Below are 125,491 nucleotides of genomic sequence, written 5' to 3'. Positions count from 1 at the left end.
GAGCCCTTGCTTAGCCCTCAGACAATTACTCTTTATTCCATCCAGAACTTCCATCCTGAGCCTAGAAATGTTCAATTCTTCCTTTCATTCACTATGAAATTTCTGATTTCTGGGGATTTTACTTTGGTAATAATCCCTCCATTTTAGATTTGTTTTCCCCCTCGCCCCTTTTACTTTTTTCATTTGGGACGGGGTATGGCTCCACTTCTTGTTGTCACTTGATATATGCTGAGCTCCTACTGTGATGAAAAAACCAAGACAAGCATAACTTATTTTATATCTGTGTTGATATTATATAGAGAAATATATTCTATGTATGTAGGATGTGCTTACTGCAGTGCATTTATCTTTTAAAAATTAATGCATTAACCTTTTTGTACCCTGGTCCTAAAACATTATTAAAAAAGTTTAAAAAAAATAAATCCGGGCTGTTTCTTTCTCTATTCCCTTATATAGTTGAATAAAATATCAGTGGTTTCTTAAAGAGACCCCTGTTCTTACCTGGAGGCTACAATAGAAGCAAACCATCCCAGGTACCATCTGTATTGCCTGTGTACAGAACAACTTTATTGGGCTTGTGTTGGCTCATGATTGGTTAATATCTGCATTAAAATTTCCTGCTACTTTCTGGGAATCTAATCGTAATCACAGGTGTAGCTTCACTGGAGCCAGTGAAATTGCACCCAATATTAATTTAGCTCAATATATAGGAAGGGTAAAACCCAAATAAGCTCATTTGTGCTCAGCTCAGTTGAAGTTTTGCCACTAGCTTCAGTAGCAGCAGGAATGGTCCCAAGTACACCTCTACCCCGATATAACGCTGTCCTCGGGAGCCAAAAAATCTTACCGCATTATAGGTGAAACCGCATTATATAGAACTTGCTTTGATCCGCCGGAGCGCGCAGCCCCGCCCCCCCCGGAGAGCTGCTTTACCGCGTTATATCCAAATTCATGTTATATCGGGTTGCATTATATCGGGGTAGAGGTGTAATTTCTTTCCTGCCAGCTTCTCTGGGACCAAAAATGAACCAAACCACGTAGTCCCACAGCCCCTCACATAGTCTTCTGAGCTTGCATTAATCGACCACTGCAAGATGTGATACTTCATTTGAGTGACCTTTATCCCAGGTAATAACACAGTGAGGGCCCAACTGAGTGCTGGTGTAATGCTGGTAACATGTAGAAAGTGGGTGTAAGCAGTAACACAGCACAGATTTAGCATTCAGTGAGTATCTCTAAAGCTGTCCCAACACTATGAGCTAGGGTAATTGCCAGCAGGTATATGTATAGTCGCACTAGCTCGATGAGGGCTAGCATGAGTATCAATAGCAGTGTAGCCACAGGAGCGCAGGCAGCCGCAGCATGTCTTAGCCAAGCCACGTACAAACCCACCTGAACTCTGTCTGTATGTACATGGCCCAGCAAGGCTGTGCCTCTGCTGCCGTCGCAGCTGGTGTACAAATAGCAAGCTCTCAGCGAGCGCGCGCGAGTATACGTACGCAAGCTGGGGATCACAGTAGATATAGCCTTTGCGGGTAGTGTAGACAGAACAGCAATTAACACAAGGTTATATGCTAAAGTAGGCTGTGTCTGTTTTCCCACTCCATTATCAGGGTCCACTATTTTGCCAGTAACACCTGTTTTCCAACTAACTTGCATTGCAATTCACGTGTCCGCTGCATGTTACTAGCTTCCTCCAAGGAAGTTGCATTCACTTAACTCCAAACCCTGAGTTTCTGTTAGATTTCAACAGGGGCTGGGGCTGGCTGGGAAAGTGAGGGAAGCACCTTGTGTCACTCCTTCATGACATTCCCACCTTCAGGCTGGGTTCAGAGTTCTGGGGACTGGCTCTAGAGGGGGTCTCTAATCTGGAAGGGCTTGTGGTGAAGTTGTGACACGTTTGCTTTTAGCAGGAAAAATTCCCAGTTCCCAACATCAAAAAGCTGAGTGTCTATCACCCTTTCTTCCAGTATAAAGTTCCTCTGGCAGGAGAATTGAGGTTAGCCATAAATTTCACTCTAGTGGGGGCTGGAGGGCTCCAGAGATACAAAGCCTTCCATTCTGGATCAACTCAGTCCAGCCTTGTACTGACTGAAACGTCATTAGCGGCTTCAGTTGTTGAGCTGTCCATATGAAATTAGTCAGTGGTTTCAGTCCACATTACAAAAACCATCACACCATGTTTGGCCACTTGATCTTAGCGGTCTCAGAAAAAGAGGCCAAGGATTGAACAGGCTGGCAGCACAGACAGATTTTGTCCCCAATTGAGGACAAGTCAGCAGAGTGGCATGTGGCATGGCTGCTGCTCATCCTGTATCCACACTGTATGGATATACAGAGGACTTCAGTCTCCATGATAGTCAATCTGCTAGCTTTCATCAGCTCTCATTTAAAAATGCTAACAGGAGGGGTCCACAGAAGAGCTCTACCAACTGTTACAAGTGCCCAAAACATAGAAGATTTGTAGGTTGTAACGCAAAAGCCACTCTGCATGGTCCAAATGTAACTTTTCAGGCCATTTGGAGAGGAAAAACTAAACAGACGTGAGTGTTTTGTTGCTTAGAGATCTGATTTATTATGCATTATGATTTAACAAGAAGACAGAAGAGGTGAAGCACCCTCAGCATTCAGTGAAAATGGGACAGTATGAAAGGGCAGGATGCCAAACAGGAAAGTTACAAATAAAAAGAAATCCATGTACAAATAATACTAAATTGCATTTACATGTTACATTTCATCCTCATGGGTTCCAAAATGCTCTGCAAACTATGAGACAGAACCAACCCCTTGGAGGGTAAAAAGATGCTTAAACCCCACACATCTGCATACATAAAGTACATACAAACTTCTCTGGTAAATAGAGCCAGTCAAAAATAAATAAAAATTGAAAACTTTAAAAATAAAGTGTTGAAATTCTGGCTATTTGAAAAAGTCTGGCCAAGCTATAAATTGGATGAAAAACAGGAAAAGGACTTTTCAAAAATAATTCTTGCCAATGTTTTTGACCAGCTCTACCGCTGAGTAGGTGGAGTGGCCCCTCCAAACCTATGACTGCCTCAAAATCCACTAGGCAGTCCCATGGATCTCAAGACACTCATGCTACTCCCTAAGTCCCAGGTCTCCTTGGCCGTTCTTCTCCAGCCTGAGCCATGCTGCCATTGCCTCTCTGTCTGTACCTGTCCCCACTTCCTCTTTCCAAGAGATGTTTCCAGTGTTGGGCAAGAAGTCCCCAGGAATTTGTGTGGAGGGCTCAGCATTCATTCATTCATTCTGGTTTGTTGGAAGATGATGCCAAGCAGAGGAATGCTTCTACCACCCTACTCAACCACTCTCCTCTCTGCTCCAGTCATGCCCTCCTAAATCTGAGGAGCCCCAAGCAGACAGAGGAATGTTCCACAGACTCAGAAGGAGGGGATGATAAGATCCCATTTGGCTCAACTCCTATTGCTCCCATTTTTAGCCATTGTAATGGATTTTCCTCTACTTCCATTCCTCCCTGGACATATCTCAGAGCGGACTATCTGGCCCTATGGATGATAGCTGCATTTTAGGGTTGCTGCATGTATCTCTAGGGTAAGACAGCCACTTCGTACCGACAACACTACACAACAAGTTGTTCCAGGAGAAGAAAATGTAAATAAATGGAATAAATTGTTCCATTAAAACTTTAGGGTGCATTTAGGTTGGCAGAATGCAGTTAATTAGCCCAACCTGGTGCTTTGTCAGGACAGTGAGGTCAACATTCCTACACTGCAGTGGAGCTTTAATCAAACAAACAGTCAGAACCTGTTTTACATCACATTAACTAACTGGCATAAACTGCATACAACCAAGAAATTCAGCGTTAAGGCTGAAAACTGCCCTCTGGTAACTCCCGTTCTTATGCCTCAACATTTTGCCTTTGCATAGAGCTGTGGGTGACCTGACCTTACACAGATCATGATCTGCACCACCCACAATACAGCACCAGGGGAATACCTGACGGAGTGTCTGCAAACCTCATCTAGCCGAGTGCTACACATTCTGCCGCTTTTCCAGTTGTCTCCTCCACTATCATTTCGTGGTTTCCCTTATTATGGGGCTAGCTGTGGGAAGGGAGATTGTGGGGCTATTTATCTGGGCTTTGGCAGGTCAAGAGAACATTGCAGACCAAGTGAAATCTTTCTCCAGCCTCAGGATTGCTTGAGTTCGCTAAGTTTGGAGTGTCTGTGCTAGGAAAGAATTGTGGTGAGGAGGAGGATACTGAATTGTTACACAGGAATAGCCGGACAGTAACCTCGTGGGTTATTTTTTATGATGCTTTCATAATACAGCATGCATCTGTTATTTTTGGTCTTTCCCTTTCCTTCCTTGTGCTTCCGAGTCTCTCCCTCCCTCCTTCCCTTCCCAAGGCTGGACTGGGGATGTTCAGACCAGAGTTTAGTTTGAGAACTCTGCACACGGAGAAAGTTCAAGGCTAATGTGGGCAATTCACTCAGCATGTCATTTTCCTATTCCTGCAGGCAGGTCAAATGGAACAATGAATCTGATATTTCAAGGGAGATGCAGTGTACCTAAAACATCTAATCTCTGCCTAGGGAGAAGGAAATCCCCTGTGAATGTGACCTGCCTGCTCTGGGCTTTATTATATTGTACTGGTCCCTTGGATGGCATGGGCCTAAGAATGCTGCAAAAGTTTCCAGGATTTTAGATCAGGACCATTTCCACCTAACGATATGTCATGTAAAGAAATGAGAATAAAGGCTCCAGAAGCATATTTTAAATGGTCTTATTGGCACAAACCACAGAAGGTATTTTTAGGAATAGTCCTGGGTGATTGGGGGGGTTGGGTTTTTCTGTCGGTCTCTTTCCCCCATTGCAGTGAACACCGCATTAAATCAGCTGTAGGGTCTGAGTGTAAAATTCCTCTCCTCAGCCTTAGCCCTAAATTGATTGCAACACTAATGCTAAGTGGAGATTTTCTATCTATAAGCTTTGTACACTCTACTTGGCCTATGAAACTATGTCCTTACCAGTAAGATGAGAATGAGATAGGGAAAGAAATTGCAGTCACTCGGAGGGATAGGATTAAGCTATCTCACTAGCTTTCCACTGACTTGGACATTATTATTTCTGAAGTCAAGAATTTTAAACTCTTTGGAAATAAAGATACTAAATAGGAATAAAAGCCAGCTCCACCTGCATCTGTGTTATTTAAAAGATTCACAGATACAGCAGAGGAAATTGTTCAGATACAACACCCTCAAAGTTTACATCTCAGGCTTGTAGCTTGGGCCCGTCTCTAATCTATACCCTAACTATGTCAGTGGACTCTCAAATTCCAGATATGTAAGACCACAGGGGCTGGAACTAAGGGTGCTGCCACACCCCCTGGCTTGAAGTGGTTTCCATCATATACAAGGTTTACAGTTTGGTTCAATGGCTCTTAGCACACACACACACACACACACACACACACATACACACAGCCCATTATGCAAATTGTTCCAGTCCCACTGTGTAAGACTCTCAAGAGCCTGAATGTAACTGACCCATAATTTTGACGGAAGGCACATATAGCCAGGTACAGATTTCCTCAGTATGCAAGTTAATTTTTCTCTTCCTGGTAGGACATTCTGTTTCTCTGTACACCTTGAAACGCTACAGTAATGTTACATCCAACGCACATTTTATGCATCCATCTAAATCTAGCATAGCAAAAGTATCTGTAAAGTCAGCAAACAAAAGGACAGTGGTGACAATTCTCTGGCAGTCACAGCTTGTAAGTTCAGCCATAAAAATTGTCTAACTCATCCAAGCTTTCTTATTAGCAGGTGCCAGGATCTGCTAGCTGTGGGCATTCATTGACCCCTTCCTTTTCTTTAAAGTCATATATATGATCTTTTCTTTTTGACACACATGACAACTCAATGTCTAATTCTTTAAGGAAAATCTCCTGGACCCCAAGCAGTGTTAATTTTGATCCTTGAGTCTCGGTCTATGGCTTTTGAGCTGTAAGTGTCTGCTCCTGGGTTGGAGTAAAATGTCCTAATTCTGATGCTAACAGAGCACCTGCTACTGAGAATAGCTAGTAATGTAAAACAAAATCTCAGAGACTCACTAATACACATGTGGGTGGAAAGAAGTATCTATAGAACTAGACTTCTTGAAATTGATGATGGACTGTTACCACCAGATGTCACAGTGAGCCCTAAATAAAATATTGACATAATGGGCCAAATCCTCTGAGCCTTATGCCCTCTCCGCTAGCAAAATTAGCAATACTGCTTGGGTAGGGTTACCATTCGTCCGGATTCCCGCGGACATGTCCAGATTTTTGAGCTAAAAATAGCGTCCGGGGGGGATTTGTAAATGTCCGGACTTCCCCCCATGCAGAGCGCGCGCGGCTAACAGGGCAGCCGGCCGGATGGTGCCACTTACATGAGGCTCCGACAGCCAGAGAGAGCCCCTCCTCCCCCCTGCAGCTGAGATCACTCCCTCCCTCCCTGCATTTGCAGATCGCCTCCAGCAGTCTGGAGCTCCTCCCCCGCTCCTCCTCCCCTGCCAGCCAGCCTGCCGGGACGAGCGGCTCAGGCCGTTCCTGAGCAAGTTCACAGAGACATTAGGCGAAGGCCAACAACAAGGGGGCCAGGGGGTCAGAGAAGGGGCAGGGAGGTTCTGGAGGGGGCAGTCAAGAGACGGGGGGGTCGGGAGTTCAGGGGGGGCTTTCTGGGGGAGGGTGTGGATAAGGTTTTGGGCAGTCAGGGTACAGGTAGGGAGTAGGGTCCTGGGGGGCAGTTAGGGGGGGTCTTAGGAGGGGGCAGTTAGGGGATAAGGAACAGGGAGGCTTAGGTAGGGGGTGGGGTTCTGGAGGGCAGTTAGGAGCAGGGGTCCCAGGAGGGGGCAGTCAGGGGACAAGGAGCGAGGGGGGGGGGTTGGGAGTTCTGGGGGGGTGCTGTCAGGGGGCAGGAGTGGGGAGAGGGATCGGAGCAGTCAATGGGACAGGGAGCAGAGGGGTTTAGATGGGTCGGGAGTTCTGGGGGGGGCTGTCAGGGGGTGGGGAGTGGTTGGATGGGGCGTGGGAGTCCCAGGGGTCTGTCTGGGGGTGGGGGTGTGGATAAGGGTTGGAGCAGTCAGGGTACAGGTAGGGGGTAGAGTCCTAGGGGGCCAGTTAGGATGGGGGGAGGGTCTCAGGAGGGGGCAGTCAGGGGACAAGAGGCAGGGAGGCTTAGGTAGGGGGTGGAGTCCTGGGGGGCAGTTAGGGGCAGGGGTCCCAGGAGAGGGCAGTCAGGGGACAAGGAGTGGGGGGGAGGGTTGGGGGTTCTGAGGGGGACGGGAAGTGGGAGGGGCAGGGGCGGGTCTAGGGCAGGACCGGGGCGGGGCTCCTCCCGTCCTCTTTTTTGCTTGCTGAAATATGGTAACCCTATGCTTGGGTATTTGCTTGAATGGGCACTCTTTGTGCTGTGTGATTGGACATCAGTCATGGGATAATGTTTCTGCTCCCTGATTGGATGATTCCCAAACCCACAAAACACTTCCAAGATAGCTGCCAGACCCGTATGGTGCAAGTACAACATTTGCACGAGCTCTCAGGATGGGTGCCAGCTGCTGCTTTTTGTTTCTGTGAATATTCTTGTGAACAAAAATGTACTGACACGAACATTTGTAGAAAGGGACTAAAGGGGTAGCCGAGATCCTTTGTCACCCACAGCCCTGATAGAGCACCCCTTGGCTGGATACTCACCTGCCTGCTGTGTTTGGGCCTCACACACGGGGCCCGTATGCTCTTAAGCGTCTCTTGCTCTGAGTAGGCGGCAGTGTTGTCTCTCCCCTTGGCCTCTGTGGTACACTTCCCCAGGCACAGGCTCTCCATTACCCCTTCATAGAAACCAGGCCCTATAAACCAGCTACTCTAGATCCCCAGGACCAATGCTGCCCCCCACACCGAAAAAAAACCTTCCAGTAGCTTGGGAGCACAGCCTTTCCCAGAACTCTAACCTTGTGGGTACTCTGGGTTTACAGTTCACCTCTTCAGGGACATTAAGGACATTCAGGGCGTTGGACTAGATGCCCCTTGCGATCCCTTCTAACCTTATGATTCCATGACATGTGATCACTGAAGCGAATAGACCCAACAGTTTTGCAAAGGTTTCTAAACACAATCATTCTTTACCTTATATAACACAAAATATATACAGAGCCAGACAAAAATAATAAACACACCTACAGACAGTTCCCTACCTCAGTTTCCTCACCACTCTGAAGCATTATCTGGGCTTAGGTCAGAGTCCTCTAGATTGTTCAAGATCCTTGCCCTGCAGTTCATGACTTCTCCTCTGAATCATGGAGTCTCTTTCTCTCCCTCCTCCAGATTAGCTTCCTTTGGTCTTGGCTAGTTCCTCCATCAAAAACAGTCCCCCATGATACAAAAGCATGCCCTGTTTTGTTCCTATCTTGTGTCAAAGGCTTCCTCTCTCCCTTGCCCTGTGAGTCCCTCGAGTTTGTAAGTCCTGCCACTAATACCTGGTTCCTTTGTCCGCTGCTGGGAAATTCCATTGCTCTGTCCAAACCCCCTGCAGGGAAATTTGAGAAAACTGGCTTCCGCCAGACTTCATCCTTCCTATTGTTCTCTGAGGGCCAGATCAGTTCACTAGTTGATAGCCCTGAACCACTCTCTCTTTCAAAGACAGATTTGTAGGCAGCATTCCCCTGTTCTTTAGCACAAAGGACATGAGGCAGTACACAGTAAAAGACTCTTGTAAGATAGGGTTACCATATTTCAACAATCAAAAAAGGGGACACTGGGTGCTGCCCTAGCCCCGCCCCCTCCCACTTCCCGCCCCCCTCAGAATCCCCCTACCCCCTACCTGTCCCCTGACTGCCCTCTCCTGAGACCCCCCCCAACTGCCCCCAGGACCCCACCCCCTATCTAAGTCTCCCTGCTCCCTGTCCCCTGACTGCCCAAACCTCTCTCTACACCCCCTTCTCCCGACAGCCCCCCCAGAACCCCCGACCAATCTAACCCCCCCTGTTCCCTGTCCCTTGCCTGCCCCAACCGCTCTCTACACCCCCTTCTCCTGACAGCCCCACCAGAACCCCCAACCAATCTAACCCCCCCTGTTCCCTGTCCCTTGCCTGCCCCAACCGCTCTCTACACCCCCTTCTCCTGACAGCCCCCCCAGAACCCCCGACCAATCTAACCCCCCCGTTCCCTGTCCCCTGCCTGCCCCAACTGCTCTCTACACCCCCTTCTCCTGACAGCCCCCCCCAGAACCCCCGACCAATCTAACCCCCCCCTGTTCCCTGTCCCTTGCTTGCCCCAACAGCTCTCTACACCCCCTTCTCCTGACAGCCTCCCCAGAACCCCCAACCAATCTAACCCCCCCGTTCCCTGTCCCCTGCCTGCCTCAACTGCTCTCTACACCCCCTTCTCCTGACAGCCCCCCCCAGAACCCCCGACCAATCTAACCCCCCCGTTCCCTGTCCCCTGCCTGCCCCAACTGCTCTCTACACCCCCTTCTCCTGACAGCCCCCCCCAGAACCCCCGACCAATCTAACCCCCCGTTCCCTGTCCCCTGCCTGCCCCAACAGCTCTCTACACCCCCTTCTCCTGACAGCCCCCCCAGAACCCCCGACCAATCTAACCCCCCCGTTCCCTGTCCCTTGCCTGCCCCAACTGCTCTCTACACCCCCTTCTCCTGACAGCCTCCCCAGAACCCCCAACCAATCTAACCCCCCCGTTCCCTGTCCCTTGCCTGCCCCAACCGCTCTCTACACCCCCTTCTCCTGACAGCCCCCCCCAGAACCCCCGACCAATCTAACCCCCCGTTCCCTGTCCCTTGCCTGCCCCAACCGCTCTCTACACCCCCTTCTCCTGACAGCCCCCCCCCCCGCAGAACCTCCGACCAATCTAACCCCCCGTTCCCTGTTCCTTGCCTGCCCCCCCCCCCAGGCCGAGGGAGAGCTGCGAGCTCCACGTGCAGCCAAACACTGTGGCGCTGCTCTGCGGGGGAGGAGGGAGCGGGGGAGGGGGAGGGACTCTGGCTGCTAGAGGCCCCAGTGGCTGCGAGCGGCTTTCAATCAGGCCCAGCCGTCCAATCAGCCGCGCCGCACTCTGCATGAGGGGAAGGGGGAAATCCCAGACATTTCTACTTTATTAGCAATCCCCCCGGACGGCCATTTAAAGCTGAAAAAGCCGGACATGTCCAGGGAAACCCAGACGGACGGTAACCCTATGTAAGATATATGAATACAGACAGTTCATAAAATCAAACTGGAATTCGTAAGTGGAACAGAGAAATTGTCACACCATTGAAATGAATCTGAGGTTTTTATTTGAATAAACGTTTGAAATTTTTTTTTTTTTTTTTTGCTTTTCTAATCAAGACCACCACTGAAATGCAGCCACCTTTCTGGAAAACACTCTGCCACTGTTTAACAGTGTGTTACAGCAGGACTGTGTGACTATTAAGGGCAGAAAGTAAAGAATAGCACATACAGTTGAAACTGCAGAGGGAATTTTCACAGGCAGAATTACCTGAGATGGAATTCAGCCAGGATACCAATGTTAATGCCCCTACTCTTAAAGAAAACACCAACAGATCTTAGAGGTCTACATAGGATCAAGACCTTGGTTTAATGTCTTGTCCTTATAGAAAAGGATATAATTTCCCCAAACGTCTCAGAAATCAGCAGTTTGCTCTGAACAGCAGCAGCAGAAGTCAACTATGATATGCCCTGAAAAATCAATGCATATTTTAGTAAAAACAAACTTCCAGCCCATTCCAAGATTATTTCGGATTGTCCATCTTTTTGTTTTAATATACCCCTCCAAGGAAAAAGCTGTAGGGTACTGCAGTGCTAGTGATTCAGTAGGAGGTGCTCTTCCCTCTGGGTCAGTTCTGATCCAATGCTCCAGCATGGTGGCTGGGGCACACACATGCATGTTGCAAGTAGTAGATCGATTGTTTTACAGAATTGTCTGTGTCTTTTGCCCTGCCAGGTGTAGCTATTTCATTAAGAATGCTATGCTATGGCCCTGTCCAGATACCATATAATGCTCTAGTCCCGCGGTTTTCAACCTTTTTTCATTTGCAGACCCCAAACAAATTTCAAATGGAGATGCCGACTCCTTTGGAAATCTTAGACAGAGTCTGCAGACCCCCAGGGGTCCACAGACCACAGGTTGAAAACCACTGCTCTAGTTCTTTATCTGCAGCTGCTTCCCTGGCATTGCCACTGGTGTCCGCCTCCAGCACAGCTATACAAAGAAATTTCTGCTGCAGAAAAAAAAAAAAAAAAAAAAAAAAGCCTGTTGGAGCGGAGGCAGAGCACCCTGATGGGATGAGGCACCTCAAATGTGACCATGGACAACTTTTTTTTTTTTTAATCTTCCCTATATATCCCCAGGATGAACACCTTTCTGGTCTCTTTTTACTTTTCTCTCTCTCTCTGTTAGAAGTGTAGTGACACACATCCCCCTCTGCCAGATGTGATGAGACAAGAGGGGTGCACATCCTGTCCCACAGAAGACCCCTTAGGCTTGGCAGAAGCAGTGGTGCTCTGGCCCCTCAAAGTGCCCACCTGTGGGAAAGCAGGCAGCTGGCATGCCCAGAAGGGCTTGGGATGTGGCAGAGGTGGCTTCTCAGCCCAAAACTCAGAGAGGTCCACTGGAGATGTCAAAGGCAGCTAGTGGAGAATGGAGGGGTGGCTAGTGAACCTGTGAAAGTTGGCTGAGGCACAGTTCATCAGTGAACCACTCACACAGACTCAGGCATTTCACACAGCCCTAAAGAGTCTCTGCCAGGACCAGGCCTTTCTGAGTGGCTGCATCCTGTCATGAGAAAAGGGTCAGCCCTCCTCACAGGAGAGGAAGTAGTTGGGTTTGGAGAGTGGGAAGAGATGCACCCAACATGACAGTGAGGATTCTTTGCCCAGGTTCCTATCCATCTTGGGTGTCCCTGCCTTAACCCTGTAGCTCCTTTAAGAGCATGTATATTTCTAGCTGTGTTTCTACGATTCTTACTGCTAGATTAAAAAGGGGCAGTGTTTTTTTACCGCCTCCTTTTAATGCATTGTTAGGAATAAAACCTGGGATATTATTCCCTTCCAGGTTTAGATTGCTATAGTAATATGGCCCTCGCCGCTTTATGAGTTGTGCAGGCCTGCTATAGAATATCCCACAGTTGAAGGAAGGAAGCAAGCACTCTCCATGCAGTCTGCAAAACCCACTGAGATCCCATGCAGCAGAAATGTCGTTTATTAGATTCTCACTAGAGACAAGCATGAACCTCAGAGTTCAGATCTGTAGCCAATGCTCCAGAAAGTCAGAGCATTCAGGGCTCATGTGTTTGGTTTCATTCATTATAGAGTTGGGGATGAAGGCCGGGACAGAGACATTCAGATCTGGAGTTCCCTCAAGTATGGGGCTGTTCAGACTGGTCTTTCATGTTCACAGTCAATTCTTACTTATTTAATGATTTATGTTGATTGTTACTACTCTGTAATGACAGAGTGCCCTTCCAGTGATCAGAGCACCCCGGATAGTCTTCTAAAAATTCACAAACAATTAACAGATGTGTCACTTATCCCAGATAAATTCAAAGCAAATAACCCAGCCCTAGCATAAACATAACCTCCATGTACAACTAGATGCAAACTACAACTTCATCCAAAAATGAACCTACCCAGCAAAAAAAAAGGCCAGTGACATTAAAGGTCAAACAGTTACAAAATGGTAACGCATCTGGTCTTGACAATATTTCATCAGACCTGCTGAAACGTGGAGGCCTGGACTTAGTTCACTGGCTTCATAGCATTGTCTTAGAAGATTGGAAAGGGGGCTGCATCATCCCTTTTTTCAAAAAAGGAGCGCACTCAGCTTACTCAAGTTATAGGGGAATTACACTACTGTCAGTCCCAAGGAAGGTGTTTATGATCATACTTCTGAACCAACTGAAATACTATCTCAACCCTAAAAAGAGACAACCAGTGTGGTTTCTGTACAGATTGTTCTACAATCCATGCTATATATGCTCTGTGGAATGTTACTGAAAAACAACTGGAGCAACAAAAGGAAGGTAACACTGCATTTATAGACTCTGCAGCCACTTTTGACTCAGTACATTGATCAGCACAGTGGATATTGCTATTCCAGTATGGGGTGCCTGACAACAGAGCGCACCTAGTGGAGGAATTGTGTTGTAGGAGGTGTGAAATTTAAGAATCATCTTTACAGGATCTTAAGTATGCAGATGATATTGACTTACTTGGAGAGACTACTGACCAACTACAGCTAATGCTGGAAGAGCTGCAAAAAAAAAAAAATGCAGAATCTATGGGCCTTAAGATCAGTGGTGACAAAAGCAAAGCTACGCATGCCTCCTATAAAATGGAAATGAATGACCTGCTGATGCTGCATGTAGATGGCAATGACATTGAATGGGTGAATAGTTTTATCTATCTGGGTAGTTGGTTGACAGCAGGCGCTTCTATAATTGCAGAACTTAGAATATCAGGGTTGGAAGGGACCTCAGGAGGTCATCTAGTCCAACCCCCTGCTCAAAGCAGGATCAATCCCCAACTATTTTTTTTTGACCCAGATCCCTAAATGGCCCCCTCAAGGACTGAATTCACAACCCTGGGTTTAGCAGGCCAATGCTAAAACCACTGAGCTATCCCTCCCCCCAAAACTTACACGTTAATTCAATCTTGCTTCAATGGCATTTCAGAGTCTTCAAAGGTCGCACTTTGGGCGGCAGGATGTCTATGCGACAATTAGGTTACAACTGTTCGACATGATAGTGATGACAACCCTGTTACATGGAGCAGAAATATGGCTGTTAAAAACAACTGAGGAGAGGAAACTAAACAGTTTTCAGTGTCAAAAGTTATACTGTATTCTTAGCATATGTCCGTTTGATTTTGTCACAAACAAGGAGATACGCAGAAGATCCTGGCAAGTTGCAGTCTAGCACCAGCTGAGAATAGCACAGCTGCAATGGCGGAGTCATGTCCCACATGCAGAAGAAGGTATGCTTTTATAGAAGGTGTATAGAGCGGAGGTAGAAGGAAGCAGAGCACGAGGATGACCATGAACGAGGTTAGAAGATGCAATTCTGAGGGATTTAAGAAGCCTAAACCCTCCCATATTGTCAAAGGAAGAAGTCTTGTAATGGATCATTCAACTTAAAAGTCCATTTTATGCATCACCACAGCTATATCATAGCCACCTGAATCTGCTGCCACACAAAATCTCTACCCAGCCCAACCCAACAGCCTTACCCTCAAGGGGAGGAGAGAAGAGCTGGCTCCGGCCATGCACCCTGAGGACTAATATACTCAAGCTATTATGCATCAGGGGAAGTGAGCTCTGGAGCCCTTGTAGAGAATGGCCTGCCAGCCAACCCTCTCTCATTCCAATAATCAGAGGGGTAGCCGTGTTAGTCTGAATCTGTAAAAAGCAACAGAGGGTCCTGTGGCACCTTTAGTCTAAGGGTACGTCTATACTTACTTCCTGGTCCGGATGTAAGCGATCGATCTTCTGGGATCGATTTATCGCGTCTTGTCTAGACGTGATAAATCGATCCCGGATCGATCCCGGAAGTGCTTGCCGTCGATGCCGGTACTCCAGCTCAGCGAGAGGAGTACGCGGCATCGACGGGGGAGCCTGCCTGCAGCGTCTGGACCCGCGGTAAGTTCGGACTAAGGTACTTTGAATTCAGCTACGTTATTAACGTAGCTGAATTAGCTGAATTTGCGTACCTTAGTCCGAAGTGGGGGGTTAGTGTGGACCAGGCCTTAAAGTTAGTCTTAAAGGTGCCACAGGACCCTCTGTTGCTCATTCCAATAAGGCTCCAGCTTAGACACCAATGCTGACCACAACTATGGTGGTATGTCATTGGGAGAGAGGCCATTTCTCACATAGATAGGTCATCACAACCTTTTTTTTTGCATGTTCATATCTGGAGAGCTGCTACTTGAGAAGTTACACCCTTTGAATCATTCCTATTCAATTGTTTACCCAGAAAAGCAGCACTTGACACTTGACAGAGGAAAAAGCCCTGAGGCACAGGGAGAGGAAGAGTGATTTTACAGCCCCAGCAAAAAGCTATTTACTTCCTAGATAAGTACAATTGGAAATGTTTTATCTAATCCAAGGACAAAAAAGCCATTAGCTGTGTTTACTAAGCCGGAGATATGTTTCTTCAAAAAGCCTAGTATAGAGGTAAGCAGATAAAAGACAAAGAGATGCACATACAACGAGAATTCTTATGCTACACATCTTTTTGTATCAACAACCTCTTTAAAAACACATAGACCAAGATTCTAAACAACCTAAAGTTTATAATTAGACTCCGAAATCCATATTTAGGCACCTATATAGGTTGCCTGCATTCAAAAATGCGGAATCCCCAGGGATGATATTCAAACACCAATGAGAGGAGAGGTGTCTGTACAATTTTCAGTGAAAGAGGAGGTGTTCACAAGACACTCTCCCTATTAGGATGTGTTCCACACTATGACAAAGTTTGCGAACTCCTGTACTAAATCATTTCTGCTTAGTAATTTTTCTCCGAGTAAATCGTACTATTGGGACAGGAGGAAGTAAGTTTTACTGCTCATCTGGGGAAATCAGCTAGAAAGGTCCCCAATTAAGATGATGACAGATACGAACTCTAAAGGATTCATGTGAGAATCATCAGAACATTGGACATGAGACATGCAGTGGAAGAGAAATAATATGCCCTGGTGGGATTACTGTATTTGAAGGGTCATGGTTGGAAGTGACTACTTAAAGTGAATGGGATAAAGCCTCAGCTGCATTGAGTTCACATGGAGCTGGGGAGGGGAAGGTGGCTCTAAATATTCACTTTCAGAAAGTGCTGAAGTGTGGGGAATTGGATCTGGAATTCTTTGGGCCCATATGAATAAAAAACCCTAAAAAACCCAAACCACTTAACCAAACCTTTAAAACCTCAACAAAGAGTCAGCTCATATTTTTAACACAAACAGATTTCCCAGGCTTAATGATAATATAAGATGAACAAATAATGTACAGACACTTTGATCGCCACTCAGAGCTTTGAAAGTGATAACGGAGCAACTGGATGCTATTAATAGGTTTTCTTCTTTGTATTACACATGCACGATACAGTTTGCAGATAATACATGATTCCATTGTAAAGATATCCAGAATAGGCTTGACCACAGTGATGAGAACAATCCAAAATAGTCAAACAAATATAACAAAAGGGATCTAATATTGGGTAGTGAGCCAGTGCTGCCTGTTCAGTAAGAATTATTACGTACACTCCAAACCCAAAGAATACATTGCACTCAGCCTCTAAAAACCAGGCCCCTTTAAGCAGTCTCATGTTGGACATTTCAAAATTGAGGTGCCCAAAAGTACTACTCAGTCCTTTATGAAAATCTTAGCCATTATATATTTTGATATACATATATATATTTATACATACACACACTGTATATACACATACACACATTCTTTGGGTTTGGAGCACACGGACACACACATTATTTTATATGCTAAGAGTTTAGCAGATGCTCTTCCAGAGAATTTCATATCTTCCTGCATCCCTCCAGAACTCACATTCTATACATACTGATTTCTATTGAATAACAACGTCCAAAAAGGCTAAGACTGTGTATTTTTTAAAAGACGCAGGTTCCCTGCTTCCTGTATCTGAATATGGAACAAAAACAGGATCGTAATTTACCATAGAGGACAATGAAAATATTATCAATGTGAATGTACATTGTAAGATAATACAAGCTATTTCCCTTGTCATTTCCCCCTTCCTCCACCCCTCTGCCACTACCCCTCCCAGGCAAAGGGCCACTCCTCCTGTTCATGGAAGGCTTGACGCCTATCTCAGACCATAAATTACTCACAAACAGCTCCTTAAAGTAGCAATGACCCTAAAGTAACACTTCCACAAAGCAATAGAACTTCCTGCTGAGCTGATAAGAGTTTCCTGTTTTGAGGTTTTTTAAAATAATTGACTCCCTCAGACTTCTGAGAGAGGACAGCAAGAGTCACCACTAGGTATTTTTCTCCCCCACATTCCTTTCATGCCACATGTACTAATTTGGGTTTGTTAAGTCTCAATTAAGAATTGAGTCTAAATACACAGACCACCAGGACAATTCAGGGAAGAGGTAAGAAGTTCTCGATCCAGGTCCATCACACATTCCAGTGAATGGATTTAGAATGTGGATGGCCTGTAGATCCTACCTTTATCACCTACTGATCTCTATTGCCTTAAGAGCCCAATTTTTTATTTCACAGATCATAGAAATGTAGGCCAGGAAGGGACCTGGAGAGGTCATCTAGTCCATCCCCTGCACTCAGGCAGGAACTCCTAGGGTGAAGTTAAGTCCGCCACTACTGTAACTGAAGAGGTGACTGATACTGTGATAGTATTAGTTGTCTGTGCTATATAGGGCACAGTGACGGGGTGTTCACCCCACACCAGCCCTGAAGGGGTTAAGGTGGCCCAGAAGAGGCCAATTAACCTTCACAGTTGCACTTGAAGGGAGGCCCAGGAATTTACAAATACTCATTGCTGATGAAGCCCAGCTGGGTAAGGAATATAAACAGGAGGAGCTGCAGGGGGAGAGTTCCTTGTCACTCGCTGAGAGCAGAGAAGTGGGGAGGGGGAAACCCAGGCAGGGGGAGAATAAGCCCTGGAATCCTATCCATGGAAAAAGGGTCAATCCCAGACAAGTTGTGGAGAATGAAAGCCTGAGAAGGCAGGGTAGGAAGAAGCCAGGGAAAGAGCAGCAAGAAAGGAGACTGTGTAGCCTTTGCCTACTGATTATAGGGTCCCTGGGCTGGAACCAGTGTAGTGGGGGGGTCTGGGTTCCCCTGCCAGCCACTGGGAAGTGGCATAGGACAGCCTGAGGCACCATCCGAACAGCTGGTCCAGCGAGACTTTGAAATCCCAGAAGTGGGGACCATGTAGCAACTTAGCCGGAGGGCTCAGTCAGGAAGAGGCAGCACTGTGAATTACAGGAAGAGAGGCCACTTACAGTGATGAAGAGACCATCGGCAGCGGGAGCCATCTGGGAATTACCCACTCTGCCATGCCTGGCCAAGAGGAGACTTCTTGCAGTGAGTGGACCCTGTTACAGGCACTCTCACAGCTAAGGATAGTAATGGTGATTTAGGCCGCATGGTCACCACTTGGTACCAAAAATAACTTTGATGCCAAGAAAGTCAGTGCGGAGACCATCTGTATCATAGGGGTCAACATTGGAATCAAGGGCATTGGGGTGCACAAATGTTGGTAACAAGAAGTCAGTGCCAGTTGAAGTGCGGATCTTGGCCTGTGACAGTACCATATGTGTTCTGACACCCTGTCAAAACCTGGTCTCTGAGGGACCCAATTTGGGCCATTACCCTTTGGCTGAGTAGCCTGAAGACATCTATGCCTTCTTTAACTAAGTCCTGAGGAGGGTGACCTAGGCCTGTGCTTACTGTGGGAATGATGTTCCTTCCCACTCCTTTCAGATAACTGGGTGGCGGATGACATAGCTGCTCTGCCAGTCTCTGTGGATGAAGGTGCCTTTGAAGAGCAGGCCTGAGATCTGGGCGGCAGCTCACAGGAACACTGACAGATGAAGCCTGTTCAGGCCCAGTAGGCCCCTTCCTCTGGTTCTGAGGGGGCTCTCATTGAATGCTCCAGAGAAAAAGTTTAGGATTGGCCTCTCTTGTCTTCTGTGTCCTCGTAGAGAATTAGTGACTGACAGATTGAGCATCTACCAGGGATAGGCCCTTCTCCCAGAGAAAGAGGCACTTCAAGTGCCCTTCCTTCAACAGAATAGGTACGTCACAGGAGGCGCATGTACGAAACCCTGGGGACTTTGTTTCAGCCATAGCTTTGTACATTTGACAGAGGATGAGGTAACCCGAAATGAGGTAAGAGCAGTTTCAGGTAGTACACCTGTCCCTTAGTCCCCCAGCCAAGTTTTGTGGGGTTTATGTATCTATTTTCCTTCATGTTTTTCTCTCCCCAGATGCTATATGAAAGACCTACAAAAGCAAAAAGAGAAGCAGTTCTATTGGATATACAGGGGAAACAGTGAAATGGACTGCCAACAAAGTGCGGTCAAATGCACAAAGTAAACAAAATGAATTAAAAAGAAATGAAAATATCTGATTTTAGGTTTACTTCTAACCACAGAAGATTTAAAATATTTCAGACAGAAGCCTGATTTTTCAGTTGCTGGTGTCCCCCAAGGAAGTCTTAACACCCTTTTGACTAGTGCTTCTTTAAATCAGAAGGGATTAGATTTTGTTCTATTTCTCCTTTAAAATAAATTGTGAATTTTTGTATAGTGCATGACTAAGCAAGCAACTACTCACATGCTGTAGCTGCATAGCTGGGGCATTCATTTTCATCCATTTGGTAGCAGGCTTTCATTCTTCTCCATCCAGGGGCCAGGCACATGGACTGGGATTTCCTAGCGTGAGTCAAGTTCTTGCTTGCTCTGGTAACTGAAAGTTTCATATTTATGACGAAGTCACTTGGCACATGCACATGCCTAATTCAAAGTATGAGGGGGAAAATATGTAAAATGAACAATACCATTAAGTTGCAAAGTAAGCAGCTTAAAAGATCAGATAGTAATAGGGGCCTTTGTATTGTATCATCCACATCATTTGCAGATCTAGATTTCCCCTTTCTCCCCTCAAGTATAGCCAAAGAAACAGCTAGATGATTGGTAATTACAGAATTCAGGCTCTATTCCCACCCAATCAGAATTCGTAATTTCTCTCTTCCCAAACCCGGTGCTCTGTGCACTAGTGTCTAACCACAGGGAGCTCTCCCTGTGCACCATAGCCACCTTACTGCCAAAACTTTTGATAGACTTTAGTTGACCCAATCCCTCCCCATGTCATTTTAATTTGTTTCTGCATTTGCCTTTTCTAGTTAAGACTGCAAATACTCCAATGCAAGGAGAAAGGCTGCTCTCATGACATTTCTGGCCATCTAGTTCTATGTCCCACCTGAAATCTCACTGCAAAGCGTAGGATTTCCAGTCCAATTTAAGTGAAGGGAACAAGCTAAGCATCAGCCTGTGCAGGATTGTTTTTAAACACATATGGCAGACAGGTGGAATGAGCGAGCTTCCAAATGAGAGGGTAGAGTCAAGATTTAGTAATGCATTAAAGAACAAAATAGAGTGAGCACATTGAGCTTAATAAATTAAAGAATTTGCCCACTATCACTTTCACTTCAGCCATGTTCTTTTCCCCCCGTTAGTACAAAAAACAGTTAACAATTTGTTGGTTTAAACTTACATTAAGAAGTTTTTAAGATCATGTGGAGTAAAGATGTCATCAAGCCACTCCAGACAGAAGAGACCTATGATCTGCTCTGGGTTCAACACAACTATGCAATTACATAGACAAACACATTCACCTGGGCATCCAAACTTTTTGGTGCCTGCTGTTTATCAGATCTGAACCTTTTGTGATTCCCTCTCCACCCTGTTTTTCCTGAGTCACTTCTTTGACTCATTTCTTTCCTGGCTCTTTTAATGTAACTAATACCTACTTTGTTCTTACACTCACATTCCTAAAACACCCACCCCTTTCTCTGCTTTAACTCCTTCTTTTAAACTGAGCTGTACTCATCAGTGTCATCTGTGTGGGAGACCCTTCCCCGACTTCTGCACCCAGTCAGCCAACTGTTCACAGGGTCAGCAGGTTTAAGCCATCTTTCATTCATGACTGAAAATCCTGTTTTACCACAGACAACCCCCACAGATGCCTTTAAAAACCTTTCTGTATTCAAAAGTCATTTTAAAGTGATTCTTTCAGGGATCTTTAAAAAGAGATTATGTACAAATGGCATCTTATAAGTCATTCAACAGATTTGCCCCTTGGGTGTCATCAGTCACATCTACTGACTTTAGTGAGCAAGTTTTAGCTGCTTTTTGCTCCTAATAGCCCTGCAGAGCCAGCACAGATGAGAGAGAATGATCTGGGTTCACTTTGTTCTTCTCTCTGATCAACAGAATTGTCTACTAAGTACCACTAGTTACACCTGAGCAAACCCACGGGTGCTAATGAAATTGCACAAGTGTCACTGAGGGCTTAATATAGTCTGCAGAACTTTTGCTGCCAGTGACAGCACACAAGAAGGAAGGCCCACATTCACAAACAGACTTAGGCATTGCAACACTGAGTATCCCGGCCCCTAACTTTTAAATGCTTAGCAAATCACAGGAACAACAGTGCACTCCAGAAAGGCAGGTTAGGTGCCTAGGCTCCCTATGCAATGAATGGAGAGAGATACCAGTCTTAGAATGCAGTCCACAAAAGCCAGCATCCTAGAGGGAGAGCACCTACAATAATCATTGCAACACCCCAAGTAGAGGAGTGTGTCCTTAGCCTCACCCCTCTCTTGGACATAGGTGCCTAAGTCCACGCCGCAGGAAGACACCTATCTCTGTTTAGTCATCCATGAATGGGATCTCTGGCCCACTGACTGTTCCCATATGGATAAATACATAGTCATTGGGTAAGAAAGAGAGAGAGAGAGAGAGAGAGAGAGACTGACATTTAAAACACTTTTCATAAAATTAGTACAGCAACCCAGTAAAAACAAGAACATCAATTATAAATCCAAAACAATTGCCCATCCCAAACAGTACAAAGTGCCTTTCCAATAGCCTACTGTTGAATAAATTGATCCAAATCACTTATAAGAGTATAATATCTAAACTCCACATGAAGGTGGAAAACCAATAAAAACCTACAAAACCGAAGAACAACGGCAACCTCAGTACCAAATAATTTCCATCATCTGCTTTTTAAAATGGTTGTCTTTGCTTGCCTCAAATAAAGTTTGCAAGGCATACCACCGATCTATTTGTGAACCTATACTTAACAGTAAAAATAAACACAGTATGAGAAAAATGAAGGGACAATAACCGGAAAATACCCTGAAATAAAACAAATCATATCTGAAACCTGGAACAAGAAACATATGAAAAGAAGTCACCTCCATGTCATAAAAAGGACACGACACTGACACCTCCAGAGTCAGATGATGCACAAACACATTCATGGCAATAGCCCCGTGAAGAATTCTCCACTGGAGATCACCCATCCTTTCTGCAATCAGAGGCTTGCACTCGTGAGAACATAAGAATGGCCAAAGGTCCATCTAGCCCAGTATTCTGTCTTCTGACAGTGGCCAATGCCAGGTGCCTCAAAAGGAATGAGCAGAATAGGTAATCATCAAGTGATCCATCCCTGTCACCCATTCCCAGCTTCTGGCAAACAGAGGCTAGGGACACCATACAGTTCACTAGGCTGGATGGCTGGAGCCCATTACCAGCAGCTGTCTCCTCCATGTCATATCAGGATAACCAACAAGCATTTGAAAATGATGACTCTTTTACCACAAGCATATACAATGACTTATGGCTTAAGCTATGAAGAAGACCCATTAAGGGCAAGCAAGCTACAAGGCTTGTCAACATCCCAATCCTCAGCAGGAACAACAGGCAAGAAGATAGAAACATTAGTATATTCAGGAATGGCTCGCTCAAGGAAGCAACTGGCCAGCCTGGCAATACTGCCCCTAGGAAGGGCTGATTCCGCTTCTGATAAAAACCAAGAAACCCTGCGAATGGAATGAAAACCAAGCTTGACAGCCAAGTTAGCCATGAGACCCATGTAAAATTAGTAAAATCAATTAAATGAACCAGTTTTGTTACACCTGCTGCCATAACGGAAGAGACAAGACTCCTAGAATCAAGATTACCAATCCTCACAGCACGGTTATAAACAAGGAGTTGCAGCTAGCCACCTGTCCCGAAGCCTCAGCTTTAAAAATCTCCAAGCATTAAAAGGATAAAAACTGAGTTACACCTCAAAATGGAGGCACCCATGGTCCAACAAAAATGAGCCCAATCAAAACCCAAATCCCCCACCTGCCGAAGAAAAGCAAAGTCCAGTTGCTTCCAAGGAACAGGCTCATCCACAAACAACAGGTGCTGCAGAGACAGTGACCGAAAAGTCACAACTCTGGTCAAAAGATCAATGAGACCTTGAGCTCCTTCCACAATGGGCAGATACAAGATACTTTGCCTCTGCCAACGATGGCCACCCCGGAAAAAATTCACAAGAACCTTCTGAACTTTTTCTAAACTTGTGGAGGGGGATCCAAAACAATACACTGATGCCACGACACAGAGGCAATTCAATTCTTAATGACTAATACCCGCCCTTGGAAGGAGAGCCGAGGCAAACGCCACTTCCACCTTTGCAACCTCCCCTCCAACCTTTCCATAACTCCCTCCCAATTCTGACCCAAATATATCAGCCAGTCCCAGCATAATCCCAGTGCCCTAAAGCTCCACAATAGCCCCTGCCCCGGCAAAATCTCTTTTGCACTCAGTAAGCTGGCACTGGGGTACACAGGATTACTCAATTGTATGGGCCGAACTGGGGTCACCTAGCACAGTGAAATGCTGTGTGGCTATTTACTGTCTGAATGATTTTGGGGGGTTGGGAAGGGAAAACATCTCCCAGCTTGTCCTGAAGTATCAAAACCCTAGAGACTTTGCACACAACTCATAGCCTGCAGCTTTAGCCTTAGCCTACCTCTAAAATCACAGCCTGGCCTCACTAGAATATCTCCAAGAAGAACCAGTAGTCGCCACCTGCCAATTGACAAATAGTAAGGTAGGGTGGTCTAGACCATTTTAGAACACAGGCCTGGGTTCTATTCCCAGCTTGGCCACTGGCTGTCTGGATGGGCTTAGAAAGTCATCATTGTCTCCACCTACAACGGTGGGATTATGATGATGATGATGATGATACTTCCCCTCCTCACAGGGGTATGGGGTAGTTTAATTAATTCATGCTCATAAAGCACTTTGAGAATAGATGATCAGAGGAAAGGCACTACAGAAAGGCGAAATACCATAGCAGTGTTAATTTACAGTACGATTCTTCTTGTAGTGCAGCACCGGTTGTTCATGGAGGACGGCACCAGGAACAAGCAGAATGGTTTAATTTTAGCACAACCCTTACGCGAGCACATGTGCTTGTGTCTTTCTCCTGTATTTTTAATTCAAACATCAAGTAAAAATAGAATTTCCTGTTGCGCCGATAAGAAAATCCTGTTTTTGCTCCGTCTGGTTGGGGAGCCGGCAGTTGCAGGGTTATTGATGGACTCTCCGAAGGGTGACAGTATTCAGGAGGGGATGGAATCGCATTTGTTACTTGCATTGTTCATGGTCTCCTTAAATATAACAAGCAGTACCACCCCCAAAGTAACTATAATGGGATTACAAATTTCCGGAACAATCTGTGCTTTGGAAAATCTCTCCCCTTAACCCTGATTGGCTGGAGTATTTTTAGTAGCAGGGTTTGTTTTTGCACTCTTCCCAGGTAAGTATTTGTGTGGGGAAAGAGAGCATCGTGAGCTCCAAGTGGGCGCATCCTGCTTTTCAATGTCAGTAATTAATATGGGGGGGAAATATAAGCACAGAGGAATATTGTCTTTCTTTCCCACCCTTTCCCCTCCCCTGCACCATGGCTCCCAAACTCCTCAGTGGATGTGTGAGGTCAGGACAGTCCCACAAGCTGGGTGCTGCCCCTCAATGCTATTTCATGTGTGCACTGGAGAGCAATACATGGCTCCCATTTGTGTCCCATCATCAGGGCTGAGTGTTTCCCTCTGTGCAGCACTGCCAGGTTTGTCACAGTGAGGAGCAGAAGATTGAACTTGAAGCCCAAATTCAGATCCAGAATTCAGATCTTAAGTCTGGATCTCGAACTTAGATACCTAAATTTAGGCCACAAGCCTGTGGACACTGGGGCCCAGATCCACAAAGGTATTTGGGCTTCTAACTTCAATTGAAATGAATGGCGGTAAGGAGCCCAGGCACCTTTGTGGATCTGGACCTGAGTAACTTCACACATGTGAGTGCTCCCATTGAACTCAATGGGAGTGCTAGAGGGGCAAAAAGTTACTCCAGTGTGTTAGCAGAACCGGGGTCCTGCTCAATTGAGATTCAGATCTTGACTCTCAGATTTAGCCCCAGAATTCAGATACCAAACTTGGATCCAAAATGTGGATAACATAGGACCCAAAATTTGAGTGCAGAACTTGGATCTTAAATCTGGATGCAGAAATCTGATACCAAATTAGGATCCTGAACTTGGACACCCTCTCCCTCCCTCCCTCCCCCCGGGTATGAATTGTTGCCCAAATTTTGGTCAGGGTTTCGAAAGGAGTTCCATTAGGAAAAAAATATCTATTGCATTTTAGATTAGTCCACAGATTAATCAATCATCCCATTTTTCATGTTGCGCCTGGCTATTTATGCAGCTAAACTCACAACTACTGCCTGCATGTATGATTTCATCATTAATCATATGGGTCTCTTTCTGTCTCCTGCATTCCCTCTCTGCCCAGATTGATGAAATTGTGAGAGTCTGGGGCTGAACAGTCTCCTATGCAGCCCTACTGTCTGGAAGCCCCATCCAGCACAGTTCTTACATCTGTTTATTCTAATCTGCTGTTAGTGTTTCTGTGTTATAGCGCCATATACAAATCTGAAGGATTTATAAACCAGTGTGATTTATAAATTGGAAAGGGGCACATGCTCTTCAGCCAGTTGTGCAGCAGTCTTCACAGGATGGTGTTCAGCTGGCTTGAGAAAACCATTTTCATTTTTAACACTGAACCAGGCCATGATGAAGAGCCGGGATTAGATATTTTCAAAAAGGATCAGAGACAATGGAGTTTTCTCTTCTGTGGCTTAGTAGGTAAATAACACAGAGAGAGACGTTTCAGATGTGGGGAACACCACTTGCCACACCATTCAAAGATCCCTGGAAAAATACCAGACTCTGCTAGGTATACAAGTACCTGAGTCTGCCATTTGACATGATGTCCAATGACTGCCATGTTCTAGATTCTAGAACATTCCCAGAAGCATGATGTTCAATTTCCTTAAAGGCACAGTCTCCATGACCACATATGGAAAACAAGGACATAGTAGCTATGGAACTGTGATGCCTTTGTTTTTGATGTACTCCACCTTTAAACTCTAAGCACTGTGCCTGTGCACAGAGAAAGTAGCCATTTTGTCCTCCAACTCGCAGCAGCCACTTGCAAGGGAAACCCAAACACTATGCTCTCTCACATGAAGATGTTTTTTAGTGCTGTTGTTTTCCTTAATCTAAAAGAGAGCCATTTGGAGGGAAAGCATATGGCTGCCCTTGCCTAAGGAGAAACATAACAAGAATTCTGGTGATGAGGATAGGGTGTAAAACAAGAAAGTGGCTATTGTCTCTGCAAACAGAATGTTTTAAATGCAGGACAGGAAACAAAGATCTCCCAATTTCAAAGCTCCAGGTATCACACAACATAGGTGGTTAGGCACGGAAAGCTGTTATCTTCTTCAGAGGCTTGGGTGAAATGCGTTAGGTGTTCTCAGTCCAGATCCTTGCTGAACAGGTAACCACATAGAAAAGCCACTAATAACATCAGAAGAAACTAAGAAAGAAACATTTGCAAGTGATTGTTGCTATCAAGGATCTTTCACTCACCAGCCTCTGCTCACTACTGGGTATTTCTTCTGCTTGAATTTCCCTGCAGTCCTTGTTACCAGTGAGGTAACTGTCACAGCCAGTCTAAGAGCTAAGAAGAGGAGCCAGAAAAGCACGAAATAGGTCATACATTTCTCAGGCCTCTAACAAGGAAACTTCTCTCAAGCCCTAGTAACCTCCTCACCTGCTCCTGGAGATGAATGGGAAAGGGCTGGTATTTTTGCCTGGGGAAATGGAAGGTATATGTCTGTTTTTAAGCAGAAAAAGTTCTTGATTCTTATACGCTGAAATGCATCATAAGCAGTGATGGCTCAAACCTGCTCCTGCTGAAGTCAATGAGCGGGCCTGATCCTGCTCTTACTGCTCGCATTAGTTATCACCCAGACACACAAACACTGATTCTCCTCCAGCTTGCACTGGTTTGAATCAGGAGCCTGTGCACTGAACTCAATAGCACTACCTTAGCAGCTGTGAGAAGAGAATCAGGTGCAGTGGCTCAGGAATAAACCTGAGTTGAAAGCAGTGTGCAGTAACAATGTCCCTGGTGGGAAGCTAGGCTGTAAAAATGTCTCCTTAGGACAACACCAGAAATCTTGTTCCTGCCGTTTTGAATGTTGGGAAGAGGGAGAGAGAAGACAGTGATAAGAACAGTCTGTCATTAGCCCACTACCTCTGGGAGAAAATTCTGGGCTTCACAATAGACCGTGGCAAGACAGAAAGACATTTTGTAAAGTTTCATGATGATCCAAACTTACCAATTCTCTGTTAATTGGCCAGACCAGAACAGACTCCAAAGTCCCTAAAAGTTTGAGAACCTTTGCAGTTAGAACCACTTCCAGGGCTGAGCTTCCCCATGATGGGACCCATCTCTACTAAATCTATAGCATCTTTTTGCGTGTGTGTGTGTGTGTGTGTGTGTGTAATTTTCCAGATCCCCTTTATATGTCAGTAGCACTTGCTACCAAAATTAAAAGATTTTATTCTAGCAATGAGACTGAGTAAATGGAAACTCTGAAGCACCAATAGTGATGCGCTGCTGTCAAATCTGATAGTAAAAAGATAAGACTTTGATCCTCTGAACATGTCATCACTGCTTTTTAATGTCTGATCTCGTTATGCCAGTCACAAAAACTAGGCTGGTTTCTATTATGACTTTTCTAGGCAGATCCCCTGCAATCCCATAATGCAGTAACAGGTCATGAACTTGTATTGATAGAACTAGCAAGGACTGACTCACCTACAATGACACCAAAATGGAGCTCAATAAAGGCAGTCCGATGGGGACAAGGAAGAGGGGAGTGCTTCCCCTTTTATTTTCAAACCTAAAAATAGGATCAGCCTTCAAAATTTGGGGTACAATTTCCAAAAGCACCTAAATGACAAAATAGGACTTGGGCTCCTAAGTGCCTAAGTCACTTTTGAAAATGAAACTTAAGCTCCTAGGTCATTTGGGTGCTTTTAAAAACATTGCTCTTGGTCTGTGCAGGGTGTTCAGATCTAGGGCTTGGATTCAGGCTCATCTCCACTAAAGCTGGAATTTTCAAAGGACCCTCTGGGAGTTATGAACCCATCTCCCATTGGAATTCAATGTGATCTGAGTTGGGTATCTCGCTCCCTGAGACTCCTCTAAAATCCCAGGATAAATAACTAAGAATGTAATAGGGGATAATAGACCTTGTAATTATCCCCATCACAAGGTCTGTTCACACATGTTGTATAGGTGGGGCCGCCATGAGGGGGGATGCAGCAATTGTGTCTCTGAATGGATAGTCCAACATATTATTATTGTTTAGCATCATAAAATACACACACATCACTTTCCAAGGTACACAGAGACATGCCACCTGCCACAAAGATCAATCTTTATTGAGGCAAATACAAAGCCATAAGATTTCAGTGACAGCATGGGAAAAATCCAGGATCCTTGTGAGTGAGAAAAGTGGCACAGACAAAGCCTTCACAGAACATGCGGGATTTGAGGGGGGGAATGGGAGTAAGAGAGGGTGAACACTGGGCATAGGGAAGTGACAGGCTGTTTTAAGTGTAGCGAGCAGCATGGAAAGAAAAGCAATATCATGAATGAGAGAGGACAAAGGGAGCAGTTATATATTCCCCTTACAGTAGTGCACTGTTTACTATGCTAGCAAACGCCCTTCTACGCAGCAAGGACCTGGAGGCAGCTTTGTGATGCGAAAATTTGTGATGTGCTGATTCTCTGTCTGTCAACTAAACTAGACAGATAAATAGTGACTGATATATATATATATATAGTTCCTTACATCCAAAGCTCCCAAAATAGTCCTCACTCCTCACACTGGTTAACGAGTTCACACACACACACAGAGCATATGCACATCTCTTCACCCACCTCTGAAATGAGCCATCACGGAGGCTCACTGCAGCAGCAGCAGCAGCTTTTAAACTGTACAATAGCACAGGAGAGGCAATTCAGGTGGGTTGAGATTTTACATTCACAACTTTTTTTGGCAAAAAATGGCTTTTGGGGGGTCAATTTCCACAGGAAATGTCTGATTTAAATGAAATGGGGGGGGGAGGTTCATTAACAAAACAAACCAGCTTTTGTTTTCAAGGGAAACTGTAGCGACCTTGTGGCTAAGATGGAGTGGGGCTTCTGGCCAAGAAAAGGCACGCGCAGGAATGCAGCAGGGAAATTCCCTTCTAACCCAGGGGTACCTGTGCCAAACCCCCAGGATCAAATACACACACACAATGAATAGGAGGATGAATATACGAAAGAAAATATTTATTTACAGAGGGATGAATGGAGAAAAACAGGGGAGAACAGATAGAGGGAGCAGTAAAATGGGGTTACATCCAACACGAAGACCCAGGGGCCAGTGGTACCACAGTATAAAAGGATAATAGATGCACCTACTAATGTGCAAAGAAAAAGAAAATTAGTTGAACCAAACTGAGGGACACAAAGAATAAGCAACAAGCTGATTTTTCAGACAGTGTTGTTGGCAGTTAGATAAATATTGCAAATGGTGTGGACTAACTGATCCAAGGCCTAATCCATTAACACAGAGAACTCATCTGATACTTTAATATTGTTATATTAACAACGCTGAACTTTGCAACTCAGTCTGGGTCTGGCTCTAAAATTCACTGCTGGGCCATATCTCTCCGATGGATCAGACCAAAACCCAAGATCAAAACACCTTTGAGCATTGGGGGAACTCAGCTCTGGATCCAGAAGTGAATTTTGCAGGTTAAGCCCATATCTCTTGATGATGTTTAGGTGCTTCAGTGAGTCAAGTAAAGTTGATCTTGAGATCCTGAAAGAGCAGAAGATCAGGTATTGCAACCACCTGGTATTAGAGGCATGTGATATAAACTTGTGTGGGTCACACTGCCCTGTCTTTCTGCCTGCCTGCTCCATTCTTGTTGGTGATGTGTCCCTGGAATAGCATGGGAAACGGGTATTGGTTTCTGGTTTACTGTCAGTGTGTTCTGAAACAATGGCATTTACGGGGAGGGGAGGAAGGGGAAGGGGTGACTTCTTGGCACCACTGAGATTGATGATGGCAGGTTGGGTTACATTGTTTTCCCACTAGACTCAGGGCCTCCAGATTTCCTTGGATGTGTTCAAAGGACTTTCAGCCCACAAAAACATTCACTCAGAAGGGGGAAGGAGGTGGAAAGTGGGTGATGTCAAAGCTCATATGATTCTATGCAGGCTTGTGGTCGAACTCTACCTTTCCTGCATGTTTGCCCCAATAACCTAATGCTGCAAACGGGTAAAAACAAGGTTACACAGCTCTCCTCTTATTCGTTGTCATCTCGGGCTTGGCACTTAATGGGGGTTCAGGCCTGAAGAGCATAGGCGCCGACTCCGTGGGAGCACCCACAGAAAAAAAGTAATGGGTGCTTAGCACTCACCGGCAGCCAGCTCCCTCCCTCCTCGCCCAATGCCTCCCATCCACTGTCAATCCCGCCAATTAACTCCTCCCCCTCCCTCCCAGTGCCTCCCACCCACCCGCCGTGATCAACTGTTTCGCTGCATGCGGGAGGTGCTGTGGGGGGAGAGGAGCGGGGGGTGCGCTTAGAGGAGGGGGCGGAACTGAGCGGGAAGAGGTGGTGGGGGCCGATTGGGGGCGGGAAGAGGCAGGGCAGGGTGGGGGCTTGGAGGAAAGGGTGGGGTAGGGGCGGGGCCTGGGGTGGAGCTGGGGCAGGAAGAGGCGGGGCAGGGGGCAGGCTTGGGGGATAGGGAGTGGGTGTGGGCGGAGCGGGGGGTTGAGCAGCCTGCGCCTGTGCTGAAATGTATATCCAATCAAATTCATCCCTGGTGTCTCTCCACTGACATCAACACAGTTCCATCAGGGCTGCCTTTGGCCAACTCTGTTTTTCTTACACGTCTCATCCAAACAGAGATGGATGTGTCATTTTCCTTTCACAGGACACTGTACAGCCTGATCCCAATATAAACAACCTGGGCCTACCTACTAGGTTATTGTCTGGAAAAAAAGATAAACAAACAGCCATTAAATCCTCTTCCCCCTTCCATTTCTGGTATGGTAAGTGGCAGGGATCAAAGACTCTAGTTTTCCCGAAAACATTATTTATCCAAATTACTCATAACCTGGCTGGAAGTTAGGTGTAGAGAAGGTGCAAGGGCTGGTCACTGACTCTATCTAGTATCTATTTGATCTGTAAAATATGCAGCCATCAACCATCTCTGGGCATTTGGACAGTCACACAACAGTATCACCAAAAAGTGATAAATATCTGCTTAAAAAAGAACTCATCTCATTCACACCACTCGCTCAAGGCTGACTAGGGCCTTGTGGTATACCCTGAAGGGGAACACCCCCAGCCTGGATGGAACAATTCCACAGCTGAGAGCTGCTTGCTGAGAAAGTCCCCACTATGTTAAGCAGTGTATAGATAATAAGAGAGAGTCCCTGGTCTGGGGAGTTTACAGTCAAAATAGACAAGACAAAGGCAGTAGTATTAGCCCCAGTTTTCAAAGGGAAAAGTGAAGCACAGAGAGGTTACGTGAACTACCCCAAGGTCACCCAGGAACAGGGTCGGCTCCAGGCACCAGCCGACCAAGCACGTGCTTGGGGCGGCACCTTGGGGCGGGGCGGCGCTCGATTTTTTTTTTTTTGATTCGGTGGCGCGGCGCTTGGAGGGGGGCGGGGCTTCGGGCAGCGTGGTGCTTGGAGGGGCGGGGCTTCGAGTGGCGTGGTGCTCGGGGGGGCGGGGTCTTGAGGAGGCGGGGGCTGGCGCGGTGCGGCGCTCGGAGGGGGGGCGGGGGCTTCGGGTGGCACGTCGCTTGGAGGGGGTGGGGCTTCGGGCGGCGCGGCTCTGGGGGGGCGGGGCTCGGGTGGCGTGGTGCTGGGGGGGCGGGGATTTCGGCAGCACTCGCGGGGGGGTACGGCAGGGCAGCGCTCTTCTTTTTTGCCTGGGGCGGCAAAAAAGTTAGAGCCGGCCCTGCCCAGAAAGTCTGTGACGTACCTGGGAATTAAATGCAGCTATTCTGTGTCTTAGTCCAGAGCCTTCACCACAAGATCATCTCTCCTCTCTGGGTTTTTGGGGCAACACAATGCCAGTTTACAGTGGCAGAGAGATTGTGCCATATTTATTGTAGTCAAATTGCATGTTTGTCTTAAAATGGCGGCACCTAGGAAACCCCCTGATCTTCTTCCCATCTAGAAATGGAGCAATCAATGCCAAATAATTCTCATAGAAGAAATTATCAGAGCCAAATTTTCCACCAGCCTCAGCTACAGCCTCCATGTGCCCACAAAAATGTCCGTGCACTGGGCAGCCAGGCACAAAAGGAGCTGATTTGCAACAAGGCAATTACAAGTGTGGGTGCGCACATGCAGTTTTTGCTTGTGCACCACAGAGGTCCTGGGTGTAGCTGGCAGAGTGAGAATGAAAACACTGATCCAGTGTAGAGTGATTCATCCCCAGCAGAGCTGGAGGCAGGATCGTTAGTGGCAGTTAAGATCAATCCCATGCTTCTCTGATTTACTGTGAATGCTGTCTGCATTTGATCTTATGGGGATTAGCTGCGTTAGGGCCTGATCCAAAGCCCACTGAAGGCAATGGGAGTCTTTCCACTGACTTCACCAGGCTTTGAATCGGGCCCATAGGGAGACTATGTGCTTTGTGACATTACATGAGAATTTTGGCAGAACTGTCCTAGCATTTTTCCCCTTGTGGTGCATTCGTTCAGTAAGAGCAGGAGCTCGGCCCGGATGTGCCGATGACAATGTTTCAGAATCCCAGATTCTTTTCACCTTGAAAATGTAATAACTAAAACAAAACTGTGGCTGTGGCTGACACCGAGGTACCTGGGGCTCTTTTTTATTTCTGATTCCCTTGGGTAAATCTTAGCGACATTGTGGTAAATCTGGAATAACCATATGAGAGTCAATAACTTTACTCCAGCTTTAAATCAGTGAATTCAGCCCCTTGCGTACACTGAGCCGCATTCCAGTGTGTGGAAATGCCCACCTTTCATGCAATTCCGGGCATCAGGTTTCTGGTTGCCAATAGTTACTTCCCAGTGTCAAACTGAAGAGACAATGGGCCTGTTTCAGTGCTCACCCCAGTTTTATGCCAGTGTAAGTGGGATCAGAATTGGACTCAGTATCTTGTGGAAAAGCACCCTTTCACTCACTCGCTACTGGAAACAGTAGGCCAAATTCTGCTCTCAGTTTACCATGGTGTAAATGGAAAGTACCTCCATAAAGTCAGGGAAGTTACACCAGATTTGGGCCATTATAAATGAGAGCAGAATTTGACGGAGTGGGTTTCATTACCATCTAGTATTTCGAGCCAAAGGGGAGGGGATGCTGCTAGACAGGAAAGGGCATCTACTCAGGAAAGGCTGATACTGTTATCTAGAAGGCAGAAGGAGGAACACCTACCCAGACTAGAGGGTTATTGCCACTAGCCAAAGGAGGGACAGTGCTCCTAGCCAGAGGGTAGGGGACACATGGTTCTCCCAGCCAGAGAAGGTGGCGAGGGAGGGAAGAGATCACAACACCACCATACTTGGTAGGTTGAAGACAATCCTGTCCACCCCCCTCTCCACCTTTCTATGAACACTCGGCAGAGTTAGCAGTCAGCTCACTGAACCAGGCCCTTGTCGCCAGAACTGTTTCTCTGAGCTGCATTCTGATGTACAATGGAGTGCGTCTCAGTGAGAGATGAGAGCCTCCAGACAACTGCCATTCTGAGCCACTCGGTTGCCTCTCTTTCTCTTTTCCCACTTCATACCCAGCTGAGTTGCATGTCTGCCTTTACTTGACTGTGGCCAAAGGCCAGGGTAAAGCAATAACAAAGGCAGAACGTGCTCTGTCTTGACCCAGCTCTGCGGTGACAAACACGGGTAACAGCAGCAGTCACAAAGCACTGACTCAGGCCCTTCAGCACATACTTTCAGCCGTGGCCAAGCACTATCGGAACAACACAACTTTAATTCAAACAGCTGCTCACTGCCCTGACAGAAAGGTCAGGGCCTGGGAAAAACCAAATGGCGGTGCCATGTAGGGAAAGAATCAGCCGTGCATAACAACTCTGTTAGTCTGATTAACTATACAATTTGTGCTTGTTCTGAAAGTCACTGGGCAGCAAAATGCATGTCTACTAATAGGAACTATGTGATGGTAAGAGGGGTGCTTTGCATTTTTCACTGTCACAATTTTGGGATGATTGTTTCACACAAGTGGTGGAAAGATCATTACTATTATTTAACTATTATTTATATGACAGTAGAAAATTAGAAGCCTCCACCAAGATCAGAGCCCCATTGTGCTAGGCACTGTACATACACATGATTAGAGACAGGGACAGCCCTGAAGAACTTACAATCTCAGCAGACAAGGCAGACAAAGAGTGAGAGAAAGGTTGTGTTGTTATCCCCATTTCACAGGTGGGATGTTGAAGCACAGAGAGAGTAAGGGCTTGTCTAGACAAAGTGTGCAGCACGCTGGAGTATAAATCTACCTCACACTAGCCTGCCGCACAGGAAATATCTGTGTGGACCCTGCTGCCCACAGTTCCCTAGTGCACTTTGATCTACTGCCGTTCCAAAGCAAAGGAGGTCAATGCACACTAGGGAATTTTTAATGCGTGGTAGCAGGGTCCACACAGACAGTGAGTGTGCAGCAGACTAGTACAAGGTGGATTTACACTCCAGCTTGCCACGACCTCTCAATTCATCTAGTCAAACCCTAAGGAGCTTACCAAAGATCACACAGGAAGCCTGTGGCAGAGCAGAAACACGAAATATGAGGCTCTATGTTCCTGAACCTGTGAGACTCAGTCTATATAAATGCTGCACCGGTGGTAGTTCAGGGAAGCACGTCAACCAGCCTTGCACACATTTACACACACTTGAACCCCCCCTTCACTTTGGTGCACGGATCACAAGTGAGAGATCAGGCCCTGGCTCCACGAGCGGATGCTTTAGGTTTGACTTTTCCTCTCCCTTCACTTCATTTTCACTTTCTTTTCTAGCAAGCTCTGAGCGCTCTTTGATTTAAGCCTTCTCTGCTCTGCAAGAGCTTCAATCCAGCCAGCATTGCCTCAGATGAAAAACAGAGGGCCTGATCCTGCCGTCAGTTTGTATGAAGAATTTCCATTGGCTTCAATGGGAGTTCCACAGGGGGGATTACCAATTAATTGGGTCACTCCCTCATTCCCTCCCCAACACACACACACACACACACACACACACAAAATATTAGGCTAAGGCGACAAGGTGGGACTCAGACATATTGTGCCATAAATCTGAGTTATTGTGCTGATTATTAGGTGTAGAGGGTTATTTCATAGACAGCTCCATGAATCTAGCCTGTAATTAGCTAAGTCCAAAATAGGATGGTGGTTTGGAAATGATCCGAGTCTGAGAGAGATAAGTGTGTGGAGACCTAAACTCATCATTTACCCTCTACCTATTTCAGATTTCTGTGGATCCTAAAATGTAAGGTCAGTAGATAACCACAGCCTAAAGGAGGAGGTAAACTAATGGCCAGCACAGGGGCAGACTTTTCCTTCCTATTAAAAATAGATGAGCAAGGAGAGGCAGAGAGCTAGATTTTCAGAATTAAGCATGCAGAAATTCACAGCACCTAGTTTGTGTGTGCATTTTGGCAAAGTTATAAACAGCTGAAGGCAGGGTCTTACAATGGGAAGTATCTGGCAACCTTAATATTAGATGGCACTAACCAGCTCCATCTATCATTATGGGCCTTATTCTTCTCCAGAGTAAATCAGGATTAAAACTGCTGAAGTGAATGGAGTTACACCAACGTAAATGGGAGGTGAACCAGGCCCTAAGTATTGTAACATTCATGCAATAAACCTATGTAGAGCACACTGAAGCACTGATATTTTGGACCAATTTCCAACTCCCAACTGACGTCGATGGGAGCTGAGTACTTGCACACAGGCCTGAATTTAGCCAACCATGTCCAATTTATTCCTCTGCTGTTACAACACCCCTCACTTACAAGAATGCATTTCTTTATCTTCCCTGATAGTTGAGGCTGTGAGACAACTGGTAACCAATGAGAATAAGCCCCATTGCGTACCTGGTTTTGTTCTAACAGGCCTTGCAGATGCATAGCTCCTAAAATGGGAGGGGGGCATGACATCACTAGAAATGCAATGGGGGGAGGGGGTCTCATGCGGCTGAGTCTGAGCTGATTATGTTTATCACAATTAAGTATTAATGTTAATGCGGTCTATCTGAGTGGATGTGTTTAACGGCTTACATTGTAATTAAGCAAAGCCTCTCAATGCAGCGTCACTAATGGTATGAATCCCCATTAAATTACCAATAGTCCCCAGCATCTTGTCAAATCCTTTTATAATAGCCTTAGAAAATGACATTCTGAGCTGGCAAGAAGCCAGCCAGCCTGCATGGCAATCGTTAAGAATCTTGAGTGTTTATGGCCCTTTTTAAAAAAGCATTACTGAACGCTTCCCCCCCACCCTCCCTGACTCTGTTCCTGGGAGTATTAAAAGCAGCACCTTGACTCAGTCTGCCATATAAACATCCTGCTGCCCTCATACAACCTGATATTGTCTTCCTCCCAGGATGAGACGCTGAATAAGAAGTGACAATCACAGCTCCTGGCCGGAGGAAAACAGGAAGTGTCTGAGTTGTACAACCCTTTTAAACATTGTCGTACCTGTTTTACTCCTTGAATGAAATGTGAAATGTCTTTCCTTTCCCCTCTTATGTAACCATTTCTGACCCGGGGAGATGATTCATCTAGCAATACCATTGCCTGAGGTTGCCCTGAGACTGCATAAGGCACTGGGCTTAGGTGGAAGACACATTTGTGACTTGGACCAACCATGCTGCGGGTCTCTTAAAAACATAATGATATTGGCCCAAAGGCCTTGCCCTCAGACACCTTTCTGATGGCCCCTGAGTGAAATGAGTGTGGTGGCATCAGGCCAGATGCTAGTGGACAAGTGTCCACATTCCATCTGCTACTTTTGGTGCTGGAAATAAGCACAGAGAATGGAGCTCAAAGAACGGGCGGATTCCTCAGCACTGCAGCCTGGCTAACTCACTCAGAAACAAAGTAGCTTCCCAAAGCCCCCTGAGATTTGCCCATAGTGCCACACTTCCTTAAAGGGCTCCGCCTCCATTTGGTGGAGCCAGGCAGTAGAGAACCCAGGAATTCTGGTACCCAGTCCATTGCTTTATGACTGTATCCTTTCTTGATACGGAAAAAAGATTCTTCCCATTTAGAATGCCACTCTTGGAAGAGGGCTATTTATACATTGCCATTTCTTTGGAGTGACTGATGATACAAAGAACTTGGCAGCATTTTCTGCTCTAGAGCATTCAACAATTAGATCTCAAATCCCGGTTTCCAAGTGCTGGTCTCCCAAAAAGAAACAGGAGAAAAAATAGGTTTCCGATGTGCTCCTCCTTCAGGCAGCAGGGTAAAAATATCCCTTGATGAATTGGATGGTATTTGCCATCACATAACAAAGTTCACATTCCCATAAACAGACACCAACACACTCTGCCCTCCTCCACCCACACACAATCCACAAAAGCCATTTTAAGGAGGATTCCGGTGCAGCTTTGTCTGTTATATGCAGTGCGGAACAATAGCCCAGGATTTGCATATTCTTTGATTAAGGTCACAGTCCCAAACAACAAAGCTTTGTAAAAGTCTTGACGTGTAGGAGGAACTCTTGGGACCAAAAATGAGGGTGGTCATTGACACACAAAAATAGCTTGGCATGGGGTTAGGTGCCAATGAGCAAAACAGAATCTAGCCCAAATAGTTACCATGTAGTCATCTTTGGGGCCAAATCCTGCAGTCCTCTCTCAGGAGAAGCTGCTGCTGCTTTTTCTTTTGAGGTAGGAAAGTAGTGTTATCACATGCATTTCATTGGGAGTTTTGCCTAAGTCAGGAGTACAGGATGTAGCCCTTAATGAGGTGCATTGTCAGATAAATCCCGGATGCACTCTCCAGTATCAACCATTGTATGTTTGCAATGAACCACACTCTGTGTGTACATTGTCCTTTCTTGGCTGAGTTAAATGCTGGCCATGGATGCTGCATGAACACACTTTACGCCTGGAGACCTCTAGTCATCTATTTGGAAGTTTCAGGGAGCGGGGGGAGCAGCTATGCGAGTTTTCCCCCACGCTCACCTCACAGTGCATCTCAACTGTGTCCTGGAGGATCCACCTCCAGGGGTGCTGGCACAGTCTCCATGCCCCACTCAGTCCACGGCCGCCGCGCTAAGTGAACAAACCAGGAGGCCTGTTGTGGGAACGATGCTGTTTACAAGGACTCCGGCTGACTAGGAGAAAGACTGAGACCATCAGACTCATTTTATACAGGCCACTGAAGAGATTCAGATGGGAACACCCTTCAGGCCCCATTGGCCTGGGTGGGACCCAAGCCCCGACCTAGGTAGTGACACCACGTTGTCCTGTTAATCAATTTTTGAGGGGTCTTGAAATTCATCCCTGCCCTAGCACTAAGGCAAGCACTGGGACAGAGACGAGGTGACTTGCACCCAGGGCCGACGAGGGGGGGGAAGCCGGTACAAATTACTGGGGCCCGGCGGTCCAGAAGGGGACCCAGGGCCCGGCTTCCCTGGCTCCCCCCCATCCTCTCGTCGGCCCTGTTTAGCCGGTCCGCCCTTGCTGGGGGGCCCACAAAAAATTTTCACTGGGGCCCGAACTCACTCTCGGCAGCCCTGCTTGCACCTCCCCTATTCGGGGCGGGGAGGGGCAGTTCTTCCCCTGGTGTGGATCAGAGCTGTCCTAATTTGTACCCTTAGCTGGAATAGCCCCTATGGACCTTGCATAAGTGGTAAACTGCCAAGGTGCAGGATTGCCCTGGCCATGTGACTTCCCTGCCCCAGTCTGCTCCCTACATGACCCCAGCCTACTGTAGAATGCCCCAGGCACCAGAGGCGGGCTCTGCACTTGTCCCTGTGAGTGGGTGTTTAGCATTACTGTCCCTATTTGCACTGGCTAAGCTGGTGCATATCAGCCTCAGCACAGAGGTCAACTCCCCCCTTTGCTTCAAACCAGCCAGACTTCAGAAGCATGCATTTCAAACACCACAATCTGAACCCTCATGTGACAAGAGTTTGCTGTCCCCAGCACGCTTGCTGCCAGAAATAGATGCTGTGACACTGGGGCCAGACTTGCAGAATCTGTCTGTGGGCATCGCTGGTAAATCACAGGGACCAGTGATGGAAAAGACCTACTAGGCCATGTAGTCTAGCTCTGCTCGTCCAGCATATTCACAAGCCATGAGAGGGGACAGGACCGGAGCACACAGTGCTCCAACAATTCGCTCATTGGCCTTATAGCTCCTGGGAGGCAGGGCATTGCTAAGCAGCAGATGTTAGAGCAGCCCTTGGACTGTTCTAACTGTTGGCAGGGGCTAGGTCAGCCACTGGCCAGACCCAAGAGCAGGGCAGGAAGAAAAGGACTCAAAGTCATCTCTTTGGTGGCTGCTAGTTCAGCTCAGGCCTGGCTGGAGCTTGAGCCCTATGTCTCCATGTTACAGGTCTGTGTGAGGACAGGGTTGTATAGAGGTAAGATCATATTGTTCAAGTCCATCTGAGAGGCAGAACGATCGTGTTGGCAGAGCGCTATTGCCAGCATCTAACTGTCATACAATAGCTGCTCCTCACTGCTCCAGCACCTGCCAGCAGAAAACACACACAAAAACCTCCCATCCGCATTTAGGTTCAACCTATTGGCAACCTCTGGTGGCCATAGTGCAAAACTGCAGGCAGGGGTTAGCTGAATCAAACAACTTTTGAAATACGTTTATTACACTAGATTAACAAACATGAATCTGAATTTGTGTCGTAATCCTGTTGATGAGAGCCCAGAGACATTTACTCAGCAGAAACAATAAAGCCCCTCACTGAACTCAGTCAGCTCTTTTGATTCACAACATAATGCTGCTTATCATCTCTTTGGGGGGTTTTCACTGTACATCAAGCCTTGAATACACAGTAGATATAGTTCGCTTGTTTCTCGTGTTTAGCTTTAGGCTGCCAAAGTTTTATAGACATCACTTTCTTGAAATGAATGTACAAAGGTGGAATACACTTATTTTTCAGCCAGAGACTGTCTCTTCACTTTTATCTTATGACTTTACCCTGATCAGCCCTGATAAAAATATATTACCCTGTTTCATAGCAGCAGCTCAGTTGTAACCCTGCTATGAGTGGCAGAGTTTGGATCAGTCCTGTAGAATATGAGAGCATTTTTTAAATAAAGGAGGAGGTGCCATCCGGGTTCCAGTGACAAATGCGTAATAGAGGGACTTCTCCTCACTCTCTTCTGGCCCATCTATTTATTAAACATTTGCTACTGATTAACAAGAGGTGTTATGTAGCTTACAGGATAGCACACTGGGCTGGGACTCAGGAGACCTTGGCTCTATTGCTGGCTCTGACACTGACCTGCTGAGTGACTTTGGGCACATCACGTCACTACTCTGTGCCTCAGTTTCCCCATCTGTAAAATGGGGATAACTATAGTGACCTCCCTTGTAAAGCGCTTTGAGTTCTATGGAGGAAATGTGCTTGATATTATTATTTCCCCTTCATTTGATTCCAGGCATCATCCTCTCCTGCAGCATGGAGAAAATAGTTTGTTTCTGTTACCTTCAGGTCTGGATCTCTCTCTTGCACCGCTGTACTGGCTGGGCTGTACACTGAAGATTTGATTCCTTACCATGGTTTTGCAACTGGATGCAAAGTTCTGTGCCTGTCCTCCACTAGAAAGCGAGCAAAGGAGCCCACGCTTCTGCCGCCTGGGTAATCTAGTCCCTTTGATAGTCCAAACCCAGGCGCTATTCAAACTGTGTTTCTGTGGGCAATGGGTAAAAAATTAGCCCACTACTTCTCTGCATGCCCTGCTGAAAGTTCACCTGTGACTCTGACCTCTTTAGTGCTGTCCTCTGTTGAATTTGTCAGTGCACGTGCCGGGGGCATGCACAGTGGTGATGGGCAGTACTGCATGGGCAGGGATGCTCAGTCCTTGCTTTGGAAATGAGGCCCTGACATTGAGGGGTTCTCACTGCCTGGCTTCCTCTGTAGCACTAACATACTGTCACGAAAGAATGTTGCCAATGACATTTCTCAGCAAGTGCCTGAGATTCCCATCTGAACCCCATGAGCTCATTGAGACCCAGCTGGCTCTTACACCCACAGCCATTACTACAAACGCATCTAACCTAAACATTTATTTATATTGCAGCAGGAAAGGGGCTGTGTTATAAATAACCACATTCTATTCTCTGTTTTCCAGCAGGCACGCATTGGAATCTGCAATGATTTCTCATGTCTGGAGCCCCCTCTAGTGGAAATATAGAGCTTAACTGCCTGTAGAAATTACAAGGAAACATATAAGAGCCAAGATAGGGAAGGTTCGGTGCAGGTTCTGTGCAGCTGTCATGAATGTTCACCGTTCCTTCACAGGAGACCAGGGTAAGCAAAATGCCCTCTGGGCTTTCAGCTTCATATTTCTACGAGGTTCTTGTGTAACACAACACTTGTATACACACAAAAAATCCCTCCCACAGACTTGCTACCATGCTGCTTAATTCCATAACAGCCACACAACGCATGCACACTAATCACTACAAAGGACATTTTGCTATCAGTCTCGAGCTCCCTCCCTCCCTTCCCTGGCTATTAGAAAGTAGCTCCTTTTTCGTGCCTTTAAGTAGCATGGACTCATTGGGTACAGAGGCTAAGCTGCAACCAATTCCTTCCCATGGAAGAGTGCCTCCCTGAGCTGAAAACTTGCCAGCATGGCTGGGCCTCTCCCAGGAGGCGACATGGCTGCAGGGCTATATGCCATGGATGGAAGCCCCTGGCGAGGAACACATCTCTGCATAAAGAGAAGGTTAAAAAATACTGATTTTACAGCCTTTGTTAACATCAAGATTCATCAGGCACCATCAAATTGGGCCGGAGCTAATCATAGAATCATAGGACTGGAAGGGACCTTGAGAGGACATCTAATCCAGTCCCCTGCACTTATAGCAGGACTAAGTATTATCTAGACCATCTCTGACAGGTGTTTGTCTAACCTGCTCTTAATAATCTCCAATGACGGAGATTCCACATTCTCCCTAGGCAATTTATTCCACTGCCTAATCACTCTGACGGTTAGGAAGTTTTTCTTAATGTCCGACCTAAACCTCCCTTGCTGCAATTTAAGCCCGTTGCTTCTTGTCCTACCCGCAGAGGGTAAGGAGAACCCTGGGGACTCCTGGTTGAGAACCGCCACTCTAGATGCCACAATAGGACAAATAATGATAACATCACTAAGTGCAAAACAAAACAAAAGCTATTGAGCAGAGTGCCTCAGAATGATCCCATATGGGGGACATGGCTACCCCCTGCCAGACCCTCAACTTCCCTTAGGAATTACGAGGTCACTTCCTTGGTTTGATGGCACTATACCTGCTTGTATACTATTATTTGTTATTTGTATTACTAGACTGCTTAGGAGCCCTAGTCAGAGACCAGGACCCCACTGTGTTAGGCAGTGTACAAACAGAGCAAAAAGACAATCCAGGGGGCAAAGAGTTTACAGTCTACGTAGAAGACAAGAGACAGCAAACGGCTAAAGATAGACATGGGTAGGAGACTCCACTGTGTAACCTTCCTGTGGGAATTGTTTTTCCCTAGAGGTTTCTCTGACACTGGGGACGGCTATCCGTGAGCTGCGCTGTTGGACAAACAGTACTTTAACCCTGCTCCTAAGTAAACACACAGAGAAATGTTCTCTTGCCTTTATGTCGGGCCCATGCCTGCTCTTTGCTGTCGTTGTCAGCTCCTGGTGGGGCAGCTCAGAGTTGCCCAAGATGCGGTTCCTCCGCCGCCTGCTCATCTTGGCTCTGCTCTGCTGCCTTTCCCTCTTGTGGTGGGGACATTTTCTCAGGAGTCACCCTTCCCAGCGAAGAGGTAATGTTTGCCTGTTCACAGTGATGCAGGACAGGTCAGAAAAGCTTTGAACATTATTTTCTATTGTCCTTTAAACACCCCAGTCTGCCCAGTTTGGTGGTGACTGAAATTCGTTACCAGCTGGCAGCTCTTTTATGGCTCTTCTGAAATGAACTGGTGGTTTCCTGTCCAGTTCTCAGTGGACCAATGTCCACATCATGAAAGACACCCCCACAACTGGCACTATTGGCCCCCTTGTCATCAGCAGAGATGCCAAGGACTGACTAGGCCACAGAGACTGAAATACCCCCTTCCAGCCCTGTACCTCAGGAGCCTGATTCTTTGCTGCACTCCTCCTTGTACAGTCATTTATACCAGTGCATGGTGAAATCAGTGTGGGGATTAAACACTAGCATTCCTGTGGGGTCACATTGAAAACCCACTTTGCACTGGGGTAGATGACTGCACACAGTGGAGAAGGGTGGAGGAACAGGCTCTGTAGCTTCCGGTCACATGGAGGAATATTGGTGGGACAGTGCGGGAGGGTGGGGGGAAGGTTGCACTTCTTCTGTACTTCATACCTGATCAGTGGATGAAGAGATGAATTCTTTCTTCCAGAGCTCTCAGTCCAGCACTAAATTCGGCAGACACCATCCGTTTGAAATGTAGTCAGTCAAAAGAAGTTACAAATAATTCCAGACACCAGTTGTGTCCCTGAATCCCTTGCTCCCTGTCTTTCCAATGGGCCTTTCCTAGTTTTAAAGTGTTTTCACTTCCCTTTTGCTGAATGAAAGATCCGCCCAAACAACAGTAGAAATGGGCAAACTATCCAACTACCCAGGGGAAATTGACTATCCCCTAAGAGCTGCCAGATGCATATAGGAACAACTGATAAAATAGAGACTAAGGGTACGTCTTCACTACAGGGGGGGGTCGATTTAAGATACGCAAATTCAGCTACGCGAATAGCGTAGCTGAATTCGACGTATCGCAGCCGACTTACCCCGCTGCGAGGACGGCGGCAAAATTGACCTCCGCGGCTTCCCGTCGACGGCTCTTACTCCCACCTTCGCTGGTGGAGTAAGAGCGTCGATTCGGGGATCGATTGTCGCGTCCTGACGGGACGCGATAAATCGATCCCCGAGAGGTCGATTTCTACCCGCCAATTCAGGCGGGTAGTGTAGACCTAGCCTAAGTCTTTTTCTCTAATCTCTTTTAGCTAGAATAGACATATGAGTAGGGCTACTGGTTTGGGGGGCGGTTATTAATGTCATTGTTCAGGCTTTATTTTTAGCAATTTTCGAGTTGTATGTAGCTGTCCAAAAATCAGGGGGGACTGAGGCTTTCTCTTTGTATCTACTGTAATGAGTAATGTATATTGTAAACATTATGTGTAGTATATACCGTAATGAGTAATCGCTTTGTAATGTTCCCTAGTGTGCTTTAACATAGTATTGTTACTGTTTCAAACAGCACTATGGCAAATCGCAGTCGGAACCCTTTACTGCACAACAGCAGAGTCTACATGAGCCAAATAATACACAATGCGTTCATGTGCTGTAGAAATACACCCCCGAGGTTCTTCTTATTGCTCTGTGTAGATGAACCCTTAGATAAAAGTAACCATTTCCGGTGTTTTTCCAGTGTTTATTGGATAAACACCAATTTCTTCCTTGTTTAAAATTAGATGTGTTTTATCAATGCTTATCAGTTAAAACTGAAAATCAGTAGTCTTCCATATGAGTTACCTGTAACAATAGTAAGGAAAACGTACCTAGCACTCCAACATTAGTGTGAGTTTTAAGCTAACAGAGTCCCCTTCATTTTAGAAATCAAATTAGAAAAAGTAAGGAGTGAAATTAAAATTTGCCAAATTAAAAGCAATCATCACAAAAAAGGACTGGGCAGTTGCTTTTTTAAAAAAATGATTGCGGTAATATTTTCAAACATGCCTAAGTGACTTAGGAGCTTAAGTCATTTGGGGGGAATTTAGGAGCCTACGTTCTTTTTTTTTTAATGACAAGCTCCTAAGCCACTTTCGGAAATGCTACCCCTAGTCTTTAATTAATATCTCATGATTTAACATACCTTTGATAGCTCCTGAGTCCATAATGTGTTCTGATATTAATCATCAACTATCAGGGGGTGAGTATGTTCTAACTCACAAATCAATTTACCATTCCTATGGTTTTTATAATGTGTCTTACTATTTTTGCTAGTTATTAAATCCAGCTCAACTAAAACCTGGAATCCTTACACAGGCAAAACTTCTTTAGGCCAAATCCGGATTGTTACTCATGTTGACACTTAAGATAGGCTAAGAAAGATTTTAAAGCTTGCCTCGGAGCAGGATTCCCATGATGCTTTGCAGTTAAGATAAAGATGTCTAATGAGGTATAGAGTTTTCTTCTTCAAGCTTACGTCTACCCAGCTCTGTAAGCGTCTACATTAAAATGTCTCTTCCGCCAATGTAAGTCACCCACTAGCCGACTTTATAACGCTTAAGTCAATGTAGTTAGGTCGATTCAGTGTCTGTGGAGACACTGTGTTGCTTACATTGCCTGTCCCACACCATAGTGTAGAATCCTGCAGCACTGGTATGGGTGGAGAATGTTGCCCTAGGTTTCCTTATGTAGCTGTCTTGTGGGAATAATGCCCAGTATCCAAATGCTGTTTTGCAGGTGATCTGGAAGCAGACATGAAGGATGATTTACCTTTGACATTTGACACCCTCCTCTATGTTCAACAGCTCAGGAAAAAGACACTGAGGTCCTTCTGCAGCAAAACTGCTAAAGTCACCAAGCTTCCAGCCAGCCAGCAACAAGCAGCCGAGGTGCTTTCAAGGATCGCAGTGAGCACCAAGCTGGATTTCCTGTATTGCCAAGTACCAGCAATTGGGCTGGAAATCTGGGAATGGCTTTTGGAGGTGCTAGAGGAGAAAGCAGATGTGACACTGGAGGTGCCAGTTCGCCAGCCCCAGCAGCGTGGTCTACAGAAGCGACTCAGTGAGTACAACCTGACAGCAATGGAGGCTATGCTGAGATCCTACACCAAAGTGCTGTTCGTCAGGGACCCTTTTCAGAGACTCATCTCGGCTTACATGCAGAGAATGGCAGATGGCCTAACTTTCAAAGAGTTCATCCAGAGCATTTTAAACAGGGGACCCCAGAATGCCAGCATGGAGTGGAAGCCACTGGTCAGCCTGTGCCGGCCATGCCTCATCCAGTATGACTACGTGATGATGTTTGGCTTCCTCAACAGGGAGGTGCATCACCTAATGCGTCGCATGGGGCTGCCAATGGATGTCCACCTGCCCGAGTTCACAGACTCACAGATCCGGAGCACTTATAGCTGGCTATCAGAGCAGTTACTCAGCGAGCTGTCACTCAAAGAAAGGAGGCAGCTGGCTCACTTCTATCGCTGGGACTTTGCTGCCTTCCGGTTTTCTAGCAGTTTGCTTTGGGACCTCCCCAGTACTGAAGGGAGCAAGTAATTAGGAGAACAATTACAGAGAGTAGCCATCCTATGACAGTCCTCAAATATGTTAAGGACTGTTATAAAGAAGGTGGGGATCAATTGTTCTCCCTGTCCACTGAAGGCAGGTCAAGAAGTGATGGGCTTAGTTTGCAGGGAAGGAGATTTAGGTTAAATATTAGGAAAAACTTTCTAACAATAAAGGTAGTTAATGTCTGGAATAGGCTTCCAAAGGAGGGTGTGGAACCCCCATCATTGGAGGTTTTTAAAAACAGGTTGGACAAACACCTGTGAGGGATGATCTAGGTTTACTTGGTCCTGCCTTAGCGCAGGGGGCTGGACTTAATGACCTCTCGAGGTCCCTTCCAGCTCTACATTTCTATGATTCTGTTATTCTAAAAGCAAATGCTTCACAATTCAAGCTAATCACCAGCTGGAGTCAGGAAAAACCCTCCCTCCATGGTACAGTGCTGTACAGTTGTCCAAGCGCACCACGCAGGGCCGCACCTTCCAAAGATGAGTCTAGTACAGACCACTGTCAGAGACAGGATACCGAACTAGACTGATCATTGCCCTGTGTTTAAATACTGCAGTGACGGGGGCTCTAGAAATGCATAGGACAGATAGATAGGTGTATTTTGATGTAGTACTTCCTATGATTCTTGAGGACTTTTTCCATGAGAAAGCCCATTAAGGACAAGACAACTTTAAGAAAAAACAGTATTTCACGGAGCAGGTTTGCTTAGAGACCACAACAAAGCACAGGCAGTCGCATCTCCATCAACATCATTCCTTCAGCAATCTTCTGTGCCCCAGTGGAGCCCTGAATACCACCCCATTTCATTTCCCAGATTCTACCCACCTTTGGGGTTGGAAGCGTCTCCCTTTACAGTCTGTAATCATATCCCCACCATACACACATGTCCCAACAAGAAGGGAGCCTGCAAAATAAGCAAAACAACTTGTTCTACAAGAGAAAAAATAGAGGCAACATTTGAACTGTGAGGCCCTCTGTGGGGAAAATGCTGACCGTGTTTCCATTCCCGGCATGTCCTGAAGAAGGCCTTGCACTAACCATAGCTTTGCTCTATCTGTTCTACCATTTCCAGTTTCCATTTTCATGCGCTCATATCCCTGCTGCTGCATTGGCCAACAGAGCTGGCTGGCCCAGAGAGACATGCTCCTTAAGGTGGCACAGTGGCTGCTCTCCCTAGGAACTCTGGGAAGCATTGTGCGTCCTTTCATGGTTCTGGGCTTAATGGGCAAAATCTCAGCGAGTAGATTCTGTAAGCGCTCACCATTTCACTTTGCTAGGTTACAGATATGTTGTGCAGATGAACTATAGTTATTGATATATTACTGTATATTCTGTCTTGTCTCAGCCAACTTGACATGACATGTTGAGATGAATAAAGTATCAGCGCTTACCTTAATAAATGCTTTTCATAACAACACAGCTAAGTGGTTACTATAAACCTCTCTCTGCATAATATGCACTTCTTGATTGAATATGAAAAGCAATGGTTCTTAGGGAGAGGCTTTAAAAGAGTGTGACCTCTCTTCAAGAGTCCTGGAGTGCAGGTTACCATATGGTGCTAGAGCTACATGGATATTTATGCTCATTATTGGCTCTAAGAAGAAGAACTTGTAACAAGTGTGTGGCTGCCCATATGAAAACATGATCATCTGCTACACTACAGCAGTGCAGCGTGGGGAACTTTTTCTGCTTGTGAGGTACTGAGTGTCCTCAACTGCTTCTGAGGTCAATGGGATATTGTGTAGTTTAATTAATAAATGTGTCAACCACTGAGCTTTTGAAATGGACAGTGCTATTGAAGCACAAAACAGTGAGGCAGTGTGGCCCAATGGATAGGGCACAGGCCTGGTACTTAGGAGACCTGATTGCTATTCCTAGCTCTGCCTCTGACCTGCTAGATGATTGTGCTTCAGTTTCTCATCTGTGAAATGGGGATAATCATACTGACTCCTTTGTAGAGTGCTTTGAGATCTATTGTTGAAAAGTGCTATATATGAGCTTGGTATTACTAAAATATCATTACAAATCTGTTAAAATGTCCATTATTAATGCACTAACTTCTAGAATAACATTTATAAATGTTTATTTTGTGATAATGTCCAGTTAATGCAGAATTTCATGCACATTCATGTGACAAAGGTACCGACAACAACAGTGCTAATTAAAAGAATATATGCAGTGTTGTTGTGGCTGGGTCAGTCCCAGGGTATCAGTGCAAATATTTGTAATAAAAAATGACAATATAAAGTGAGCACTGCACACTTTGTATTTCATGTTGTAATAGAAATCAATATATTTGAAAATGTAGAAAAACATCCAAAAATATTTAATACATTTCAATTGGTATACTGTTGTTTAACAGTGTGATTAATCATGATGAATTTTTTTAATTGTGATTAATTTTTTTGAGTTAATCACGAGTTAACTGCAATTAATCAACAGCCCTAGTAAATTTCCTTTTTTTCAGACATGACAGCCTGAGACATACCAGGGTACAGTCCAAACTAATGTGTGGCTGTGTCACCCCTGCCCTGGAACTTTGGGTGCCTTACAATGCCTTGCTGATAGCTCCCACTTGGGCCACTCGTAAACAGCCTTCCAGCATGAAAGCCACACCCTGAGTATCTCTGTGCAACTACAGCCTGGCAGCCGCGCTTGGATTACACTCTGGTTCTCACCAGCCTGGGTTATATTGCGGGTGACCCCAACACACCCTCAGTCTTAGATTTCCCCCCAGAAATGTATGTCGTGTACTGACCAGCCCTCTCCTGCAAGTTACATTAAGTCTGTTATTTCTTTAAAAGGAATAATATGTCAACTTATTATTTCAAACAGTTATTTAGACACTTCAATTTAAACACACTGGATCAGATAAAACAATGAAACAAGTTTATTAACTATAAAGAAAGATATTTTAAGTGAAGACAAAATTTTAAGTGCGACATAAAAGTCAGAAATGGTTACAAGAAAAATAAAGATAAAATGCAACTCGTACCTAACTTAACAAACTATATTAAATTCAAAGCAAAGTTTTCTCACCACATGCCTTCAACAGTCTTACTTGCCAAACCACTAAGGTCAGGACCCCTCTTCCCAGAGTTCAACAAATGCTTCCTTTGTTGCTTCGGGTACAGTGAATGTGATGGGCAAGGAGAGAGATCGGAGTGTTTTGGAGTGTTTGTCCCTTGTTTTTATAGTTTCAGTCCCTCTCTGGAAAAACATTTCCAGCTGAGTACCAGGAGACAAAAAGTCTATGTGGAAGGATGTTCTTGCTGCTTTTTCCTCACCTATTTAAGCTTCCTTTGTTTCCCCTTCTTGCTTACTGTTTATTGATTAAATGCAAATTAAGTAGAGTACACATTTCTTTGTTTAAGACATGCCTGTTTGCCAATCTCAGTTTGGAGCGTGTTAATAACACTATACAGCGGAATCTTATAGCTTCACACACAATGTTGCCATACTTATTTTAGCAGGATGATACTGATCAGCAAATTATGAGTTTTCAAATAATACTTACAAGGCATATTTTGTACAAAAAATATTACAATAGGGAGTAGTGTCTGAACACAGGGCAATATTCTGTCACCCAGCCATAACGTTTTGAGCTGAATTTTAGATATAAATATTTTAAAATGTCTAGCCTAGAAACTTGGTAAACTGGGTGCAAGCAAACAATATGCATTTTGATAGACATAAATGTAAATGTATATATCTAGGAACAAAGAATGTAGGATATAGTTACAGAATGGGCAATTCTATTCTGGGAAGCAGTGACCCTGAAAAAGATTTGGGGGTCATGGTGGATAATCAGCTAAACACGGGCTCCCAACATGGCGTTGTGGCCAAAAAAGCTAATGCCATCCTGGGATTCATAAACAGGGAAATCTTGTGTAGGAGTAGAGAGGTTATTTTACCTCTGTATTTGGCACTGGTGTGACTGCTACTAGAATACGATGTCCAGTTCTGGCGCCCACAATTCAAAAAGATTGTTGATAAATTGGAAATGGTTCAGAGAAGAGCCACAGGAATGATTAGAAAACATGCCTTATGGTGATAAGCTCAATGATAAGCTCAATGAACTCAATTTATTTAGCTTAACAAAGAGAAGTTAAGGGTGACTTGATTACAGTCTGTAAGTACCTACATCGGGAACAAATATTTAGTAATGGGCTCTGCCATCTAGCAGAGAAAGGTAAAACACAATCCAATGGCTGGAAATTAAAGCTAGACAAATTCAGACTGGAAATAAGGCATACATTCTTGACAGAAAGGATAATTAACCATTGGAACGAACAATTTACCAAAGGTCATGGTGGATTTTCCATCACTGACAATTTTTAAATCAAGATTGGATGTTTTTCTAAAAGCGCTGCTCTAGAAATCATTTTGGGAAAGTTCTATGGCCTGTGTTATACAGGAAGTCAGATTAGATTATCACAATGGTCTTTTCTGGCTTTGGAATCTATGAATCAATCAGTGCAGCCATTTAAATGTCATAAAACAGAGGCCAAATTCCAACCAGATATAAGTGGGCAACACTCCATTTAAGTCAACAAAGTAATATCTGCTTACACCAGTTCTGGTTAGCGACTTCAAAGTGCAAAAAGGAAAAAAGGCCATTTTGACTGGATTTAGCACATCCAAGTCCTTCCCAGTTTTACACATCTCAGAGTTTTATAATCATACTTAACAAAAATAAATGCTTTTACAAACAAGCTTGTTGTAATCATTTCTCTGATTCTTGCAGCAAACTCAAATGAACCTTGTAAGATTTTCAATTACACAGACAGCAAAGCCATCAATTTACTCTTCATTTACATTTTCATCCCAGCAATAACCTGCGATGAATACCCTTTCCTCATGGAATTGATGATTCAACAATTGGATTATAGAGCTTCATGAATCAATGGATGAGACGCATGAATACAGATTTGTTTTCTGCTACAGAGTTTTTCTTTTTGGTCCCCTGGGGTAAAACCAGCTTCATGAACAGACCTTGTTCCTTAAACTTCCCTTTTATACCCTCACAGACCATGGCTTAAAGGTCCCTGATTTGGCAGATGGACACTGTAAAAAATGAACACAAAAAGTTAAATTAACTGATGGCAGCAACAAATTGGAGGCATACACTGAATTCTTAATGCAGGCAGACTGACCAGATTGTTACCATTTGTAGTAGGTGGGCTTCGTACTGTTAAATATCTAAGCTTAGAATCCCCATCAGACAGAATACAGGATCTGTACCACATGTAACTAGCAATGAGAAAACTGCAACAGTTCTGGTTCAGAGGCCGGATGACAAATATGCTGGGCATAATCCTGGTATCCTTACACAGAGCTAGATGCTGCTCATCTCATTCACAAGACAAGTAGTAAGGCATGAGCAAGGCAAGAAGGCTTTGGCCCATAGTCTTTGCCCTTAACTACAATGGGGTTTATATTTGAGTAATGACCGATGCCCCAGTCTTGCAACTGACTGCACATAGACAGATGCCTGCACAGACTCAGAAATAAGGGTGAGGAGCACCATGGAGATGCCAATGAATCATTTAATCTGTGCCTTTGCATTACAGTAAACTGGAGTCCCTGGGAGTTGCCCTATTCGCATTGGTTAGTAGAGCCTGGGAGCAAGCTAAAGTTGAGACAGTGTTGCAATTTGTTCTAGCCTGAGCCCCTGTTTTATTAATTAGATTGGAGAGAGAGCTGTGCAGAGAGCTGGCTTCTAAGTTTGTTAGAATGCTGTTTTGAGCTCTGTTACTCTGAGAAAACTCTCTCTGTTTAATAAAAGCAGTGTATTCTTCTGAGAAGGAAATCCAAGTGTCTGCTTTAGGATTCTTCAGTACACAGTAAGAATTTCCTCTCAACCATATAATGCAGATAAATAGAAGGAAGAGTTTATGGGAGCCTTTCCCCCACTCTCCAGGTTCAGCACATGCAATATGGTCTAATAACAAGAGCTCTTCTTCAGGTCTGGGAAACGTAATCCCAGTGTCACAGCAAAATGAAAGATGGAAAAGATAGTTCAGCATAAGTAGTTAGCACATACTGTAAAAGGGACCATTCAAAGTAGAGTGGCCCGTTAACACCTCTGCAGTTATAGGACAAAAGGGGGTTAATGGGTTACAGATCGTTGTAATAAGCCATAAATCCAGTGTCTCTGTTCAGTCCATGATTAGAGCAGTTACTCACTAAGGGCTTGTCTTCACTACCCGCCAATCCGGCGGGTAGCAATCGGTCTATCGGGGATCGACTTACCGCGTCTAGTGAAGACGCGATAAAATCGATCCCTGATCGCTCTGCCGTCGACTCCGGAAATCCACCGCGGCAAGAGGCGGCAGCGGAGTCGGCGGCAGCGCGGCAGCGGTCGACTTTCCCCCGTCCTCACAGCCAGGTAAGCCGACCTAAAATATCTTAGGTCGGACCCCCGCTGTAGTGTAGACCTAGCCTAAGAGAAGTCGGTCCAGTGAAGCACTGGAATGGGTTACCTAGGGAGGTGGTGGAATCTCCTTCCTTAGAGGTTTTTAAGGTCAGGCTTGACCAGGGCCGGCTCCAGCATTTCTGCCGCCCCAAGCAAAAAATTTTATTTTGTGGGTGAGGGGTATCCTGAATTAGGTGCATAATGTCCATTTAACATACTGAAGTCACAATACCACATTGTATGGAGGCCCTTCTTGTAATGGAAGCTCTCCATAAGTGGCTGATGTTTGGATTTGCATCTCTCTTTTAATAGCATCAAACCGTTGGACACAATAGAAAGCCGCTATCTCTATTAAATGTCCGAATCTGATCACATGATCTGCCCCACAATGACTCATCTACAACCTGGGATGGGATAGTGTTGTTGAATCGGATCATGGAACATTATGAAGCCAAGAGAGCCTAAATACTGTACCAATTTGGTGAACATGTCGACGCAGGCATTGCGGATCCTCTCCGGGGTGGCAGGGCTGTCTAGTCTGAATGGCTCTGTCAGGCCAGATTCTGCCCTTGCAGCAAAGATGGCATCTTTAATGGCATAAAACACAGAGGCAGACAGGAACAGGGGAGGCTCACCCACAGCCTGGACAGACAGAACACACGAGAGAATCAGACTGACCCCAAACAGACTCATCATAGTCTGGATTGTGGGTCTATTGGAGGGGAGGAGCTAGCAGAGGTCATTAGCTGTTCAGCTTACTCTTGACTTCCTTCTTTTGTAGGGTCTCGACCTCCTTTCCTGCTAACAGCATGAGTACATGATCATGATTGACATTAATAGACAAAAAATAGCCTTACTGATTTGCAAGCACGTTTCCCTGGGGCCAGGGAGAAGGCGATGAGTGGGGAGACAGACAAGGTATAAACAAATATTTAGATAATGATGTTCTGGGGTCTCTTTGTGTGCCCCCTTGAACTGACAGTAAACTGGACACTCTTTGATCCTGTGCTAGGGTCATACTGTTCAGTCCTAACAATATGACCAGCTAAAGAGAACAGAGACAATCTGCAATGGCAACAGCTGAAGAACATTTACAATACATTATTAACCCCTTATGGTGAGGGACCTGGCAACCCCGAAGGAAAAACAGCACTCTGCAACCAATGGGGAAAAAAGATGATGGAATTATAACAAATCTGTGGGAGTAACACTTTTGTAAATCTGTAGCTTGACAGTGGTTTCTATGCTGCGTACCACAATTGCTCAGAGCTTTCAGAACAACAGGACGAACAGAACTCAGAACACCTGTGCCGAAAGCACAGGCTACTTGAGCTAAAGAAGAATCTTTATTAGTGTTAGCAGTATAGGGTCTAGGACACAGATGAGCAGTTCAGATTCTCTCTGGTACAGGGCAGCGGTGATAATGTATTAGCCGTTTCATCATTAAATCTTTTAATATGGGTATTATCATTCATATTAACAATTACTGGTAGAAGGAATGCAAACAAACCGATTATAAGATGAACAGCTAATCAAAATGCTCTGATCTCTTCAAAGCCAGATACATCATTAACCTCCTCATTACTGTAAATGTGGTCTCTTTGCACAACACTGTTATCAAGTACAGCTTCCACGGAAATAAGGATTAGTAGAGGGCATGCGGATGCCAGGAGGATACCTTGGATGAATAAATCGCTTTGCTGTTGGGACAGTCCCGGAGAAGAGAGACACAGAACTCTTTTGGGATGTCTCCGAACGCTGGGATCTTGTACATTCCAGGCCCTCGGGTATACAAGTCTCCTTCAGGGGAATAGCGTAACTCCTCCATGGTAAAGAGCCCAAGGCCTTGGATAAATGCTCCCTCTACCTACAAAAGAAAGAAAGACTAGGTCACGTTCGTCTTTGGGCTCCTTCACACAAAAAGGCAATGATCAGTCCAAATGGGACTGTCCTGGCCAAATCCCCACGTGGATAATTACATTCTGTGTCCTAACATTCCACTTGCATTTTTAATTGGATATGGTATTCTCCTTCTGTCCCTGCCCTATACTTGCTGGGTACTGTGGCTGTGCCCACCCAAGAAGTGGCTGCATTTCAGTGGTGGGTGGAGCAATTCCGCTATATCACAAATTGATACATGTAAAGTGATTTGGAATCTTTTGGGATAAAAAATACTATATGTAGTAAATGTAAGATACCATGTTTCTTATGCAGTAAATAAAAATCAACACCCATAAACGGCAAGCTAGTGATTTCTTCATAGAAGTTGTTATTGCAGGCCTACATCCAAATTTAACCCTTTAGTGAATCCAATGGTAATTCAAAGATTTAGTGCAAAGACATCCTAGAAGCTGAAGGTGACAAAAGATTTCTTTGAAAACAAATGATTTTACTTATGTATTTCAAAATAAAACCTCCCACTTGCTACACACTGCATATTCCTGGATCATCAGCACAAGCAGAGATACTTGTACATATTTGCCCATTTCTCTGGGTATCTCTGTGACGGTTTGCACACAGTAGCAATCAGGTAGGGGTGAAATTCCCTCAGCCATTGCTTAGAAACTATAATGATGGGAGCTATAGAATAAACTAAAGTAGATTGGGTCAATAGAGGGCAATTTTTTCACAAGCATCTAAGTCTCATTGAAAGTCAATGGGACTTAGGCTTCTAAATCCCTTAGGTGCTTGTGGAAAAATTTGCCCAGAGAGACTAGAGAGATGAGATAGCAAATACTCTAGAAGAACAGGCTCTGAATGCAAACGGGTAATCATAAATTCACAACAACTCATTCCAAAGAAAAGGTTAGAAGAAGGGAGAAAAAAGAGCTGCTTGTTGAAACACTAGAACTGTCTTTTAGGGACAAGTCCAACTCTCTGTGCCAACCCTGAACACCAGTACATGGAGATTTGATGCAGGGGTGTAATAATCCCTGCATGTCTTGTGCTCCCTTCTTCCCACAGGCTCCATATATTTGTGGATCAATCAGCCATGTCCCCTGGGCATCTATCACCTGTCCCCTAGCCTGCTCTACCCCCAAATCCTCCTTGTGTGGCAATACAGAAGGAGGCTCCTTGGAGCAGGCTTCAGTTATCCTGCCCCCTTCTTATGCATTCAAGGCCCAGCATGACTGTGGAGACAGTAAGTAGGATTTTCCCCATCGGGATTTTTGTTCCACAGACAGACTTCACTCTAAGTAGAGATTTCATTCTAACCAGGATAACAACCTGTACCTGGTGATGCATGGGGATCACTTGAGACTTTCATCCAACTTCATTATAAATGGAGTTTCACTCTATCCCAGTCCACTCTCAGTGGGAGAATACCATTGCATTCAGTAGGTCAGTGTGTGCAAACTTCCAGTCATTCAGCCTCCAGAATAAGGAAAAATCCCCAACTCATTACTAATCTAAGATTTTGTCACAGATATTTTTAGTAAAAGTCACGGACAGGTCATGGGCAATAAAGAAAAATTCATGGAAGCCCGTGACCTGTCCCTGACTTTTACTAAAAATATTCATCACAAAATGAGGAGCAGCTAGGCAGCTGCGGGGGCCTGGCTGAGAGCTCTGGGACCCCTCACCACCCATGGGGGCTTGGTGCTCCAGGGTTCCCCCCTCGCCCCCAGTTCTGAGCTGAGAGGTACCCCCACCACCACAGGCTGGGAGCTGCGGGGTCCCCCTCACCCTCAGCTGCTTGGAGCTTCCAGCGCCCATGGCGGCAAGGAGCTACGGGGGTCCCCTGCCTCCCGCGACAGCCAGGAGCTGCATGGTGCCCCCTGCTACCTGTGGAGGCCTGGAGCTCCAGGGTCCCCCACCACCTGGGAGCTCTGGGGGTCCCCTGCCGGCACCGGCAGCTGGGAGCTGCAGGATACCCACGCCACCTCAGAGCTTGGGGCCCCTGCTGCCTTGGGTGGTGGGGATACTCTGCAGCTACTGGCCACCCCGGGCAGTGATGGGACTCTGCAGCTCCCAGCCACCTGCGGACTGATGTCATGGAGGTCTTCAGAAGTCACGGATTCCATGACTTCCATGACCTCCGTGATAAAATTGTAGCCTTACTCATTACTGCTAGTTACTGAAAAGTGTTACTGTCGCTTGTTACTGTACAGAAGACAGAGGAAAACACAGTCCCTGCTCAGGGAGCTCACAAGCTAAACTATTAATCTAGGTTTTAATACAGCTCCCAGCACCACTTGGGTATCTGAGCACCTTGGGCACTGATCCTGCAATCCTTACTGATGTAAGTACTCTTTACTCACACAAAACACTCCCATTGACTTTGACTGGACTACACACTGGGGTAAAAACTGCAGGATTGGGGCTTAAATTAGCCATCATACATTGCAGACACAAAACATGCCAGATGAGGATCCAATCTTAAAGCAGTGCAAATCTTCTCTTCCCCCCAAACCCAGTATGTTCGCTTTCTCTGAGTTCATTCCTCACTTGGGCTGAGGTGTAGAAAAAAACATCAGTGTGGTGATAACTGAAGGCCACATAGGAGTCTTAATAAACAATACCAAACAAGAAGATATTTCCCACACACACACACACACAACCCTGGGTCTATTCCTTCTCCAATTTTGGCAGTCGGTTATTTCTCATCAGCCAGCCCAATATGCTTCTCTGTTTAAACCTGCAGTGCTATGTTTGCAAAGATATGGCCCATAGAGAGAAGAACAGGAGAGGTTGTCTAGAAATGGCCCACAGCAGCATAATTTCCTGACCAAACAAAATGAGGTTGAATTGGTGACAGTAACACTTACCTGTCCTATATCTATGGCTGGGTTCAGGCTGGTGCCAACATCCATTACTACGTCTGCGCGAAGGTTCTGAAAGTTACCGGAAGTAAAGAATAAATAAGCAGAGAGAATAACTGATCATTGGGTCACTTTGACTTTATACTTTTTAGTTAATATATCCAATACTGTCCACATTTTGGCCAGCGTTTCTGTTTTCACACATATATGTGTATGGTATATAAGGACTTCTCACTCCCCATGGGTCATATGTTAAACAAAGCTGATTGTTGTCTTTAAACTTAATATTGAGCCTGAAACCAAATTCAGCCCTGGGGTAACTCAAATGAAGGCAATCAGTTTTTCTCAGAGATCTGTTTGACCCATTATCCAGGTTGCCAGTGATCAGTGCTTTGTATCTGAACACAACAAATGAAATCAATGTCATGTTCAGGCAAGCATTTTTTAATAAAAATTTCCCAGCCCTACTTTTAATGAGTAACTCAATTCTCTAATCTTTTACTGCTGCTTTGGGCTTACATAGTGCTGGCACCTTTGAGTTAACAACCTCAAATGGCTCTGCGAGGCTCGTAATACACTTGTGAGGTAGATAAATATTAATATATTATACCAGCTTTACATATGGTTACATTGAGGAACAGAAAAGTTAAGAAATTTGCTCTGGGTCACAGTGAGTCAATGGCATAGCTGGAAATAGACTAACTCCCAGGTCCACACTAACCCCCCACTTCGAACTAAGGTACGCAAATTCGTACCTTAGTTCGGACTAAGGTACTTCGGTATGTTCGGACTAAGGTACTTCGAATTCAGCTACGTTAATAACGTAGCTGAATTCGAAGTACCTTAGTCCGAACTTACCGCGGGTCCAGACGCGGCAGGCAGGCTCCCCCGTCGATGCCGCGTACTCCTGTCGCCGAGCTGGAGTACCGGTGTCGACGGCGAGCACTTCCGGGATCGATCCGGGATCGATTTATCGCGTCTAGACAAGACGCGATAAATCGATCCCAGAAGATCGATTGCCTGCTGCCGAACCAGGAAGTAAATGTAGACCTGCCCTCTCTTTGATCTAACCACTAGACAATGCTTTCTTCACCTTAACTACAGAGGGTTTTTTAATCATCTACCCCACTCACCTTGTGGTCACCTGTCAGGCAGTCTATCTCAACCTCGGAGCAAGCAACCCCATAAGAGAAATAATGGAAAGGACTTCCTTCATTTTTCTCATAGTCATACCAAAGGCCAGGAATTCTTAACAGAAAGAAAACAAAACATTTCTGATTGCATGAACAGCCAAAATAAATAAGTTATCACTGAACCATTCTGGTCTTCATAAGGTTTTATTTTCTTATACTTCACCCATTTTTCCCTCTGTGTAGACTAGATACGCAGAAAGTAAAAAAAAATAAAGAAATCCGAGGCTCTCGTGCACTTCATAAACGTAGTAAGACTCCGTGAAGGATTTTTATCAATCAGTTGTTTCTCTGGAACATACACATTTATAATGCCCACATACAATCCCAATCCCAAGAGTCCAATATTAAATACTTTATGCAAGGCATACATTTGTCCATGTCCCAGAACTAGTTAAATTCTGTGCTGACGTGAAATGGAGCCAGAGAATAAGACTGAGTTGTGGAGCGATTCATTTTTTTGAAGTAGTTCACAGCAAATCCTGTGTTATGCAGCTGTGACTGTTTATGTAAATACTGGTGTTTTGTTAAACACCAAGGAAGCCACTTGGCTTGGAGACAAATGCATTTCAAAGATGCAATGGAAACTGGCTCACATCATACATTTCAGTCCCATAGGATCTATTCTCAATATCAAGTTTAACGTTTTGTGATGAGTCCTATGCCTTTTATAATGATGGGGTTGAGTTTGCCTCTGACAGTAAGGCTGATTGATGGGAGAAATGTTTCATTTTAGAGCTACACAAGAACCAGCATAAAAAAGAAAAAGCATGTTTTTAAAATGAGAGAATGAAATTGAAAACAATGGAATCAGCTCATGCACTGGAGGCCAGAATGTGGCTTTATTTAATTGACTGCTTCGTCTAGTACCATTCTGAAAGCAACAATGATCCCTTTGGAGGTTTTCCTAAGGGGCAAATCGTGACCCCTTCTCCACTGGGCATGGAAAACCTAAAAGGCAGTGAAAATCCGCCTTGTTCTAATCTTAAGGCAAGGCAGAAAGCTGTGAGCCAATTGCCTTGCAGACCCCTGGGTCAGATTCACTTACATCTCTTTAAATCTGAACTAATTCCACTGAAGTCAACAGAGTTACTTCAGGTTTATAACAGTGAACATGAGAACTGAATGTGGCCCCACACTTGTCTCAGAACTGTGCTCCACTAATGACTCATCTTCCCTAGCTCAGGAGCATGCTTGAGAGTAGAGATGTGGCTGATGGATGGGCTGCTACAAGCATCCCTCAGCTGACTCTCGCCACGTAGGCCAGGACGTGCAACTGCTGAGAGGGCTACTGCAGCCTTCGCCAGCCATAATAGCTGCAGAACAGCTTCATGGCCTGAGAGGAGAGTAATTATCCACGCAATGATCATCATGGAACGCTCCTGCTTATAGACTATGTGGCTAGGGAAAAGTATTACTGCACTACCCCAGCTTTAATACTCACTCACCTATAAAATCCTGTGGCTGACAGGCTAACACAGTTAACGTAGGCTGCTCCCACCTGATAAAGTAAGCAGGTTTTTAAAATGTTAGTATTATTAAACTAATTCTTGTACAATAACCTTCTGCGAATGCATTCTGAGGAAGCCCGGGGCCCACCTACTCAATAGGGGATGACAGTCACAGTAGAGCAGAGTGAATAATTGATTTTTGGGAGCCAAGCATCCTGCAATTTCTTGATTTTTTCATCTTCCTTGAAAGGTCTGCACCATGGTAAAAATATCCCCAAGAACAGGAGACTTGGAACTTGGAATCTGGCTGGGCGATTAACACATGGAGGTATTTCAACTTGAGTAGTCCTTGACAATACAATACAAGGTGTGCCCATTCTTTACATGTTGGAGTAAGGAAACTATTGTCCCCACTGAGGATGGTTGAAAAGTGTCCTGGAAGTTTCTTACAGAGAAGTCTTCTTTTTTTCCACAGAACCACTTTGCTGTGAGCAGAGATTTCATTCTCATCAGGACTGCAATATGACCATTGAGATACAATGGGACCATTTGGGATTTTTCTCTTAACTTCATTAGAGATCAGACTTCAGTACACCCAAATTAGTTATAAGCAGGTTCCTGTGTGGGAAATCTTCCTTGTAAAACCACAAGTGGAAGCTAGATGTCACCCCTTTGGAGTTCACCCCTCTCAAGTATCCTCTTCCTCCCAAGCTAAGTTGCTGCTATACTGTCTATCCTAGAGCCTCCTGGAACCTTTCCTACAGGATGAGCAGGGATGGCAGATTTGTCTACATGCTTGATTTACCAACAAAATAATTCTCCGAACAGCCCACATCTAATCGGTACCAGGTATAAACAACTTACCCAGTCCTTCCAGGATCCTTTGGGGTTTGAACATTTGAATGGCTCTAGCCTTTCCAAAATAGTCTCACACGCTTTCTAAAAAACAAAACAAAATAAAGAGCAACACTTTTTAAAGTAGGCCTTAAAAATATGAGCTTATTACGCAATTGTTCACAGTTACCCTCTGCCTAAATCAATGTTGTCCTTAGGACACTGACGTATCATTAAATGGACAAGGTTCAGTAACTGGGAGAGCTGATCAGAAAGGCGTAGTTTAACTGGGAATAAAAAGATTCTAAAGCTGATTGGTTATGCTTATGGTAAAGGGAGATCCCAGTGATGGCACATAGCCGGGCCAGTTCTAAGGGTGGGAAAGCAGGGTGGCCGTCTGGGGCACCAGCTTGCAGGGGGCACTGTACTGTAGTGGCCTGCCATTTTGGCTCAGCTCTGATTGGCTGGCTGTGGTGATTTTGTTATGTTTTTTGGCTCAGCCATTGTGGGCAGGGGTGCCAAAAATGTTTTCCATCCTGGCAGGCAAAATGGCTAAGGCCACTCCTGGTACAGGGTCTTGTGAGTCATGACACACACTATTGGATGGATTCTAGTTTATAAAGAAAACGTTGCCTATTTTAACCCCATCCGGCCACTTGAAAATATCTAGCAAGGCGAGCTTATAGCAACATGGAAATAATTCACCATGCCTTCGTGCAATTCCCTGTCCCATGCAGCATGCCTGTAGATTTGATGCCAATTCCAACTGTAGTCCCCAACCCATCTGCATGTTAACAGTGTACCATGCTTGCGGTTAACACCACAGACATTACTAGGAAGCTATTCATTTAAATGGCTGCCTTTCTTCCATTTACTAATTGGCAATAGACTGAACATGAGAGTTTCATAAAAACCTTGAAATAAATATGGTCATTCATTATCTGCTGCAGCCTAATAATTGTGGCCATCACAAGGAATTATGAGGTATCACATGCTTAATATTTCCTTTTCAGGGACATTGGGCTCCCATATCTTTTTAAAGAAACATGTAGACAGCATGCTTTTCTGTTCTGGAGCCCTCGCCTATCAGATAGAGGTTTGAGTTACTCAGTTGCCTTACGAGGACAGCCATCCCATTGATGTCTGCGCTGACAGAAGCGGCTGTTGGAGAGGTATTTGGGACCATGTTAGTGCTGGTCTCACTGATGTGAATGCTGGTGGTGGGGATTCCCAGAGTTTTGCTGGCAACCTGCAGAGCAACAAAAAATGACTGTCTAATGTACATATTTGTGAGGCATGCCATTCCCTATCCACAATATCCATGCTGCAACCTTCTCTTCTCTCCCATCCCAAATTTCACCTCTTTTGGTTGTTTAGTTGCTGGAGTTAGCTCTAGGCTTGTCATGGTCAAGCCTGAGAATTTGTGTGTTTGTCAAATGTCCTTACAACCATTTCATTATTCAGGCATTTTTTTTCTCCAGACCAAGATTCAACAACTGTAGAAGATAGAGAGGAAAAAGCCCCAGTACATCACCCAATCCATCTTCTTGCCAATGCAAGAAGTTTTGTCACATCTAGCTTTAAATGCCTCCAAACAATGGGGGGCATATGCTACCTGTACATATAAAATATGGAGCAATATATGCAGCAAATGCCCTTTAATTGCTATAACATTTATTGCGGTTACTGTTTCTGTAACCTTCCAGACTTTAAGTCCATCCTAGGTATGGGCACTCCTGAGCTCTTACTGCAATTTTCCATTAGCACTGCAAATTTCAAACTCAAAAACATTACAATCTACTTGGCACTCTAACTGTTTAAATGAGCCATTGTGCAAAAGCTTCTGGTTATCCGAAGATGATGCTTGCTGCAATACTGTCCTGCATGAATAGGTCACAATGACTTCCAGATAACTGGCTTTATATATGTCATGTAGCATCACAGACCAGGTTATGGGAAATCATGGTGAGAAGGAGGGATGGAAGAGCCCAGAAGTTTGGAATAAAAGGTTTCTAAACATCTCTCTCTTTGATGTGAAATAAAACCTTAACATGTTCTACGAGTCTTAGGGTGAAATCTTGGCTCCACTGAAGTCCGTGAGAGTTTTGCCATTGACTTCGATGGAGAGAGGATTTCACCCACAGAATTCTAGAACCCATTAAGTTCTAAAATGTTCTGAATTATGGGTTTCAGATTCCCCCATTTCTACCAAAGCCTTTTAAAAATAATTAAGCCAGATTCTAATCTTGCTTATCCCAATGTAAATCTAGAGCAGGGATCGGCAACCTTTGGCACGCGGCCCGTCAGGGAAAGCCACTGGTGGTCCGAGATGGTTTGTTTACCTGCAGTGTCCGTAGGTTCAGCTGAGCACAGCTCCCACTGGTCGTGGGTTGCCGTTCCAGGCCAATGGGGGCTGCGGGAAGCGGTGGCCAGCAAATCCCTTGACCCGCTCTACTTCCCGCAGCCCCCACTGGCCAGGAACGGCAACCCATGGCCAGTGGGAGCTGCGATCGGCCAAACCTGCGAACACTGCAGGTAAACAAACCATCTCGGCCCACCAGTGGCTTTCCCTGACAGGCCGCGTGCCAAAGGTTGCCGATCCCTGATCTAGAGTAACTCCATCAACATCAGTGGAATTCCTCCAAATTCACATTGCCGTGAAATCAACATCTATCTTCATTAGAAGTTTAACAACACATGTCAAAATACAAAAGACAAATATTAGTTTAAATATAATGTGAAAATTACAGTTTTATAGGATCAGAAAGAAAAGATGTAGCTTCTTCTGGCAATAAAGAGTACAGCCTTATTCATAGTGCATAGTCTGCACAGCTACATTAAACTGAACACATTAGTGTAAACCAATGTGTATAGATAATGCCGATTATAATCTTCACTTCCCATTACAACACCATTTTAGAAATCTAGCATTGGTGCTGATGCAATGAGGGTGATTATTAGAGTTTAGGTCCCTAAACCTACAAGCCATTACAGAAGCTCCGTTACTGCCTGTTGAAAGAATATTAGGGAAGTGAGACTGGAATTTGTTTTTAAAGAGGTCTCATGCTAATGTGTCTAAACTCATCATTACCTGGATCATCTTGGTGTGAAGTCCTTGACCCATCTCAGTCCCACCATGTGTAAGCAGCACTGAGCCATCTGTATACACATGTATCAGAGCCCCAGCCTGCAACAGGGATTATTAAAAAGATAAAAGGTCACCATAAATGAGCTAGTAAATTACCTGGCAGATTTCAGTTCCAGGGCACACAAATAAAAGCAGACTTTGGGACTCGCCTAAAGAGGCAAGTCTGGTGTAGAAGCTGTCAGAGACAAACTCAGGGGATCATGCTCCTCTTCGGTATAACTCTCTGAGGCCAATGGTGTTCAGACTCACAATGAATTTGGCCCACGATCATCAGTATAACTAGGTTCAAATTACAGAATCAAAACATCAGCCACAGTTTTCAGCTATGGATGAACCAATCTGAACCTGCTGTTAGTTACTTGTGAAACAGAGGAGCACCCTCTCATCCAAACCTGACAGTGTCACCCAAAACCCAGCTAGCCCAAGATGTGTATGGACAATAATGATTACTGAATTTCAACAAAGCCAGCATACTTCACACTGCTATTATTTTTGAGGAGATTTGGGGGGGGGGGGCATGAAACTGGCTGTGTCATGGGGTCTTCTGGACATATGTAAACCGGTAACTGTGGCATATAATGTCTGCATTGGTTTTGAAAGAGTCATGTCATTTCTCCAGTGGGGACTTTCAGAGAAGGACTCAACCATTTTTATACAGAAGGAGAACCTGGACTGGTGAGCATAACATCTAGTTAATCTCCTGCAAAGATTAATGAGACTTGCACACCTGATTCAAAAAGGAAAGAGTGAAGCTGATCCCAAACTTCGTAGGAATAATGGCTATCCCCCTCTTCTTCCAGCGATTTTGTCTGGAAGAACAAAGCACCGTTAGTACTCCTTCAGCTCTCTTCTGTCAGGCTTTCATCCTAAATAGGACACTGTGCTTTCCTCTAATTCAGTAAAGACAAGTACAAACTACTACAGTTAGGAAGGAAAAAATCAAACACACAACTACAAAATGGGAAATAACTGGTGAGGCAATAGTACTGCTGAAAAGGCTCCGGGGGTTATAGTGGGTCACAAATTTAATATGAGTCACCAACGTGATGCAATTGGGGAAACGGCTGATATTCTGGGCTATATTAACAGGATTGTCATATGATGTTAGGCATCCGGTTTTGGACTAGAACACCTGGTAAAAAGGGATCCTGGCGGCTCCAGTCAGCACCACTGACCGGCCCATTAAAAGTCCAGTCAGCGATGCAGCGGGGCTAAGGCAGGCTCCCTGCCTGCCCTGGTTCTGCGCAGCTGCTGGAAGTGGCCTGCATGACCCTGCGGCCCCTAGGCAGACGGGCGATCAGGGAAGCTCTGCACGCTGCCCCCACCCCCAGTCTGGCTCCACAGCTCCCACTGGCCGGGAACCGCGGCCAATGGGAGCTGCAGGGGTGGAAATTGTGGGCGCGGGCAGGGTGCAGAGCCCCCTGGCCCCTCAGCCTAGGAGCCGCAGGGACACGCCAGCCGCTTCTGGGAGCCACATGGAGCCAGAGCAGGCAGGGAACCTGCCTTAGCCCTGCTGTGCTGCCAACTGGGAGCTGCCTGAGGTAAGCGCCACCTGGCTGGAGCCCTGAACCTCCTCCCACACCCCAACTCCCTGCCCCAGCCCTGCATCCCCTCCTGCACCCTAACTCCCTCCTAGAGCCCGGACCCTTGCCCCAGCCCTGAGCCCCCTCCTGGAGCCTGCACCCTGCACCCCCTCCCACACCCCAACCCCCTTCCCCAGCCCTGAGCACCCTCCTGCACCCCAAACCCCTCATCCATGGCCCCACCACAGAGCCCGCACCCCCAGACAGAGCCCTCACCCGCTCCTTCACCCTGAACCCCTCATTTCTGGCCCCACCCCGGAGACCACACCCCCAGCCGGAGCCCTCACCCCCTCCCACACCCCAAACCCCAGCCCAGTGAAAGTGAGTGAGGGTGGGGGAGAGCACGTGACAGCGGGAGGGCGGATGGAGTGAATGGAGGCATGGCCTCTGAGAAGGGGAAGGGCAGGGGCGGGGCCTCTGAGAAGGGGCGTGGCAGGGCCTCGAGAAGGGACGGGATGGGGTGTTCGGTTTTGTGCGATTCGAAAGTTGGCAACCCTAGTCATATGTAAGTCACAGGAGCTTATTGTCCCCTTCTAGGCAGCACTGGTGAGACCTCATCCTGGAGTATTATGTCCAGTTTGGAGCACCACACTTTAAGAAAGATGTGGGCAAATTGGAGAGAGTTCTAAGGACAGCTACAAAAATAATGAGAGATTTCAAAAACGTGACCTGTGAGGAAAGGCTGAAAGAATTGGGCATGTTTAGCTTAAAGATGAGAAGGCTGAGGGGGGACCTCATAACAGTCTTCAAATATGTAAAAGGCTGTTTGTAAAGAGAACAGTGACCAATTGTTCTCCATGTTCACCAAGGGTAGGACAAAAAACAATCTGCTTAATTTGCAGTGAGGGAGATTTAGTTTAGATCAACAGTTCTCAAACTATGGGGCAGGCCTCCCAAGGGAGGCACAGGAATGTGTCAAGGGAGGCACGAGCTGTGTGCTTTTTTTTAAAAAGAGCTCTGGCTGTCAGCCCCGGGTGGCTGGGGCTCATGCAGAAGGGTCGTGCACACCTGGGAGGTGGGGATAAAGGGGACAGCTGGAGCTCCACCACCCGGACTGGAGCTCTCCTTCCCACCCCCCAATCCCTCACCAGGAGGAAGTCCAGGCTCGGGATCAGGCTCTCTTCCACCTCACCAGGAGGCATCAGGGCTCCGGCTGTCAGCCCCAGGGTGGCAGCAGCAGTGCAGAAGTAAGGGTGGCAATGGGGCGCTAAGTCTGCTGTGAAAGTGAAATTGACAAATCCATATTGCCACCCTTACTTCTATACTGCTGCTGGCATGCCGCAGCCTTCAGAGCTGAGCACCCAGCCAGCAGCTGCTGCTCACCACTCTGCCTTTAGAGCTGGGTTGCTGTATATGTCCTTGGCGGGGGCAGGGCACATAAACGACTACAGACACAAAGAAGGGGGGCCCAATCAACTAAGATTGAGAACCGTTGGTTTAGATATTAGGAAAAGCTTTCTAACTCTAAGGCTAGTTAAGTACTGGAATAGGTTACCTAGGGAGGTTGTGAAATCCCCGCCATGGGAGGTTTTTAAGAACAGGTTAGACAAACATCTGTCAGAGATACCCCTACATATACTTAATCCAGCCTCAGTGCAGGGGGATGGGCTAGATGACCTCTCAATTGGTCTATAACTTTAGCTTGCTTATACATTTACCATGGAAAGTAGGTCAAGTTATTTTCAAGAAGGAATGTTACAAACAGATGCAAAAGAACCAGACAGAGACTAAATTAGTCCAAACAAAAAGCCACATTGATATAATCCAAGGGCTGTTGAAATTATGCTTATTAAAAAACAAATGATGTGGAGCCACAAGTTAATGAACCGAAATTGGTGTGTCAGATATTAGGCCTAATGGGTGGACAAAATAATAAGGGGATGGGCTATTCCACCCATTACACCCTTTATGGATCCTTAAAGGAAAAGACTTTGGGGGGAAAAGAAAATACAGAAAGAGCAGATGGAGAGGAAGATCTGATGGAAGCTACTGAGGTGACTTTCACCATCCTTGCTGCCACCCCCACTATCTCCTTCGCCATCCTAATCCTGAGGGATGTCTGACCAGATCAGGCCAGAGAGAGAGAGAGCCAAATAACATTGCTACCTCTACCGGCACCATCTGAATCCCAACCACCAACTGGGATGAAATAGGATCGTACTTTAACAGCAGCATCAACTACAACCGCTTCAGCCCATCTCATCTACCTTCTCTTTTCCCCAAAAGGACAATTACCATCTTTGATACCATCTAAGAGATTGTCAGACAATCCTTCTAAACACTCTCTCCAGCTAAAAGGAAAGGGAACAAGGGATGTTGTTAAAATGAATGCCTTATTTAATACTTTACATTTTAAATGTCTTATCTGTTTCTCCTTCTTTTCTGTATCGTTAATAAAAGGTTAATACAAGATTTTTAATGGTGTGCTCTCCATGGTACTAAGCAGCCTCATGTCTTTATATCCCAAACCCCTAACGTTGTTTAACACTGTTTAATGTTGGACACTGGCATGGTTACATTAACACCTGTGGCCCATTTATTCCATCTAACTGAATATAACAGGTCCATTGTAGCCCTACCTTTCTAGGATACTAATGTAAAGCATTAGGCCAAATCAATCCCTGGTGCAAGTCAATAGGATGACCGTGACCCACTATAGTACTAAGGGTCCTTCCCACGATGGTACTGAAGAGGCTTCAAGAAAAGAAAAGGGGGGAAAAAGTCACACCTTTACCGCATGACTTTGATTCTAAATCACCTAAGTTACTGATTGGTCTTTAGTGCCTGGTATCCCGGCAGAGAGTAAAACACCTACCTATTGAATTCATCAATGAGTCTCCTTCTGAGACAATACTTTGAGTTCACTAGACACTCTTTCCAGCATCTTCGCAAAGTGAACTCTTCAAGCTTTTGGTTAAAATGGGTTAGGTCTCCTTCATTGTAAAGATTCAGCTTTCGCACCTTCCCAAAGAAAGAAACATTGATAGGGCTCGTTAAGAATAATGAAATCAGTGCTTTAGTCCAAGTCTTCTTATTGAATAATATCAAGAACAAATTGGACTTTAGTTGTTCCTCCTCCTTTTCTGGCTCCACTGAACAATATGATTCGTTCATGAGAAAACCTGGTGACAAGAATTTAGAGTGGGATTTTCAAGAAAGCCTAAGGGATCTAGGAACTCAAATTCCTTTTGGTGGGATTTGGGTACCTAATTGCCTTAGGTCCCTTTGAAAATCCGAGCCTTAAAGCTGATGTTACAGAATGAGACACAACTGAAATGACAAAGGAAATTCAGTGAGGCAGAAGATAATGATCCAGATTGCAATTTGGCCTATTGACTTCAATGGGCACAGAACTGGGACCCCTGGCAAAAACAAACAGAGATTTCCTGTGCTTATTATCTAGTTGTAGTTGCGTGTCAAATTCCCAAGACTTAGCTAAAATGCTGCACTGTACTGTTTCCATTGATTTGTACCTGCTCTGCTGGCAGACCACACGTCAGGATAACGTCACTCATCCAGCACTCAGCGACCATCATTCCCTGGGGACCTCCAAAGCCACGAAATGCTGTGTTGGAGGACAAGTTAGTCTTGCAAACTGTACCCACACCTTTGACGTTGGGGATGTTGTAAGAGTTATCCATGTGAAACAAAGCTCTGTCCATAACCTGATGAAAAACAAATACTTAACGTAAATCCCATGTCAGATTTTACACATCTTGCTAAAGCAGTGATATGATGCAATAAGGCAGCAAGGGCTAATTTACAAAAGGAGGACTGCTTTCTGTGTGAGCCCTGGGATGCAAATCACCACAAAGGAAGGCAGTGAAGGAAGCAAGGCCAGGCTCCAACCTGGACTGCACGGGCACATGGAGTTGACTGGCCCCAGAAGGAGGAGCTTGCTGCAGCTTCCTGAAGGATAGCGCAGCGTGTACACACACCCTGTGCTCTATGGAGCAGTAGGAGGTATTGTGACTCCTGGAGCAAAGTCCTTCTGAAAACTCCTCCTGAGATGGTGCTGCCCCACATTGGCCCCTACTCTGGACTGCAGCTAAATGGCACAAACCAGCCCTTAAAGAGGCACTATTTGTGAGCCTGACTTTGCCACCCTTATGCAGGTTGAGTAGTATGTTACTGAGCAAGTAGCCTTGATGGCTTCAGTGTGAGTAAGAGAAGCAGAATCTGGGCCCGTGAGAGTGAGGACGACTACATGAGTAAGGGTGGTCAATCGGACTATACACAGAAGTGTTTGCAGGATCAGGTCCCTTGCCTTCCTTTCTGTTTTGTACAGCACCAAGCACACTGCCAGCACTAGGGTGAGGTTTTCAAAAGCACTCAGCATAGGTGCAACTCAGCTCCCACTCAAGTCCAAGGGAGTTCTACCATTGACTTCAACAGGGATTGGTCCTGCTTTTGGAGATTGGTCCTGCTTTGAGCAGGGGGTTGGACTAGATGACCTCCTGAGGTCCCTTCCAACCCTGATATTCTATGACTCTATGAACAGAGTGAGGCCAATGCTGAGCTCTTTTAAAAATCCCATCCTAATTTAATAACAAAAGACCCTTAATGGGCAATGAGCTAATCTCTGCGTGAAGGGCCAAAATCCATGTGCTGTTATGTAAAAACCTGATACAGGCTGTCTCAGCTCTTTTTACAGGCCCAAAGTCCAGAGTTTGGTCAAGAGGCCAGAGGCCCAGTAAACAGTGAACAATATTAGCTAAGAAAAGCAGAGCAAACAAAAGACAACCTTGCTTTTTACTAAGATAAACTTGGTCAGCAAAATGCCAGATGGGGAGCAATAATTGGTACTTTTATCTGAATCTGCAAACAGGCCAAAGGAGTGTCCACTCCTCTGGCAAGAGGAGGTGGCTATACTCTCCCCACACATAAACCTTGAGTTTATGGAAGAGGTTCAAACATGTCAGTATGAGATATGACATCCTCCCTCATGCTTCCCACAGATACCAGTGCCTGCCTTTAGAAGCACAATGAGCAACATGGAAAAACAGTTTCTATTGCCATATACTTTTCAAATGTCTTTTTGTTTTAACCCCTAGGTATGTACCTGTTGGACAATCAGAAGGACTACCTCATTCCTATGGAACTCAAATCAGAATTCAACATATATATTTTATACTAATATACTTTATACATTGTTTAATGAAAAACACCTGCGTACTAATTGTATGTTACTTGTTAACCTGAAACCATGGGCAGAGACATTATGTAATCTTTGACTACAGGCTACTGTACTTATCTTGTCTTGCTGCTAGACCTATCCAGGGGCTTGGGACCACCCACCCCGTCACTTCCCTCTGCCTATGGAAAATCCATATAATCCTTTGTAATCAATTGTTTGGCAGTGTCTCTGAGCCTAATAAGCAAAGTGACACTCCGCCAGTGCTGTGTGTAATAAACCCACGTGCTTGATTCTACACGGTGTCCATTTTGCTCCTTCACTGCGCTCCCATAGAGCATGCCCGCCCAGCTCATGATGAGTGCAATGGGAGCGATACTGATGTAATCCAGGGCAAAATGGGTCCCACATACAAAATGCAGGTCACTCTAAGAACCTGACTCCAAAATTGTGTTTAAAATTGTTGAAAAGCTACTGTAGCCCTAAAATTCCATTATTGTAAATTTTTACATTTCGTATCATCTAATTTGTTTAAACTAGGTGTATAGACCAAGTGAATCAGTTTTTTTGCAATATGTTGTTTTACTATTTATAATAATTGAACAGATAAAATCATATCCAAATGTTAGTCCGTGGTTGCAGAGTGCTTTGAAAATATAAAGCACCATATAAGCACTAAGTAGTACTATCAATATCAAATAAAGACATGCATGGTCATTTATTTCATTATATATTAACTATGACTTTAGGAACTACATTGCTATACTGATGATATAGCATCCATATTGCACTGTGCAACAAATCTACTGCCACCGCCATTTGTGTTCATCTGTCTTATAAAGTAGGCTTTCCTGAAGTCTGTTGCACAGTCTGAGTTCTTACAGCCGTAGTGAGGATTGTGTACCAAGTGCCATGGCAGTCTCTCCTGGAGCTGGCTCAGACAGCAGTTATTGGTACTGCAGAATGGGACCATTCTGTCTTCAGTTACAATGGAGAACCAAATGAGTGAGTGTTGCTGGGACAGCTGAAAATGAATGCAACTCTGAAATGAAATGTGGCAGGCCTCAGTCTCTAACATGTCGAAACACCAAGACAAGCTTCTTTCCCAACATTTCTGTCAGGTCGGTTTCTCTAGTTAACAGCCAGGACATTTTTTCCTACTTACGGCCACAGAAAGATCTTCAGAGTTGCCCCCGTTGCTGTAGTACGACACCTCCAAACTATTGATCTTACCACTCTTCATGAAGCCAACCTGTGGAAAAACAGTCCCTTCAGGTTTAGTTAAGCTAGTTGCTTAAGACCATACAACCCTTCCTACTGACATCTTGACAAGAAGATCTCACTCCTCAGGTAGAGAAGACAAAATGTCAGAGAAACAACTTTGTTCCAAAAAAAAAAAAAATCCCAACCCTGAATGGCCCTCATGTTGATAAAAGATGGCAGCTTGTCAGCCCTGGTGGGTGATGTCTTCTGCTTAGTCACAGAACAGCTACATCATAGACAGTACCAGTGGAGGCTTCTCTCACAAGGGGTCCCATCAACGAGCCTCAACCTTCCCCCAGAAAGAACACCTCTTGAGTGAGTGTCGTTCATTCATGGTGGCCAAACCCTCTTTTTTTCCCCCCAAAGAAAAGTCAAATATAAAGAGAAGCTCAGTGAGGTTTTGAGAAGACATGAGGTAACAGAACTTTACATCAGTGAACAATAACAAATTCATGGCCATCTAAAGAGTGTTACATTTGTCAATATGCCACATGCTGTGGTTGCAGTGGAGACAGAACTTAGATACTTCTGCTCCAAAAGCTCAGGCTCTTCCTTCTTGAGCTAAAGGAGAATCTCAGTTAGGTGTCAGCAGTTTAACGAATATGACCCAGGTGAGGCTCTCTGACTCTATCAGTGACATACAAACTAGCTAATTCATTACAATACCTCACTACTCAATTACACTTGTTAACGTGACATTATCTAGATAACAGACGTATATTTCTTCACAATATCTGTGTACCTTATAGCGTCCCAAAAAGGAGTGTCTCCCACCAGTAATCAGCATATCCTCATCTCGATCCAGCATGCATCGTACGGGGTGACCAGTTCTGTTAAAGGATACATTGATCATGCTGAGATCATGTTGAGTCTGAAACTTGCTAACTTCTTGGCACAGGGAAAGACTTCTCTCTTTTTGTAAGATTTTTCATTACAACTAAGCTGCAGATTGGCAGTGGCTGCATGAGCTAGGAAGTAAATCACCTCGATTATTCTCTTTTCTCTCAAGCAATTAGCATTATTGATGGGCAGGAGAGGCTAAGATCTTTCTTCTTATAAAGTGGGATTTGGTGTTTTATATTCTTGCAACAGTGCTTAGATACCAGGGCTTCTTAGAAACATGGGCACTAATCATTAAGTAATTCATCATTAATTAACATCCTCTAGCCAGCTTAATTATGTAATGGTGCTAAGAGTAAGTAGCCTTCTGTTTGACAGCCTGGCTTTGGTTGTTCAGATACTTAAGTGAGTTTACATTTCATCCTTTAGGGGAAGAGTTGTTCTTCCTTGTCTAATGAGCCTTCTGCATTTCCTCTGCTTTTTCTGAGGTTTCAGAGCAGAAATGTCCAGGGATATGAAATACTTTATGTGGCTTACAGAGGGCAGAGGAAGAACAAATAAATTGTTTTACTGATTCCTCAGAAAAGGGAAGAGATGTTTCTCCACCACAGCAACTAACCCCAGTGGACTCCATCAAAGTTACTGCTGCAGCGCAGTCTCCAGGCAGTATCCTTGGCAGAATGCATCCCAGCTTTATGACGGGTTGCACAAACATCTCTCACTTCAAAGGGCATATTCAGTTACAAAAATGGAAACTGTACAGTTAGAGATGGGCCCCCATCAAAGCTCCAGAAACAAAAACCTTAAATTTTGGGTTTGTTTGAAATCCTGATCCAAATTTTACAAATGGCCATGCTCTTTATGACAGTCTGAACCAAAACCCCACATCCAAACACCCCTGAATTTGGGGGCATTTGACATTTGGGTTCAGTATTCTGTAGATTGGGCCCATCTCTAGGTACAAACCAAAGGTCAGAGGGCACACAGAAAGAGCAGACAGAGAGACACCAGTGGTGGTGTGGGAATAGTAATAACAGCAAGAATTAGGGTGGGGAACTGGTTGTCATATCCCTGTCGGTACACAGTATAGCTGAGATGAGGTTTGTGCTGGGTTCTGAAAGCGGCTGGGGAATCAGTGAAGTGAAAGAAGGGGACCAAGCATTTCAGATATAGTAGCTATATGAAAACACAGAAGGATCAACAACGTGGCTTTATTTCCTTCAGGTTCCCTCAGTTGATGTTAGAGATGGCTGTCATCTGCTGCTCTGCCCACCCTATTCACATGTATTAACAAACCATTTGAGGGCTGCATCTGCTTGAAAGCTATTTAAACTTCCCTTTCCAGCTGAGGATCCCATCAGTGACCTACCCTAGAGACTCTCAACCCTGTTAAAAGCCTTTGGGAGTAAGAAGCTGAGAAAGATTCTGGTCCAGGAAGCAAGTGCTTCAGCACCAGTCCTGAATCAAAAGCACTCTGACCTCCCTCATCTTGTTAAAAAGGACAATGGTATGTGACTCCTGGGTCTATGCAGTAGGTGATAAAGGAGCCCACCTCTCAACAGCAAACCTTACTTGAATGCAGCCACAGCTACTGCTGTTGACAAAACAGTACTTCTGGACTCCTTGCCTCCAAAACCTCCTCCCATTCTCTTCACTCGAACTAAAATTCGATTCGCTGGGACCCCTAATGCACTGGCAACACAGTCCTAAAGGGAAAAGGAAATAGGTTAGTCATACAGGCAGCAGTGCAGGCACTGGGAGCTAGAAACAAAAACAGCCTCTGTCTTAACTTTCTCTCTCCTATGTCTATAGCATCAACATAGGTGCTCAGACACTGTGGTCATGGGGGGAGGATCATACAAGGAGAATGATGGATAGATAGATAAGACAAAGCCTCCAGACAAGTTTGTGCATCATCTCCACCTGCAGCAAAGGCTACCTGACCCTCGCTCTGTGTTTTTCAAGCAGGAAGCTTGTAATCAAGGAATTGGAATCTAAAGTCATCTGCTTGCTAGGTTCCTTACCTATCAATAGAATCTTTTTACCAACTTAAGAAGGAACAGAAGAATTATCATGCTGGATCAGACCAGCAAGTCCACCTAGCCCAGTATCCTGTCTCCAACAGTGGCCAGCACCAGAAGCTTCTGAGGCAGGGGCAAGACCCCTGCAGAAGGCAGATGTGGGATAATCTACCACCCACATAGAGACCAGAATGAGATAGGCCCAAGATCTGAAGCATGAGGTTTAATATCCCTTCCAAAAGTTTTACCGTAATTAATAATAACTATGGATATTCCCAAACGCCATATAAAAGTCCAGTCTCTTTTTGGAGTGATTATAGAGCTCATTGGAGGTACATTATTGGCCTTCAGTCTTCAAGGTTTTAATTTATCCACAAGAATACAAAAGCACAGGCAGAGCCAGTGCCAGCTCCCCCACATTTCCCCACTTGGTCTGAAGTAGGGTGACCAGATGTCCCAATTTTATAGGGACAGTCCCGATATTTGGGACTTTGTCTTATATAGGTGCCTATTACTCCTCATCCCCTGTCCCAATTTTTCACACTTGCTGTCTGGTCATCCTATTCTGAAGGGATCACCCCTACAGAGGAAAGGGTCGTTCCAGTTAATTGGATTTTATACTACCCCCATCTCTGTAGTGCAATTCAGTCTCTGTGCCCATTCAGCCCTTGGCCTCTCTGCTGAGATAGCCAACAACTAATGCAGGGATGGGCAAACTTTTTGGCCTGAGGGCCACATAGAGGTATGGAAATTGTATGGTGAGCCATGAATGCTCACGAAATTGGGGGTAGGGGTGTGGGAGGGAGCAGGGGCTCCAGCTGAGGGTGAGGGCTCTGGGGTGGGGCTGGGGATGAGGGGTTTGGGGATACAGGAGGGGGCTCCAGGCTGGGACCAATGGTTTCAGAGGGCGAGAGGGGGAACAGGGATGGGGCAGGCTGTTGGGGCACCGGGGGGAGGGGTGAGGGCTCTGGGCTGGAGATGAGAGGTTTGGGGCACAAGAGGTGGCTCTGGGCTGGGATCGAGGGGTTTGGAGGGTGGTAGGGGGATCAGGGCTGTGGCAGGGGATTGGGGTGCAGGGGGGGCTCAGGGTGCAAGCTCCGGGCGGCGCTTACCGCAAGCAGCTCCCGGAAGTATGTCCCCTCTCCGGCTCCGAAATGCGGCAAACCCATGACCCTGCTCCCCGGCGGGAGCTGAGGGCCAGATCAAAAGGTCTGATGGGCCAGTTGTGGCCAGCGGGCCATAGTTTGCCCACCCCTGGACTAGTGCAAGCTAAAATGGAAGGGTTTTTTGCAACATGAACACTTGCCACCAGGAACTGGATTGCCACTGGTGACCTAAATGTAAAAGACATTATAGCCTAGTCCCATCTCTCTGAGCCAGCTTTCTATTTTCACACAAGAGAAATCTAGCATCTATTGCTGATGCACAATTTATCCCAGTCTAATAGGAGTGATCTCCACAGCACCAAATTCACCATGGACAGCTGGGTGAATAAAAGAAGTTACCTGTGTCTTGGTAGGATTCTGGGTGGACACAAACAGTTCCATCTCTCCATCTTCACCTTTAGGCACGGCAATGGCGCAGTTAGTCTCCAGATAAAAGTGGTCCTGCCCACCAATGTACATTTCCCCTACAGAACCAATGAAAAGGTGTGAAGAAACATGCAGGCCTGTGCTGCTACAGGGCTGTTTGCAGCTCTGTCCCCTTTCTGGTCTCTCTGAGTGCACCCCCTCAGGTGGTAGGCCCCATGTCTTTATCTGTTTTGGGGTGGAATGTCACAAGTCTCACACAATTGGACCAGGATCTGGGTACAACAACCCATCTATGACAGCTTATTACCCTGCAGATTCAACCAGACACCTGTGATTCTTTCCTTCGGGAGCCAGTGACCAGTGATATATAGTGACCAAACAGCCTTCTTAAAACCAAAATTTTTATTTAGCAGTAGGAACAAAGCATTAGAGAAATGGAATTTTAAGACAACAATCAAGTCTACACACATGGCTACCTTATATAAGGTCCTACTAACCTATAATGGTTACCCTAGGCAGACACCAGACAGCGGGTTCCTGTCTGATTCGCCCTTCACCTTTGGGAGATTGTCCTTTTCAATCCCTGCCAGAGCTCTTTGTTCTCCTGTGTTTGGCAGGCCGTGGCTATTCCGGGTCAGACTAGTTCCAGTGGCTGGCTGGAGGCTGAGGCAGGCATTCCAGCTAACATTTCTGGCACTGTCCCTGAACAGCTCTTAAGTGTTTGCTGATAAGTGGCTATTCTTCTCCGTCCTGCCTATATTCCAGAGAGGCCCCTTTTGAGTTAAATCAAGATATTCATACAGACCCCAATAACTAGGTGTGATGGGGTGTCCACCCCACACATGACTTGAAGGGGTTAAGGTGGCCAGATAGGCCAATTAACTCCCCAGGCTGCACCTGGAGGAGGAGTCAGGGAGCAGGGATTGATTAAATGAGGCTCAGCTGGACAGGAACAGTAGGGGACTGTATAAAGCCCAGGAGCTGAGAGCAGAATGGGGCTGCAGGGAAGTAGTCTGCAGTCACTCCCTGGGAGAAGGGAGGTGTGCGTGGGGCCAGAGATAGGTAGCCTACAGTTCCTCCCTGGGAGTAGGGAGTTTGGGCTGCCAAACCCAGAGAAGGAGGAGAGCCAGAAAGGTAGGAGAGGCTCAGGGGAAAGGCAGCAAGGTATAGGATATCAGCAGCTAAGCTCTGCCCTGAAAGGGCCCCAGAGTTGGAACCTGGAGTAGAGGACAGGCCCGGGTCCCCCTGTCAGTCACTGAGGAAGTGGCACACACCAGATGGCGGAGAGCGGACTGCCTGGAACAGTTTGCCTTGAAAGCCTTTGATACACCAGAAGGGGAGGATCAAAGTGACCTGAGAGGAAGGCCAAGTTATGAACAGGAAGCTGCAGCTCCTGGAGTGAGAGGGGCCATAGGATGAGAGAAAAAGGTGGGTGGAAAGACTGCCAGAGGAGGGTGCAGCACCTGGACGGAGCCAATCCTCAGAGCAGCCAGGAGGAGGTGCCCTAGTGGTGAGTGCACCCTGCGACACCAGGCCAATATATAATATTAATAAATTACTACAGGACAGCTCCATATTTGTCACAAGACCTAAAGCCAAAAGTCATTGGGGAAAACTTTCAAAAGGGACTATGCCCCCATTTTCAAAAGGGATTTAGGCACTTAGAAGCCTAAACCCATTGATTTTCAAGGAGACACAGGCTTCTGAGGCCTTATCTACATGGAGAAACAGACCGGAATAAACTGTTCCGCAATAGCTCCTTGTGTGAGCACTCTATTTCTGAATAAAAGTCACTAAGTGGAGTAATTAATTAGCCTATAGTTAAGTGACTTTTATTCCAGAATAGTGTTCACACGGGGATCTATTCTAGTCAATTTCTCCATGTGGACGAAGCCTATGTGTCTAAGTCACTTTAGAAAATTTGACATAGGAACTTTTGAAAGTTTTACCCATTGTCTATTTACACAGTTATTTTCAGTAAAATGAAACCTTGCGCCCAGTCCAACAAACCTAATTCACATGATAAATCTTACTAATTCAATTGCTTCTCTTGATTTCAGTGGGATTTCTCATGTGAAGGTTGCAGGATAAGGAGCTGTATCTGTTCGAAAAATAGAGTTGATATCTTTGTGCTCACCTTCCACAACGTGATCAGATTCTTCAAATCCTTTCTGGACATTTCCTTTCTCAATCTTCTTTGGAGACTGATAAAAGGATTGTTTCTCGATAGCTTCCTGAGAAAACATAGTTACACATTAAGGTTTCCTGGAAAGATAGTAGATCAAAATATTTCAACTAGAGTGGCATCAGTACTTTTCTCTGATTCAAGAGGAAGTATGTGGGACAAAGCCAAGAAAACTGGCTTGAGACTAATTACATTTTTAACTGTAAAGGCCTGTTGATATCTGAGTTAGGGCTGTTCGAAAATTTTCCATCTAAATTGTCTTTGACAGAAAATTGGGGTTTCAACAAAAAATTGTGAAGTGTCTGCTTTCTGTGGAATTTTTTTTTTTTTTTAGTGTTTTGGCCAAAAATAGGAGTTGTCATTTGCTCATCATGTTCCCATTATTCTCTGTGGGCTGAGATCCCAGGCTGGACTACATTTCCTATAATGCACCACAGACAGGGAACCTGTGATGCATATCTTTCCCTCAGCAGGAGAGGGAGACAGTGATGCATTATGGGAGATAAAGTCCCATGAGGGATCCCAGCTCATGAAAAGAATAGGGCCACAAGAAGCAAACTTGCATTTTCAGCCTAAATATTGGTTTTTTTTATTTTTTTCAGTGGAAAATTTTCACCAAAATGAAAATGCTTTCATTTTTGTCAAAAATTTCCATTAGGAAAAAAAATTTGTTTAGACCAGCTCTAATCTGGGCCCTTCCATGATCTGACATTTTTATATTAAAGGTCACATCAATTATTTGATAGCCTCCAAAAATGAACAATTTTCAAATACAGTTTGTGAATTCACAAGGAAACTTCCTCATAAAATACTCCAAAAACATGAAGAGCTCCATTCAAGCTCTGTCAACAAAAGATATCTATATATCTATCCGCTTTATACCTGTACAGTCAGATAAACCCATTTCATGTTACATGTCACATGGACATGCAGTACTGACCATTACAAAATTCACTAGAATCCCATGGTAACTTTAAATCCTTAGAATTCTTATTTAAGTCTTATAAGTATTGTTAGCAACAGTTTGTTTCTCCTATCCAGGAGTGATTTATGATTCAATATTGCCATTTGCTTGTATCATCAGAAACACATGCAATGGTCACAAATTGTATATACACAGAGTTCTTCTGCTTTGGAAACTAGCTGACTGATTGTATTTCATGGGTTTGTTCTCAATGTGTCAATGGAAATGTATAAAGTAAGTTTCAAGGGTCATTTCCTTAATTTCATTAGTCTTAGAAAAGAGGCAAAATGTTCTGCAAAGTCTCACATAGAGTTAATATAGTAATGTTGTTAGAGGGCTCAATTTTCCTCTCACACCAATGCAAATTAGGAGTAACCCCAATGAAGTCTCACCAAGTGTGCAATCTGAATCAGGCCCAGAATATTGAAAATGAGCCAAATTCTGTGCTGATATACACCTGGTGCCAGCCCATTGACTTCACACTGACTGCGCTATTTCACAGAACTTGAACCATTGCCTTCATATTAGACAACATGGTATTTATTGGAGTATTCCTAGAATACTCAAGGAGCTGGCTGAGGAGATATCTGAGCCATTAGCGATTATCTTGGAAAAATCATGGAAGACAGGAGAGACTCCAGAGGACTAGAAAAGGGTAAATATAGTGCCCATCTATAAAAAGGGGAATAAGGGCAACCTGGGGAATTACAGACGAGTCAGCTTAACTTCTGTTCCCCGAAAGATAATGGAGAAAATATTTAAGCAATCAATTTGCAAACACCTAGAAGATACTAAGGTGATAAATAACAGTCAGAGTGGATTTGTCAAGAGCAGGGTAACAAGCCTTGTGGATGGGAGGAGGGGGGAAGCAGTAGATGTGGTAGATCTTGACTTTAGTAAGGCTTTTGATACTGTCTCACATGATCGTCTCATAAACAAACTAGGGAAATACAAAGTGGGTGATAACTGGCTGAAAGACCGTTCCCAGAGAGAAGTGATCAGTGGTTGACAGTCAAGCTGGAAGGACATAACAAGTGGGGTCCTGCGGGGCTCAGTTCTGGGTCCGGTTCTGTTCAATATCTTCATCGATGATTTAGATAATGGCATAGACAGTACACTTATAAAGTTTGTGGATGATCCCAAGCTGGGAGGGGTTGCAAGTGCTTTGGAGGATACGATTAAAATTCAAAATGATCTGGACAAACTCGAGAAATGGTCTGAAGTAAATAGGATGAAATTCAATAAGGACAAATGCAAAGTACTCCACTTAGGAAGGAACAATCAGTTGCACACATACAAAATGGGAAATGACTGCCTAGGAAGGAGTACTGCGGAAAGGGATCTGGGGGTCATAGTGGATCACAAGCTACACATGAGTCAATAGTGCAACTCTGTTGCAAAAAAAAGCAAACCATCATTCTGGGATGTATTAGCAGGAGTGTTGTAAGCAAGACACAAGAAGTAATTCTTCCACTTTACTCTGTGCTCATAAAGCCTTAACTGGAGTACTATCCAGTTCTGGGTGCCGTATTTCAAGAAAGATGTAGAGAAATTGGAGAAAGTCCAGAGAAGAGCAACAAAATTATTAAAGGTCTAGAAAACATGACCTATGAACAACAATTGAAAAAAAATTGAGTTTGTTTAGTCTGGAGAAGAGAAGACTGAGGGGAACATAATAATTTTCAAGTACATAAAAGGCTGCTACAAGGAAAAGGGAGGAAAATTGTTCTTGTTAACCTTTGAGGATAGGACAAGAAGCAATGTGCTTAAATTGCAGCAAGGGAGGTTTAGGTTGGACATTAGGAAAAACTTCCTAACTGTCAAGGTAGTTAAGCACTGGAATAAATTGCCTAGGAAGGTTGTGGAATCTCCATCGTTGGAGATTTTTAAGAGTAGGTTAGACAAACACCTGTCAGGGATGGTCTAGATAATACTTAGTTCTGCCATGAGTGCAGGGAGCTGGACTAGATGACCTCTCGAGGCCCCTTCCAGTCCTGTGATTCCATTCCCAACCAATATAATATCAGAGATTTATTTTGTTTTATTTAGGCTCTTCTACCACACCCATCAGGATAGAGCTATGTCACAAATGCTAAAAACACGAGTGACTTAATACACAACAACAACGACTCAATTAGCCATATTCAGGAAAACAGGACTGAAGCAGGCATTACGGGGTCTTAGACTGACTAACCATATGATCAAATCTGTGCCATCCTACCTGAATGGTGACAATAGGTGTGAGGTCTTCATATTCGATCTTTACAGCTTTAGCAGCTCTTCGGGAATGTTCATGTGTGTCTGCAACCACTCCACCAATGATATGGCCAATACAAGTGACCTATGCATAAAAAGAGATTCCAATACACACCATAATAAATCACTGAAAGGCTCACATTGATTTCTTTTTGTGCAACATATTTTTTTGAGCAAATCAATTAAAACCAACTTCAAGTATAGTGAGAAATATTCTGATTTTATCTACACTGGTGTAAATCCAGCTTAATGATTTGTTGCCACCAACCTGGGGCTTAAGAGTCACCCAGACAGGTGGAAGTCAGTAAATACTCATATCCCGTTGCGTGAAAACATGGCACCTTCTATCACTGGTAACAGGACTGGGTGAGTTTGTTGCAGCTGTCTGCTGTTTAAAGAAGAACATTCAGGGGCAGAAATCCTGGCCCCATCAAAGTTAATGTCAAAACTACCACTGACATATTGCGGAGAACTTCCCCAGAAGTAATTAACCCCACAATCTCCTGGCCTTTTATATTCCATACAGACAACTTTTTTAAAAAGGATAAGAAACTACATACCGTGAAAAGCAACAGAGAGTCCTGTGGCACCTTTAAGACTAACAGATGTGTTGGAGCATAAGCTTTTATGGGTGAATACGAAGCTTATGCTCCAACACATCTGTTAGTCTTAAAGGTGCCAAAGGACTCTCTGTTGCTTTTTACAGATCCAGACTAACACGGCTTCCCCTGTGATACTACATACCGTGTTATCAGCAAAAACAGGTTCATCTTTAGCAATCCCAGTGACATTACTCCCAGGAATATCCTTAGCAGAGACGAAACACACAAAACCGGGGACACTCTGGGCTTCAGTTGTATCTATAGAACTAAAGAAGTGAGGAACATAAACAGCAGAGAATTACTATTTTTCTTGTACATGGCACTATAAATTTGCATGGCATATTAAAGATTCTACAGGGCCTGATTTTCTGCCCTGACTCTCTTGCCCTCTGTCCAGTCATTCACAGGTGTGCAGGGCGGGTGTAGAGTGATGCCAGATCAGAATGGTAACACTTTGTACTCCTTTAGCACAGGTGTAAATGGCTACCCAAGGGGCAGGGCAGTGAAGAATCATGCCAATAGAATCCAGGAGTCGGGATGGTCAAACACTCTGGAAGGATGACTGTCTGGTTGTTGTCAACATTAAGAAATTTGTAGTCCATAAAGGAATATATTTAGATCCTTCTACAATATGCTACTCTGAGAGATAAGCATCTCACTCACATGAATTGTTAACCAATAAGAGAATGCATAAACAAAATATCTTAGTTAGTTAGATAAATAGATATACACAGAGAGCTCCTTGTATTGGGTTGGTTGGGGCCATTTTTCGGCTCGCTTGTAAACCATTTACACTTGCCTGTAAGTGTGATTACAATTTAAAATCGTGTAAACAGACAGTCTGATAAAATGGTTGTTTCAGTGACCACTGACAATGACATTTAGCTAAAACTTTTTTCTGTAGAATTCTGTTTTCAGCTACAGCTAGTCAAAGGTGCTTCAGTCATCAATGAACTCTTAGTACACCAACATTTTCCAGACAAATGCATGCTAAGGAGGATGGAAATATCTATTATTATGGTTAATACAGGAAATAACTATTAAATACTCATGTAGTGGTTTTAATATATTGATTTCAAAGTGCTTTCTAAAAGGTATGTACGCACTATTATCTCTATTTATGGAGGGGAACTGAAGCACAGAGATGTGGAGTGACTTGCCTAAGTTTACACAAGGAACAGAATCCAGGTTTCTTGACTTCCAGTCTGACTCCCAACCACTGAATTAATCTACTTTTCCAGACAATACTGTAATATACAACTTTCAGATAAGACATAACACTGTTTTGGCCTTCTGATTATTGTGGTTCTTAAAAATCTCATGGATCTTTTTGCAAGAGATGGTTTGTGGTTTGATGTGATGGCCTACTAGCCAGTTATATTCTGCCTACCTAAATTCCCCTCCCAGCTGCTATGTCACACTTCAGGTATGACTAATAGTGCCAGGACTGATCTCTGTATATAGTTTGTGAAACCTGGGATTCCTCTGGGACAAAAGGTGCAACATAAACATAATAAATAGGTCTATTTATCAACACTGAGATGCAACCCCCTCTGAGGAGAAACAGGGCCGGTGGTCTGGACGATGCTTGGGTCCTAAGCGTTCACTTATGATTGATGTGCATTTGACTGGATATGAAAGAAAAGGAAAATCCAAAGACAAAAGATTTCATTAAATGTCTTCATTGGTCACCAAATGAGGTACTTAGCCAAACATTTGTCTTCAGGAGCTGTATACAGACGTACCATTAAATGTTTGTAAGTGATGGATGGAACAATGACCAAAAAACCCATAGAACAGGTTTTTTTTATATAAAGCTCTTCATAAAAACATATTACAAGAGACATTAGAGCTCGCTCTGCAGCCTTTTGTGATGTCCACATGTAATTGGCTGGATTAACAATGGAACCATTTGACATAGAAAGGGCTGTGGTTTGTTTGCCCTGACTGAATGATGTATTGTCTTCGGCAAAATAGCTGCAGTATTATCACAGTCTGTTGGTTTAGGGTTTCTAAAACTCCCACACAAATTGTGCCCTAAAGTAGTAGTTTGTGAAAAGCCAATAGCTCATCAGGATGCATAAAAAGAACATCTTACATTGTAAACTGGGGAGTCTGAACGATCACACATGAACTCTCACACAATCAGGAGCTGAAGGCCATGCCATATTTCACTGACCAGTTCATTTTCCTCTATTCAAATATGACCCACAAATGATCTCCAAGCCAGTAATATACAGGCACACACACACACACACACTTTTGCTAAATGATTATTGCTGGAGACACAGTGGGTGAAATCCTATCCCTGTTGAAGTAAATGGGAGTTCACCCAGTGAATCTATAGGCTGACATGCTTTCCTCCAGATCTGAGTAACTATTCTCCCAGCTCCTCTACAGCTTGGAATGACTTTACTGTTTGCAACACATACACAATACGCACAAGGAGAGTAGGCAAGGCACCCATCAGAAAATACTGTACACTGTAGGGAAGGATCCAGATTTATTCAAGGAGGATAAATAAGACGGTCTTCTCCTTCTTTAAAGGCCACATCTATGCTATAAGTACAACTGTATTTTGTAATCAGTTCACAACATTCTTTGCCCAAGTTACAACATCAGCAGTTGAGTTATCACCACACAGGAACTTATTTCCCAACCAGTTGTTCAACGGAGTTTGTGCAGCCATGATTACCACACTGCTTGACATGTATTAGTGCATTCTGGGGAAAATCTGGGGAGCTATCCCATAGTGCCCGAGGAAGGGGCAGAATGCCTAAAGGAAACTCACACAGCAGCAAGTGGGGCAATGCACTCTGGGGTGTCCTGCCCCATAGAGAACTAGGAGAAAGAAGAACTAACCTACACAGAGAGTTAAGGGATCCAGTCAACACTGCAAAATAAATGTTCTGACATCATGTGCCAGGCTAGGACATAGGCAGCTGATCATGTGTCAATTTTGCCATAGATACAACCCATGCATTAGCCATGCTGTGTCTGAACAAAACATGTCTAGAGCCAACTGTCTTTCTAATTAGTAAGGATGTATATAATTTGTATAGTGTATAAAGAGCTTTATTCCTATCATTAGAAACTCATTCATCCATTCAGTTATCATTCCACTGAGGCTTGAGCCTGTCCAGATCAGGTGTGCAGCGTTATGTATTTAAGGTAAAAGAATGAAGCACAGGACAGGGGCACAAAGGAACGCAATCCTGCATTACCAAATGAGTGCTGATGTGGAGTGGCCAGTTGCTCCTGCCTAAAAGGTCAGCATGTAGCTAAGCAGGTCCCAACTGCGCATGGAGAATGGTATTTAAATCCACGTACCCTCAGACACACCCATTCAGTGCCCGTCCCTCTCCCCATTTTTACCCTGCACTCTTGAGAATAAAAAAGTGCAAGCGCAAAGGGCATGGGACTTCCCTCTGCTTAGTGCAGAGGACTTTGCCTAGAACTAAACTCACATCCATGCTGGAGCACAGCACTAATTTCACACTCTGCTGGACACCATGCGTGCATGAGCAGGAACGTTTGTTTTTTTTTAAATATTTTCTTTAGGGCACAAACAGCTGCAACTTCCAATGCTCAACAGTTCATCTGCAGCTAACGATACTCAGTTAGCTAGAACTTCCTCAGAAAACATCCTCCAGCAGCCCAAGAGGAATGCTGGATACACAATACAAACACCAGTGCACAAAAAGGGCACTTACATAATTTTGGCATGGGCTTTTGTGCTGGTGACCAGTGTTAAGTAGCGTTCGTTTTCATAGCAAGGTATGTCATCACAATAGACAGCCTCTCCACATGCCTGTTTGACTGCTGAAAGGTGCACCACGGGCCGTCCCACCATATCTTCCACAGACTGTCCTGCAGGCACTTCCTATAACAAAACACACACTAGGTATCCTTGCTCCTACCATAGGATACCCAGATGTTGAGGCTGGGGGGTTGGGGGAAGGCATCTCCTATGACAGGGATGAGGGACGTAGGAAGTAGTTGGAGTGGGGAGGGGGAAAGTAAATATGGGTAAGTGAGTATGAGAGTGGAAGAGGACGATGTTGTGGCAGAGAAAGAGGTGGGGCAGGGAATTCAGCTTAAAAACAACTCTAAGCTAAGGAGAAGAGAAGGGTCTGAAGTGTTCTTTGACATGACCCAACAGCTTGAAGGGAGGGCTAGCATGGGAGAGTGCAAATTTAAAAGCATCTTCCCCACTCTCTGCTGAGCAGAACTGGCCATGAGTGGAGGGTTAATGTTAGCAGGCAGGGGGTGTTTGTGGATACGAAGACAGAGGTAGAAGGGAGGCAGCCCAAGAGCTTTGGGAAGCAGAAGCACAGTTTTGAATTGAATTTGGAACTGGATGGGTAGCCAGTGAATTTGACAAGGATGGGGGGAACGATGGAGCTGAATGGAAAGAGCTCTCTAACTGCAGCCCACTGGGAGTCATACACTTAGACAATCAGGTTTCTGGGAAACTAAGGGAGTAAACATCATAGTACTCCAGTAAGGAAGTGCTTAAAGCCTCAATAAAGAGCTCAACTGTGACAGAATCCAGGCAAGGACAAATGCTGGCCATGCTCAGGCGGTGAAATAGAATACAGTGAGTCTGGAATCACGGAGGAGGCAAGCCTGAACCATGCGCATATCGCTACTTACTTGGAAGAGTTGGACGTTGGCAACAGGATCTTTATGAAACATCTCAGTGGCACTCACGTATTTGGAGGGGACCAACTCACCAAGGTTATTCTGCAAAAGACATGTTAAAAAATGACTATCCCTTTTATCTGTTTTCTGTTTCACTTTTCTCGTGTCTCCCAGGTAGACTCTGGCCTCTTCCTCTTTTTCACCTAACTTTCACCCCAGACTGTGCAATTTCACATCTAACGTGGTTCAGTCTGCCGATGTAACCCATCAGTTCAGTAGTGTGATGTGTCCCCTTTACAGGATGGTCCACATTAAGGAGTTAGACAACATCTACTTTAGTTTAGGCAGTAGAGGCTCACACTCAGGGCTGGTGCTACCATTTAGGCAAACTAAGCGGTTGCCTAGGGCACCAAGCTTTGGGGGCGCTCAAAAGCGGTGCCCCCAATTTTTTTTACAGCGTTCCTACGCCCCCTCCCTGAGCGCGCGGTCGCCGCTCCACTTCTCCCGCCTCCCAGGCTTGCAGCGCCAATCAGCTCTTTGGTGCCACAAGCCTGGGAGGAGAATTAGAGCGGGGGCGGCGGGCTCGGGGAGGAAGCGGAGCAGAGGTGAGCTGGGGTGGGGAGCTGCCGCACGGCTCCACGGGGGGGGAGTTGCCACGGGGGGGGACGCCTCAGGGTGGGGGGGGGGCGGGGAGCTGCCGCAGGGCGGGGGGGGGGGGGGCGCACAAGGTGGAAGTTTTGCCTAGGGCGCGAAACTTCCTTGCACCGGCCCTGCTCATGCTCTTAGCATAGAAGGTCCAGGGTTCAATCCCCAGTAGGCTCATCCATCTTTGTACAATGCAAGAGGCAATGTTGTCACAGGCCTCTATGGACAGCAACCGCCCTGACAACAGTGTGTGGAGAGAGCAGAAACCTAGGAGCCCGCTTGCCTGCTAGAGAGCACAGCCCCCTGTAGGAGGAGTGAGGGTGGGCGGGCCAGGGTGGAGCTAGTGGATCTGCTATGCAGATGTTCTGATCTCTACCCTACACAGAAGCAGCAGCAGCGTAGCCACAGCAGCTATTACAACACAGAGCGGCTTGGCAGAATGGATTCCTTTGGCACCCCCTCTCCCCAGCACAGGGGCTGTGCATTGAAAACAGCACTTTTCACTACGTGCTGAGACTCCGCCCACTCTGTCTGGGGTCAGTTCCTTTGTGGAGTCTTTTATTTAACCCTTTCTATTCCAAGCCCAGCAAGGGGAGAGCAGCACTCACATTCCCATTGGGTGGCTTGTTTAATTTCTGAAGCACTATCAGATAAAATTTAAAGAAGAAACTGAGCGTGAGCGTGCGTCGGAACTCCACCATCCCACCGACAGCTGAAGGAGACAGGTTCATCTCATTGGCCAGCAGGCGGCAGGCTTCCTGCAGCAGATTTTCATTCCACTCTCTGCACAGGAACAAATAAATAAATAATAATAATATGGAGCACTTCCCTAGCATGCTACATTGTCAAAACATTTGTCAGATGTTCACTAACTAATCCTTCCAACCCCTCAGCATGACCTCCTCAAATGACAAATCTCTGTCTCATTTCTCATGCCTTACCCCTAGCACAACTCCCACTGGTTTCATTAAAATTAAGAGATGATGCAACTATGCAGTGCTCTGCAACTGCATAATTGAGACCATTTCTCCATAGTACCTACTCTGCTTCTGCTCTCTAAAACACTCCCCTGGTAGCCACCGTAGCAATGGTATAATCAACAACACTAATGTTCCAACAGAATGTTTTTCCATCAGAAGATGCTGATTCGATGAAATTGAAAAGTTCCTCCCGGGGAATGTAACAATTTCATCAATGTTTAGGAATTATCAAAATGTTTCATTTCAACTTTGTTTTGATTATATAGGATATAAAAGTCGAAATGATAAATTGAAAAGGGAATTTTTGGAATATTTTGCTTCTCTAAAAATTCTGAAATTTCTGCTTTCGTCATGATTCAGGACTAAATAAAATTAGAAAATCTCGGAATTTCTCACAGGACAAGAATTCTATTTTTTGAGCAGCTCAATCAGTATATTCCAACAAACAGTGGCAGATCTAAAACATGGCTATGGCTTAATGAAATAGCATCAGTGACAGACTCCACAATTCTTTGAGGGTGCTTTAATCCTTGCAGGGAGTACTGGAAATCACATGAGATCATGAAGAGGTCTGGGTAAGGTCAGACAAGCCCCCAGATCTACGCAGGGTTTTATCCAAACTTCTCACTCTTCTGTCCCTTGGTTTTCATTACCTCTTACACATACCGTAAGTGAGGATTCAGAAAATTTGGTCTGCTACTATAAAAATAACCCTTTAAAATGAACACTGTTGAACTAAGAGGCCCTTCTGTGCTAAAAAGATCAGATTATGATTCTCCTACCTGCTGATAAGATCCTGGCAAGTTTTTTCTGCCAGTACGGTTGTGGGAGCCATTCCTCCATAGGTCAGCTTAATCTCCTGGACTCGGTTGCTACCTTCTTGAAACAGGACTCTCATTCCACAGGTCACTATAGCAATGTCATCCTCCCGACGGGAAGCCTGCTTAAAGGCTGAGAAATACTCATCCTAGAGGAAGGGAAAGAATTTGTTCTCAACCTGGGTCACAAGCAAGGGCAGCAGAATGTGGACAGCCTAGTAATCTATCCCTGTGACCAGGATACCCAAGAGAATCCCAGATGGAGAGCTGACTTTGCATTCTGAATGAGGAATCATGCTTCAGACAAGACCATTTTTCACATGATTCAAAGCTGGGTGTTAGGCCAGCTAAGAAAGGTCCAGTCCATCAGGTGCTGTTATAAAGTCACTCACTCTTCCTGGGAAGGTTTGAAAACTGTTAGGGAATATTCTTTTGATACCTGTCCTCTCTCTTCTCTAGCCTTGGAAAAGAAATGAATGACTATGGATTTTCACACTACAGCTATATGAGTAACTGATTTTTTGGTTCACAAACCAAAACATTATTTTTAAAAAATTGTTTTAATATTTTGGCAAACCAATAAGTTGAAAAAATGTTGTGTGTTCAAACAAAATGTTTCATGCCAAACTAAACATTTAATTTTGTTTTTGAGGATTTTTACCTTTTAAAAACATGAAATAAAAGTAAAGTAGATTTCTAAATGAAAAGTAATTTCTATTCAAAACAATCAAACCATTTCAACAGCAAATGTCAAAATGAAATGCTTTGAGTTTTTTTGTGAAATTTTTAAATTAATTTTTGAGCAAAACTATTTGGCAAATTCAACATGAATTCATTCAATGTTTGGGTCACCACGGCTGCATTTTTTTGGAGAAAAAAAGCTTCAGAGGAAAAATTTCACCCAGCTCTATTTCCCTCTCTCAACAATTCCATCTTTTTCTCATGTTAATTAAATACAGGCCTGATTTTAAAAAAAATAAATCCAAATAACCTCAGATCTAGGGAGTCCTTGAAATTTTAACTCAAATACAGAACTAAATTTCACACCTGGCTCCCAGCTCTAAAATGGGTCAGACTAAGAGCATGGATCCAAACACCTCTTAACTTGTTTGTTCAGTTTGTTCTCCGGCGGGGCTTTATCCAGTCTCCAGCAATGGGACTTCCACCATTCCTTTTACTTTTTAAAAAAATCTCAGGCAGTTCTCTTCAGCAGATCCTAGTATCTGGCATGGACTCCCTGTATCGCTCCAACTTATTGGCTCTTTGCCTCATTCCAAAATATTCCTCTACTTTTCTCTCTTGCTTCCATCTCTTAATTTCTGCCTTATAACTAACTGCTCAAAGTTTTTCACCATACAAGCCAAATTTTGAGCGAATCTCCATTAAATTAATTCATTAATTAACAAGAACTGCAGGTGGATCAAAGTGTGCACTCAAAAGCCAACATGAATCTGTGTAAAACAGGCAATTGCTGAATTGCTGAGCTAAACGCAGATTAAGTGAAATCAGTTAAACAGCTGGGGCCAGAATCTAAGGCTATGTCTACACTACCACTTATGTTGGCAAACGTTATATTGCTCAGGGGTGTGACTATTCCACACACACACACACACACGAATGACATACATTACATCGGCATATGGGCTAGTGTGCACAGCACTATGTAGCGGGAGAGCTTCTACCGCTGCTTGTTGCGGGTGGATTAATTATGCAGACGGGAGAGCTCTCTCCAGTCGTCATTGAGCTGCTCCGGGGGAGATCTTACAGAGGCGCAGCTGCATCAGTACAGCTGCGCCACTGTAAGCTCTCTAGTGTAGACATACCTTAGTTAGTGTAAATCAGTATAGCTTCAGAGGCACAAGGGAACCCAATCCTGCTTGACTGGGACTGCTGATGTGTGGCTACAACTTACCCCTGTCTAAAAGGTCAGCATGCAGCTAAACCTGTCCAAACTGCACACAGAGGATGGCATTTGACGGAATAAGGGAGTTGGTGGGCAAGGGGCTTGCGACTTTGTTCTGCCCCGTGCAGAGGACTTGGCCAAGCACTTGACTCACATCCATGCTGGAGCACAACAACCTTTTCTTTTGCAGAATATTTTCTTTAGGGCACAAATAGCTGCAACATACAAAGCACACCAGTTCACCTGCAACTAATGATGCTCAATGTGTACAAATAATGCCAGCTTCAACTAGCTGATAGGGAGGGCCTTAGTTCATATTGGACCTAGTCTTTCCCTGCCATGCAGGATATGAGAAACTCCCACTGAAATTACTGGCATCCTGCGGTAAGCAAAGAATCAGTCCCTTTATATCGCTCTTTTCAGTAGTTTGCTGTAAAAAGTGTTCAGTGATGGCATGTATGCAAGACACTGAGCAGCAGAAAGTTCTGGTCAGTTAATTATCCCCTGGCAGCAGCAGCCTCTCTTGTTTGTAATGAGTGCACTCTCTCAAGTGCCTGGTTTTGTGCATTGCGAACTCATTACTGGAAGTGCACAGCTGAAGCTTTCATTTCACATCCTCCATGCATCTTTCCACACATGGCCCTAATTAGTGGGCAGCCAGCGGATAATATGAGAGCAGCATGTATTGGTGCCCTCCTTGCCAGCGCATATCATTCTGCCACTTTGCTTGTTACACTTGTTAACTATCAAAGAAGAGGAAATGCAGCCTCTACCCTCACTTTGCATTTCAATGAGCTTTCCAGTAATGAAATGACAGTGAGAGGTTGACACTCAGCAAATCTCCTGCAGACTCCATATCTGAGGCTATGTCTTCACTGCCCAAAAGGTGTGGTTTTTACAGTGAGATAGCTAACACAAGCTAAACCAGGCACCTGCAGATTGCCCCACCATGTACCTACGCAAGGTCAACACTATGCTCCCCCAGCACACTGCTGACCTTGGCTAGCTATACTACGGTAAAACTACCATGCCTTGTCTCCACTAGGATTTTACAGTGGTTTAGCTAACTTGCATTAGTCATCTGTCAGTAAAAACACATCTTTTTGACTCTGAGCTGTGAAGACAAAGGGAGAAGGGGTTTTCCCAGTAGCAGCAGGAGTTACAGATGCAAATCAAATTACCCTTTTCTTTCCCCTCCCCGACATGTGTCAGATGACAGCATCCTCAGCTTACATCACATTAACAATGCCAACTCAATGGACAAAGTGTAATAGCAAATGTTCACATTTTCAGGAACATCACTGCCACGTGAGCTTCTTCCCCCATCCCACCCCCCGTCAATCATCATAAAAGAGGGAGGCCAGTGGAGATGTCCAATAATAACATTACAATCAGAGGACACTAATGTGAGAGATGAAGGAGGGGGTGGTTGTCACCCTTTGAATTTTCTCCTGCATTTTCTCCTGAATTTTCTTCACAGCTCAGAGTCAAAAAGATGTGTTTTTACTGACATTTACATCATGAAGCTGAGGATACAGAGCAAAAATCAAGATGAAAAGATCCCAAAGTGCAGGTATACAAACTTGAGGGATCAGCATCCACCAATGAATTCACAGCATTCACCAATACAAACTAGAGGGATCAGCATTCACCCATCTCCATGGGATAAAACAACAGTGTAACAAAACTACAGCAACACTGAACAACATTGAAGATTTCTGAATACAGGGCTTGAAATCTCTATTTTGTTATACCAGCTTTACACAGGTGTGACACCAGTGAAATCAACAGAATTACACCAGTATAAAACTGGTGTAACACAATGGAAAATCAGACCCTTTATACTAGCACTGTGTTAAACCAGCCTTTCTTTAGCTTGGTTTACCAATTGCCAAAAATTGTGATCTCAGAACACCTTGACTGCCACTTAGAAGAGGGAAAATCCTCCTACCATATAGATTTGCGCATTCATTGAAGAACTTTAGTCTTGCTGAGCTGATCTCCATAAGCCAAAGATCAGTCAACAGCTCATGATATGCCAAGAGTTCAAAAGTAGCTTTGGTTTTTCAAGGTCAGCTGGTGACCATCTAGCATGACCTACAGGTCATGTCAATTAAGAACATAAGAACATAAGAATGGCCATACTGGGTCAGACCAAAGGTCCATCTAGCCCAGTATCCCGTCTTCCGACAGTGGCCAATGCCAGGTGCACCAGAGGGAATGAACAGAACAGGTAATCATCAAGTGATCTATCTCCTGTCGCTCATTCCCAGCTTCTGGCAAACAGAGGCTAGGGACACCATCCCAGCCCATCCTGGCTAATAGCCATTGATGGACCTATCCTCCGTGAACTTATCTAGTTCTTTTTTGAACCCTGTTATAGTCTTGGCCTTCACAACATCCTCTGGCAAAGAGTTCCACAGACTGACTGTGTGTTGTGTGAAGAAATACTTCCTTTTGTTTGTTTTAAACCTGATGTCTATTCATTTCATTTGGTGACCCCTAATTCTTGTGTTATGAGAAGGAGTAAATAACACTTCCTTATTTACTTTCTCCACACCAGTCATGATGGTCTTAATGGATATGAAAAAATTTAGGTTCTGAGGAGGACAATAGTATGATTCATTACTGATAATGCTATATAGAGCCTTTTACCTCTGTGTGACTTGTTAAAATTCAGACCAGGCCAGTAATGAACAGATCTGATCATTGTTCAGTCTAAAGTGAGTTTCATGGCCTCAGTCCAGGTCCCAGCAGAATAAAGTCCACACTGCAAAAACCACCACCCTGACCAGCCCCTCTGTTTACAGTCTCAGCAAATAGGCCAAGGACTGTATGGACACAGAGATTGCACTACCTTCTTATCCCTAGAGACTAACTTTTCAGCGCATAGTCAAGAAACATAGATCCATAGATTCCACGGCCATAAAGGACCACGGTGATCATCTACTCTGACCTCCTGTATAGCATAGGCCATAGAACTTCCCCAAAACAATTCCTATAGCTTTTAGAAAAGCATCCAATCTTGATTTAAAAATTGGCAGTGATGGAGAACCCACCACAATCCTTGGTAAATTGATCCAATGGTTAATTACATTAGAACTGCATGGGGAAGTTTGCAGTGCCACCAGCTTCACTGTGATCAATAGGGAACTTGAATCTGCAGGAATGTTAAACTAGCACCTTCTGACAGATCTAAACTCACCTGGGGGGGGGGGAAGCCCCAAAACATTCAGGTGACATGTTCTGCTGATCTGATTACTTCCTGTACTAGTTAAAGGCCTGTATTTGGTAGACTCCTCTCTCTGTTTTCACTTATGTATAGCTGTGCATTTCTCCATAATGCCTGCTTCCCCATGTCAGCCCTACTCTTGTTATAGAGGAATGGCTCACAACTTCACTGGTCAACCGATCAATGCTCTGGTACTTTATCTCTTGAATTGTCATCCTGCTCCTTATGGAGATGGAACTGAACCACAACACCCCATCACAGTGCAAGCAGAATTGTTTTTGACAATTAACTAGCAGTGAAGAGTCCAAAAAACAGCTGTACTGGGGAACTGGCTGAGGATAAGAAGTACAGTTTTGGATTTTCTTGGGGAAATATCTTGTTAGACTAGCCAAAACACTGGGTAGAAAAGCCTTTCAGCTTCTCCCACTCACGTCTTTACACACCTCCTAGAAAATCACCCAGAAGGAAGTAGAGATGTTCATAACACTTAACATTTATTTTTAAAAATTGTATTGTCAGATAGCTTCAGAGAAAAATATTCTCAACTGTTACAGTTAAAAATATTCCATTAATTTCCATTGGCTTGTTTTTATCTTCTGTGGAACCACCCACATTTCTTGATAGCCTAAAGGTTAAGTACATGGAGAAGGTCTATATGTGTCTGGTGGACAGACACTAGAAGAGACTTAAATAATGTCTGGAGTCCCTCATCTGGTGGCATATTACCATAGCCAAAACGGATACAGAACACTTGTGATCCAGAGGGGGGCAGCCATTCTAAAAATGACCTTCTTTCTAGCTGACCCTGTAGGGGGCTAATTAAGCACATCTCTGCTGGAAGTCCGTCTTCAAGGAAAGGTTAGTTTAGATTAGAAGCATTAGGCATTTTGGGTCCCCTATAGGGTAACATCAGATCAGCTTTACACAGCCATTAGACTAGTGTTAATTCCAGCATCTCACCTTCCTAGAGTAAGGCATCTCAATGGAGAGCAGTATCTCCTTAGGCTTTAGTACTGTCTTTCTGTAACCAGTAAAGAACTTTTCATCCATCCTTATAGTCCTTTTGCCCTCTGTAGAACAAAGAGAGGAAAGAGAAACAAATGATTGGGCAAGTGTATCAGGCAATAGTCTCCCATTTCATCCAGGTAAAGAATTATTGTCAGGCATGTAGAGAGGACCTTGCAGTTACATAAACTAAATTTGATCTGATCTCCGTTATTTTTCCTCTTAATTTCTAACTCTTTTTAGCCAAATCCTGAACTACTTCCTCAAGTTCAGCTCAGTCCTCACACAGGCACAACTCCCACTGACTTCCATGGGAGTTTTGCCTGCATAACGACTGAGTTAAACAGGAAATAAAGATTTGGGGATGTGTCCCTTTGATCATAATTCATTCCAAACACCCAAGTGAACCAGTTTCCAACATCCCAATTAGGGATGTGTGAATAAATGATTTTTCAGTTTGCTGGCAATTCCAAAACATTGAAAAAAAACATAATCTTCCAAAACACAATTTTTTTCAAAATCTTCAGCAAGACAAAAAGTAAATAATACTAATTAATTGTTTTGTTTCAATTTCAAGCATTTTTTTACTTTTAAATTTAAAAAAAAATTAAAATGGAAGAAAATTTTGACTTTTTTGGATTTTTTTTTTAAGAAGGGAGATTTTGGCTAAAACAATTTGACAAAACTGATACAAATTCCTAATGTTGTTTGCAATGTTGTTGTAGCCTTGTTGGTCCCAGGATATCAGACCTGAAGAAGAGCTCTGTGTACCTTGAAAGCTTGTCTCTTTCACCAACAGAAGTTGGTTCAATAAAAGATATTACCTTACCCACCTTGTCTCACAAGTTCTCAACACATTACAATTGTTACTGAATCTTTATTCTTTTCCCCAAAACAGTTTTGGTTGAAAAATTTCACCCAGCACTTATCCCAATGTGCCTTTTTCACCATTCACAAGAGAACATTACAAACCAGCACTTTTTCTTAATTCCCAAAAGGATCCTATTTAAGCCAACCCCTTCAATGTCTTCTAAATAGCAAATACCATATATGATCTTTAACATATTTAGTATGATAGTACGTGTCAACAGTATAGCACTGTTGCAAAAAAATCAAACATCATTCTGGGATGTATTAGCAAGAGTGTTGTAAGCAAGACCCGAGAAGTAATTCTTACGCTCTACTCCGCACTGATTAGACCTCAACTGGAGTATTGTGTCCATTTCTGGGCACCACATTTCAGGAAAGATGTGGACAAATTGGAGAAAGTCCAGAGAAGAGCAACAAAAATGATTAAATGTCTAGAACACATGACGTATGAGGGAAGATTGAAAAAATTGGGTTTGTTTAGTCTGGAGAAGACTGAGAGGAGACATGATAGTTTTCAAGTACATAAAAGGCTGTTACAAGGAGAAGAGAGAAAAATTGTTCTTGTTAACGTCTGAGGATAGGACAAGAAGCAATGGTCTTAAATCGCAGCAAGGGCAGATTAGGTTGGACATTAAGGAAAACTTAATGTCAGAGTGGTTAAGCACTGGAATAAATTGCCCAGGGAGGTTGTGGAATCTCTATCATTGGGGATTTTTAAGAGCAGGTTAGACAAACACCTGTCAGGCATGGTCTAAATAATACTTAGTCCTGCCATGAGTGCAGGGGACTGGACTAGATGACCTCTTGAGGTCCCTTCCAGTCCTATGGTTCTATGAAAAGTCAGGCAACAACCCTGATCTCAAAGACCCACAGGGATCATAGAGTCATAGAATCGCAGGACTGAAAGGGACCTCGAGAGGTCATCTAGTCCAGTCCCCTGTCCAGTACATGGAACTATAGTGACAGAAACACGGACTTCACTCCCACAGTCACCATAATCCCTTTACTTCTTCCTCAGGAATGGACCTTTTCAGTTAATTTTCTGTGTGTGGTGGGGGAGGAGGAAGGGGTGTTAGTGGGATTCCTTTGAACATCTGCCATTACAAAGGCAAAAGGGATTCTTTATTGAGACTGTTGAACATAGATAGGCCTTGTGGTTCTCCCTGGCTCTTTAGCGCCCAGAAAGTCTAAAACAGAGTCCCTAATGTTACATGCAGGGTTTTTTCCCCTATGTTCTGGCCTGAACTAAGCAGTCATGGGAAAGGACTACTGATTACCCTACATCCCACACTGTCATTTAGAACTTTGAATAAACTTACCATTTGACACCAAAGTCAATTTGCTACCACATGCCATAAAGACAGGGTTGAGATCGGAAATTGGACTAGCAGTCATTATATTTCCCCCAAGAGCCTGAAATAAAGTAAACCAAACACATGAATTAGAAGACAGCTGGGAAGGGTTGGCTAGTGCTACTTCACTAACTATCACTGATTCACATGTAACCCTAGAGTTTGTCTAGATTCAGGTTTGTTTTGCTACCGTGACAATTTTAGGGCCTTAATTCAGTTCCAATGATGAACACACAAAACCCACAGAGCCAGTATCAATCCTAAGGCATTTGACTGAAATGGTTTTCAAGGATGTTCCTTACCTGTACATAAAAAATGCCTCATGCTCTAATCATTCATGATAATGGTTCCAACATTCAAATATTGGAGCCATGATGAAGGGCCTGATCCTGCAAGGTGCAGAGCACCTCCTGAGAAATGCTCAATGGCTCAGTTCCCATTGGCTGTGCTGGGAATTGAGGGCACTTATAACCTTGCAGCATAAGGCCTCATGTCAGGTTTTTCAGCCTGGTTTAAAAGTGATTTTCTTATTCAACAGGTCTCTGAGCCTCAAAAAGCATAGCCCTAGATAACTTGCAAAGCACAGAGGAGATATCTAGTAGGATCATTAGATGCTCACATTCTTCATTAGCCCTAAAAGCATGGCTTGAACTGGGCTTTGCAGAGGACAGGGAAGATGCACCCTCTAAGCATCAAGGCAGTATCAGCTTTCACACTCATCACTGAGCAGGATGACCATGTTAGAGTCGCACTGAGGTATGACAGGCCTTGCCAATCCACCTCTGCCCATCTCTCATCTTCCTTACAGAGTCAAAACACCGTGGGCATCAGTAGACTCAGACAAGGAAAAAGCCATGTCAGGTCTGCTTTTCAGCACCCAAAGAGCACCTGGACCCAGGTACGGCCAGTGTCATTCAGGCAGCCCTGTCGTAACACCACTCCAGATAAGCCCCTATCGAGGGCTGCCTTCTGAAGCTGTAGCAGAGACTGTAGAAGACAGAGTCTCTTTTGCTTACAGAAGAATTATGGGGTCAATGCTCCGATGCTTCCTGGTCAGGCTTTTGTTTTAATGACCCTTTGAAGTTTTGGGTTCACCCTAAATGCTTCTTTGTTAAATGTCTCCTCATTTCCAGGCTGCCCTAGAGTTTTCCCATTTGTCTGGTAATAGTAATTAATGCAGCAGATTCCTTCTGCTTTTCCTTGGTGAGCTGCCCATGTCATATAGCAGTGGCTCTCAACCTTTCCAATCTACTCTACCCCTTTCAGGAGTCTGATTTGTCTTGCATACCCCCAAGTTTCACCTCACTTAAAAAGTACTTGCTTACAAAATCAGACAAAAAATACAAAAGTGTCACAGCGCACTATTACTGAAACATTGCTTACTTTCTGATTTTACCATATAATTATAAAATAAATCAATTGGAATGTAAATATTGTATGTATGTTTCAGTGTATAGTATAAAGAGCAGTATAAATAAATCATTGGGTGTATGAAATTTTAGTTTGTACTGACTTCACTAGAGCTTTTTATGTAGCCTGTTGTAAAACTAGGCAAATATCTGCATGAGTTGATGTACCCCCTGGAAGACTTCTGAGTACCCCCAGGGGTACGTGTACCCCTTGTTGAGAACCACTGTCATATAGCAACCAAAGACAACACAAGGCAAAATAGTCTACAGCCTACACGGGCCTGCAGTAGAATTTTATTGGAAAAGAATCCACAAGAAAGGGACATAATGTCTTTCAAATAGGGGCACAATGTCTTTCAGATGTCCCAGCATAATAAGAGGAGCACTAGGCATGTGATACTGGCAGGGTCAATTATTCAATCTGAGTTTTCTTCATTTAAGTTTCCTGCCCCTCCCTCCAGCATTAGCTCACTAGCTTTCCTGAGTCACTTACTGCAACGTTTTTGATCTGTGGGCCTGCAAACCACCGCAGCTGTTCTAGTACAGCCTGGAACAATTCCGTTTTGTAGGCAGGAAGCTCAGCCACAGCTTTTTTCAGCACCACTTCTACAAAGCTCAGGGTGCAGGCAGCACCAAAGGTAATACCTACAAAGGAGAAGAACAGAATTTTTACCAACAGCCAAGGTGTACGTTTCCCAGGAAGACAGTTACACCGGGGCACTTGCAGAGGAAGGTGCATGAGGCACTGCATTTTTCCCATAAAAATATTTTTTTTCATTCATTCACTAATACCATTTTCCAGTTGAAAATTTTCAACCACTTCTCCTAACCGAACATGCACTGAACCACACAGTCCACCAACAACAGGCACACGCACAAACTGCACCCACCAATTAGGAACCACCCACAACTATACCAACCACCACTCTTATGACAGCACTTATTGGGAGACTAAACGCATCTGGGAATTGCTCATGAGCTACAGAACCTTTCACTCGTAGGTTGTCGGTGTGACATACAGGTTGTTCCTATCTAACGGGAGCCCCTATCTGAGATAAGTCTGGTGGATTTAAATTCCAACTCTCACATAATAAACTGAACACTAAGCTTTATATGAGTTGCTAGGCTCAACAAAGAGGTGAAGAACTGCATTGGACCATGGATACTGAATTACTTCTAGGGTATGTCTACACTGCAACGTAAACCCATGCCTGAGCTTGGACTCAAGCCTAATCCCCTTGCGACTACACTGCAAACGTACTAACTCAGGGCTCGGAGCCACGGTCTCAGGACCCTGCAGGGCTGGAGGATCCATGCTCAAGTTATATCGGGACCCAGGGTCCAAGCCCTATTGCCCTGCTTGACTTGGGTCCTGGGAGTCAGCCAGAAGTATCCCACAATTCCATGGGACAACTTCCTTACTCTCCTTTATCCCAAAAATCTGCCATCCACTCTATTGCAAGTGGCGGCCGCTCAGGTCAGCATTATCCTATTCTGTTCTTATCACCAATCTGCAAGCGCACTATCAAAGAGCCTCCTGGGTTTGCAAAGGAGCACAAACTGATCATGCCTTTTGCAAAGCGAGCTGCTTCCTGCTAATGTGCAGGGTGGGTAGTAAAGTTTTCCCACAGTGCGCCAAGGTCATAGGGCTAGAGCAGCCATATTTGGGGGTGGGAGGAAGGAGAGGGAGTGCTAGGGACTCTGGGATATGGTTATTTTGACTTGGGTCTGCACCCTGCAGGGCGGATGCCAGAGCCCTAGATTTGAGCTTCGGTTAGAAAAGTCTTAAGATAGGGTTAATATACAACATAGATGCTCAAGTCCAAGGTTCCCTAACATGGGTCATCTGACTCAAGTCACATTAACCCTGTGCTTAAATTGCAGTGTAGAGGTTGAGTCATACTGGCAGGGCAAAGTGAATGGGAAGTTTGCCCTGCTTCTGCCAGCCAGATAAGCTCAGGACTTCATTCATATGGGATATCAAACCACTGCCTGATAAGCACAATTTTTTAAAACGAAAGATTATGGTCACTTGCAAATTATTTGCTAATATGCAAAATAACCCATTAATTTGCATAAACCACCTCACATGGAACTGCTATGAAATTTCTAATATTTTTCCCAGTAATGACCATTCCTGGCCCTTACTACTATATGTTTCCAGATCTTTACAACATCTGGGCACTGTGAAATCTTTGTATTGAAATTTAACTCAGAACTGCCTTCCCCCTCATCTACTCCCAATAAAGGGGAAACAATTCAACTAGTTAATCTCAGAATAATGATGAGCGGCTAATGCGTGCGTCCCTTACTCATGCAACTTGTCCTATTGATTTCAGTGGCACTCCTAGCATGAATAAGCTGAACAGATCTGGCCTCAGAAAAGGTGATGGGAATAAAAGAAGGGGGCCCTTCATCCTAATCAATGCAGTTCTCGTTTCTCTGTTTTTGGGGCAGTGTACCCAGCCCCTCCCTTGTACCTTTCCCAAAGACCACACTGACTGCATAGCATTATGAATACTCATGACCTACCCTCCTCTGTGTGCTGAACAAAGGTCATTTCAGGGATCCAAGCTGGTGCTATTATCACTGGATACAGCATGTTCTTTAACCTCATCTCAATACCTCAAAGAAAAACAAGACTCCCTGAGTTAGACGCTTCTCAGGGGAAAAGGCAGCATTATTGTGTAACAAAGATCAGTGAACTTCAGTAACCACATCCTATGCCGGTTATGTAATGGCTTAAAGAGTTCCCGAAGAAGGGCCACATTTATCACTGGCCAATGGTGGCATTTGTGTAATGACATTTCAGGGCTAGAACCCATGAGATGTCTCTCCAATCTGCAATATCCACCAACCTCTTCCCCTGTGAAGGAGCTCCCAGATTGCATGTGGACATAACTGACTCATTGCTATCATCATGTTAGGCTGAACAGCACTTGACCGGGAAAATAGGATTAGATAGCAGGAGGGGAATTGTTCATGAAATCAGACTGGCTTTGCAAATCTCTCTCTCCCTCTCCACCCCCTGCCAAAAAAAAAAAAAGTTTGAGAGCACTGCAAACCCTCTCTCCTAAGAAGTTTGCCCAGTCCCTGGACAACTTCAGACAAACGGCTGAAAGTTTCAGGACTGGATTCACCCAAGTACATTTTCAGTGTCTCTCTTCCCTTCCTGCAAAAACCAGAGCAGTCTGTTGTGTATCTGTGTGCCTCTTCTTGTCAATAACCCATTAATAACTGGCACCAAGTTAGAACGAAAGGCCCACCGATCTGAATTAGCACTTATTTAGCTTGCTCCAACAAACAGGACACAAGGATGTTTGTGAGACTGATCCATGTGGGAAGAAGTAAAATCCTCCCCGACATGCCCTCCAGAAACCACTCCCATGGGGGTTTAACTTGGGCTGCTTTAAGGAAGTCTAGACTGGTTTTGCATTGTGCTTGGGAAAACCTTTCTGTGGATAACTTTAGCAACTGCTCAAACTGAGCCTCAGCTCTTCCTCTTACCAACTTCTGTGTTCCCTACAACGAGCTTAGCATCGGGGTACTGGGCCTTGAGTGCCAGCAGCTCCTCGAGTGTCGTGGGCCGTATCCACATCACACGCTCGCCTTTGAAGCACAGCTGTTCCTGGGGTTTGTCTTTCTGCATCTGAGAAAATAAAATGGGACAGACTCAGATCGTGAAATGTTTCCATCAAGAATCCCTGCCCCGGCTTTGTTTTTGCCAATTCTCCTTCTCGCATGACTGCTGCTTATTAGGAAGCGGAAACTAGATAGGAGTCAGCCCAAATTGCTGCCCTCCAGTAACACGAGAACTTCTTACAAATGAAACAGAGGGACCTGGTGTTGGCATAAACAAACTCAGTGTGACCCTCACAAAGGGAGCACCAGCACACTGGCTAATGTTGAGTTGGGTCAAGGGGAGCTGCCAGCAGCCGTAGAACTAACAACTGAGTTTTAAGGGTGATTTGTTAAATGTATAGGAGGCGGAGAACACACCCACCTGGTGGACCCAACTCTGGGCTATGATGGTGCAATCAGTGTGCAGGGCATCTGGTGGTAGAAAGTCTGCCCAGCCTGGGATTGCAGGGACACAAGCCTCCATAATTTTTCCTTCATAGGGAGTTGGGGGATGATCGGAGAGGAAGCCAGAGCAGCTCTGAAAGTGAGTAGTGCTGACCGGAAATGGCCTGGCCCGGACAGCTGGGGGATGCACTGATTCAGCTTATCCTGTGTATCCCATGGAAAGCCTTTTCTGGCAGGGCTCTTATGTGAAAGACTGGAATGCTAATGCCTGCTCTGGGTCAGCAAGTGTGTCTTATTTTATTGGTGCCTGTCTTTTCCACTGTAAGCTCCTTGGGGCAAGAGCCACATGGGTCACTCAAACCCCATGTGAGAGAAAGAGACCAATGAGCTGCATTCACTGCTGCATGAATGCGCCTACCAGCAATTCTGGAGGGAAGATAGGCTCCTGGGTGGGATCCAAAGGCTGGAACTCAGCTGGGTTGAACAAGATGGAGGACACCATTGTCTGTTAAACAAAGCAAATTCCTGTTAGAGAAACTTCTTTTCTCAAAACAAGAGGACTTAACTCTGTCTACATGTAACTCTGGTTCATTTTTCCTTTCTGATACAATGCTTTTCATTATTTTGTTAAATGATGAACAGTACAACTAATAGAGTGGAATTACACAGACAGATGAATTAAACAATGGCCCAGAACTTGAGCTCCCCACTTATATTTATCTGTCCTTAGCAGGAGTTTGCCTGGCTAAACACACAGGGTTTTATTCCAGTCTCACTTATAGCAATGTTAGATTGGGGTAATTGAATAGATTCAGCGGTAGATTTGCCTGAGCACAGATCAAATAAAAGCAAAGTGAGGCCTGGTTGGTTTAACAAAATCAGTCAGGGTGTGAAAAATCCACAATCTGAGCAGTGTTGTTAAGCTGACCTGAGTCCCTGTATAGACAGTGTTAGGTTGACAGAAAAATTCTCTTCAGAATTCAAATTCGACTTAGCTACCACCTCTCAGGGAGGTGGATTACATAAGTTGAAGGGAGAGCCCTCCCATTGGCATAGGTAGTGTCTACACTGAAGTGTCACAGCAGTGCTGCTATTGCATTTTAAGTGTAGACAAGCCCTCAGTCTGAGGTGCTTTGCCTGAATAAGATCAGAGGAAAGATTCAGGCTTTGGCACGTACAAAATAAAAGTTGAATTACAAAACACTAACAAAGAAGAGGAGAAAAAATAAAGGTGTGGCAAGGCCTTACTGCGTTGTCTTTTGTCTCGTTCATGCAGCAACCTGGGTCCTTGACTTTTCTACCACAACAGCCTCCATCCTTTCCAGTCATACAGCAGCCTGGGCCATTGATTCCTTCCCCACAGCAATTCCAGTCCTGCACAGGCAAAAAACTGCTTAGAGAAAAACCTGTAGATTTCAAGCAAGCTAAATAGGTTTCATCCACTTGAAAAAGCAATTGTTCCCCCATTTATAATTTCTATCATAGAAACAGAGAAATTGGAGATGGAAGATGCCAAATAATTAGGTCTCTCCCTTTCAGTGGGTCTGAATGGCCCCTTACAATGGGTCTGAGTGGCCCCTTACAGCATATTCTATGCCGTTTAGTTTTAAATAACTCTAGTAGTGGAGCTTCCACCATCTCCTTTCAGAGATTGCTCCAGTATCTAATGGGTTTCACAACTACCTATATTTTCCTCTCTTTAATTTCATCCATTACACAGAATAATATACACGTGCACCATGCTAAATCATTGCTTTATATCTTGGTGTTCGCTACCCATCTGAGCTATGTCCATAATACCAATCAATGTAGTATCTAGGTGCTCCATTTCTCCATACAGCCCCCCGGAGGAGACTTTTTTAAAAATAAGTAAAAAGTGTATGGCTGTGCTTAATGCCCCACTCCAGGTGGATAGTGGGTGTGGGGAGGGATATATTCAGCGCTGACATTTCAGCTTAACACCATTGTCATTTTAGTTTTGCAGTTCAACTCTCATAAAAGTAATTGCCCAATTGGGCTCTACAGCTGTATGTCCCTAGTCATGCACCGTAGTTAGGCACCTTTCTATACCTGCACATACCTGGGTGATCTGGGAGCTGCTCTGTTTTGTGGGATGCTGTATTTTTAAGAGCCTTAGCAAAAGCACTGTAAAAAGAGGCCTGCTTACTGGTGACCTGACATGGGACCACCGCACTGAGCACCCTAGTGATTAGAGGGAGCTAACCTGAGCAACTGCCATTAATGAGTAGGTCTTGTCATGTTATCAATATGTAACACACGTACTGACAGGATCCAGGGCTGTGTTTAGGATTTGGTTGGGGAGTTAGGGGGGGCTGGTTGGCAAATGGATTCCCTTTTTCTCCCAGTCCAACAGTGTATTTTATCAACAGTTGAGCAAGTCAGCCTGCTGAATGCCTTCCAGAAATGTGCAATGTTATCTGAGGCCACTTACTTTAGCGAATGTCCTGTACCCCTGCAGAATGGGTCTGTATCCTGTACAGCGACACAAGTTTCCTGCATGGCCAGTGCAAAGGGAGAAAGGTTAAGAGTCATTCAGTCAAGAATTTCTGTGCATACGTCAGAGGCTGATTCTGTGAGGGTTTTCCCCAGCTCAGCTTTAGACAGAGCTGATCAGAAAATGGGGGGAAGTGAAATTTTGGGAATATTTCTGCACAAAATCCACCACTCTCTTTTTTATGTAGAAATTCAAAATCGCAATGAAAATTTTCACTGACATTTCAAAAATTTCAGCTCTCTCTATTTAACATTCAGCTGCCTTGACTGCACGTGTTTAATCTCAACATGCCGGTTATGTAATGTCTGGAGCAACAGAGAGCTCATTTCTCTCCTGTGGCTGACCTCTCTTCAGCAGGTGTGGCCACTGTAGTGCAGGTCACAACTCCATGATTCAGCACGAGCCCAATCCCAGCCCCAGTATTAGTTAAAGCAGCCAAGAGATTGCTCTAACCTACACAAGAGGAGAATTGGCATAATGGAGTTTTGCTCCTTCACGTCCCCAGCCCAGGGCACACCCCTATATGTGGGGCTGGTGGTTGGTGCAGAAGCTAGCTCTATGCCAGCGAGGCGACCACCCTTTTGTTCTGTGTTCGCACATGGGGCTCTGGTATATGACTGGGGCTCCTATGCACTATGGTAATGCAGATAATTCACAACAACAATGGGAATTCTCCTCTATTTCCGGCCAGAATCTGTTCACTTCACACTCCTGAGCAATGTAATGTGAACAACTCATTCTGGACAATCCGGGTCTTACTTTGATAGTAACTGGCCAGTTTTAAAGCAATCAAGTTAGGTGCACTCTGTCCCACTTGAGGAGGGAAATGTAGCCCCCGAAAAAGCACAAGATGCCTGCCTGCAGGTCTGTTTTGGAATAGGCATTACCTTGGAAATTCTCTTCAATCTCCTCCATGTTTGGTTGAGATCTGTTGCGAAGTAATGCATACATGGACATGACAATGCCAGGAGTGCAAAAGCCACACTGGGATCCATGGCTTTTTGCTATTCTCTCCTGAGAGGAAAAAGTGACCAAAACACAAACAAGCTCTTGTTAGCAGCACTACGCTGATTTCCTGATCTCATTAGTCAGCGCTTCCTCACGTCTCTGGGCAGCTCCTCCCAAAGGAGTTAGGGCTTGTCTACACTTACCGGGGGATTGACGCACGGCGATCGATGCATTGGCGGTCGATTTAGCGCTAAATTGACCGCAGATTGCTCTCCCGTCGATTCCTGTGCTCCACCAGATCGAGAAGAGTAAGGGGAGTCGATGGGAGAGCATCTCCCGTTGACATCCCGTAGTGTGGACCGCGCGGTAAGTAGATCTAAGCTACATCGACTTGAGTTACGCTATTCACGTAACTCAAATTGTGTAGCTTAGATCGACTTTTCCCTGTAGCGTAGACAAGGCCTTAGTCCATTCAGATGGGTTTCAGGCAGACTCACGAGGTGAATTCATACTGCAAAATTGGGGTCTGGATTTCAGACACCCCCCTAAATCCTGGCCTACCGAAATTGACGGGAGTTTTGCCATAGAATTCTTTGGGACCAGGATTTTACCTCAGGCGTATTTGAGTCCCTGGGTTTCCATTTGCTCCATCATAAAGATAGGGGCTATTGGTCAGAATCAGCTGTGCCTTTGGATTTTCCCTCAAAGCTTATGTGTTTGGATCCTGGGGGGTGGGGAGGTGGTAGGGAAAGGAAAAAGCTCTATCCAATTGGAGCCACCCAATCTCCATCCATCTCACTTTAGATCTAAGTGTTCTCTCTTTGTGGTTTACCATCATGGAAAGAATCTATACAAACTGCTAGCTATGTGCAGAGGAAAACTTAATTTCCATCTCAAGGGCAGCATCTCTGGCAAAGTTGAAACAACTAGTGCCTCCAAACACTGCACTGTAGTATCACCAGTGTATAATAGTAACACATTGTATTTCTCTCACAACTGCCGGAACCCTTTGGAAACATTACTGAATTAATCCTCAGCAATGCCCCTGTGAGGGAGGTAAATAGTAAAATCCCGATGTTACAGGTAGAGAAACTGAGGCACACTGAGTTCCTGACCGAGGTCATCCAGGAAGGCCAAGGCAAAGCCAAGAACAGAACTTAGATTTCCTGACTCCCAGTCAGGGCCACACAGAGGTTTCGAGGGACCCAGGAAGGACAAAATCTGAAACTGTGGCCTCCGGCCCTTCCAAAATATTACGATGGAGATGAAAGAGGTTAAAGAAGAGGGGAGGGGATGGCAGGTAAGAGAGGGCCCAGGCCTCTAGGGTTGCTGCCCACCCCATGAGGATGTGGGGGTTCTGCCTGCATGCAGCCAAGGGGCCGCTTCCAGTCCTGCCTCTCCCTGAGCTCTGGCCCCACTGCCAGCTGGAGTGGTATTCCCAACTCCCGACCCTACTCCGACCTCTGGGCTACCAGCATAGTGGGTTGCCTCAGGTCTGGTTCAATTATGTCAACTCCAGCAACAGTGGGATGTGGGCCCAGCTGGGGCAGGCAAGTCGCTCTTCACACTATTGATGGTGGGCGCCAAGCAGGAGTAGCACTGCGATCCCATGCACCAGGTCACAATGCCTCTCACTCAAATTTGCCGCAGCCACCTATCCATCATTTTGGGGGCCCTCGGGCAAACTGCACTTTTGTTCTACCTAGGCCCTGCGCAGCCCTGCTCCCAGTCCTGTGCTTTAGCCACAAGATCACTCCTGGTGTAGGACTTGGATCAATACAACGTTGCAGGGCCAAAGCAAGAACACTAGCAGTGTAGCTGGAATGACACCTAATATCATGTTTGCTTATAACAGAGAGTTACAATATAGACATATGCGGAGGTGCCATTCCCACTACCAGCAAAGTCTGCGCATGCGGTCTAAGGTGAAACCCACACCCTCCGGGCTTTGGCTTTATTCACATGGAAAGTAAGAACAACACAAGATAAACCTCAGCCCAAGTATTCCTCCCAGGGTAGGCTGTTCCAAGAGTTCCTCCAGTAGAAGCTGTCTGTCCCAGGCCCATGGTCCCACTGCCCAAGGAGCTGTTCCCACCTCCCTTGTATCCAGGGCAGAGCTAACAAGCCATGAATGCCCCTAAGGGGTCAGCAGAAAGTAGCAACTTACCAGGTGTTAGAACCCTACGCTAACAGGGTGAATCTGCAAAAGAGGCCTGCCACAGGTTACATTGTCTTAAGATTTAACAGCAGAGACAGCTCACCTGGACGGGATGCAACCTTGTCTTTGTGCTCCCTATGCCTTCAACAGTAGTCACTGCTATGTGATGCAATGCGCAGATGGGGAACAGACAAGCATTTACAGAGTAGTGGCTAGAACCATAAGTTAAGGTCACTTCATTTGTAAAATCATTTGCCCACAGTGCTCAACAAAGGAAACAGGGAATCATGATGCTTGCCTGCTTTGCAGCCTCTGATATATACAGTGGCAATTCCAGGCAGCCTGGTTATGACAAGCAAATGGGCTAAAGAAAGGCAATGCTGCCTGTGACAGAACACTGGAATCATAACAGCTCCACTCAGGCAAAACAGAGTCCTTGTGAAGTCTGAAACTCTCAGGGACATATCTAGACCTTCTTCATTGGATGGGAAGGGCCAGGTGGAAATTTCCAAATGCACCCTTTGTTGCTTAATGCACCTCTGAAAGGAACTCAGATGCCATGGTGATGGGTGTAGCGTACAAACCTAAATAAGACAGGACAGACTGGACATATTTATTAACAACCAGCCAAATCCTGCCGCCCAAACTCAAGCAAAACTCCCAGTGACTTCACCTGAGCAAGAACGGCAGGATTTGGGCCAGTGGTAAAAGCACTAGTCTTTCTCAAAGCACTTATAAACATTGAACTAACTAATTAGTCCTCACAACATCTCTGTAGGCAGTTTAAGTATTTGAGTATACAGCAAATAGGGAAACAGGCAGAGATGTCACATGACTTGCCCAGGCCACACATGAGAGCTGGGAATAACAACTTTGGAGTTCCTGGCTTCCAGCCCTGTGCTCGGACACCTCAGACACGCCTCTTGTAGGTGGTGAACAAAGTGAAAATGTCTCTGATTAAAGATGAAATCAAACAATGTAGCCGGAACTTTCCTCATAATTAGCTCTCCTGATCCCTGCAACCTGCGTAGCCCCAAAAATAAAATAAATAAATAAATATTCTGGCTGCTAGGGGACAGAATGATTGAAGGGATTTATTAATGAGACACCATCGTTTTTCTTTTCTTGGTCACCCTTTGACCTCATTAGAGATGTTCACCAACCCATGGTAAAATATCCACGGCATTTTCACTATTTGAAGTTTCTGCCATTCTCCACAGAAAGAATAATCAGTGTTTTACTTCTTCTTGGTCTGATTTCATTGCTTAGCTCCACAAACGATCAAGAACTAAGAAGGACATAATTCCATGTGCCAAACAGAAAGAATTGTTTTGCAGATTAAATGGATAGCTGCAGATACAGTGGATATCGACAGACACACAGAAGCCAGATGATTCCAAAAATGTAATAGTAATAAAGATCCTAGCAGGGTAATTGTAATTTTATTCTTGCCAGGGCAAAAGCGGGGCTGCATTGCAACAGGAGAATGCTACGTTAGGGTTATAAAGGTTACCATTTCAGGAAAGGCCATCTAAGCTGCCATCTGGTCTGTCACAAGAGCCTGTGCTCATCCTTCAAGGCAAGATGTAAAATCTTCATAAGCATTGTACAATACTGTTGGAGGAAATAACTTCTTGTACCTGCTGAGTTTATGTCCTGAATTGTGGATTGAGGCTTTGGCAGAAACATAACATTATATAACAACATTTCTTTAATCATAAACATGCTGCATCCCGAAGGGAAAAACCTGGATTCATGACTATTTTCATTTCCCTCTCAGTTTACAGGTTCAGCTTGCAAAGGATACACGATTTTCTTCTGGGAGTTGTCAAACTTGGATATCATAACAGTGCAAGCACCACATCCACCTTCTCCACAGCCTAGCTTGGTTCCAGGTAGCCCCACTGAGAGAACAAGGGTTAAGGAAAATACAGAAGCATAACAATAGCCCTGGCAAATGTACAGCCCACAACCCTTTTACAGCCAAAGTTTTCCAAAGGTTCTGGCTGAAAACTGAGTTCCTAATTTTCTTTACATTTTCCCTTATCAACAACTTAGTTTTTACAGAAGAAAAGCCTCAAATACTGACGTGAAGACTACAGGATTGACACATGAAGATCTGATAATAAGGCAGTTAACTACCTAATATGCTTATTAGAGCTGGTTACAATTTTTTGAATCTTGACATTTTTCAATAACTTTTCAAATTTTGACCAAAAAAAAGGGGGGGGGGGTGCGGGAGGAAATACTGCTGAAAGTTGGTTTTTCGTTTGTTTGGTTTTTGCAGTATTGTTGTATGCATATTGGTCCCAGGAAAAGAGAGAGACAAGGAAGGTGAAGTAATATAGTTTACTGGACCAACATCTGTGGGTGGAAGGTACAAGGTTTAGAGCTACGCAAAGCTCTTCTTCAGGTCTGGGGAAGGAAATCAGAGTGTCTGAGCTAGACACAAGTTGGGGCTGACTGTTAAGTATAAGGGGTACACGTTGTAGGCAGCCACTTGAAATGGAGTGGGCAATAAGAATTAGACTGTTATTCAAAAGGGGTTTGAAGTGGACTATTGCAGATTAGCAGGCAGGTGTGTTACAAATTGTAATGAGCCATGAAACCAGCATCTCTGTCAAGTCCATGATTTTTAATGTCTTGTTATGAATTTAAGTTCCCAGGCTCACCTTTTGAAGGTGTTGTGCAGGTTTCCTTTGAGGACAAGTACTGAAAGATCAGGTATGGAGTGATCGCTTTGTCAAAAATGTTTACCCAAGGGTGATGTAGTGTTTTTGTCTTTTATCATTTTTCTGTGTGAGTTCATTCAAGAGTGTAGTGATTGGCTGATTTCACCCGCAGATTTGTTATGGGGCATTTAGTGCACTGGATGAGATACACAACATGTTGCAATAAGCATGTGTAGGACCCATGGATCTTGAAAGGTGTGTTGTGGGGTGTATTGATCATTGTAGCAGTGGAGATATGTCTGCAGGTTTTGCATCTATTGTTCTGGCAGGGTCTGGTGCCGCTTTGAGTTGGTGGGTCCTGGTCTGTGGGGAGCCTGGTTCTGATGATGAGCTTGACAAGGTTGGGGGAGTTGTTTGAAGGCCAAAAGAGGGGGTTCAGGAAAGATTTGTTTCAGGATGTGGTCCCCATCAAATATGAGTTGTAGTTGTTTGATGATACCCCACATGGGTTCCAGTGTGAGGCAATAGATGAAAACCAGGGATGTTGAAGTCAGTGTGTGTGGGGTGGGGGGGTGGTTCTGTACTGAAGCAGGTTCTATGTGGGTATATGTTTGTGTACCTGCATCTGAGATTTTGACACCAATACAAACATGTGGAACAAGTAAGTGAGCAAAAAGGTAGGTGCTGGTACACACAAAAACATATAACTTGAGAAAACTAAGTCAGCAAAAACATAGGTAGCCAATTTTAGTCAGACAGATTTAGAGCCCAGTTTTCAAAATTTGTTTCTGATGGTCAAATTCAGGAGTCTGTAGAAACAATGTAACTAAAAAGAGTTGATGAAAACAGAAGTTCTCTCCTACAAGTGCAATAGCTATGGAGATTCATGGATAACAACAGGAATTAAAGTAAGGCCTCGATTTAGCAAGGTACTTGAGCACATCTCCCTTTGAGGTCGTCTACTCCGTAAATCCATCACCCATATGTCAGTTTATTGCACATACAGAAAGATGAATATACACGAGCAAATACATCACACATGCAAAAAAAAGTATGAGTGCATGCACGAAAATAAATGTGTTCTTATTTCCTGGGGCTGTATTACCTTTTCCATGGGGACATCTCCTGCAAAGGGTCCTGGGGCAGCCACAGCCAAGGGAAGTTCTAATGGAGCCCAAAGGAAGGAGGTGCTGGGAGCCAGAGCCAGTAGAGAGGCACAGGGGGATCCACCAGATGCATGGGCTGGCCCCATGACCTCATCCACAGGGGTGGAGAGCATCTCCTATACCTCACAACAAGATGATATGGGAAGAATCTACAAGACTATTCTAGTGGTGATTTTCTCTCTCCAATCAGTTCTTGCTCAGGTTGAATTTCACCCTGAGTATATTGGATCCTCCTGGCAGTCTTAACTCAGGGTGCAGTCCCATAAGCCCTTTGTACACTGAAATCCCATTGATCTCAACAGGAGTTTCTTGCACAGAGAGAACATGCAGCATCAAACCCAGGAAAAATGCCCACTTAAGCCCAGAAACATATTAGGGCTTTTCATATCATCCACAAATCATCTGGGTTTACCTGAGGAATGTCAGAAGAAAAACTTTTGCAAGCCTCTAGGATGAGAGGTGCTGTGTCAAAATCATATATTACTTATAATTATTTATCATTGTTTAGAGTGAACTGGATCAGGCACTGCAGAGGAAGACAGAACTGATTTTCAAGGAGAAACCGCCTTTGATTGCAGTAAATATATGGCCACGCTGAGATAATCAATTTAGGCTTGCTCCTCCACTGTTGAAGTCCATGGCAAATTGACTTCAATGAGAGCAGGATTGGGCCCTTTCATACTAATGTCATTGAGGTTCCCACTGGAATTGACATGAAACTGATTATCTCTGCACAACCATGTGTCTACTATAGCAGAACACAGCTTGTTCATGGAAATCCATCAAGGCATAATCTAAGGGTTTTCTCTGCCAATGTCACGTCAGTTTTATTAGGATGTGGGTGAAAAGCTCCCCAGGGAGCCAGAATTCACCATAGACTTTCCATAAACTCTGGATTTTTAAGAAAACAACAGAATCAGGAGCTTTCCCCACAGAATATGATCATCCCAAACATTAAATTATTTGAATTAGACATTAACAAGCTCAAACACCTAGGACCAAATGGTGACTCTTCGTGAACAGGAGTGCCTGGAGATGGCTGCTGTGTCCTCTCTCTTTCTTCCCCCCTCCCTTGTGCACCCATGCTGCATCCAGACAGAATGCTGCTGTTAGCTCTCCCTGAGCACAAGCCGGCTGGTGCCCCATACCCAAAACAAACATGGCTAATGTCCTCCTTCCTCCTCCAAACCCTGTGCGCCTGGGGTAAGTGCGAACTACACCCTTGTAAAGGGACATAGAGTCTAAATTGGGAATCTCTTTGCACCGGTGGCTTTGATGTATTGAAACATAAATGGAAACAGCCTTAATTTGTCAGTGAGGAAATTGCTACGCAGTTTATACGTGACTAGAAATTAACTGTTCTCTCAATTTTATAGGCCTCTTTTTTGTATGATTCTCTCTCCCTGTCGTATCTTGAATCAGTAGCAACTATCGGAGGCTTCCCTTCCAAGTACTAGCTAGATTTGATGCTGCTTAACTTAGATGAGCTGATGAACTCACAGTCCAAAATAATACCAACCTGCATACAGCTCTCACCCCCAAACACACTCTCTGTTTAGGGTTGGATAGCAACAGTTAAAAACAATGAAATGCCATAACCATTTGAAACCTTATACCGTTCTTCCTGACATTGGATACATTTTCTCCGTAGGTAGGTCAGTAAAGTTGTTTCTGGATCCACATTTTTTTCCACCACCTGAAAGAAGAGAAAAGTATTGTAAAACACATAATCAAGATTTATATACCTAAAGAGACAGACATACAAACTCTGAAGATGAACTTCAGTCCTGGTGCAACTCTGTTCACATCAACGGCATTACACCAGTGAACTTTGTCCCTTCTCCCACTGCCTGTCACTTTTAAGATCTGCTTATATAGCACAAGAGAGGTCAGGAAAGAGGAGTGTCCCAGAAACAGATTTAGCAGCATATTAAGGCCTTGTCTACATTACACAGTTTGGTCAACAAAAGGCAGCTTTTGTCAACAAAACAATGGAGGTGTACTCACTGATTTAACTCTCCTGCTCCACTGACAAAATAAAACCACCTCAATGAGAGGCATAGAGCTTTTTGCTACATAGTTAGAGTGAGGCAGTGTCAGTGTAGACACTGCATTCCTTACGCTGCCGTAACTGAGTTCCAGGAGATATCCCACAATGCTCAACGTGACTTCTCTGCTCACTGTTTTGAACTCCACGGCCCTGGTGCCAGCTACAGGGACATGTGCCCCTCCCCTTTCAAAGCCACAGGAAGTTTTGAAATTGCTCAATACAGAGAGCTCACATAGCTACTGCCCAGCTGAGCATGCTCGCTCCCTGACAGCAAACGCGCTCCTGCCTGGACTACAGGGGACGGGGTGGATCTCCTCTGTCTGTGGGCAGAGGAAGCTGTGGGAGAACTTGGAGGGAATCACAGATTCAAAACATTAAGATGGAATCCTGCTCTCCCCGGCAGTAGGACCACAGCAGCAGGCAGACAGGGTGGGCTGATGCTGGGGGTGGAAAGAGAGACTGCTGTGCTGTGCAGAGCCGGGGAGGGAGGCGGGGGCTGGTGTCGGGGTGTCCCCCTCCCCCGCCAGTGTACTGGTCTCCACTGAGCTGGGGTGGGAGTTCAGGGGGGCACCTGTCTGTGCACCAGCTTCTGCCTTACTTGCCCAACACACACACTGTCTCTCTCTCTCTCACACACACTTCTGTGGGCTTCTTGTGTTAGTGTTCAGCAATGTCAGTTTGGTCATATTATTGAGTGCTACTTTAAGAAGTGATTTAAAATGCGTTACTTTTCAGGCACACACAGCAATCATTACAAGGTTCATAGCACGGTACAAACAAACAATGCCAGGCTCAGCACACTACGGCAACACACATTACTGTGGTTCAGTGTTAATATACTCCTTCAAGGCATCCCTCAGCCGAATAGCCCCCCATTGAGCTCCTCTTATAGACTTGTGTTCATAACGCACAGCACAATACTGAACAGCAATGCAGGATCCATGAGTTCTGACAGAGACGGCTGGGTTGCAGGTTACCAGGGCAGTTGAAAAGCGGCTGGCAATCTAGTAGGATGCCCATGGAACAATGGGATTGAGAAACCATCATGTGACTCTGCACCTGCCCCCGTGAGACATTGAAATCCCTTCCCAAAACACCCTGTGGCCAGTTGCACAGTGGGATAGCTACCCACGGTGCACTGCTCTGTGTCAACACAAGAGCTGCTACTGTGGATGTGCTCTGCTGACACAAGGATCATGGTGTGGACATACAGGAGCAGTTTAATTACAGTGGTGGCTGTATGTCGACATAATTTAAGTAGACTTAACTTCGTAATGTAGACATAGACTAAGGAGGGACAAAGCACTTGGCATCTTGGAGTTTATTCCATTATCTCTCCTGCAGAAGCCCTGGTCCAAACACCATGTTCTAATAGGTTTGGAAGTATGTAAATAAATTCTGTTAGTGATGTGAAACCCTCAAGAAGTTCAGAGGTTTGGTTCAGATGAGCAAAGAAATGTTAAGTGATCCAAAGTTCACGATTGCCTGGATCAGGATTTGGTTTATGCCCATCTCTAATACTGAGTTAAATACTCACTTAAACCCAAATGCTGACCTTAGAAAGTTATTTATTAAGATAAGATGTTTCATTCTTGCTAGATGTTATTTATTAAGGTAACAAGCTATTTAATTCTTGTTGGATCTGGGGATACAACCTAAGATTCAGCACTGATTCTGACTTGACATGAAGTTTATCTGGCTTCATTTTTTAATGTTATATTAAAAGTTGTTACATTAATAACCATCTTGAACCTGGACAAGGCAGATTTTGGTGTGGAGGAAGCTTGATTTGCGCAATTTCAGTCAACTCAGTCTTGATTTTTAATAATGTTGTTTACTGTTACCTATTTTATCAGATTTAAAACTAGGTTCAACTTGAACCTTCTCCCTGTGGTCAGAAATCAAAGTTCTTTATTTGTTTTCTTCTGGCCTGCAGGGCTTGTTTTGCTCCGTCGGTATTAACAGAGTATCAAGGCACATTTCCAATAAAGTTACATATAGGATGTGATAATGTATTCTTGACTCTTACAATGTAGGAGTCCTAAGTACAGTCACTGCAGTTTATTTAAGATAATCTCTCTCAGTTTTGAAAGACTGATTGAAGCAAAGGGCGCTTTTAGAACCTTGTCTTCCCCCCTTCAAGATAAGATAATTTACCACCTTCTGTACTTTGAGCTTTTTTTCCCATAAGATCCACATTTTCATAATTGGCTCCTGCAAAATGTAGTTGGGCAGCGGTTACATATACAGCTCCTATATTTGTGACCATAAAACAGATAATTTGCCCGGCAAATGGACTCTGGCACTCATCACTATTCAAATCTTTACAAATATAATCTTTTCAAGTGACTGGCATCACAGAGGTATTTGCAGCATTCCCCTGAAAGTATATTAAGCGTGGGGATTACCATCAGAGATGAAAGTAAGCCAGTACGGTCTGGTACGGCACACGGGTGAGAAAGTGGCCCCCGGTACACAGCTGACTGTACCGGCAGGGCCGCTGATGGGGGGGCAGGGGAGGAGCAGCTAGCCCGCAGCTCCCAGCGGCAGCCAGAGCACCTGGCCCTTTAAATTGCCACCGGAGCCCCGGGCGGCACGGGCCAGGCAGCGCTAAAGGGCTGGCTGGGGGAGTCTGGACCCAGCCCCGCCCCTTCTGCCAGAGGCCCGGCCCCTTGCCCAGAAGCCCGGCCAGCCTGCATACTGGTAAGTCCGTTAAGTTACTTTCATCCCTGATTACCATACATATCTCAGTAAAACTGGCTCCTTTCAAGGACAAAGTTCCAAAGACTGTAATGGCATCAGTGTGAAGGTGCACATCAACCTGTTTTCTGCACGTGATCTGGGAAAGTAGAGTAACATACTTGCAAAGTCAGATTTTCGTTAACATGCTGCTGAGCCTTTCAGGTTACACTGGGACCAAATTTAAACAGTAAGATGCACAAAGTTGGTTCATATTGTAACATACTCATTCTGTAATTTTTAAAAGCCGACGGTAGTGCAAAATTAAGTTATAATCACACGAAAGTCCAGAATTTCAGAGTTTAGATTCCCACAGCAAATCAGGCCCTATTTTTTTCACACAACGCTAGTTATGATAGCTGGATATATACGCCAACATACCTGACTCTGAATTTCCTGACTTTTGTGGGATTCTAATTCTAGAATCTTCACTGCAACAATCTGAAGGAAGGGGCTGGCATCTCACAACCTTGATTTGTTTTTTTAAATAAGCATTCAATCTAAAAGGCACCTACATTCCAGGGTGCTCCCTCTCACACTGCCACTAAGCAACTGCTGAAACTGACGGGTGAAATTCATCCCCCTCCCCTGCCACACACACACAAAACCCAAGTAAACAGGCTGCAAGTCTTTGTGTGAGAACTGCTCTGGTGAGTAGGGGCATAGAATCCCCTCTCCCAACCTGGGGGCAGTATTCATGGCTGCCATTCTGGCCTCCAGTGGCTAGTGGCCTCCATTCCACCTGCAGAAAATGGTACCTCATTATGTGTTTATTTCAGTAATGAGAAGCAGTTCCCTATTTCAGATCATTCTGAGAATTACTATTTTTGAATCACACTATTGTCAAGCACAGCAAAATCCACATCCCTTTCTGTGGTCTATGCACGTGCCCGGCCTTGCCCTTTCAAGCAAAGCTCTTTTTGAGTTATCCAGGCATAAAAAATAAGCCACTGGACAATTTTCTTAATGCTTCAATAAACCCAAAATGGCCAAATAGGTTTTCTTGAGACTTTCCTAAAAATATGCAGTTGTGGACCAAGAATAAACACAAGAAGTCTCATCACCAAATGTCCATTATTTGGGAAGTTGTAAATGGCTGAAAATATGGGCTTAGGCCCTGATTCAGCAAAGCCTTTAGACACCATTTATTCAACAAAGCACTTAAGCATGTGCGTAAGTGCCACGAAAGTTAAATCTTTGCCAACCTGGGGCCTTGGGATGGAAGCGGCCCCTCATCATTGGAGCAAATATGTAACATGCTGGACACCCTCACCACACCTCCTTTTCAAGTCAATAGAACAGATTCACCTCTTACTCCTATCGTTGTAAAGCAGCAGTAAATGGCGTTGCCTAAACGTAAAACTTGTGTAAGCAGGAGGCGTATCAGGTCTAATGGGAGTTATGTTGCTCAGTACCACTTGGGATCAAACCCAGGACTTGAATCAGACCACACACCTGTGTAAGTCAGGAGTGACTTCACTGCATTCAATAGAGTCCCCCAGGGTAAAACTAGTGTGAGATCAGAACAAGGCCCATCTTGTTGGCCCTGCCTTATGACACTGCTGTGAACACTGTTAATCTATGTAACTACCTGAATTTATTACCGTTATTTTTGTCCTCCCTCAGGTCTTCCCCCCAACTGTTTGTTAGGCTCATTTGTATCGTCTCTAATTGGCGTTTAAACTCTTTGGGTGGAAATAATGTTTACTTATGTGTTGCACAGTGTGTAGCATTATAGGACCCCAATATTCATTCTGTCTGCTTAGGTACTCGACCCTTCAAATAGGATCTGAGTACCTCACACCCATACTCCTGCACAGTGCAAAATGAAATAATCCCCATTGATTTCAGGAGCAATCCCTTACAATTACAGTTCCAATAGGCAATGGAAGAGGAGTGCCACCAACCAAGTTCTCTGCTGACTCGGTCCTTCTGCTGTGTTATGTCTTGACACACTTGCATAAGCAGCCTCATGATCAGCCCCTATTTCCAACCAGAGAACTAAAGAATGGCGTCTGCCAGAACACTCTACACCAAACCTCAGCTCTCCTCAGACGTTGGGTAGGCTCAGATCCAAACGTCATGGCTCAGCGCACTCTTTGGTACAAACCAGAGCTCTTGATTTCAAACATCCCCGAAATCTTAGGGAAGTTTGGATCCAAATCCAGACTGGGAATCAAACTCACAGCTCAGCCCCATCTCTAGTTGGGATAGGGTCATATCCTGCCCTCATGCACAGCACGACCAAGCTGATTAACTCCACAGCGCACAGCCTTGTTAGGTGAAAACTGGGATGATAGGAATCCTGCCCCCAGAATGCAGAACAGCAGCACAGTCACTACTGCAGCCTCTGAACCTAGAAACCATACAGCATGTTCTCTCCATGGGAAAGAAAGGCCAGTGAATCAGTGTACTGGTTCTCTGGCCCAGCCCCAACTCCTGCTCTACTCCTGAGCAGTGTGCAAGAAATCTCCATAGATCTGTGCTCCACAATGCACAGGGGGTGCACACCTCGACATGGCTTCCCACCATGCTAGTCTCTGGGCAGTAGCACTTCACTGGTCTCATTGTATCAACTGCCATAAAAAGAGGGGCAGGGTTTGCCCCACACTGAACACGGACATAGGTAAATTCTATTGAGAGTGCAGTAGAGTGGCAGTCCTGACTTGTTTCAGTGCCTTGCAGGATGCAGACCACAATCCTGGTTAGCATTAAACCTCTGCAGAGTGAGGGGATGCTGTTAAAAACGGAATTCACTGTTCCACTGTGTGCAGGAATCACACCACCCACCTCTGAAAGGCAGCCACCTCTTGGGCGATCATTGGTATCTGATCGGCGCAATGTATGAGTTTTTATTAGTGCAAAACCAGTTTGATTGTAAACTGTATTCCAGCTGTTTAAATGCAGATGGGATGAATGTTTGACTTGAATTCAATTTCTTATTGCCTACTCCGAAGCACAGTCATCTTGAATATATTGTATATATACACACACACGCACACACACACACACACACACACACACACACACACACATCTTCAGCAGCCTTCCTCAGATCTGCTTTGGCTATTGAAACGGTTTAAAGTAATTACATAAAATTAGTGCACATCTTTACTTTTATGGTAAAGTAACTTTCTAAGAAATGCTATTGAAGTGCAGCGATGTCTTCCAACAATGGCCAGTGCTTCAGAGGGAATGAACAGAATGGGTAATTATCAAGTGATCCATCTCCTGTTGCCCAGTCCCAGCTTCTGGCAGTCAGAGGTTTAAGGACATCCAGAGCATAGGTTTGCATCCCTCAACATCTTGTCTAATAGCCATTGATGGACCTATCCTCCAATCTAATTCTCTTTTGAAGTCAGTTATACTTTTGACTTTCACAACATCCCCTCACAGCAAGTTCCTCAGGTTGACTGTGCATTATGTAAAGAAGTGCTTCCTTATGTTTGTTTTAAAACTGCTGCATATTAATTTCATCAGCTGACCCTAGGTTCTTGTATTATGTAAAGGGGTAAATAACACTTCCCTACTCACTTCCTCCACATCATTATGATTTGATAGACCTCTAAAATAGCCCCCTTTAATAATCTCTTCTCTAAAATGAACAGTCCCAGTATTCCTAATCTCTCCTCATATGGAAGCTGTTCCATACTTCTAATCATTTTTGTTGCCCTTTTCTGTATCTCTTCCAATTCTAATATATCTTTGCTGAGATGGGGCGACCAGAACTGCACGCAGTTTTCAAAAAGAGGGCATACCGTGGATTTATATAGTGGCATTATGATATTGTCTGTCTTATTATATATCCCATTCCTAATGGTTCCTAACATTCTGTTAGCTTTTTTGATCACTTCTGCCCACTGAGCGGATGTTTTCAGAGAACTATCCACAATGACTCCAAATCTCTTTCTTGAATGACAGGAGCAATTTAGACCCCATCATTTCATATATATAGTTAGGATTATTTTTTCCAATGTGCATTAGTTTGCACTTATCATAACTGAATTTCATCTACCATTCTGTTACCCAGTCACCCAGTTTTATGAGATCCCTTTGTAACTCTTCATAGACTTCTTTGGACTTAACTATCTTGAGTAATTTTGTATCATCTGTAAACTTTGCCACCTCACTGTTTATCCCATTTCTCAGATCATTTATGAATATGTTGAACAGCACTGGTCCCAATACAGATCCTTGAGGGACCCTACTATTTTCCTCTTTCCATTGTGAAAACTTACCATTTACTTCTACTCTGTGTTTCCTATCTTTTAAGCAGTTACTGATCCATGAGAGGACCTTCCCACTTATCCTATGACTGCTTACTTTGCTTAAGAGCCTTTGATTTGGGACCTTGTCAAAGGTTTTCTGAAAGTCCAAGTACACTATATCTACTGGATCACTCTTGTCCACATGCTTGTTGACATCCTCAATGAATTCCAATAGATTGGTGAAGCATGATTTCCCTTTATAAAAACCACGTTGACTCTTCCCCAAAAAATCGTGTTCAACTATGTGTCTGATAAGTCTGTTCTTTACTATAGTTTCAGCCATTTTGCCTGGTACTGACGTTAGGCTTACTGACCTGCAATTGCCAGGATCACCTCTGGAGTCTTTTTTAAAAATCTGCAGTGCATTAGCAATCCTCCAGTTATCTGTACAGAGGCTGATTTAGCCGATAGGTTATATACCACAGTTAGTAGTTCTGAAATTTCATATTGGGGTCCTTCAGATGTCTTGGATGAATACCATCCTGGGCCTGGTGACTTACTACTATTTAATTTATCAATTTGTTCCAAAACTTCCTCTCTACTGACACCTCAATCCGGGACTGTTCCTAAGATTTGTCACCTAAAAAGAATGGCTCAAGTGTGGGAATGTCTCTCATATCCTCTGCGGAGAAGACCGATGGAAAGAATTCATTTAGTTTCTCCGCAACAGCCTTGTATTCCTTGAGTGCTGCTTTTAGCACCTTGACATCCACTGGCCCTACTGATTGTTTGGGAGGCTTCCTGCTTCTGATGTACTTAAAACATTTTTTGCTATTAGTTTTTATGTATTTTGGTAGTTGCTTTACAAATAGGTTTGTTTGTTTGTTTATTGCCAACCTAATTATATGTTTACATTTGACTTGCCAGAGTTTATGCTTCTTTCTATTTTCCTCAGTAGGATTTGACTTCCAATTTTTAAAGGATGTATTTTTGCCTCTAACTATCTCTTTTACTTTGCTGTTTAGCCATCGTGGCATTTTATTTGTTCTCTTACTGTTTTTTTATACAATTAGTTTGAGTCTCTATTATATTGTTCTTTTTTAATTTCCATTTAATAGTGTCTTCATTTTTGTGTAGTTTCCTTTTTTGACGTTAAATGTTACTGTGGTGGGTGGGTTTCATTGGCATCCGTCCCCCCACCCCAAGGATTTTAAATTTAATTATATGCTTGTTATTACCAAGCAGTTCAGCTATAGTTACCTCTTGGACCAGATCCTGTGCTCTACTTAGGAATAAATCAAGAATTGTCTCTCCCCTTGTGGGTTCCAGGACCAGCTGCTCCAGGAAGTAGTCATTAATGGCGAATAGAAATTTTATCTCTGCACCCTGTCCTGAGGTGACATTACCCAGTCAATACGGGGGTAGTTGAAACCCCCATTATTATTGGGTTTTCTGTTTTTGTAGCCTCTCTAATCTCCCTGAACATTTCACAATCACAGTCACCATCCTGGTCAGGTGGTCAGTAGTATACTCCCACTGCTATACTTCTATTATTCAAGCATGGAATTTCTATCCATAGAACTATTATGATACAGCCCTAACTTTAAAGGTTGTTGTTGCTGCTCTGTTAGAAAACTTCAGTGGAAGAGAATATGATAAAATGATTAACACAGCCAGGATCCAAGAGCAAAGAGAATAAAAAGTTGGAATCTCCCTTACCTTTTTGCCGTTCACAAAGAAAACCAGTTGATCTGAAGCCATCCTGTGCACTTGCCCAAATTCACTCGAGATCACAGAGCAAGCCTACACACCATAAGAAAATAACCACTACTGGCATCAAGACACGCAATGTGTGTCGACTTAAGAATGTTTGACCATATTTTCACCCCGAAGTTATATAACAATCAATCTGGAGGCGTGCCAGCTGCAAGTGGCTAGTGCTTCTGCAGCAGTAATGATAGAACAGGAGAAGCTGAAAGAACAAAGTGACCTGCCCCCCTGATATAGCAATAGATTAATTTGAAAAACTATTTAATTGCATTTCCATTCAGAAAGACACTGCCATACTTGATGCACCCAAAAATCTGGCTCTATTAGAGCTTACAGAATTAACAGCATTTTGAGCTCCACGTAGTTTTTCCAACCATTTATCACTGCACTGAACCAAGAACACTTATGATTTTTTTAAACTTGCCCTTTCCAACAACAACCAACCTCAGCATCAATAACTTTATAAGATGTTTTCCAATCAAAGCAGTGAGGACTTCCCCTCTTAATTTTCACTTGATATACAGAGATCAGTTAGCAGAGTCACTGTGAGATTATTTCATCATTTTTCCGCTTACAGTTTGTAACATTGCAGTGCTTTCCATATGAAAGGAAATAAACAAAAAAAACAAAAAAAAACCCCACTCTCTGCATGCTTATAAAGGACTACAGATAACTAGGTCCTTATGCCCCAATCCAGCAGTGCATTTAAGCACCTGTGACTTTAAGCATGTAAGTAGCCACACAGAGGGCAATGGGGCAACTCACATGCTTAAAATCACAAGTGTTTAAACGTTTTGAAGGATCAAGGGCTAGGCAAAATTTAGGCTCCGAGTGCTTGGCCCTACTACTTTGTTGTATCCTTACCTTATGTGGATCTGGCATGTGGCATGACAGCAAAAGACAAGGAAACAGTCAATTCTCTGGGAACGAATTTGTGTTCACCTTCTTTGTTTTTGTTTTTTCCCCAGTTTCTCTGTTACACAACTTTCAATTCTCCTTGGTTTTAATCCTGGCTTCTCAGTGGCTGTTCCAGAGCATTCCACAAAGCCCTCCACCAAGGCATGGCAAACTTGTGCTGCTGTGCATTTCTTTACCTAAGAATCATCATCATCATCATCTTCATTTCTAGATCCATGTGAATTACCTTGTAGGTTCCAACACAGTTCCAAAAATCGAAGAGAAAAATGGTCACAGTGTAATGACCAATCTTTTTTGCTCTACTCTGCTTTCTGTAACTTTTCCTTTGTTCAGTTCCTTTCTTTATAGGCAGTCACTTCCAAGCACTTCTTTTACTAGTATTAACTGCCTTTAGCATCTTTAAAATACCTGGGAAAGAGCCATTTTTAGCTGTTTTCCACAACTGCTCTGACCAGCTCAAGCAATTTTAAAAGTGAAACCAAGAAACTGAAACCAACTACCGCACTCAGAAGCAGCCTCATTTTGAGTACTCTGGCAGACTGTCAGGGCAGCCACCACCGGTGCATGCATTATTTTACTAACACTTGTTTGTTTGTTTTCTGCACTCTACCTCCTGGGCTACACAGTAGGATCCGAAGAAGTGGGTTGTAGCCCACGAAAGCTTATGCGCTAATAAATTTGTTAGTCTCTAAGGTGCCACAAGTACTCCTGTTCTTTTTACAGTAG

The 125,491-nt window shown here is 44.6% G+C and overlaps 1 protein-coding gene across 1 annotated transcript; it reads right to left on the bottom strand.

Annotated features, from left to right (window-relative positions):
• Positions 1-49,421: 49,421 nt before the first annotated feature.
• XDH (xanthine dehydrogenase) lies at positions 49,422-125,242 on the bottom strand. Its single transcript, XM_065400548.1, has 37 exons — positions 124,712-125,242; positions 123,797-123,880; positions 114,719-114,776; positions 111,050-111,146; positions 109,346-109,454; positions 107,024-107,150; positions 106,074-106,135; positions 104,870-104,938; positions 104,040-104,126; positions 103,103-103,244; positions 102,128-102,220; positions 100,089-100,240; positions 98,154-98,247; positions 95,920-96,029; positions 89,789-89,973; positions 88,635-88,809; positions 87,394-87,483; positions 86,451-86,620; positions 82,880-83,003; positions 82,101-82,220; positions 78,868-78,964; positions 76,704-76,828; positions 74,750-74,883; positions 73,080-73,167; positions 72,240-72,326; positions 69,414-69,605; positions 68,756-68,901; positions 65,085-65,166; positions 64,301-64,396; positions 62,330-62,458; positions 61,240-61,314; positions 60,373-60,425; positions 58,868-58,982; positions 57,741-57,806; positions 54,650-54,838; positions 53,446-53,613; positions 49,422-51,620 (listed from the first exon to the last, which is right to left on the bottom strand). The coding sequence occupies exons 1-37, from the start codon at positions 124,727-124,729 to the stop codon at positions 51,570-51,572; spliced, it is 4,059 nt and encodes a 1,352-aa protein (XP_065256620.1). The 5' UTR covers positions 124,730-125,242; the 3' UTR covers positions 49,422-51,569.
• Between the last annotated feature and the right edge of the window lie 249 nt (positions 125,243-125,491).

Source organism: Emys orbicularis, chromosome 3, assembly GCF_028017835.1.
Source record: "Emys orbicularis isolate rEmyOrb1 chromosome 3, rEmyOrb1.hap1, whole genome shotgun sequence".
In the NCBI taxonomy this organism is placed as follows: Eukaryota; Metazoa; Chordata; order Testudines; family Emydidae; genus Emys; species Emys orbicularis.
Note: the sequence above shows the minus strand (reverse complement) of the source record. Positions and strands in the feature narration are given on the sequence as shown.

Bases quoted from the DNA above. Each gene is read 5' to 3' on its own strand.
- XDH (XM_065400548.1), bottom strand. The intron at 100,241-102,127 runs GTAGGTCATGAG...TCTCCTTTGTAG, and splicing joins TGTTCAGCACACAGAGGAGG to GTATTACCTTTGGTGCTGCC. The intron at 60,426-61,239 runs GTAAGTTGTTTA...TTACTTTATCAG, and splicing joins AAGGATCCTGGAAGGACTGG to GTGGGAGCAGCCTACGTTAA.